This window comes from Corvus moneduloides, chromosome 2 (assembly GCF_009650955.1).
Source record: "Corvus moneduloides isolate bCorMon1 chromosome 2, bCorMon1.pri, whole genome shotgun sequence".
NCBI classification, from domain to species: Eukaryota; Metazoa; Chordata; class Aves; order Passeriformes; family Corvidae; genus Corvus; species Corvus moneduloides.
Window position 1 is genome coordinate 123,101,256 of NC_045477.1, and position 104,532 is coordinate 123,205,787.

The 104,532-nt window shown below is 64.2% G+C and overlaps 14 protein-coding genes and 2 non-coding genes across 35 annotated transcripts; 5 read left to right on the forward strand and 11 right to left on the reverse strand.

The window, feature by feature from the left end:
* Positions 1-7,219: 7,219 nt before the first annotated feature.
* Positions 7,220-15,241, reverse strand: LOC116440459 (olfactory receptor 52B2-like). Its single transcript, XM_032101314.1, has 2 exons — positions 14,399-15,241; positions 7,220-9,243 (listed from the first exon to the last, which is right to left on the reverse strand). Exons 1-2 carry the CDS (start codon positions 14,697-14,699, stop codon positions 8,234-8,236), a joined length of 1,311 nt encoding a protein of 436 aa, XP_031957205.1. The 5' UTR covers positions 14,700-15,241; the 3' UTR covers positions 7,220-8,233.
* Positions 15,242-22,687: 7,446 nt separating this feature from the next.
* On the reverse strand, positions 22,688-25,039 carry RPS11 (ribosomal protein S11). Its single transcript, XM_032101318.1, has 5 exons — positions 24,933-25,039; positions 24,057-24,188; positions 23,769-23,844; positions 23,217-23,346; positions 22,688-22,861 (listed from the first exon to the last, which is right to left on the reverse strand). Exons 1-5 carry the CDS (start codon positions 24,945-24,947, stop codon positions 22,738-22,740), a joined length of 477 nt encoding a protein of 158 aa, XP_031957209.1. The 5' UTR covers positions 24,948-25,039; the 3' UTR covers positions 22,688-22,737.
* LOC116440481 lies at positions 22,980-23,069 on the reverse strand. The gene has a single exon (XR_004238634.1). It is a non-coding gene; the product is annotated as a small nucleolar RNA SNORD35 (small nucleolar RNA).
* LOC116440482 lies at positions 23,596-23,680 on the reverse strand. Its single transcript, XR_004238635.1, has one exon. It is a non-coding gene; the product is annotated as a small nucleolar RNA SNORD35 (small nucleolar RNA).
* A 1,451-nt stretch (positions 25,040-26,490) lies between the features above and the next one.
* FAM160A2 (family with sequence similarity 160 member A2) lies at positions 26,491-35,162 on the reverse strand. 3 transcript variants are annotated; one of them, XM_032101295.1, is made up of 14 exons: positions 35,138-35,160; positions 34,683-34,724; positions 32,905-33,170; positions 32,579-32,827; positions 31,777-32,163; positions 30,941-31,099; positions 30,773-30,859; positions 30,493-30,660; positions 30,195-30,274; positions 29,809-29,981; positions 28,231-29,178; positions 27,983-28,161; positions 27,510-27,672; positions 26,491-27,091 (listed from the first exon to the last, which is right to left on the reverse strand). In XM_032101295.1, the coding sequence occupies exons 3-14, from the start codon at positions 33,040-33,042 to the stop codon at positions 26,820-26,822; spliced, it is 3,003 nt and encodes a 1,000-aa protein (XP_031957186.1). In that variant the 5' UTR covers positions 33,043-33,170; positions 34,683-34,724; positions 35,138-35,160; the 3' UTR covers positions 26,491-26,819. The 3 variants fall into 3 exon arrangements, with proteins under 3 accessions (XP_031957186.1, XP_031957187.1, XP_031957188.1); XM_032101296.1 differs by having other exon boundaries at positions 26,820-27,091; positions 30,941-31,051; positions 35,138-35,162; XM_032101297.1 differs by lacking the exon at positions 35,138-35,160 and adding an exon at positions 35,077-35,126 and having other exon boundaries at positions 26,820-27,091.
* CNGA4 (cyclic nucleotide gated channel subunit alpha 4) lies at positions 34,417-40,173 on the forward strand. The gene is made up of 7 exons (XM_032099929.1): positions 34,417-34,491; positions 34,587-34,977; positions 35,064-35,571; positions 36,444-36,557; positions 36,642-36,748; positions 38,092-39,084; positions 39,152-40,173. Exons 1-7 carry the CDS (start codon positions 34,417-34,419, stop codon positions 40,171-40,173), a joined length of 3,210 nt encoding a protein of 1,069 aa, XP_031955820.1.
* Positions 40,174-40,618: 445 nt separating this feature from the next.
* On the forward strand, positions 40,619-44,201 carry CCKBR (cholecystokinin B receptor). Its single transcript, XM_032101315.1, is given in 6 exon segments — positions 40,619-40,917; positions 41,943-42,194; positions 42,428-42,683; positions 42,754-42,881; positions 43,157-43,299; positions 43,301-44,201. Coding segments are annotated over 6 exon segments (1,305 nt in total). The 5' UTR covers positions 40,619-40,766; the 3' UTR covers positions 43,676-44,201.
* A 445-nt stretch (positions 44,202-44,646) lies between these two features.
* Positions 44,647-49,024, forward strand: SMPD1 (sphingomyelin phosphodiesterase 1). Its single transcript, XM_032101303.1, is given in 12 exon segments — positions 44,647-44,915; positions 45,734-46,280; positions 46,283-46,312; positions 46,315-46,397; positions 46,399-46,434; positions 46,436-46,533; positions 47,066-47,237; positions 47,318-47,394; positions 47,858-47,886; positions 47,889-48,002; positions 48,079-48,176; positions 48,178-49,024. Coding segments are annotated over 12 exon segments (1,815 nt in total). The 5' UTR covers positions 44,647-44,702; the 3' UTR covers positions 48,496-49,024.
* A 122-nt stretch (positions 49,025-49,146) lies between these two features.
* Positions 49,147-55,760, reverse strand: APBB1 (amyloid beta precursor protein binding family B member 1). Of its 6 annotated transcripts, XM_032101307.1 has the most exons (14): positions 54,967-55,752; positions 54,340-54,518; positions 53,996-54,052; positions 53,820-53,920; positions 53,401-53,437; positions 52,819-52,956; positions 52,569-52,693; positions 52,008-52,013; positions 51,787-51,901; positions 51,076-51,160; positions 50,491-50,567; positions 50,244-50,372; positions 49,613-49,789; positions 49,147-49,545 (listed from the first exon to the last, which is right to left on the reverse strand). In XM_032101307.1, the coding sequence occupies exons 1-14, from the start codon at positions 55,490-55,492 to the stop codon at positions 49,315-49,317; spliced, it is 1,983 nt and encodes a 660-aa protein (XP_031957198.1). In that variant the 5' UTR covers positions 55,493-55,752; the 3' UTR covers positions 49,147-49,314. The 6 variants fall into 6 exon arrangements, 4 of the variants coding, with proteins under 4 accessions (XP_031957198.1, XP_031957195.1, XP_031957197.1 ...); XR_004238589.1 differs by lacking the exons at positions 49,147-49,545; positions 49,613-49,789; positions 50,244-50,372; positions 50,491-50,567 and adding an exon at positions 51,404-51,461 and having other exon boundaries at positions 51,075-51,160; positions 51,545-51,901; positions 54,967-55,760; XR_004238588.1 differs by lacking the exons at positions 49,147-49,545; positions 49,613-49,789; positions 50,244-50,372; positions 50,491-50,567 and adding an exon at positions 51,358-51,461 and having other exon boundaries at positions 51,075-51,160; positions 51,545-51,901; positions 54,967-55,760.
* A 2,914-nt stretch (positions 55,761-58,674) lies between these two features.
* Positions 58,675-67,644, reverse strand: TRIM3 (tripartite motif containing 3). 4 transcript variants are annotated; one of them, XM_032101299.1, is made up of 12 exons: positions 67,544-67,644; positions 66,327-66,468; positions 64,263-64,497; positions 63,684-63,844; positions 63,253-63,433; positions 62,287-63,010; positions 61,954-62,057; positions 61,437-61,604; positions 61,176-61,344; positions 60,368-60,438; positions 60,120-60,260; positions 58,675-59,352 (listed from the first exon to the last, which is right to left on the reverse strand). In XM_032101299.1, exons 2-12 carry the CDS (start codon positions 66,452-66,454, stop codon positions 59,200-59,202), a joined length of 2,235 nt encoding a protein of 744 aa, XP_031957190.1. In that variant the 5' UTR covers positions 66,455-66,468; positions 67,544-67,644; the 3' UTR covers positions 58,675-59,199. The 4 variants fall into 4 exon arrangements, with proteins under 4 accessions (XP_031957190.1, XP_031957191.1, XP_031957189.1 ...); XM_032101300.1 differs by lacking the exon at positions 67,544-67,644 and adding an exon at positions 67,283-67,323; XM_032101298.1 differs by lacking the exon at positions 67,544-67,644 and adding an exon at positions 66,749-66,899.
* Positions 67,645-69,932: 2,288 nt separating this feature from the next.
* Positions 69,933-75,703, reverse strand: ARFIP2 (ADP ribosylation factor interacting protein 2). The gene is given in 10 exon segments (XM_032101316.1): positions 69,933-71,187; positions 71,560-71,734; positions 71,813-71,970; positions 72,334-72,555; positions 72,689-72,775; positions 72,778-72,806; positions 73,349-73,459; positions 74,386-74,494; positions 74,590-74,697; positions 75,626-75,703. Coding segments are annotated over 9 exon segments (1,146 nt in total). The 5' UTR covers positions 74,689-74,697; positions 75,626-75,703; the 3' UTR covers positions 69,933-71,031.
* An 8-nt stretch (positions 75,704-75,711) lies between these two features.
* Positions 75,712-76,683, forward strand: TIMM10B (translocase of inner mitochondrial membrane 10B). Its single transcript, XM_032101319.1, has 3 exons — positions 75,712-75,839; positions 76,105-76,200; positions 76,272-76,683. The coding sequence occupies exons 1-3, from the start codon at positions 75,801-75,803 to the stop codon at positions 76,476-76,478; spliced, it is 342 nt and encodes a 113-aa protein (XP_031957210.1). The 5' UTR covers positions 75,712-75,800; the 3' UTR covers positions 76,479-76,683.
* A 423-nt stretch (positions 76,684-77,106) lies between these two features.
* RRP8 (ribosomal RNA processing 8) lies at positions 77,107-87,308 on the reverse strand. Of its 7 annotated transcripts, XM_032101289.1 has the most exons (18): positions 87,083-87,233; positions 86,841-87,006; positions 86,364-86,763; positions 85,983-86,112; positions 85,568-85,674; positions 85,366-85,462; positions 82,929-83,108; positions 82,305-82,637; positions 81,827-81,909; positions 81,346-81,484; positions 80,895-81,029; positions 80,694-80,817; positions 80,477-80,613; positions 79,686-79,799; positions 78,904-79,085; positions 78,570-78,795; positions 77,791-78,001; positions 77,107-77,545 (listed from the first exon to the last, which is right to left on the reverse strand). In XM_032101289.1, exons 1-18 carry the CDS (start codon positions 87,155-87,157, stop codon positions 77,277-77,279), a joined length of 3,108 nt encoding a protein of 1,035 aa, XP_031957180.1. In that variant the 5' UTR covers positions 87,158-87,233; the 3' UTR covers positions 77,107-77,276. The 7 variants fall into 7 exon arrangements, with proteins under 7 accessions (XP_031957180.1, XP_031957179.1, XP_031957183.1 ...); XM_032101288.1 differs by having other exon boundaries at positions 82,305-83,108; positions 87,083-87,308; XM_032101290.1 differs by lacking the exons at positions 77,107-77,545; positions 77,791-78,001; positions 78,570-78,795 and having other exon boundaries at positions 78,913-79,140; positions 82,305-83,108; positions 87,083-87,308.
* Positions 87,309-87,473: 165 nt separating this feature from the next.
* On the forward strand, positions 87,474-93,524 carry ILK (integrin linked kinase). Of its 3 annotated transcripts, none has more exons than XM_032101310.1 (13): positions 87,474-87,588; positions 89,030-89,123; positions 90,184-90,349; positions 90,656-90,751; positions 90,843-90,939; positions 91,032-91,115; positions 91,222-91,307; positions 91,553-91,662; positions 91,922-92,049; positions 92,153-92,274; positions 92,357-92,456; positions 92,533-92,663; positions 92,895-93,524. In XM_032101310.1, exons 2-13 carry the CDS (start codon positions 89,035-89,037, stop codon positions 93,042-93,044), a joined length of 1,359 nt encoding a protein of 452 aa, XP_031957201.1. In that variant the 5' UTR covers positions 87,474-87,588; positions 89,030-89,034; the 3' UTR covers positions 93,045-93,524. The 3 variants fall into 3 exon arrangements, with proteins under 3 accessions (XP_031957201.1, XP_031957202.1, XP_031957203.1); XM_032101311.1 differs by having other exon boundaries at positions 87,482-87,545; XM_032101312.1 differs by lacking the exon at positions 87,474-87,588 and adding an exon at positions 87,647-87,668.
* Positions 93,525-94,032: 508 nt separating this feature from the next.
* Positions 94,033-95,733, reverse strand: TAF10 (TATA-box binding protein associated factor 10). Its single transcript, XM_032101317.1, has 5 exons — positions 95,533-95,733; positions 95,180-95,331; positions 94,957-95,021; positions 94,739-94,853; positions 94,033-94,199 (listed from the first exon to the last, which is right to left on the reverse strand). Exons 1-5 carry the CDS (start codon positions 95,711-95,713, stop codon positions 94,110-94,112), a joined length of 603 nt encoding a protein of 200 aa, XP_031957208.1. The 5' UTR covers positions 95,714-95,733; the 3' UTR covers positions 94,033-94,109.
* Positions 95,734-95,903: 170 nt separating this feature from the next.
* TPP1 (tripeptidyl peptidase 1) lies at positions 95,904-101,615 on the reverse strand. Of its 2 annotated transcripts, none has more exons than XM_032101308.1 (13): positions 101,521-101,615; positions 100,930-101,025; positions 100,702-100,841; positions 100,478-100,628; positions 100,143-100,264; positions 99,620-99,804; positions 99,211-99,409; positions 97,818-98,006; positions 97,635-97,707; positions 97,258-97,378; positions 97,002-97,160; positions 96,794-96,931; positions 95,904-96,146 (listed from the first exon to the last, which is right to left on the reverse strand). In XM_032101308.1, the coding sequence occupies exons 1-13, from the start codon at positions 101,529-101,531 to the stop codon at positions 96,006-96,008; spliced, it is 1,725 nt and encodes a 574-aa protein (XP_031957199.1). In that variant the 5' UTR covers positions 101,532-101,615; the 3' UTR covers positions 95,904-96,005. The 2 variants fall into 2 exon arrangements, with proteins under 2 accessions (XP_031957199.1, XP_031957200.1); XM_032101309.1 differs by having other exon boundaries at positions 96,138-96,227.
* Positions 101,616-104,532: the final 2,917 nt, after the last annotated feature.

Genomic DNA, 104,532 nt, shown 5'->3' on the forward strand with positions numbered 1-104,532 from the left:
CCTGCGTGAAAAGGAGAAGATTTAAGGGAAAACAGATCAAAATTGACACTGCTGGCTGGTGCTGGGAGGTCAATACAGCAGGGCTCAGGCAGCCCAGGAGGATTGTAGAGACATTGATGACTTGGACTTCGATGTTCCCTGGGCTTTGGTGATCCTGGTGGGTCCCTTCCAGCTCAGGAGATTCTGTGATTCTAAGATCTGTCCTTGCTTAGAAGAGCCCCTCCAAGGAGGATGGAGAGGGACAGCTCAGAAACACCATGGATTATCACCCTGCAAACATGCACAGGCGCAGAGCTGGGGTCCAAGCCAGGTGTGAGAACAGGGCAGCGTCTCAGTCCTCCAGACTTTGAACCCAAAACCTTCCCGTCTCCACACAGGCATGGAGAAATAGGCATAGTAATTGCTGGGAAATCTACTGCTGTTCTCATGAGCCTCTCACAGCAGTTAATTAATTATTCTCATTATTCAAAATAAGGGTTTTATTTCTAATCAGAATAAGTCTGGTTTCATTTTCCCTTCATTCCAATTCATCCTTCTCAAGGGCATTAAACAATCCTCAGCATCAGATGCTTTCTCCTGGTATTTCCATGATGAAGATGCCTCTACAGCTCTTTAAAAGTTAATGTTTTGTGCCCTGTAGAGAACAAGTGTTTTCTCCAGTGCTGGAATTATGTCAGTTCTGCCTTCCTCCTCGCCACACTTCTTTGCTGTCTTTTCAAACACTGACCCCAAACCAGGGCCCAAGAGGAACTTTGGGCGAAGAATGAAGTGCCAGGACACAGGGAGTGGCTTCCCAGTGCCAGAGGGCAGGGCTGGATGGGATATTGGACAGGAATTGTTCCCTGGGAGGGTGGGCAGGCCCTGGCACAGGGTGCCCAGAGCAGCTGGGGCTGCCCCTGGATCCCTGGCAGTGCCCAAAGCCAGGCTGGACACTGGGGCTGGAGCAGCCTGGGACAGTGGGAAGGTGTCCCTGCCATGGCAGGGGCGGGATGGGGTGCGTTTCAAGTCCCTTCCAAGTCAAACCTTGTGTGATTCCAAGCCAAAACATCCCCTGGTCACCCCCCAGTCCTTGAGAGGCTGCATGGAAGCAATCCCTGCCTAACAGCCACAAATTGCTGACCTCTGGAAGGGGTTGGGCTCAGAGATGAGACTCCCGCATGCCAAGGATGTCCCTCAGAACACAGGTGATGGGAGCTGGGGCAGTGGCACCGCCAGCTGCCATTACAGCCTGTTCCTTGCACTTCGTGTACCTAAAAAGGGACAAAACTTTAGTGTGATGGGTCTCGAACACTCGTGACACAACCTAACCCATAACAATGGCTCAGGCACAGAACTGTGGGGCAATCCAGGCTGGGCAGGACCCAGGGATGTCTCGGGTCCAATTGCCTGCACAATCAGTGTCAGCCAAGGGCTTGAGTCTCAACAATCTCCAAGGATGGAGCACACGAGCTCTCCAGGAAACCCGCTCTAGTTCCTGCTCTGGGGCTGTAAATCAGGCGGCCCTGTGCCAGTCCACCCCTCCAAGGGACATGTGGAGGCACTCAAGGTGGTACCAGGGCATACTCCTCCTCACCTCAGCAGGGAGAGCCTGCTTTCCTCTTCCCCCGGCTCAATTTGCCTCCCTTCATCCCCATCCCATTTCACAATGTAAGTCTTGACTGAAGAAACAGAAAATTCCCACTTTGTTCCCATTGCATCTGGTAATTGACGTTGTCCAGAGAGACCTGGGATCCCAGGCAGGTGTTTCAGGTTCCTCCATCGCTCTGCTGCAGAGGGAACTCTCCAGATGTTGCTCACAATCCAAAGATGTCCGTGATTCAAAACAGGGCCTTGCTGAATGAGGAGAGCTGGGGGCAAAAGGGTGTTTAACACCAAAAATGCTGAAACAGTTCTCGTGAGAAAGCCCTCCCCTTCCTGTCCCAGCCCAGGGGGAAGGCCACACTGCTTAGGTTAAGGTAGCACCCACAGCTCACCTGAAGTCGCCTGATGGCCTCCCATCCCCTCAGCAGACACTCAAGGAGCCTGTCTTGATTTCCAGCAGCTCTGGGACCAAAGTCTCATCTCTCACAACAAAGGACTGCTGTGATCACCCACCTTTGCCCTTCATAACACCAAAAAGTACCTGCAAGGAGCTTTGCTTGCATTTTTGTTGAAAAGGGACTGTGAACCAGCCCTCAGCTGTTGTAGCTGCTGAGCAAAGTGGTACCCGAGTACTGGTCCCTCCTGATTTCCCCACCCTCATCTCACCCCCACAGTACTGGGACAGTGGCTGAGGTGTCCCACAGGGACTGGGCAGTGCTGGGGGAAGGAGCAGAACCTCCCCTGGAGGCCAGCACAACTCCAGCCCTGCTGGTCACCCCATCCACAGCCAGAAGTGGGCATGGAGTGAAGCATTTGGGAAGAAGCTGAGGGACACTGGCCCTGTGCTGCCCACCAGGACCCCTCACTGGCTGCAGGGACACACCAAGACCCTCAATTTGGGGCCAAGCATCACCCAAGTGCCCCCACCAAGACACTCCTTCCCTCAGACCCCTGAGCTGCCCTGGCCCCCTCACTGGGGCTGGGCCCCTGCACTGGTGCAGCCCTTACTCCCCTCCCAGGGGGTGGCTGCACTCACCTCGATTAAATTAGTGTCTCTGCATCAGCTGAAAACCTCATTAGCAATGATTTTATACTTGTGTTTACACAGCCGATACCAATCACAGAACATCAGACCCAGCACCTGGCCAATCCCTGCAGGACCTCTCCAGGAATATATGGAAAATGAGACATATATTGGAGTGAAGTTTTGCAGTCGGCCGAAGTCCACCAGCAGCTGCTTTACTTATTATTTATTAATTTGTTTGTGTGGCATAATGAGCTCTATATCACAATGTTGTGAATATAAAAAATACTCAGGTTGCATTCAGCCTTGGGGCAACTTTTTCAGGCTTTGGGTAACTTTATCACCCCATGTGGAACCATCAGAAAATGAAAATCCATGTCTCCACGGAAGCTGAATGCCCAAACGAGCACTGATTGCCATTAATTACATTCCTGCCCTTTTACACTATTGATCAAGTCTCATATTCACTTTGCCATTATTTTATTTGAATCTAAAGGCAAATGAAGCTGTTTCAGATTTCTCTGATAATCCCATTTCTCCATTTAATTTAAGCACATACACTTATGGTTTTCCTGACTTAAGTCAGAACCTTTTTTTTTCTTGCCCTAGTTTGGCTGAGCCAGAGATACCTGAGGAAGGTTTGCTTGCCATCTGCACCAGGCAAACAGTGAAAGAGAGGTGAGGCCGAGGGTTTGGGGCAGAGAGGCTGTGGGCAGAGCGGGTCCCACACGGGCAGCGTGCAGGGAGAGGCCCAGGGGCTCGGGGAGTGCCCTCCCTCGCTGTGGGGAGCAGCAGGGCCCAGCTCCCCAGCAGGGCAGCAGCACACGCAGCACAGACCGGGATGGAGAGCAGGGCACAGACTTCTCCAGCCCAGGTGTCCCCCCCACGATGAAGGATGGGGGTGGGATCCTGACTGGTTGGGGGCTGATGTGTCTCGATGCAACACATCACATCATTCCTCACTTGCAGGAGCTGTGGAATCACAGAATCACAGAGGGTTTGGACTGGGGGGCACCTTAAAGTCCATTTCATTGTACCCCTCTGCCATGGGCAGGAACACCTTCCACGGGGTGAGGGGTTGTGCTCACACCTGAGCATGTCCCGAAGGGCACCGGGGATGGCACCAGTTCACTTCCCCGGGTGTTTCCTACTACTGCACTAATTAACTGCACTGATTGTACAAGCCCTGTAGACCCTCAGGCTGTCCCTGAAGGAACCTCAGTGAGCCCTCACCGCCCCATCACTCATCACCCTGCACCAGTCACTCCTGCACAATCCATTTCCTGATCGTGGATCCCAAAGGGGTTCCCAGGGCTGTGCCTGGACCAGCCTGGGCTGGCAGGGATCTGTCCATCAGGTGTGAGCTCTACCCCTGTGCTTCCCCTAGACTGGAAGTGCTTTAGGACCAAGAACTGCTTTAATGTTTTGGAAACCACAGTGAAGAGGAAATTGGGAGCTCTGAGCTAGAGATCAACAGACATTCCTGCTACGAACCCCTTAGGTGATTTTTTCCCCCTTTCTGATTTTATTGGACCACTAGAATTGGACTCCCAGAAACCTGCAGAGACCCTCAGCAGGCTGTGCAGTGAGGGCAGGGAAACTGCAGTCTGCAGCCTCCTGACTGCCACAACCCTTCAGGGAGCTGTTAGGGACCTTCGGGTCCAGCAGAAATCTCTAATCCATGAGATCAAACCAGCCACCCGAAACTTCCCCCTGAAGGCTGAGTTACCGTCTCATTTCAGGCAAGGAGGTGGTGCTGTTTATTATCTGCCTGTCTGAGAAGTGGGATTTTTATTAAATCAACATTTCACAGAACCATAGAATCATCCTGTTCAGCCCCCTGCCATGGGCACAGACACCTTCCACTAGACCAGGTTGCTCCAAGCTCCATCCAACCTGGCCTGGAACACTTCCAGGGATCCAGGGGCATCCTGACCCATGAGCTCTCAGTCGGCTCCCCATCCATCCCAGGTGAGCTCCATGCATCCAGCAGCTCACTGACATTGAGGGTGACCCCTCCTCTCCCGTCCATCCTTCCCAAGGAGCCTCTATCCCGCCGTTTGCCAAGGCTGTGATGGGAGAAGTGGGAGAACTCCAGTCCTGGAGCTCCGCTGCTCTGACGCACTGCGCCCAGCGCTCCGCAGGGGAAGGACAGCTGACAAAGTGCCCTTGTCCGTGAACAGCAACAAAACCGAGTGCAAACGGGGTACTTGAACCTGGCCCACTCGAGGCTCTGTCCGTGACGAAAGCTGAGCTTGTCCCTGTCGGTGCAGCAAAGCAATCACACGCTGGAGAGCGTTCACCTCTCAAACACACACCAAGAGCCTGGCTTGGCACAAACCCGAGGCTCCATCTCCGCTCCAGGTGCAGGCTCAGCTCCTCCTCCGTGTACAGAAACATTCAGTGAGGGCAGAGGAGTGTTTCGCAGTGACTTCCATGTATCTCCCAAAGATTTTTGAGATTTCATTTACTTCTTGCATGTGCTATGTGGGGAAAAACACCAGTTGAAATTACAGAATCATGGAATTGTGGAACGGTTGGGGTCGAGAGGGACATTAAAGCTCATGTCGTTCTAACTTTGTGTCACAGGCAGGGAACCTTCCTCCTTCCCTTCCTTCCTACCAGGCAAAGGTCCTTGTAATCCAAACACACTCGCAAAAGCCATGAACTGAGCTAAAAAAAGAATGGGTGTCTCCAGATTTGGGAAAAAAATATGAAGGAGCTGTGGTTTCCCACCCTGTGTGAGTTATTAAGCTGACATTTTAACCACCTTGAAATATAAATCTCCCTGCTTGGCTGGCTAATGCCCCATTAGGCACGGGCCCCTGGCCAGGAATGGCTCAGCTGGTGATTCATTGACGTGGGGACATTTCCCTGGGCAGTTTGCTCCTGACCTGGCCACCACATCCACCCAAGGAGCAGAGCAGCAAGTTTAAAACTGCCTCTGCCATCGTATAAAACCATTCTGGGAAACCCCAAGGAGCAGACAGATCCAGAGAACCATGGAATCACACAACAGTTTGGGCTGGAAGGGACCTTAAAGCTCATCTCCGTCCACCCCCTGGCACGGGCAGGGACACCTTCTAACACTATCCCAGGTTGCCCCAAGCCCCACATATTGACAAATCCAGGTGGCAGCCCAGTTGTTCTCAGAGCTGCTCACAGCAACACACTCTCCTGACACGTTTTCCTTCTCACAGCTCCATCTCCTATCAAAAATCACGTGGCTGCTCTGTGCAAACACTTTTTTTTTGCTAAGAAAGCCAACACAAACACAAACGTTCTGAGGACATTGAAAAAACCCAGCTACACAAGCAGCTTTTGTACCCAGCTCCGTTATCTCCGCTGGTAGACAAACAGCCTCTAATGAACAGACTTTCATTTCCCCTGTGCCCGTCACAGGGTGCCACTTCTGATCAAATCAGGGGAAAATAAAGAAAAGAAGAAATGTGTTGCAAAAGTGAAAAACTTTTGGGGGGTTTTGATCTGAAATCATGAATCTGTCTCTTCCCCTGTTCTTTTGAAGCATTACTGGTATGGCTGGAGCAGAGTTTGCTGGTTGGGTTGCTGTGTTGATCTCAGCTCCTGAGTCATTCGGGTCTGAACACACCTGGTCCCAGAGAGTGCCCATGGCTCCTGCCCTCCATCAGGAACTTTGGGTTGGATCAACCCCAGCCAGAATGATCCCACAGCTCCTGCCCTGATGCAGGGCACAACATTTATTGGAGTCCAGATCCTGGGAGAGCCATTCCCCAACATCTCCGGGGTCACCACCCCCTCCAAATGAGACAGCTCTGAGGTCCAGGTGCACAGCAGCGGTTTCCCCACTTTCAGACCAGGGCAGGTCTGAAAGAGCTTTGCAGCCCAGCCAGGCTGTGGGACTGGCAAGTGCTGGCTGCCCTCACAGCCTGGGCACAAGGACATTCTGGCAGAAATGGCTGATCTGCTTTATCTCATGAGTGACACCGGGAACACGCCGGAGCCTTCGTGGGGTCTCACAGGTGACACAGGGTCAGACCATCCCACTCCTGGCATTGCTGTGAGAGCTGGACTGTGGAGCCTCCAGAAAGGGCTCCCTAATCACCACAACCAAAACACTCTGGTTGCAGCCTGGATGAGGCAGAGTTGTGCTGGCCAGACCCCAGGAAACCCCTGAGCTCAGCAGGGACCAAAAAGTGCCCAGGCCCCCATTCCTCAGAGTGGTGGGTAAGAGAGGAACACAGCTGACAGCAGGGAATGCAGAGAGGAGAATCAAGCATTTGTCACAGAATCCCAGAATCCCTGAGGCTGGAAAAGCCCTCCCAGCCCAGCCAGGCCCAGCTGTGCCCCATGCCCACCTTGTCCCCAGCCCAGAGCACTGAGTGCCACCTCCAGCCCTTCCTGGGACACCTCCAGGGATGGGCACTCCAAACCTCCCTGGGCAGCCCCTGCCAAGGCCTGAGCTCCCTTTCCATGGGGAAATTCCTGCTGCTGTCCACCCTGAGCTTCCCCTGGCCCAGCCTGAGGCCGTTCCCTCTCCTCCTGTCCCTGTTCCCTGGCAGCAGAGCCCAACATGGCTCTCAGTGCTCTGGGCTGGTGACAAGGTGGGGATTGGACACAGGCTGGACTCGATGATCTGGGAGGTCTTTTCCAACCTCAGTGATTCTGGGATTCAGCCTGTGTTCCAGACACACGGGTTGTCCTCGCTGGTCCTCCAGCGATGCTGAGTGCTCACCTTTCACACCTGCACCGCTGCTCAGGGCCACTTGGGCAGGGTGCCACTGACCTCAGGTAGAATAAGGTGTTACTGACTCAATTGCTACATCCACATGAGGGGAACAAGGAAAATCCTGCAAAGCTCTTTGGGTGTTGAAGGATGAATCAAATATCCAGCGACACAACTGGTGGTTTATCAGCCAGCACATGGACAGAGAAGGATCTTGAGGTGCAACGTGCTTCAGGCTGAGTGCTGTTCCACAGTGCCGTGCTCTTGCACAGACAGAAAGCATCCCAGTGGGATGTGGTGGGTGTAGGAGACCATTGTCCCTTTAAACACCCCTCTAAAGGCTGGAATTGCATTTGGGAGTCATGGTTTAAGGGCAATGTTTCCCTCAAGCACAGGACAATAAAGCCTTTCCCAAGCTCTCAGGATACTTCAGCAGGGACACATCTTCAGCAGCAAGAGGTGCCAGGGTCCCTGATCAATGAGGACAGGAGGACATACCCCCTCTGTGCCATGGTGAGCAGTGCGTTGCCCATCCAGCTGTGGTTGGTGTGCCATGCTCCAGTCCGGCAGCCAACAAGGTGTTCATGGTCTGGACACTGTTAGAAAGCTGAAGGAACAGGCAGAAACGAAGCTGTAGGACAGCAAACACAACCAGCTGTAGCAGGTGGCAGTGAGTCAGCAGAGCCTTGATGCTTCTCAGCTGAAGCTGCCCAGTCTCTGCCAATGAGGGAAATTCAGGGGAAGCAGCTCCAGGAGAAACCAGCAACAGTGAAGATGCTGATGACCCAAGCCCACATTTCCAGAAATCACACCACCTTCAGCTTCTCTTGAACCCCTGGGGCAAACCGGTTCCTCCAGGCCAGAAAGTGCTGCAGCCTTTGGTGCTGCTTTCCAGACCCCATCCCACATCCCCCTTCCCCAGCTCAGCACCTGCGGCCCCAGCCGGGGCAGGGACACTCCCCTGTGGGGCAGAGGAGGCGGATGACACGCTCCCGGATCTGCCTGGTCCTCACCCCGTACACAATAGGGTTGAGCATGGGTGGGACCACAACATAGAGGTTGGCCAGAAGGATATGGACGTGACTCGGGATTTGGTGGCCGAAGCGGTGTGTGAGAAAGGAGAAGAAGGCAGGCACGTAGAACATGAGGATCACGCAGAGGTGGGAGCCACAGGTGCTGAGGGTTTTGAGACGAGCCTCTGGGGATGGGAGCCGAAACACTGCCCTGAGGATGAGCACGTAAGAGACGGCGATGAGAACAACGTCCAGCCCCGACGAGAGCAGCGCCGTGGTCAGCCCGTACCAGATGTTGGCCCGGATGTCGGCGCAGGCCAGGCGGGCGATGCCCATGTGCTCGCAGTAGGTGTGGGGCATCACATTGTGCCCGCAGTACGGCAGCCGCTTCAGGAGGAAGATGGGGGGGAACATGATGCAGAACCCGCGGGCGACGGCGGTGACGGCGATTTTGCCGATCACTGCGGGGGTCAAGATGGACGCGTAGCGCAGCGGGTCACACACGGCCACGTACCGGTCGAAGGCCATGGCCAGCAGCACAGAGGATTCCACGATGAAGCTGAAATGGGTGAAGAACATCTGTGTGATGCAGGCATCGAAGGAAATCTCCCTGGCGCTGAACCAGAAGATTGCCAGCATTTTGGGCACCGTCGTGGTGGACAGCAGGAGGTCAGAGAGAGCCAGCATGGCGAGAAAGAGGTACATGGGCTCGTGCAGGCTCCGGTCCGTGGTGATGATGAAGAGAAGGACCAGGTTGCTGAACACTGCGGTGAGATACATCAGGCAGAAGGGGACGGAGATCCAGATGTGGGACTCCTCCATGCCTGGGATGCCTGTCAGGACAAAGGTGATGGGGTCGAAGCTGCTTTCGTTGAGCTCGTACATGGTGTTTCCGTGCTCAGGGTCAGCCTGGCTCAGCTCTGTGCAAGAAAGAGGAGGGATAAACAACACCCGTGAACCTGGATTTGCCCATGACCCCTGACAGATGCTGCAAATCAGGACACAAGTCACAAGGCACCTGCCTTCCACCCTAAGGGGTTCCCTCGCTGTGTTTTGTACAAAGGACCCTGTTTGTTCTGTCAGTCCTACAAAGTGTCTGCAAGGAAAACATCTCTGTCCCCCCCTTGCCACTGCAAAACAGGTCAGGCCTTTTTCCAGCTCTGCTTTATTCACTGTCACAGAAACCTTGTAAAAGTCACCCTCGGCCTTGTCGCAGTCAGTGGCTCCATCTGTGAGCACACACAGAGCTGTGTCTGTGCTGGGACTCCAGGTTCCTCCAGGGCAGTGAAATGACAGAATTTCTCACCCTGCTCAGACCAGGGACACAGAGTTCCTTGTAAAACCCCCAAAACAGGAATAAATCCTGGCCCAGTATCAATGTTGGGCAGTGTCTGGGATGTGATCAAATGCAGAGTTCTCCACTGATGCTCAGCCCCTGGCACCATTCCAGCCTCTCAGTTTCCAGAGCTCAGTTTTCCCAGTCCCCGAAGTGCTGGTGCAGCCTGAGCTGGGAGCACCATCCCCAAGCTGGAAGAGCACCGTCCCATGACTGATCAGCCTGAGGGTATTTTTGAAGATTTGAATAATGCAAAGCTGCAAGTCCTCCACGAAAGCTTTGCCACGAGAAGGACTTTGGGAAGAAGGAGGACCACAGGACTGCTGGGTTGACGTGCTTCCCCCCATCTTACCCCCAGCCCCCATTCCCTGTGTAAACTCCATCATACATTAGAAAATCCCCAGGCCAGGGTTGGGATAGAGGAAAAGCAGTTGGATTTGGACCAAAGATAAACCTTCCCTCCTTTCAGCCCGATTTACTTTCATTGCAAACAGCAGGTACCCAAGTCAGAGGTGTTTGCATTTCTAAGCGCTTCCATTAAGGATTCTCGGCATCCCTGAATCAAAAGTCCACTGAAAACATGGCTCAGTACAGAAAAGACCTTCAGCTCATCACAAATATTTATCCAGTCGCCTCTTCCACTTGCAAACCCACGTCACCCACGTGAATCAAGGCAGTCTGGGTTTAGAGCAGGGGATTAAATCTGCCTGGGAGCGTTCCCAGGCTCCAACGGCAGCCGGTGTTACTGTGTGGGGGCTACAAAGCAGTTCAGCAAGACTTTCCTCCTCCGCTTCCCAGCAATATGGAAATCTATTCCTCTCACACGCCACTTTCCTTCCCTTCAGTCTTTTCAAACAGAATCCCTGCCCCAAACCCCAGCGTTTGATGTAAAATGACTCACCAAGGGCCAGCCCCGAAGTGGGAAGAGGAACCACAGCCCCGAGCGATGCAGAGCTCGGGGGAGCCCAAAGCCCCAAGCGCTGCCAGGGCTGAGGATATCGATCCTTCCCTCTCCCGGACCTCAGAGGAAGCATCAGCCCCTGGTCCTGGGGAGGTTTAAACTGCCGGTGCATTAACCATTAACAGCAGTTAACACTCCCGGGTGAGGCATTTCCTGCTTTTCCAGCATTTGCATTGCAAGTGATTTTCCTCTCTGCTTGCCGGGCACCGGACACTGGGCCGGGCTGGTGAGGATCTGAGCAGGAGATGGGCACAGCCTGAGCGCTCCCGGCATCCAGAGCATCGCGGATGTCTGAGAGTGTTTTATCTGCAGCAGGTGAAAATGGTCTCATTCCACTGCTGAAACCTCCCTGGACAGTCCCCTCATGCTGCCAGGGGACCCTCTGCCACCCAACCCCAGCCCATGGGCAGTGATCTACCAACATGATTATAATTATCATGAAGATCATTGATCAAATCAACGATCTACAAAATCATGATTAGGAAGAAATCCTTCCCTGGGAGGGTGGGCAGGCCCTGGCACAGGGTGCCCAGAGCAGCTGGGGCTGCCCCTGGATCCCTGGCAGTGCCCAAGGCCAGGCTGGACATTGGGGCTTGGAGCAGCTTGGGACAGTGGAAGGTGTCCCTGCCATGGCAGGGGTGGCGCTGGATGGGCTTTGAGGTCCCTTGCATCCCAAACCAGTCTGGGATTCCATGATTCTGTGATTTTGTGATCTCTAAGATCATCAAGTCCAAAAAGTATTGTCAGAAAAGTCAATACTGAGCAATGTCCTGCCCCACCCAGCGACCTGGTCCCAACCCCTCCTTTCCCATCCCTCCTTTACCCTGGGACACATCTCCCTCCTCCCCAAAGACATGGCTCCTGGGGTGCAGGAGTGGGAGGTTCTGGTCTTGCAGAAGGATCCTGGATCCAGGAAAGGCACCAACTCTGACAAGGCACTGTCACGCCTGCAGCAGCTGTGGAAATGTCCAACAGGAGCCATGCAATTAGAAATATTGGTGTTGTCTCTCCTCTGATGCCTCATGCATCTCAAAACGTAGCATTTGGATTGGCTTCCCCTTTCTTTGGCTCCGGGAAGGGATTTGAATGATGCTCTGAGCTCTCCGAGGCGGGAGCTGGGCTCCCTCCAGGGTGGGCTGTGGCTCCTTCTGCAGCAGAGCCGATGCCCATCCCCGCTGCCAGCACTGAGCCTTCGTGTCCTGGCAGAGAAAGAGCTGCGCGGGAAACGCTTCAGCTGAAGGTTGGACTCAATGACTTCGCAGGTTTTTCCCAAGCTTAGTGATTCTGTCATTCTGTGGAACAGAGGATGTGTTGCTGCTGTGCCTCAAACACAGGGCTTGCACGAGGAGCTCCAGGTTTCCTTCCTGCCACAGACTCTTCCCACCTCGGGCTGGTTTCCAGCTGCCTCCCTGCACCCCATGCCATGGACACCCCAGAGCGGGCCCCCAGAGACTCCCTGCACATCCCAGCCCACACCAGCACCAGTACTGGGACACTTCAGGGGGCAAGAGCCTTCAAGGGGTGCAGCAGGAACCTGGATCCAACATCCCAGGGGCCGGGCAGAGCCCGGGAGCAAGGATGGGCAGAAGTCCCAGAAGTAGAGGGTGTCAGTGGGAGGAGTGAGATGTGGGGGATGTCCCTGCTGTCCCTGGAGCACACACAGGGGACTCTCTAGGGTTGGCATGAGGAAGAGGAGCTCTGAGAGCCCATTGGGAAGCTCCTGCCTGTGCAGGAGAGATGAGACATGGACAGCACCACTCGTATATGAGTGGAGAGGTGCTGAGACTTTAGGAGAGTGACTCTAGAGGTCCTTGTGAGGCAAGAAATGGTCCTGCAGCCAGGCAGCTCTGCAGGGCTCATGGTGGCATCACCCAGGGATTGTGGTATCATCACCCGGGGCTCATGGTGGCATCACCAGCGTGGGGGGAGGCAGGTGACAGCCTTCAGCCAGGGGCCAGACCCTGCAGGCACTGGGCAGCCAGTGTTGGGGGTGCTGGGAGGGGCCGGCTGGATGCTGTGGAGGAGGAGCAAGGAGGGGGGAACCTGCAGCCTGACACAGTGGGACACAGAGCCCATCTGTCCTCCAAGACCTGAAGGGGGTCCATGGTGTGTCCTGAGGCAGCCCCTCACTGAGCCCCCACTGTCCCCTCAGGGAAAGGGACATTTGCATCACGGCTGGAGTGGGATCTGGCCTCAGAAAAGCTACAAGGACAAGGACCCAGAGTGTCCAAGGCCAGGCTGGACGGGGCTGGGCGCAGCCTGTCCCAGTGGAAGGTGGAACAAGATGAGTGTAATGCCCCTCCCGACCCAAACCCTTCTGTGATTCACTCTGCCCATGCCAGTGCAAAGAGCCACTGAGCTGCTCATGCCCCGGAGCCGGGGTGACAGGAGGGACACGGACAGAGCGATAGCGAGGATGGCACAGCCACGCTCCCTGCCCCATGCTCCTCACCTGCTGCTTTCCCAGGCTGCGCTCCACAGCTCCCACCACAGCCTGGGCACTCACAGCTGCTCCACTATTGTTCCTAAGGACATTTTCATCGTTTCTATTTACTCGTAGACCCTGTTCCTCCCGGCGCCTGCAGCGTGCAAAGAGGGACTGCCCTGCTCCTTCCTCGGTGTGCCCGAGCACAGAAAGCTGCTCTGCTCTGCTCTGCTCTGGACGTGTCCCTCTGCAGGGGCTCAGCCAGGCCGGGCAGACTCTGAGCTGATGCTCTGTGCTGATGATACCCCTCATTTTGGGGTTTCTCTTCCCCCACATGGTGAGCCAAGCGCCTGCCTAGAGACGCGCAGCTTCCCTGAGTGGGCACAGCTTCCCTGGGCGGGTGTCCCAGTGTGTGAGGGAGTGTGACACCAGCTCTGAGTGGAAGCAGAAGGTTCTCCTGCACTGGGAGTACTGGGGATGATGGTTCTTGGTGTGGATGTGTTGGTGGCTCTTCAAGGAGGGGTGTGAGTGAAGACCTCCCCAAAATGAGTCCACACAGGCCACAGGGGATCCAGAGGGATCCCAGTGCATGCCCAGAGTGGCAGGGCTGGGGCTGAGGGGCCTGGGGAAGGTGCTGGTGCACGGCAAGGGTGGGAGATGGGGTGATGGTGCTTCAGAGGGGTCCCCAGCAGCTCCCCCCAGAGCCGCACCGGGCTCTGGGCAGGGCCCACAGAGCTGAGCCCTCCACCATCAAATCCCCCCGTGCTGGGGCCTGGTTCACATCAGCTGCGATGGAACCCCGGGGTCCTGCTGGCACTGGGAGCTTGGGAACCCCCAGCAGACCCCACTGCACACCCAGTCTCACAGTCCCCTCCTGCACCCATCTCCAGCCCCTGTGAGTGCTGCAGGGAGGAGCTCAGAGACCCCACAGAGAGGAGGACCCGGCTGAGCAGAGCTCCAGAGTAAGAGGGTTCCCACAGGAATGGTGTCAGAGCAGATTCCGGCAAGAAAGAGCAGCAACAGCACCCCCAAAAGCCTCCTTTGGGGCTCAGCCCATGGCCTCCGTGCCAGATTTTGTCCTTCTCCACTTCACCCTCAAAGCAGAACACTAAATCTTCCCCAAGAGTTTAGAGACCAGCAGGGCTCCACTGCACACCAACCTCGCTGGGTTATTTGATTTCCTTCTGCTTCTCTCAGAGATTTAGGGGTGCCTCACACCAGACATGGGCTCAGGGTCTGCCCTGCCTCCAGCACCGGGGCCACAGCCAGCTCTGCCACCTCAGGGGGCAAAACTGGGTCCCCCCCTCAGGTCTTCTCCAGACACACAGTATGGGTTTGCGTTTGTCTCCTCACCTGCAAAACCTGGAGACAGATTCAGCCTTGAAGTGTTTTCTCCCAGGAAGAAAAGCATGGGGAGCGCAGGGATGCAGAACAGGATGTCACAGCCCATAATAGCTCTGTGGTGAACACCACACATCCCGAGGTCCAGAGAGCAGGGATGCTGGAAGCGGCACCACGGATGTTCAAGAGCTGCTGTTTCTGCTCCTGCAGCGTCTTCCCTGGGAGGAGTGTCACCTGCACAGCCAAGGGGTGTCATCCTCCTCTTTTGCATCAGGGCCAGGCTGGGTGTGCTCTGGGGACCTCTGCAGATCATGGAATCATGGAATTGTTGAGGTTGGAAGAGCCCTCAGGGACCACCGAGTCACGCAATTCCCCCAGCACCGCCAAGGGCACCACCAACCCATGTCCCCAAGTGCCACATCCACAGAGCTTTTAAATCCTTCCAGGGATGGGGAATGCATCAGTGTGCCGGTTTGTACAAATTTAGAAATATATCCTCTGAGAGAAGGCAGGTCACCACCCTCCCCCCACCAGGTTCGGGGAAAAAGAAATTTTCCTCAAAGGAAAGTGAAAGAGATAAAAACTATCATGAAGTCACCCCGAGACAATCAGTTTTCCCAATATCCAGCCCAGACCTCCCTTGGGACGCCTTGCCTCAGTTTCCCCAGCAGTGCAGGCTGCCCAAGGCCTGCACTGCTCCCCCACTCTCCTTCCCACCTGAGCAGGCAGCACCTGGGAAAGCCTGGGGGTACAGATGGGATGCTCCCAGCTCCCAGTTTAACACCCCTGAAATCCCCCCGCTTCACAGCATTTCAGGAGAGGAACGTGGCATCGGTGGGGGTGACAGAGATGGGCCGTGGCTGCTGGTAAAATAATGAATTTACTGAGTAACTAAATAATCACATAACTAAGTAATTAAATAATGAATTCGCAGAATAACTAAATAAATAAATAAGTCACTGAGCAATTAAATAATGAATTTACTCAGTAACTAAATAATTAAATGACTACACAAGTCAATAACTAAATTGCTAAATAAATAAATAAATAGATAGATAACCAAGTGCCTTATGCAGAAGCAGCAGGCAATCAATTATCTAGCTAATTAATTATTTCAATTAACTGCCCTCTCTGCCCTGAGCCTCAGGGCAGCAATGTGAGGGCTACGGGAACAGCACAGGCAACAGGACCCCCAAAACGGATGCAGGGGGTGGGCAGAGATTCACCTGAGCAATGGCTGCACCAGCCACAGGAGCTGCTGCCCCACCACCTGAGCCTCCCCGGAATCCCAGGGTCACTGAGGGTGGAAAAGACCTTCAAGGTCAAGTCCAACCTTTGGCCAGTCGCCCCCCCCCGAGACCATCGAGTCCAGTTGCTCCCCCAGCACTGCCAGGGCCCCCACGGACCATGTCCCCAGGTGTCACACACAGAAAGGTGTGTACGTGTGGTGACAGCACGGGGAGGGGGATGGGAAGGTCTACTGGTCCAGCCACAGCAAGGTGAGGAATTGCCATGGGAAAGCCCCTGGCTGGGGAAAGGCCGACTCAGCACAGGCTGACCCCCCCCCCCCAGCAAATATGGTCACCAAAAATGGCAGAGAATTACATGGAATGCCACAGAATTACACATAATTACACACGATTACATGTAATTACTCTCCCAACTCGTGCTGCAGTGACAGCTGTCCTGGTCTGCCTGGCACAGGGACGGGCAGCAGCTTCCCAGAGCTCAGAAAAACAGCAATTCCACCATGGAAACCCCCCCGGCTCCGGGCTGTCGCAGCGGGCAGGTGGGAGCTCCTGCCTGGCACAGGGACTCTCCAGGTGGGCAGGTGGGATAAGGCTGCCAGTGATGGACCAGAGCATTGGACCAGAGAAGTGGGGTGAACATGGGGTCAGCTCTGCTCTGCCCCATCACAAGAAGTCCCCTGGGTGGCTGGGGCTGACGCAGGAATGCAGCTCAGACAGGGACAGAGACCCTCAGACAGGGAACGGTCAGACACTGGAGCTGACCGAGGGACAGGTGGGAGAGGGACAACAAACCTGTGCTCGGGTTCCTGGGCAGGGGCTGGCACATCCCAAGAAGCCCAATGGCACCCACAGGTCCCCCCGCTGGTTTTGCCTGTGCCTCTCTCTGATGAGGGAATTTTCCAAGCACATCCTCATTTTGGATGAGGGCAAGTCCTTACCTGCCCTGCTCCTTGGAGGGGCACAGTAACCCTGGCAGCATCCTCCAAGCCGTGGTGGCCACGGCACCCACGCTGGTGACAGCAGAGCTGTTGCCTTCGGTAGTGTGCCTCTTCCAAAGCTGTGGATCTCTTCACAACAGGCAGCATTTGCCTGGATGTTTGGCAGCAGCTCCTCTTCATGGGTTTATATCGGATGCCTCCGGTCCCCAGTGTGACCCCTGCTCCTCCTCCTCCTCCTCTTCTGTCCCCCTGCCTGTCCCTGAGGGTCCCAGGGTCGTCCCTGCCCCATTCAGGAACCAAAGGCTCACTTCTCTCGCAGGTTGTGCCAGAATATCCATCGCTCCGTGTCTGATCCCACAGGGGCACTGGGGCAGCATTGGTCCCTCCACTCCTGGAGCTGAAACATCCCTACAGGGCTGGCGATGGAGAAAGACAGCCTCGTCAAATTCTGGGGAAGTTATGGAGAAAAAAGCGAGTGAGGGAGACTCCAACGGCCCACGGGGCCATGACGTGGTGTGGGACAGGGCTGGAAAGCGACAGCCCAGGCTGGGGGACTCGGATTTCCAGCCAGGAAGCAGCTCCAGGCAGGAGCCCAGCACATTTGTCACTGTCACAGTCTGGGAATCAAGTGCCTGGAGCTGGGCTTGGGACCAGGTCTCCATGGGACCCTGCCCCTCTGTGTACACACAGGTTCAGGTGCTGCCCTCCGGGGTCCACCCAGTGGAGAATGGGTCTGGAAACACCCTTAGCTGGAGCCAGCGTGCTCCATCCCATGGTCTGATAATGAGGGAGAAGCTCTCAGGGACCTCAGTAGGCCCTTTCCCATCCTGAAGGGCTGAGTCCCTGCCAGATGGAGCAGGATATTGTGGTATGATGGAAAAACCCCTTGAGGACCTGACCCTGTTGCACCGTCTTGAGCAATATCTGAGGGATGCTTGATGTTGTCCTAGGAGATGACGGACTTTGCCCCCAAAAGATGATGAATATTGTCCCCTGTCTGCCTCAGGAAGCATTTAGCAATTCCCTTTATGGGACCTGGAGTGCTCTAATCACAGAGTCACAGAATGATTTGGGTTGGGAGGGACCCAAAGCTCATCCAGTCCCTTCCACTGAGCAGGGTGCTCCATGCCTGTTCAAGCCCAAATTTTATTCACGGGAGTTATTAGACTTTCACTTTTGCAGAATATTGAATTGTTTGGGTCCTGAAGGGTGACTCTGGATGAGCTGCAGGAGTACAGGGGGATGAGGAGGAGCTTCACTCTGAAGCGAGGGGTGACACCAGCACTGCCAGAAGGGATGACCACGGGTTTAGGAGCCAAAGCGTGGGACGGAGTATCCTGAAGTGGCTGTTGAACACAGACTAGAGCATCACTCACCAGAGGGGCAGGAAGGGAGCGAACCGGGGCCGTGTGCGTCAGCAGCGCGGTGCTGGGGCCGGGGACTGGGATGAGGTGGCAGCAGTGGCCTTCAGTGAGAGCACGGGGGAAGGACTCCCAGGAACTCAACAAAGGAGCGGTGGCCACGAGGATGCTGATACCAAGAAAGCCGCAGAGCGAGGCGGGAGCTGCCACGCTGTGCCAGCAGCGCAGCACGTCCCCGCGGTTGCAGATCCACGGATTAAATTGAGTTTGCAAATTAAATTCCTCAAGAAATAATGAAATATGCACAGGCTGGTGCTCCAACGTGGAGATTTCAGTGAGAACCCACAGCAGCAGCCACCCAGCCAGGAGGGACAGGGGGGCACCGGCAGGAATGGGGCTGGGGGTGCTCAGTGGCTCAAGAGAGCAGCAGCTCAGGAGCTCAGAACTGGAAACACAGCCTGGGTTTGGCCACCAGGAATCACAGAATCATTAAGATTGCAAAAGACCTCCCAGATCATCCAGTCCAACCTGTGCCCCATGCCCACCTTGTCCCCAGCCCAGAGCACTGAGTGCCACCTCCAGCCCTTCCTGGGACACCTCCAGGGATGGGCACTCCACACCTCCCTGGGCAGCCCCTGCCAAGGCCTGACCACCCTCTCAGTAAATAATTCTTTTCTAATACCTATTTTTTCCTAATATCTAATGTTTCCTAACACCTATTTTTTCCCAGAGCTGCTGCAGGGAAGCCACCCATGGAGAGTTGGGTTCTCAGTCCTGGAAGAAAGAATCCTCACTGGCAGGACAGAAATGCACCAGGATGTGGAGCTGGAAGGGGATGGCCAAGGCAGCTCCAACTTAGATGGCCAAAGGAGGGCAGAGGGGAGCCACCACAGCCAAACTGGGGCTGAGAGGAAAACATTGCTGCAGGTGCTTCCAAGAGAGGGAAATCCATGGAATCTCAGTGGGCAGATGCCAGGCAGGCTGAAAGCTTGGGCAAGCAACCGCCTCAGAGGGTCCAAATCATCCTCAGACCCTTCCTCAAACACTTCCAGAGCAGGGGTCACCCCAGAGACCTCAGGGGACAAGGGAGGGGTCCCAGCCAGAGGGGACCCATAGGGCAAATGTAGCCTGGAAAGAGCAGATGGGTGAATCCCAGCCCTTTTGGTTTTTCCCCAGCGCAGGAAGGACATGGATCTGTTGGAGCAAGTCCAGAGGAGGCCAAGGAGATGCTCCAAGGGCTGGAGCCCATCTGCTCTGGAGCCAGGCTGGGAGATCTGAGGGTGTACAGCTGGAGAGGAGAAGGCTCCAGGGAGAGCTCAGAGCCCCTTGCAGGGCCTAAAGGGGCTCCAGGAGAGCTGGAAAGGGACTGGGGACAAGGCATGGAGGGCCAGGAGCCAGGGAATGGCTTCCCAGTGCCAGAGGGCAGGGCTGGATGGGAGATTGGGCTGGAATTGTTCCCTGGGAGGGTGGACAGGCCCTGGCACAGGGTGCCCAGAGCAGCTGGGGCTGCCCCTGGATCCCTGGCAGTGTCCAAGGCCAGGCTGGACACTGGGGCTTGGAGCAGCCTGGGACAGTGGCAGGTGTCCCTGCCCATCGCAGGGGTTTGGAATGGGATGGGTTTTAAGTTCCCTTCCAGCCCCTGAGAAATTGGAATTGGGGAGCTCCACCTTGGAATCATGAGCCCCTTAGGTCCACAAATGTCTCTGCATTTGGGAACTTTGGATTGAAAATAAAGGTGCCATGGTCAGTCCAAGGGTGGTGAATTCCCACTTCATGGCATGAGCAGGGAGAGTACGAGGAGTCCCTTCAGCAGCTGGAGCAAGTGTAGTCAGAATAACTGAGCTGCCCGACAGGAGAATTCATTCCAAAATTTACCAACCTTGAGAGAGCTGGATGGGACTGATGAAGGGAACCCTCAGTTCACTGAATGCGGGGGTGGGCAGCATTTGTTCCATGCTGGCAAGTCAGGGTTGGCTGAGGGACACAGCCAGGGCCATGGAACAGCCACCAGCTCCTGGGGCCGTGGATCATGCCAGAACGGCTCTCCTGTGCCAGGCAGAAGCTCTCTGGAGCCATAGATCGTGCTGGGCTGGCTCTCCCATGCCAGGCAGAAGGTCTCCAGGGACATGGATTGTGCCAGGCTGGCTCATCTTGTGCCAGAGGATCCTCCTGCCCCCACAGCCCCAAACAACAGTTCCTGCCCTGGAGCAAAGAAGGAAAAGGACAAAGTGCCCCACTCCTGCCACTGGAAGGGGGTTGGTCCCTCAGCTCTGACACTGAAGCTTCTGTGATCTTTTGGCAGAAGGTAGAACCCAGCAACTGTGAAATGGGGGTCCCCAAGGGGACACAGATTGCTCCCCTCACCACTGCTGGACGCTGCTTCCCCAAAAAAACCCAAATCCAGCAACTCTGAACATGTCATGAGGGCTTAGGAGGGTTTAGGAAGGGATTAAGAAGGAAAGCTTTTAACATGAGCTGTCCCTGTGCCGGTTCTGCCAGGTGCAGCAGGGACATCACCGGGAGCCACAGCTCCCAGCAGGGTTCGGGGCGGGGGGAACATAGGCTACCCCCAGCTCAGACACCCTGGTAAAATCACAGTTTGGTGTTAAAAACAGGCTTTTGGGGATAATTCACAGGAGAGGCACATTAGCCAAATAAATCTGCTTATGGGAGTGAAGGAGGAGGACTAATCACTCTGGGATGAAGGTTTGGGATAATCTCCCAAGGAGCAAATAATTGGGCATTAAGGTGTGGGGGATGTAGGCTCCAAGCAGCCTGTGGATTGGTGCTGGCCCTGGGGGCTTCCATATGGGAACCGTGGAAGAAAACACCACAACCCTCGGTGCTGCAGGGCTCCCCTGGACTGGGCCCCGGCTCCACCTGGGAATGGGCATTGAAGCTTTGGGAAGTCACAGTCACACGCTGGCCCTGCCACAGGAGGTGTCCCAGAGACACCCAGCACCACGGGGAGCCTGAGACAGCTGTCCTGGGAATGGGAGGAGAGGCAGGACAGGGAGGATGAGGATGAGTCTCAGGAACATGAGACTGCACAGAGCAGCCTGAGCACCACTCACCCGGGTCTGACAGTCAGGTAAAGGTGTCCCCACTGCTGGAGTCAGGGCTCACTCCCAGCATCCCCAACACCACAGCCCAGAGACAAACCAGTGGCATCTGGCACCAGGAAGGGTCAGCCCAGGCCAGCCGAAGGCAGCATAAGCTGAGGGCACAGAAGCTGCCACAGGCCAGGGCACAGCCCTGCCACAGAAATCATTAATGTGGTTTTCAGAAGGCCCATGCTCCCAAATGCACCACTGCTGACAGATGGTGCAGCTGGAACACTGGAGGGCACATCCTGCAGCAGGACCCAACAACCCTCCTGGGACCCACTGCGATGCCATCCCAGCACTCAGGTCACCCAGGTGCAAGACACTCCTGCTGTCCACAGCTCCACCCCTATCCCGGACCGTCTGGGCTCGGGAAGGAGCTGGTTGCAGAGCTTGTCCTTCTTGTAGTCCTCTGCTGCGGGACACAGCCAGGGCTGGTGGCACCACCTCAGTCTGGGGGGTTTCGATGCTGGGATGGTTCACAGGGTGCAGTGCTGGCGGATTCAGCTCCCCCACTCAGGAGCTGGGGGTCTCACACAGGCACATGCCAGGGTCCCAAGGGAGTGGCTGATGGATGCCCCGTCCCGTGTCCTGTCCCTTTTCTCCTGCACCACGTGCTCCCTGTTAAGGCCCCTGACGGGAGGAGCTTCATGCCCAAGGCAATGACATCACCCGAGGCTGAAGTCGGGAAATGCTTCTTGAGACCGTGGTGACTCTGGTCGGGCACAAGGATCCGAGTGTCCCTGTGCATCCCTTCCAATTCAGGATGTTCCACACTCCTCAGGTAACTGGGGGATGAATCCCAGTGCACTCATGGCACCTGCTGGCACTGAACAGCAGAAAGACCCTCCCGACCCACCGGACACTCTCCTGCTTGTTGTCCCTGGATACCAGGTGCCATGTCCTCCGCTGCTCCCATTTCCAGTGCAAACATGCAACAGTCCCGTGGTTCTGGCAGCACCAAGAAGGAAGGTATGGATCCCACCGAGCCCCGAAAACTCAAAGTTACTGGCAATTGTGTGAATCCTCTTAACGGTGAGGTTTCTTCCAAGAGTCTGAGCATGAAGCATGGCTACAGCTCAACCCTGGAGCTCCAGCTCCAGCCCACAGCCAAAGGTGCGGGGCTCACCTGGAGCAGGTGGAGGCAGCCAGAGGTCAGGGAATCATGGAACAGTTTGGGTCGAGAGGGACCTTTACAGCTCATCCAGTTCCACCCCCCTGCATGGGCAGGGACACACACCTTCCACCAGACCAGGCTGCTCTAAGTCCCGTCCAACCTGCCCTTGGACACTTGGATGTGAAGGTGACACCACCAGGGCTGGCCTCAGATGCTGCCACCACTGCTGAACCACTCGTTCCTGAGAACAACCCTCAGGGCCACACTTGCCCCTGCCAGCACCAGGTGACTTCACGTTCTGAATTATTACCAAACCCATACCTAGCACCCGCTGCAGCGGCACTGTGAGGGGAGACACAGCCCGGAACAAACCAGCACTGAACTGGGACACAGCGGGGGTGACAGAGCAGGCAGAGTGTCCCCTTCTGCCCTGTGCCGTGACCTGTGCTCCCAGCACCACACAGCTGAGCCCGCACATCACCAGCGGTCCCCGTCTGCACTGCACACAACTCACTTCAGCTCACACACAGGTAATTCCACTTTCCCAACATTTATTCCTCCCACACCTCTCCCCACAGGTGTCAGAACTTCTGGAACTGTTTCTTGGTGCCTGCAGCCTTGGTCACCTTGAGCACGTTGAAGCGCACGGTCTTGCTGAGGGGGCGGCACTCGCCCACTGTCACGATGTCCCCAATCTGCACATCCCTGCAACGACACCCGGGGTCAGGGAGCTCCTTGGGCTTCACCTGTTCCTCACAATGCCGAGCCTGGCTGCTCTTCCTGGAGGGAACTCAAGGCTCCCACAGGTGGTGCCTGGAACCTGCCCCACGGTTCAGCACGTGCCAGTGGCATTGTCAGCAGCCCCTCACCTGGGGGACTCTGCAGACCATCGTGAGTTTGGACATCATAACCTGTGAGCAGGTTCCAGGTGAGCAGGAGCTATGAACCCACCCACGTCCCGCCCTCACCAGCCTGGGTGAGTTCAGCACTACACACAAGCAGCAGGAACAGGTGTGGGGACACCCCAGGCAGCCCAGCACAGCCAGGGACACACACGCACCTGAAGCAGGGGGACAGGTGCACAGACATGTTCTTGTGGCGCTTCTCGAAGCGGTTGTACTTGCGGATGTAGTGCAGGTAATCGCGGCGGATGACGATTGTGCGCTGCATCTTCATCTTGGTCACCACACCTGGACAGGGGGACACGACAGCTGAGACACAAGGGACTGGCAGGGATCAGTGTGGCGCCTGGTAGCAACATGCACCAATTCCAGGAATTTCTCCTCTTTTACTGTCCCTTCACTGCCAGGCCACAACCTCCCCCTTTCTGTCATAAACCCAATTATGGCTCTTTTTCAAGCCCTTCTAACGCACTTCCTAACGCTCCCATCCTACCCCCACAGCTGCCCTCCAGCACACCTGGACAGCACCTGGCCCTGTCACCTGCATCAGTAAAGCCATGTGGCAGTGTCGTCAGGCCCGTGGTGGGCTCAGCAGACCATCGTGAGATTGGCATCATTTGCGGCTCCAGGACCAAGGCAGGCTACCTCGGGGGGTTGGGCTGCCTGCCCCAGATCTCCCATGGGATTCCCTTGGGGATGTTCCAGCTCACCTGAGAGTATGCGGCCTCGGATGGAGACATTCCCGGTGAAGGGACACTTTTTGTCGATGTAGGTGCCCTCAATGGCCTGCAAGGACATGTGGATGCTAAGTGGGGAGATACAGCCCATGCACCACCAGAGCCCAGAGAACACTCGTACACACAGGAAATCATGGAACGGCTCACCAGAGACCTCGAGTCCAGGAAGCACTGCCAAGGCCACCACTAACCCTGTCCTGAAATGCCACATCCACATCAGGACCACCATGGCACCAGTCGCATACCCAGGCCCCCCCTCACCTCCTTGGGGGTCTTGAAGCCCAGCCCCACGTTGCGGTAGTAGCGGGGGAGCTTCTCCTTGCCGCCCTCGCCCAGCAGCACACGCTTCTTATTCTGGAAGATCGTCGGCTGCTTCTGGTAGGCACGTTCCGTCTGGGGTGGGACAGGATGGGGGGGTCAGCACGAGGTGCAGCACCGGGGGGAGACCCCGACAAAGGATCCTCAGCACCGAGAGCGAGCCCAGCCCTGCCCCGGGGCACCGAGACCCTCCCCCACCTTCCCTCCACAACCCCAGGCCCCAGGACCGCACACGACTCCGGAGCACCGAGATTCCCCCCCCCCGCCCCCGCTGGACCCTCTGCCCTCCCCCAAACCCTCGGTGCACCGAGACCCCGTCCCAAGCTCCGGGCACGGCTCTGCTCCCCCAGCCCAAACCTGTGGGGCACCGACATTCCGCCCCTGCCTTCGTCCTACCAACCCCGAGCCATGGGAGCCTCCCCGCAGCCAATAAAACCCCCGGGCACGGAGATTTCCACTGCCCCCAAAACCCCGGCGCGCCGAGAGCCGCCCCCTCCCCAAAATCCCGGCGAATCGAGACCACCCATCCCTCGCCGACACCGAGATTCCGGCCCCCCATTCGCTCCACCAACCGCGGAGAACGGGTCCCTCTCCCCCTCCCACACCCAGATCCCCGAGACTTCCCCTCGCAATCCCCCTCCACACCCTTCAGGCACCCACCGCCCCTCCCGCACGCCTCCCCCGCACCGCCTAACACCGCTGGGCCAGCATCCCCCTCTTGGGGGTCTGCCCGGCGGTGTCCCGGGGGTGTCCCGGGGGTGTGCCGGCGGTGTCCCGGGGGTGTCCCGGCGGTGTCCCCGAGCCCCGCGCAGCACCCACCTGCGTGTCCGCCATCTTGGCGCGCGCGGCCGGAAAGAGGCCGCGGAGCGCGCGGGGCGCGGGTTAACCCGGGGGAGGGAGCAGGGGCAGGAAGTGACGTCACGCGGCTGGCGTGACGGTGCGGGGCGGCGGCGGCGGCGGCGGCTCCCGGGGCGGGAGCGGCTCGGGAGGCCACCGAGTCCGACCTGTGCCCGGTGCCCACCTTGTCCCCAGCCCAGAGCACTGAGTGCCACCTCCAGCCCTTCCTGGGACACCTCCAGGGATGGGCACTCCACACCTCCCTGGGCAGCCCCTGCCAAGGCCTGAGCTCCCTTTCCATGGGGAAATTCCTGCTGCTGTCCGCCCTGAGCCTCCCCTGGCCCAGCCTGAGGCCGTTCCCTCTCCTCCTGTCCCTGTTCCCTGGGAACAGAGCCCGACCCCCCCGGCTGCCCCCTCCTGTCAGGGACTTGTGCAGAGCCACAAGGTCCCCCCTGAGCCTCCTTTGCTCCAGCCTGAGCCCCTTTCCCAGCTCCCTCAGCCGCTCCTGGGGCTCCAGCCCCTTCCCAGCTCCCTTCCCTGCCCTGGACACGCTCCAGCCCCTCAATGTCCTTCCTGAACTGAGGGACCCAGAACGGGACATAGCCCTCGAGGTGTGGCCTCAGCAGTCCCAGCACAGGGGAAAGCATCACTTCCTCAGTCTTGCCTCTGGCTGATACAGAGATGACCTCATCTGGGGCAAAACCTCGAACAGATGAGTGGGAGTTGGTCATAAATCGATTGGCAATTAGGAAAAAGGCTCATCTGCAGGGTTGCAAAGGCTGGAACTGGAGATAATGCAGGCAGGGCCCCCCAGATTCTAGCCTGGGGGTGGCTCCATGTCCCTTTGCTGGCTGGCTGACATTCCACACTGCTAGGGAAAAGGCTGGAATAAAGCTCACCCCACTCTCCTCCCCGGTGTATCTGCACCGTGCAGCTGGAGAAAAGCCGCACTGAAGACACTGAGTGACTGGAATAAACACATGAACTATTGGAACGGGAAATCCAGACATTCTCCAGTCGCTGCTCCCACAGGTCATGGAGCATGGGGGGTGTTTAGGACAGAGAATGCAGCCATGGCCTTGGGGGCACCCACCAGGCCCATAAGGCTCAGTGCCCCCCAAAACCCACAACAGCCCAGGAGATACCACCACTGGGGCCCATCCCCTTCAACCCCATCCCATCCTAATTATCTGCATCTCCACTCTCATGCCAGTTCCCGTTCTCACCCCAGCAACACTGGGAAACCTCTGGGTGACGGCCATGAACAGGGTCCTGGGCGTGTCCCAGGTCGGTGGCCCCACACCTGGGGGAACCAGTGCTCCACAAGCCACTTGCTGTCACAAGCCCCGACAGTCACAGCTTCACCCCACAACCCGTGGCTGCCCATAGGGCCCCACAGCCCCCCAGAGCTGAGGAGGGAGCAGACATAGGCTGTCTCAGGCCAGCAGCATGATGTGGTCACCCAGCCATGCAGGGGTGCCCTGGTATCCTGGCCAGCCCCCGCCCATACCCCGAGAGTTGCACAGATGGGGGGAGGCGATGCCCTCAATCAGACCCTTTATTCCGAAGGGCTTTACACAGCACAGACACACATCCCCTCCCCATGCACAGCCCCCCCAGCCCCACACCCCGGGGGTTGCATAGAGGGCGGCTGGGTGGGCACCAGGAACCCCCAGGGGGCCGAGGGGGGCAGAGCCAGCCCGCCCCGCGACCCCCGCCCTGCGAGCCCCGGGGGCCCCCAGGGTCCTGCCCTGCTCCCCCGGGGCGAGGGGCGGCCACTCGTGTCCAAAGTGCAGCCCGGCCTCGGCCCAGCTCCGCCCCAATAAATTAAAAAGGTCCGAGTCCGGGGTTAAAAAGGCGGCCCGGGGGTCACTCCTCGGGGGGCTCGGTGAGGAAGGGGGAGGTGACGGCGTGGGCCTGGGCGATGGCTGCCAGCTCCTTGAGGAACTCGCTGAAGATGACGGCGCAGTACACGGCGTTGCGGACGCGCAGGGCTTCGCCGTGCCGCGCCGAGGGGGCCAGGGGGTGCAGCCCCCCGTCCCGCAGCCCCTGCAGCGCCAGCTGCGCCGCATGCCGTGCGCGGGTCGGGCTGTTGGCGTGCCGCAGCAGCAGCTCCCCCAGGGACGGCTTCCGGCTGCGGGCTGGGGGCACGCGGAGGGCAAAGGATCAGGGGCGCTGGGCGCGGGGGGTACAGGGGGGCATACGGCCCCCAGTGCAGCCCCCAGCACCCCCAGAACCTCCGCCAGACCCAAGGGACAGCTCCTGGCTGCGGGCACACAGGGGATGGCATCCAGACCGCTGTGCAGCCCTCAGCTCCCCCCCACAACCCCCAGCCCCTTGCACGGACTCCAGCCCTCCCTATCGCACAACGCACAATCCTCGGGGCCCCTCCCCAGGCCCTGCGCAGACCCCACACCCCACCCAGACACCAGACTTCCAATGCAACCCCCAGCCCCTGGGACAACACAACGTGCAGCCCCCAGCCCCACGTGCCACTGCCAGCACAACCCCCAGCCCCCCACACAGACCTCAGCCCCCCATCCAAGGCCATGCCCTCACCCAGGGTGTCAGGGCGCCGCAGGGCAGGGACAGCCCCGGGCCCCTCAGCCCAGTCCAGCCGCCCGCGGGCAATCAGGTACTTCTTGGCCTTGAAGAGGAGTGCTGGGAAATCCTCCTGACTGGCAGCAAAGCTCTCAATCTTGTTCTTCACCGAGCCCAGCACCTGCAGGACCACAGGATGGGGGTCCCCTCGGGAACAAGGGTCCCCACAGGAAGGGGGGTCCCCATCGGATGGGGTTGTTCCCTTGAGCACAAGGTACCCCTACAGGAATGGGGGGGTCTCCACAGTAACAGGGGATTCAGGGAGTAGGGGGATCCCCGTCTCCAGAGGGGTTACAGCCATGTGCCTGTGGCACTTAGGAACACGGGGCAGGGGCAGGCCGGGCAGCACAAGGGGAACTCAGTGATCTTGGGGGGCTGTTCCAACGCCTTCCCATGACTCCATGAGCGCAGGGGTTCCCCGGGGACCATACCTGGAGCAGGGACTTGACACTGGGCTGGAAGACCATGTTGGTGTTGAGCAGGAAGGAGCGGAGCAGGGGCTGGGGGTAGCAGGCCAGCTGGGCCACCAGCCCCGTCAGCAGGAAGTTGACATACAGTGAGTTGTGGGGCATGTTCTCCAGCTTCCCGAACAGCACCGACACGAAGGGGCCTGGGGACACAGGGGCATCAGGCAGGGCCCTGCAGGGAGCTGGGACCCTCCCTGTCCCCCCGTGCCCACCTGTGAAGGGCTGGCTGGGGGGTGGCCCCACCGCCCGCGGCGGGCTGGCCACCACCTGCGCCAGGGGGTCTGGGGGCCGTGGTGGTGCCCGCCCAGTGCCTGTGTCCCCCTCGGGCAGCACGGTGAAGCTGGCGAAGGCCTCCTCCTCCTCATGGGACAGGGGTGGCTCAGGGGGTTCTGCGGGGCTGGCTGGGGCCCCCCCCACACCCCCGTTCTGCATCTCAGCCTCAATCTCACGCAGCTCCTCCGTGAAGGTCTCGATGGAGACACCGGCGCCGGGAGGCTCGGCAGGCACGCGGGCCAGCAGCTCCTCCAACAGCGAGTCCACCGAGGGCAGAGGCTCCCAGCCAGGGGGCTGTGCCCGGGGGGCCCCATTCGGTGCCCCCCCACCGCCCTCGCCCTGGGGGCTCCGACGGACCTTCTTCACCACCACATCCCCCTCTGGCCGCCCCAGCTCAGCCGCCCCATGTGCCCCGTTCACCAGTGTCCCCCTGTCCCGGGGCTCAGGGCCAGGCCCCCCAGCGCTGGGCTCATCACCCCCGAGGGGCCCCCCCAGCGCCTCCCGCGCCCCCTCCTCGGGCAGCCCCCGCTTCTTAGTCCGTGGGGTGGGGGGTCCTGGGGGCCGTCCTGGGGGGCTGTCAGGGTCGGGAGTGGGGCTGGGGGCACGGGGGTCCTCGCCGTCGTAGGGGGCCGACCAGACGCGGCAGGCCCAGGCGCAGCGGTCGATGCTGTGCCGTGCGTCCCGCAGGTATTCCAGGTAGTTCCTGTCCAGCTCTGCCACCTCATCCCGGGGGCCAGGGCGGGAGGGGCTGCCCGCGGGGGGCCCGGGGGAGCGGGGGGCTGCAGCCTCAGCGGGGGCCGGGCTGGCCTGGCGCATGAAGAAGGAGAGGCGGGACGGCGTGGACGGCTTCGGTGCCGGGGGGGCGTCTGCACCGGGGCTGCCATGGCCTGCGGGATGGTGGGAGTCAGCACCCGGCTGGTGCCGGGGGGAGCTCAGGGTGCCAGGGGATGGGGGGATGAGGCTCAGCACCGGGCTAGGACAGGAATGGTGGTGTCCCAGCGGCCGTGGGGACGGCACAGGGGAGCTCAGTGCCAGGACAGGGCTCAAGAATGTGGGGATAGCACGGCATGGGGGACTGTGCCAAGATAGGGCGAGGATGGGGTTCAAAGTGCCACAGGAATGGCACCAGAGGCTCAGGGTCCAAGGGGAGAGCAAAGCAGAGCTCAGCAATGGGACAGGATGGGGCCAGGGTGTGAGGGAGGGGGGCCATAGGGATGGCACAGCTGTGACTCATCAACAGGTAGGAGCAGGGATGGGTTACAAGCGGCCGTGGAGACCCCAGGAGGAGGCTCCACATCAAGTCAGGAGGCGGACAGGGCCTAAAGGGCTGCAGGGATAGCATGGGACAGCTCAGTGCCAAGCCAGGGTAGGAAGGGAGTCTGAGGGGCTGCAGAGATGGATGTTGGGAGAGGGCTCAGTGCCGGGACCCAGGGGGGATGGGGTGCGAGGGGCCATGGGGAGAGGGCTCAGCACCAAGCCGGGGCATGGAGGGGCTCTGAGGGGCCACAGTTGCATACCCCTGGCCCGGGAGGGGGGCTCCTCATCCCGGTCGTGGGGCGGTGGGGGGCTCTCGGGCCGGCAGCAGCGCGGGATTAGCGACAGGAACTTAGCCGCTGTCTTCCCATAGATGTCCAGGTCCCGCACCGCCCGCTTCTGGCTCAGCATCACATGGCTGCAGGGCAGCAGGTACCTGGGGGCAGGGTGGCACAGGGCAGCTGCAGGGGAGACACAGGGACAAGGACCCTGCACAGGACCCCAGCCCCTTCACAGGGGGGCGAGCGACATGGCTGCCTCACATCCGTGTGGGCACTCCCCAGGCCCATCCCAGAGGAGCCCCCAGAGTGGGCGGGCCAGCAGCAGGTGACCCCTGGCCCCCCTCAGCACCCCCCCCAGCCCCTGTTACCTGAGCACCAGCTGCAGCATCACATCCTCGCAGTTGAGGCTGAGCAGGGTCCGGAAGAGGCTCAGGGACACCATGCACAGCTGGGGACAGTGCGGGGTGTCAGAGGGGCAGCAGAGTGGGCAGGCGGCAGTGCCACCCACCCCATGGCAGGACAGGGGAAGGGGATGGGAGCAGGATGGGACAAGGATGAGGATAGGGATATTGGGGACAAGATAAAGATGAGGGTGGGGATGTTGGGGATAGGGATGCTTGGGATGGGATGGAGATGTTGGGGGCCATGGGGGGCCACAGGGCTCACTCGGGAGTTGCTGTTGATGCGGCCCACCAGCGTGTCCAGGATGGTTGTGTTGTCATGCCGGTGCAGCAGCACGAAGCGCAGGAAGGTTTTCAGCAGCGCCGTCTCACTGACACTGCGCAGGAACAGGTCCAGGTACGCCGTGCTCGCAATCATCTCCTCCACCGAGGTCTGCAGGACAGGCATGTGGAGCCAGGCATCACAGGGATGGGCAGCACGGGGCCCTGCCCGCCCGTGCGGGCAGGAGACCCCCATCCCACACCTGCTGCCAGGGGCCCCTCACCTTGTGCAGCGCCGGCCCCATGACAGGCACAAGGAACCCGTTGTGGACGTAATCCACCAACTGCTTCTGCACCAGTGGGTGGGCGACCTGCGGGGGCCACAGGGGAGTCAGGCAGCCCCCTATGGGGCTGGGAGCCCCACACAGCTCCTGGCAGCCACTCAGCCCCACCTGGATGACGGCATTGCAGAACTCAAGCGAGTTCATGAAGAGGACGAGGGAGGAGACGCCAATCCAGTCTTCACGCCGCAGGAAGTGCCAGTCATCTCCTCGCACCTCGATCTTGCGGGGCAGGGAGGAGTACAGGGCGCTCAGGCCCGTGGCCAGCACCTGGGAACACATGTACTCGGCTGCCCCGCAGCCCCTCGGACCTCTGGCTGCTGGACCCAACCGGCCTTCCCCAAACCCTGGGAACCTGCCCCCCACAGGAACCTGCCCCACTCCAGTGCTCCAGGCAGGGCAGCTGGGCTGGGCCCTGCATCCACCACTGACCCCAGGGAGTGGCCTCCCTCATCCCCAGAGCTGGGCCCGCCATCATCTCCAAGCCTCCCATGAGAAACAAGTCCCCCCATCATCTCCAAGCACCCTGTGCCCAGGCCCCTCATCCCCAAGCACTCCATCATCTGTAGGCTACTCTGTCACCTCCAAGCCCCCCCATCACTTGCAGACCTTCCATCACCCCCAGATCTCCCATCATCTCCAAGCCCTCTATCCCAAAGCTCTCCATCATTTGCAAGCTTCCATCACTCCCAAGTCCCCCATAATCTCCAGCCCCGCCCCCCCCCCCACCATCCCCAAGCCAGGGCAGGCCTTCTCCCTCCAGGCCTGTCCATGGCTCTTGCCCCAAGGGCCCAACCCAATCCTGTGCCAGCAGTGCAGGGTCCCAGCACTGTCCCACGGCGGGGACATTGCCCTGGGGAGGGGGACACCATAGCAGGAAGAGTGGCATCACCCCAGGGAGGCGAACACTGCCCCAAGGACAGGGATGCTACACGGGGGATCCATACCGGGCAGAAGTAGGAGTTGTCGGTGATGGACTGGGCCACGGCGCGGTTGCTGGCCGACATGGCCATGATGAGCAGCAGCGCGTCACGTGCCTGCTGGCCCCGCGCGCCCTCGTGGTGGATGAAGGGGATGAGGAGGGAGAAGATGATGAGGTTGGCGGGGCCCTGGTCCGTGTGGCTGTGGAAGAAGAGCTCCAGGATGGCTGGCTCACGGGCCACGGAGACGCAGAGCTGGTTGAGCAGCAGCACCAGGCTGTTCTCGAGCGGGGCCGAGGCGGGCTCGGCGCAGACGCTGAGCAGGCGCAGCAGTGGCGTCAGCACCGGCTTGTGCCGCAGCAGGGGCTGCCGGGCCTGGCTGATCAGCATCTCATACAGCTTCAGCTGCTCCACCTGCCAACAAGGACAGGGGGAAAAGGTAGAGAGACCACCAGGTCCAGCTGTTCCTCCAGCACAGCCCCGCCCACTGAACCATGTCCCCAGGTGCCACATCCACATGGCTGTGAATCCCCCCAGGCCTGGGGATTCCAGCACTGCCCTGGCCACGTGTGACAGGGCTGGACAGCTCTTTTCGTGAGGAATTTCCTCCAGCACCACAGAGTTTTCAGGGTGGCTCGGGTTGGAAGGGACCTTAAGCCCATCTAGTCTCAACCCCAATCCAATCCAACCTGAACATGCCCTGGGGCAGCACCCTACCCTTGGCCTGGCTGACCCTCAACCCACCACCTTCACCCCTTGGATCCAGCCTGTCGCAACCTCCCCACATACCCCCCACCCCTGTAGACCCCTCTGCTCCCCCCACTCAGACCTTCCTCTCCTCAGTGAAGTCGCCCTGCAGATGCCAGCACAGGAGCCGCTCCAGCAGGTTCTCAGCAGCCACAAACTCCAGGATGGGCCCACAGGCCACGTCCCCGTCCCCCTGTGACTTGTCCCCGTCCCCGTCCCCCCAGGGCCGATCCTCAGCCAGCAGGTTCAGCATCTGGTAGGTGTTGTTGCGGACAGCGCTGAGGTCGTCAGGGGCCGGTTTGCTCCCACGCCGCTCCAGGATCCGCAGCACCTGTGGGAGGGGACTTGGCAGCGGGGGCTGGGGACTGGAGGGTTGGAGGGATCCCCACTGCCCCCCACCCCACTCACCTGTGCCCAGTGGTTCTTGAAGACCATGAGGCAGGTCTCGGGGTCAGCAGTGACAGGGGGTTGCAGGCTGGCACTGCGGGGGGCTCGCTGCCCACCTGCCCGTGGGGTCAGCTTGCTAAGCCAGCTCATCCTCTCCATCAGCACGGGGTCACGGACAGCACCGGGGCACCCCGACCGGTCTGGATGCGGCCTGGCACCACCGTGGGGGCACAGGGGAGTGGGCGGGACGCCAGGGTCCTTTCTCCATGCTGCTGCCAGCGGCTGGGCTGCAGGGAGAGGGGCCATCAGAGATCCCCAGCCCAACCACACGCCTGGCAGCAGGGATGGAGGGAGAAGGGAAAGTAGGACAGAAGCCAGGAGGGAAGAAAGTCAGGAGGAAAGGAAGGCAAGCAAGAGGAAAGGCAGGCAGGAGAGCCAGAGCACTGGGAACTGGGCCGGGCGAGCATGGTGGAGCAGTGGTGGCTGGAGGACTCTGGATCCCAGCCCTGCTCACGCTCAGTACTGGACTTTAGACCGGGAGCTGGCCCAGCATGGGTGTGGGGAGTACCCAGCAGCCCGCAGGGACGCCGGAACAGCTGGGACAGCTGCCCACCCCCATGCTCAGCAGCACCCACGGCCGGTGCAGCACGACAGCACTGCCGGGATATTTATAGGGCCCCATGCCCTAGCACCACCACTGCCACCGCAGGCACCAGCACGGGACTGAGCACTACGAGGCTGCAGAGCTGGGTTTGTGGGGACACCACAGGGGCCCCTGAGCTGTGTGTGCCTGGGACATCACAGGGGCCCCTGAGCTCCCTAAGGGCAAATGGCTTTGAGAGCCAGTGCCACAGCCCTTGCGTGGGGCTTGGGGAAGTGAAACTTCCATTAAAGACACCCCAAACCACAGGAGCAGGAATGGGAAGTGGCTGAAGCTGGGGCAGCGGGACACGGCACGGGCAGGGCCTGTCTATTTATACCCAGCACAGCCCGTCCCACCCACAGCCAGTGCTCGTGTGGCTGCTAAAGTTAGACCCGCTGAATGCCGGGGCAGTGCCAGCCCTGGGACCTGGCACTGCGGCCCCACAGGAACACTGAGGCAAAGGCCACGATGTGGCACACCGTGACGTCCCTAGTGCAGGGACCCCTCTCACATGCAGCCAGAGCCATGCTGCTGGGACAGGGACACCAGCTGTCACCAGCACCAGTGCCCCCACAACCCAACCTGGCCGTGCCCGCCACGTGCCGAAGGACCCAGCCACTGGGGCACAGCACGGGGCCATGGCACCACAGCAGGGGCACCCCAGTGCCACCCGGAGGGGCTGTGGTGGGGGAGCAGCCTTGGCCCAGGCACAAAGTAGCCAGAGCACTGGGGGGTGACCAGGTGCCACCAGACCAGGGAAAGGGACGCTGCAGGCAGGGACACCAAGGGCACAGGATGACAACCAGGTGCCACCAGAGCAAGGACAGGGACACCGGGGGCACAGCCACCATGCACAGAGGATGGCACCCAGTGCCAGGAAGTTGTGGGTGATGATCGCCGGCCCCTCCGATGCACCGGGAAACGGAGCACGGTGTGGGGGTCGCCGGGAGGCGCCGGTGGTCCGGGTGAGGCAAGGGGCTGTCACAGCCCGGAGCTGCCCCCGAGCCGGGGCCGCGGTCCCCCAGCCCGCGGTAGGTGCTGCTCACTCGGGCATCCTCAGGCCCGGAGCCACGGAGACACCGGGACCGGGACCCCCTCAGGCTCCGGGGTCACGCATAACCGGGACCCCTCGATACCCCGGGGCCGGGCCGCCTACCTGGGTCAAGGCCGCGGCGGTCCCGTCCCGTCAGCGCCGCACCTGCGGAGGGCAGAAGAGGCGTCGGACGCGGGGCCGCGACCCCCCGGGACCCCCCGGGACCCCCAGGGCCCCAGCAGGACTGGGCCCCCCGCCCCACGGCACCGCGGCCCGCTCAGACCCGTCCCCGTCGCGGTCCCCTCATCCCCGACACCGCCCGGGCCGGCCCGGTCCCTCCGGCCCCGCGCGGCCAAGGGCGGGCGGCGGCCCGGGCACCCCGGGACCGCGGCGGAAGGGCGGCTGGACCTGCCCCGAGGCCAGCCCCGCTCCCCACGCCCGCCGCTCCCGGTGTCCCCATTCCCGGTGCTCCGGTGCCCCCTGGCCCCTCCCGGTCCGCCCCAGTGCCGCCGCTCACCGCCCGCCCCCGCCACGGGCCCCGCGCTCCCGACGCCATCTTCCCGCCGCGCCCGACGCACCGCGCGCGTTGGACACGCCCACCGGAGCCGGGGACACGCCCACCGGGACCCGGGGACGCGCCCACCGGAGCCGGGGATACGCCCACCGGAGCCGGGGACACGCCCACATGCCTTGGTGGGCGGGGCCTCCCGGGAGAGCCCGAGCGCTCATTGGCTACTCCGGGAGCGGGGCGGGACCGGGCGGGGCCGGGGGCGCGTGGGAACCGGGAGCCGGGAACGGGGAAAGGCGGTACTGGGGCCCCCCGGGGCCGGGTATCCCGGTACTGGGCCCCCCCCCGGAATGAGGCATCCCCAGAATCCGGGAACCCCTCTGAGCCGGTCACCGAGAACCGGGTACCCAGGTGCTGCGACTCCCGGCACCGAGAACCCCAGTACGGGCACCACCCGCAACCGGGCACCCCGCTGGCCCGGGCATCCCTGTTCTGGGATCCCCCGTAACTGGGCACCGGCTAACCCTGTACTAGGACCCCCTGCACCGGATAGCCCCTGCACGCTGCACGTCCCGGAACTGGGCACCCCGGAATCGGGCACCCCTGTACCGGGACCCCCCAGAACCCCTCTACCAGGCGCCCCAGAAACGGGCCCTCCCTGGCACTGATAACCTTGTACTGGGCGCCCCTCTGCCAGGTAATCCCGTACCGGGCACGGCTCTGGCCCGTGCACCAGGCACTGGGAGCTGCCACACCTCTGCACAGGGCACTGCCTGGCACCGGCTGCTGTTCCTGGAGACGAGCCTGGCCCCCAGCACACTCCTGGCCGTGGCTCCATGCCCCAGCATGCCCGGGGGAGCTGGCACAGCGGCTGCCTCAGCCCGGGTATCCCAGGAGGCCGGTGGGTACCCCGGGGACCCCACGTTGCCAGGACACGCCCATGCTGCAGGAGCCCCGCGGTTGGGTCCCCTTGGCACCGCACTTGGCACCGGGGCAGGCGGCAGCACCTGCCAGGCGCTCAGGTGCACAGGATCCCCGCTATCAGGACGCACAGGATCCCTGCTGTGAAGGATGCAGACCCTCGGCTCCCTCCTGTCCTGCCGCTGGGCCTGGCTCCGGCCCTGCAGCACGTCTGGATCCATGGCCGCGGCTAGGGCTGGCACCGGCACCAGCGCCGGCACTGGACATGCCACGGGGTGAGCAAGGCGTGGCTGCCTCCCGTGGGGTTGGGGGTAGGGGCACAGCAGGGACCCCTCAGTCCCCCAGGAGCTGGGGGTCTGGCTGAGCCTTAGAGCCACTGGCAGCCGGGGGTGAGCGTGGGGCAGAGGGCTCCCAAATGGGGATGGAGTGACCCCAGGTCCCTCTGTGCCCCCCAGCCACACTGCCACCCCTCGGAACTGGACCCTGGACCCCGCCGGGGACTGGCACTACAGATGGATCAGCCTCATGGTTCTGCCCATCCTTTACAACTGGGTCATCCTCATCCTCAGGTGCCAGGCAGTATGGTTGGGGTGGGGGTGTGGGGTGTCCTGGCCCCGTCCCAATGATGTCTTATGATGCCACTTGTACTCCAGGTGCTGCTTCCCCGAGGTGCAGGAGGCACACATGGGGCTGTGGCAGGCCCTGGACGGGCTCAGCGATGCACTGTACCTGCTGGACATGGCTGTGCACCTCCACACAGGTGTGTACAGACACAAACACCCACAGGTGTGTACAGACACAAACACAAAGATGTACAGACACAAACACAGAGATGTACAGGTGTGTGCACACAGACACACAAAGACACGGGTGTGTACCCGCACACAGACACACAAGTCTGTACATACATAAACACAGGTGTGTACATACACATACACAGACACACACAGGTGTGCACACACACAGATGTGCACATACACACACACAGAGATGTACACACAGACACACAGGTGTGTACATACACATACAGAGACACACAGGTGTGTACACACAGAGGTGTGTACATACATACACACAGACATGCAGGTGTGTACATACACATACAGAGACACACAGGTGTGTACACACACACAGAGGTGTGTACATACATACACACAGACATGCAGGTGTGTACATACACATACAGAGACACACAGGTGTGTACACACACACAGAGGTGTGTACATACATACACACAGACATGCAGGTGTGTACATACACATACAGAGACACACAGGTGTGCACACACACACACACAGAGGTGTGTACATACACACACACAGACATGCAGGTGTGTACATACACACCCACAGGTGTGTACATACACATACAGAGACACACAGGTGTACACACTCACACACACACACACAGAGGCAGGCATGCACATACATGCATACACACACAGACACACACACATACACACAGAGGTGTGTACATACACACACAGACATGCAGGTGTGTACATACACACAGGTGTGTACATACACATACAGAGACACAGGTGTACACACACACACACATACACACACAGGCAGGCATGCACATACATGCATACACACACAGACACACACACACACACACACAGAGGTGTGTACATACACACACACACAGACATGCAGGTGTGTACATACACACACACAGGTGTGTACATACACATACAGAGACACACACAGGTGTGCACACACACACATACACACACATGCAGGCGTGTACATACAAGCATACACACACAGAGACACACACGCATGCACTCCCACCCGGTACAGCCATCACCCAGCCCCACACAGAGAACATCTGGGTGGGTGGTTTTGAGTCTTGGCACCCACCGCTGACCCCCTTAGCCCCATGGCAGCCCAGGGAACCACCAGTGACATCCCCCAGGGTGCCCATCCAGGGCTCCTGACCCCTGCGTCCCCCCTGTGCCCCATGCTGAGCACACACACAGACACCAGTGCCTCGTCCCCACTGTGAGCCTCCTCCCATCGCAGGGAGGTCCTGAGCAACCCCTGCCCCTCAAACCCTGAACCCCCTGTAGTGCCATGGCTCCCCTGGCTGCCCACTCAGGTTTCCTAGAGGATGGGATCCTGGTGCAGGACGTCAGCCGGACGCGGCGGCGCTATCTGGGCTCCTGGACCTTCCCCTGGGATGTGATGGCTGTGCTGCCCACCGAGCTGCTCTGTCTGCTCCCACGGGTCCCCAGGGTCCCAGGGGTGCCAGCAGCACGCGCCAACCGCTGCCTACGGCTGCCGCGGCTCTTCGAGGCCTTCGACCGGTGCGAGACACGCACGGGATGGCCCAACGTGTTCCGTGTGGCCAAGCTGATGCTGTACCTGCTGCTGGGCATCCACTGGCATGGCTGCCTCTACTTCGCACTGTCGGCACACCTGGGGCTGGGCATTGACCCCTGGGTCTGCCCCAGCTTCACCCGACTGCTGCGCCGCTACCTGCACAGCTTCTACTTCTCCACACTGGTCCTGGCCATGGTGGGCGACACACCAGCCCCGCAGCGCGAGGAGGAGTTCCTCTTCGTCACCGCCGGCTTCCTCCTGGCCATGCTGGGCTTCGCCACCATCACCGGCAACATCAGCGCCGTCATCGTCAACCTCAGCGCAGCCGACGCCGCCTTCTACCCAGACGTGGGGCCGATGCGGCGGTACCTGCGGGCGCGGGGCGCGGGCGGGCGGCTGGTGCGGCGCGTGGTGCGCTGGCACCAGCACCTGCGGGCACGGCGCAAGCTGCCGGCGGAGCGGGAGGTGCTGCAGCACCTGCCGCAGGGCCTGCAGGCCGAGGTGGCAGCCAGCGTGCACCTGGCAGCCCTGCGGCGCGTGGGGCTGTTCCGCGGCTGGGAGCACAGCGTGCTGCAGCAGCTGGTGCTGCGCCTGCGCCCGCAGGTCTTCAGCCCCGGCGAGTTTGTGTGCCGGCGTGGCGATGTGGGCCGCGAGATGTACTTCATCCGCGAGGGCCGCCTGGCTGTGGTGGCCGAGGACGGTGTCACGCAGCTGGCCGTGCTGGGCGAGGGGCTCTACTTTGGGGAGATCAGCCTCATCAACATCAAGGGTGAGCTCCACACTGCACCCTGATGCCGCCCATGGTCGCCTTGGGCTCACGGCCCCCTGCCCCACAGGCAACATGGCAGGGAACCGGCGCACGGCCAACATCCTGAGCATCGGGTACTCAGACCTGTTCTGCCTGGGCAAGGAGGACCTGACAGAGGTGCTGGCTGAGTTCCCCTGTGCCCGTGCTGCCATGGAGGCCAAGGGCCAGGAGCTGCTGCTGCGCATGGGCCAGCTCAACACTGGAGCTGAGGTGGCAGCAGTGGCGGCCGAGGCCGAGGCCGAGCGGCGGCTGCAGGGGCTGGAGGTGGCCCTGGAGGGGCTCCAGACACGGGCAGCCCGACTGCTGGCACAGCTGGAGGCCAGTGCCCTGCGCGTGGCCCTGCGCGTCCAGCGCCTCGAGGGGTGGCTGCACCTGCGGCAGCAGCGACAGGACAGAGCAGCAGGGACAGATGGGGCAGCAGGAACGGCCTCACCGCAGCGGCCTGCCAGGACACAGGGCCCTACTGGGGGACAGGGCCCCCCCAGGGTACAGGGTTCAACCAAGGCACAAGGTCCCCTCAGGAAACAGGGTCCCTTCAAGGTGCAGGGTGCCCCCAGGGCACAGGGTCCTGCTCAGGGACCAGGTCCTGCAGGAGGATGGGGTCCCACTGGGGTGCAGGGCCGCTCCAGGGCACAGAGTCCCCACAGAGCACAGGGTCCCAGTAACATGCAAGGTCCCCCCAAGGCACACGATACCCCCATGGTGCAGGGTCCCCTCAGGGCACAGGGTCACATTGGGGCACGAGGTCCTAGTGGCACATATGGTCCCAGTGGTCCCAGGGGGGCACAGGCTCCCCTCAAGGCATGTGATACCCCCATGGTACAGGGTCCCCTCAGGGTACAGGGTCCCCTCAGGGCACAGGGCCCCCTCAGGGCACAGATTGGGGCACGAGGTCCCAGTGGCACATACGGTCCCAGAAGGGCACAGGCTCTCCCCAGGCCACAGGGTCCCTCTGGGTCACAGAGCTCCAGAGGGGTGCAGGATCTCTCCGAGGCTCAGGGTCCCACCAGGGTCGGGGTCCCACGAGGGGTGGGGATGCCGAGGGACTAGTTCCGCAGTGCTGAGGGGTCACCTGGAGGGGGACAGCAGCGACAACTGTTGTCGGGTGACACCGACAGCTGCTGCTGCGGGACGGGGACCGGGACGGGGAAGGAGCCGGGATGGGGACGGGTCAGGGTCATGGAGTTGCGGAGTCGGGAGCAGCTCGGGACCCCCAGCCCCGCCGGGGCATCCCGGGGTCAGTCGCAGGGACGCGGTGACAGACACCGCGGTGACGGCAGCCGCTGCCGCTAGAGCGCTCCCGGCCTGGAGCCTCCCCACGCCCCCCGACCTGCCCGGGACTCCGGCCGCAGCCCGGTACTCCCCGAGCCCCGCTCCCGGTACTCTCCATGGCCCCGCCCGTCCCCCCCGCCCCGGGCTCCCCCCGGTCCCGCCTCCCCCGCGCCCCCAGCACCCCCCGGGCTCCCCTCGCCGCCGCCACCGCCCCCCGCCCCCGGCCCGCCCCGCGCCGGGCGCCGCCCCCGCTTATCCACCGGCGGCTCCGAGCAGATCGGAGCCTCGTCCCTCCCGGAGCCTCCCGGTGCCTGGTCCTTCCCGGTGCCTCCTGCCGGAGGAGGGGCGGGGGGAGGTGGGGGGTCCCCGCCATGGACCCCCGGCCCCTCAACGAGTCGCTGCAGGAGATGCTCTGCCGCTCCGGGAACGGCACCGGGAACGGACCCGGCACCGGCACCGGGACCAACGGCTCGGTCTGCGACCTCCTCCGCAGGGGCCTCCGCGGGCCCCCGGCGCCCAGAGGTGAGAGCGGGGGCGGGGGGGGGAAGGAGCGGGATGGAGCCGGGAGGGGATCCCCACTCCGTGCCCGGCCCTGCGCCCCCCGGCACGCCAGCACTCCGCTTCGTCCCGCCGTGCCACCCCGGCGCCCGCCGCCCCGCGCTCCGGTTCTCCCGGTCCCTGACCGATGCCGCCCCCGTCCCCCGCCGTGCCCCTCATCGCACCCATCGTTCCCGACCCCCGCGCCCCGGGCGGGGGCTCGGCGGCCCCGGCACTGCCCAGTGGTCCCGGTGCGGATCTCGGCGCCGCCCGGGGGGAGCACGCCGCCCTGTGCCGGCGGCAGCAGGAGGCCGGAGGGGACTCCGACAGGGACACAGACACCGCCCGCCCCGCACCGCTGCCCCACTGCCGGGGCCGGGACCTCCAACTGGACCCTCGACTGGGACGCCCCCATCCCACCCCACCACCAGAGCCAAGACCGCTAACCCCATCCCACCGCCCGGCTGGAGCCCCTAGTCCGGCTTGTCACTCCCCTTCCCGGGCTGCACGTCCCCGGTCCCCGCGCTGCCGGGGGGAGCCGCGGCTCAGCACCGAGGCGGAGGGTGGGCAGGATGGGGGCACTCACCCAGATGAGGGTTCCCCAGCCTCACAGAATTGTGCTGGGGGGCACCCACCTGGGTGAGGGTCCCCCAGCCTCACAGAACTGAGCCGGGGGCACGGGATTCACCCCAAATCCCGGCGGCTGCCAGACGGGGGGGGAAACGATGCACTCGTCTGATGGGTCCCCAGCGAACCCACGCCAGTCACACTGGAGCCCCGGTGTCCCGGTGCCTGGGCCTGTGCTGGGGTGCCTTTGGGGTGCCTTCAGAGTGTCTCTGGGGTGCCACCGGGCTACCCTTGGGGTGCCGTGGGGGGGATCTCTATGGTGCCCTCAGAAGTGCTTTCAGAGTGCCTCTAGGGTGCCACCTGGGTGCCTCTGAGGTGCCCTCGTGGTGCCTCTGGGGTGCACCCAGGGTCCCAATGCAGCGCCGGTGCCCTGCTGCCCACAGAGCTGGACGTGGCGGTGCGCGTGGTGCTGTACGCGCTGATCTTCGTGCTGAGCGTCGGGGGCAATGCGCTGGTAGTGGCCGTGCTGGCGCTGAACCGGCGACTGCGCACCGTCACCAATTGCTTCCTGCTGTCCCTGGCACTGAGTGACCTGCTCCTGGCACTGTGCTGCATGCCCTTCACCCTGCTGCCCGGCCTCATGGGCGCCTTCATCTTCGGCGACGTCGTCTGCAAGCTTGTCGCCTACCTCATGGGTAGGGTGGGGCACAGTGGGGGCTTGTCCCTACCTCGTGGGTATGGGGGGACACAGCACATCCCTACCTTGGTGGTACACAGGGGCACAGGGAGGGGGCTCATCCCTACCGCGTGCATATGTAGGGGGCTTATCCCCACCTCACAGGTACATGGAACAGGCTGGGGGGCTTCGGGAGGAGGTGGGGGCCTGCAGCATCACACCACGCCCACTGACACCCCCTGCCTCCCGCAGGGGTCTCGGTGGCCGTGTCCACCTTCAGCCTGGTGGCCATTGCCATCGAGCGGTACAGTGCCATCTGCAACCCGCTGCAGTCGCGCGCCTGGCAGACACGGTCCCACGCCTGCCGCGTCATCGCCGGCACCTGGGCCCTGGCAGCGCTGCTGATGCTGCCCTACGCCGTGTACAGCACCACGCGCCCCGCCGCCCCCCGCCCGCCCCCCGCACAGTGCACACACCACTGGCCCAGCGAGCGCGTCCGGCAGGTCTGGTGAGTCCCGGGGAGGGAAGGGGAACGCAGGGGTGAGGGGATGCCAAGTGACGGGGGCCACCTGTCCCAGGTACGTCCTGCTGCTCCTCGTCCTCTTCTTCATCCCAGGCGTGGTGATGACGGTGGCGTACGGGCTCATCTCCCGTGAGCTCTACCGTGGCATCCGCTTCGAGCTGGACGTCAAGAGGGAGGTGGCAGGTGAGGGGATGGGGCGTGGCAGAGTGCCCACCCCAGGAGGAGAGGGAGGGCTGAGCCCTCACCCCTGCTCCCCACAGTGGTGGGTTCCTCAGGGACACCCCCCTTTCCTGGAGACCTCCTTGTAGCCTTGGGGTGCAGCATGTCCCCATGGTGCTATGTCCACTTCCATGTCCCCTGCACCCCATCCCACCCCTCCTGGAGGATGCTCCCATGGTGTTGGGATGCAGCGTGTCCCTACAGTGCCATGGCCGTGACCATGCCTCCTCACTCCACAGCCCAGCACGGCATCGGGGGGGACCCAGCACCCGCCTGTGATGAGGGTGACGGGTGCTACCTGCAGCTGTCACGTCCGGGCGCAGCACTGGAGCTGCGGGCGCTGGGGGCGGCTGCGCAGCAGGATGGGGCACGCATCAACAGCTCGGGGGGCCCAGCTGGCGGCCAAGCGGCGCGTGATCCGCATGCTGGTGGTCATCGTGGCCATGTTCTTCCTCTGCTGGCTGCCCATCTTCGCCGCCAACACCTGGCGAGCCTTTGCCCCGCGGGCAGCCCAGCGGGCACTCTCGGGGACCCCCATCGCCTTCATCCACCTGCTCTCGTACACCTCAGCCTGCGCCAACCCCCTCATCTACTGCTTCATGAACCGCCGCTTCCGCAAGGCCTTTGGGGCCACCTGTGCGGGCTGGGGGTGCCGCCGCGCCTGCCCCCGCCGCCCGCCCGAGGACGAGCCCCCCATGGCCAGCGCCTCGCTCTCCAAGTTCAGCTACACTACTGTCAGCAGCCTGGGACCCCCCTGAGCCGGCGCCCCTGAGCTGGAACCCCCTGAGCCCCTCCAACACCAGTGCCCCGGCACCCACGTGAGCTGGACCCCCATGAGCCCCCCATGGCCAGAACCTTGCTCTCCAAGTTCAGCTACACTATCCTCAGCAGCCTGGGACCCCTGAGCTAGACCCCCTTAGGTCCCCTAACACCAGTGCCTGGGTCCCCCTGAGCTGGACACCCCCACCAGGACCCCCCCGAGCATGAACCCCGCCCTGGCTCCCCCGGGTGCTGCCAGCACCCCCCGTGCCCCTCTCTGGTGCCATCCAGATCAGGGCACCCCCAGTCTCCCGCCCTCCCGGGACACCCTTACGCCCCATCCCGCGCTCCATCCCAGTGCCTCCGAGTCCCCGACTGGGTGGGGGCGAGGCGCTGGGCGGGAGGAACCTTGGGGCTGGGCAGGTCGGAGGCTGAGGGAGGTCGAGGCACCCCCAGCTCAGCCCGGGCTGTCCCTGCGCTGCTCCCCGGCTACAGTCACAATAAACTGACCCCGTGCCCACCTGCGCCGCTGCTCTCACCGCTCCTGCCCGGCCGGCACGGAGGCTCCGCGGGGCAGCTCCGGGCGGGACGTGGGGTCGGCACCGCGCAAGGCTCGGGGGGCGGCGGGATGGGACCCTCCGCTGAGGGAAACTCCTGAGCCCGGCGGCGGCGGTAGCTTGGGGGGGGGTGGGACTCCCGGGTCCGTGCACCCATCGCCGCAGCGGGGGCCGTGACCGCAGGCCAGGAGGACCCCCGGGACCACCGCCGTCCCCAGGACTCCGATTCCCATCGGCCCCCGCGCGCCACGCCGGCCGGCTCCTTCATTTGCATACGGCTCCCCGCCCTGGGTGGCCACGCCCCCTCCCCGCTCTCCTCCGCGGGTATTGGTCACGCCTCTCTCGCGGCCACGCCCCCCGCCCCAGGCCCCGCCCCCGCCCTGCCGCGACCGGCGGCGCTCGGGCCCCGCCCCCGCCCCGCCCCCTTCCCTCGGCCAAGGCCGCCGGGGCTCGGGCCCCGCCGGGGCTGATGGCGCCGTCGCCGTGGCGATTGTTGTCGCTGGCCCTGGCTGCTCTGTCGCTGGCCCTGGCTGCGCTGTCGCTGCTGTCGCTGCCGGTGTCGGCGGGGTCGCCGCTCGGCCCCGGGGAGCAGCTGGTGGCGGCGGCGCCGCGCTGGGGCTGGCGGAACTTGTCGTGCCCGGCCTGCCGGCTGCTCTTCGGGGCGCTGGACCTGGCGCTTCAGGTGGGCACGGGGTCATCGGGGAGCACCGGGACACGGGGGCACCGGGCGACACCGAAACAGCGGGCGAGGCACGGGGATGGGTGGACACCGGAACACCGGGACGAGGGGAGCGGAGGCGACAGGGCTGGGACAGGAGCGGGGACAGAGGGGACGGGACGGGACAGAGACGGGACAGAGACAGGCCGGGCCAGTACCTCGTGACGGGACCGGCTGGGGCAGGTCGGGGCTTGTGACAGACACGAGACCAGGCTGGGAATGGGGACAGGGACGGGCGGGGACGGGGAGAATGACAGGCTGGGACGGGCTGAAAGAGGGACGGAACGGAGGCAAGGACGGGCCGGGTCATGCCAGTGGCTCCGCTTGGGGGAGCGGGGACGGGCTGGGACAGGAACAGGAACAGGAGCGGGGGCATGGACAGGCTGGGAGGGGTCGGTGAATCCTTCTCAGAGGACGGGGCCGGCAAGGGAAGGGAGGGAGGAGGGAACCGGGCTGGGGGAACAGAGGGGCTGGGGAACCGTGTGGGTCCCTTCTGGCCTCGGGATATCCAGCTGAGTGGGCCGGGGTGGCCGGCGGGTGTGGGACAGTGACAGCAGCCAGCGGTCGGGGTGTGGGGTCCATGCCGGGGAGCTGGTGGGCGCGGCACAGAGGTGGCAGCTGGGGTGCCGTGCCCATCCCGGGGGTGCTGACGGGCACAGGCCGGTGACAGCAGCTGGAGTTCAGTGTGTGGGGTCTGTCCTGGGGAGCTGGGGGTGCAGGGCAGCGAGGACAGCAAGGGGTGTGGGGTGCTGGGGCCATCCCGAATGTCCATCCCCCTGCAGCTGGAGCCGAATGTGGCACGCGTGGGGCGCGTGGCGTCGCGGCTGTGCCAGGAGCTGCGGTTGGCGCGGCCACCCGTGTGCCGCCAGGCCGTGCAGCTGTTCCAGGGCGATGTGGTGGCGGCCTGGGCGCGCTCCGTGCTGCGCCCGCCCGAGGCCTGCGGGCTCCTGCTGGGCCCCCGCTGTGGCCACTGGGACATCCTGGGCGCCTGGAACCTGTCCCTGCCCGCCACCCCCAAGCCACCGGTGCGGCCCCCCGCGCCGCCACCGCCTGGAGCGCCCACCGCCCGCATCCTCTTCCTCACCGACCTGCACTGGGACCGGCAGTACGTGCCGGGCAGTGCCGCTGCCTGCCCCGACCCGCTGTGCTGCCGCGGGGCCCCCCGCGACGGGCCGGGAACGGCGGGGTTCTGGGGCACCTACAGCAAGTGTGACCTTCCCCTGCACACCATCGACGCGCTGCTGGCCCAGCTCCCCAACACCACCGGTCGCACCGGTCACGACAGCGGTAACGGCACCAGCGGCTTCGCGGCAGCGTACTGGACTGGGGACATCCTGCGCACAACGTGTGGCAGCAGAGCCGCGGGACCAGCTGCGGGCACTGCGCACCGTGACGGCCCTGCTGCGCGCCCGCCTGGGGGGGCTGCGCGTCTTCCCAGCCGTGGGCAAACCACGAGGCCACCCCGGTGAACGCCTTCCCCCCGCCCTAACGTGCGCGGGAACCAGTCGGCCGCGTGGCTCTACGACGCCATGGCCGAGGCCTGGCAGCACTGGCTGCCCCCCGCCGCCCTGCACACCCTGCGGTGGGCACGGGGCGTGGTCGGGGGGAGAGGGTGAAGGATTCCAGGCTATTGAGGGTCCAGGCGTGGGGAGTTCATGGATTGCAGGGGTAGGAGGGCACAGAGATGGGGGTTGTGGGCTATTGGGGGCCAGAGTCTGTGGCATTTAGGGTACCAAGGATCAGGGGGCACAGGGCTGGGAGGCTCCGCGCTGGGTAGCTCTGGGCTGTCGGGTGTTCTGGAGTAGGGGAGTTGGGGTAGCATGGATTGGCGGCTCAGAGCTGGGGACTCTGGGCTACTGGATGCTTGGGACTGGCAGGACACAGAGGGGTCTCTATGCTGGAGGGGCAGTGGGGGTACCAGGCTAGGTGCAGATGTCTCAGCTTCATGGGCGGGGAGAGGTGCAAGGAGGGGGGGGGTCATGGCTGGTGGGGGCACAGGGGCAGCGGGGCTCCAGGCAGGTGGGCAGCGTGGGTGGCAGAGAGCTGGGGGTCCATAGGATGGGTGCAGGGTTGTGGATCAGAGGACACAGCACTGACCCCCCTTTTCCACGCAGGGCCGGCGGGTTCTACACGGCACAGATCTGGCCTGGGCTGCGCCTTGTCTCCCTCAACATGAACTTCTGCTCCCAGGCCAACTTCTGGCTCCTCATCAATGCCACTGACCCTGCAGGGCAGCTCCAGTGGCTCATGGGGGTCCTTGCAGATGCTGAGCATGATGGGGAGAAGGTGGGGGGGGGATTCTGGGGGGACATGGGGGGTTCCGGTGGGCCCCAGGCAAAGCCCCAGCCCTGGCTCCCTGCCCACAGGTGCACATCATCGGGCACATCCCCCCGGCCCACTGTCTGCGCAGCTGGAGCTGGAACTACTACCGCATCGTCAACAGGTCAGTGCCTGACTCCTGGCCCAGACTCCACACCATGTGCCAGACCCCTGACCGTGTGCCCCACCCCACATGCCAGACCCCCACACTGTGCCCTGGACTCCAACCCCATGTGCTGGACCCCTGCCCTGCACACTAGACCCCTGTCCATGCGTCATTGACCCCCACACCAGACCCCCCACCCCACAAGCCAGAGCCCAGCTCCACACCCTGAACTCCCACCGACACATGGTACCCCTGCCCTATACAACAGGTCCCTGCCCCATATGCTGGACCCCTACACAGACCTCCACCCTGCGCCCTGGACTCTCCCTTCATGTGCCATCCCATGTGCCAGACCCCCACCCCACATATCCTGGACCACCACCCTACGTACCAGAGCCCCAGGGCCAGGCTTGGGTTGGGGTTTCCAGGGTGGGGGTCCTGGAGGTCGGGATGCCGCCCCCCACTCACCCCACCGTGGCAGGTTCGAGGGCACCATCGCTGCCCAGTTCTTCGGCACACGCACCTGGACGAGTTTGAGTTGTTCTACGATGAGGAGACGCTGTCACGTCCCGTCTCCGTTGCCTTCGTTGCACCAAGCGTCACCACCTACATCAACCTCAATCCCGGTGCGCCCCAGACCCCCCCCTGTGTCCCCCCAAGCCACCCCAATCCCGCCGGCACTGACTGTCCCTCCCGCCGCAGGGTACCGTGTGTATGAGGTGGCCGGTTCCTACCCTGGGAGCTCCCACGCGGTCCTGGACCACGAGACCTTCATCCTAAACCTGACAGAGGCCAACGCGGCCCCCCCCAGGGACTCCCCCGCCCTGGCAGCGGCTCTACAGCGCACGTGAGGCCTACGGGCTGCCCACGGCCTTCCCGGCTGACTGGGACCTGCTGGTGCGGCGGATGCAGGACGACGAGCAGCTCTTCCAGCGGTTCTGGTTCCACCTGCACAAGGGGCACCCGCCCCACGAGCCCTGCGGGAGCCCCTGCAAGGCCGCCCTGCTCTGCGCCCTGCGCACCGGCCGCGCCGCCGACCCTGCACTGTGCCGGCCCCTGCGCCCTGCGCTGCCCTTCCCACGCATCCAGGAGCTCTGGCACCAGCAGCGGCTGTGCTGACCCAGGGGCCGGCAGGAGCAGGGGCTGGGACGTGGCCACACCAGGAGCAGAGTCAGCGCGTGGTCTCCCTGGAAGCAGGGCTGGGACACGGTTACGCAGCGAGCGGGATTGCAGTCAGCACACGGTCACACCGGGAGCGGGGCTGGGAACGGGATCCGCACAAGGTCACTGGGAGCGAGGTCAGGATTGGCGCGTGGTCCCCACGTCCCGCCAGTTACACAATAAAGGCACAATGGACCCCACCACCCCTCCTTATCCTCACCCACCAGGACTGGAACTGGGATCAGGATCAGCACGTAGTCCTCATGCTCCCATCACCCCCCAGTACAGGTGTGATAGACCCCACTGTCCTTCATCCTCCTCACCGCAATTCTCAGTCCGCAGCTTAGGGAGACCCAAATCAGGGATGATGGGACCCCACCACCCCACCTCCTTCTCCTAATTCTCACCCACTGGGATCACAATTGGGATCAGGCCATAGTCCCTGTACTCCCGTCACCCCCCCTAATAAAGGTGTGGATGGACCCCACTGCCCCTCTTCACCCTCATGTTCACCCTGCAACACCCTAGGAAGACCCAAACTGGACACAGTGCCCTCACCATCCCTCCCTTGCAGCTCCTCCTTGTAAGAGGCCAAATGCAGAGCCAAGCTGGGCTGGTGGAATGGGTTTATTAATTAATGATTTAGTACAACACAGACCCTCGTTACGCCACATGCATTGGGGACCTTGGGGGGGGCATGACCCACCATGGGGGCAGTGGTGGGGGCAGGACCCCCAACCCAACACCCTGGGTAACTGTGTGCCCTGGAGCGTTGGGTCAGTGGTCCTGCCCCCTCACGCTGCTTTGCCCAGCTGCATACCCCTCATGCCTTGCCCACTCACGGGGTCTGTGGCCCCTCCCCCGCCGCGGTTTGAGGGTCCCCAGGAGGGTCTGCACCCCCCGGCGCACAGAGGAGCCCACCCGCCGTGCCACTGAGTCCGCCGGGGGCGCCGGCAGGCAGGAGCTGGAGGCCTGGGGCCGCGCATCCAGGCACTTCTGGTAGCGGAGCTGTGGGGAGGGAGGGGGTCAGCGGGGGGCAGGGGGAGCCCTGGGGGGGCTCAGGGGTCCCACTCACCACGCAGGCAGCCTGCAGCGCCTCGCTGAGCCCCGCGGCGTTGGGCTCACACCACACCATGTGGCAGCGGAAGGTGCCGGGAGCGCTGGCCATGATGAAGGCGAAGGCGCGTACATCGCGCCCCACACCCATGAAGGACAGGAACCGCACGCGGCACTCGCACAGCACCGCCTCCGTCTGGGGGAGCAGGGGGGTCACTGGGGCACCCCAGGGTGGGCAGGGGGTCATCGAGGCACCCCCAGGATGGGGATAGGGTCAGCAGGGCACATGGGTGCCTAAGGCGCCCGCCAGGAGGAGTGGGGTGGTTGCTGTGCTGGGAGGGTTCAGCACAGCCCCCCAGGGTGGGAGGGGATCCCCCAAGGCCCCCTGGGATGTGCTGGGATGGGGACACGATGGAGGGAGCCATCGTGGCTCCTTGGTACAAGGAGGGGTCTCTACAGCCCCTCTGGCACGTGACAGGGTCACTGAGACCCCAGAACAGGAGGGGGTCACCAGTGCAGGTGGGGGTCACCACAGCTCCCCTAGGCCAGGGTGATGGTCCCAGGTGGGGGATGCACCCGGTGGTGGGTGATGGTGAGGGCAGGCGTGGGTGGGGGTCCCAGGACAGGGGGGGTCCGAGGAGGGCACACACCTGGCGGTGAGCAATGGTGAGGGTGGCAGGGGCCACACTGACCACCACGGGGGTGGGTGCAGGGGGCTCCCCCGAGCCAGGGGCCAGCGCCGCCTCCAGTGCCGCATTGATCACATCCATGCCTGTGGGGCACAGGGAGGGTCAGGGCAGCCCCGGGGGTGCCCTTTCCTCACAGCTGCCCCCACATGGGCTGGAGGAGCCCCCTGAGACACCCTCCCCCTTCCCGAGTCCCCCCACTCACCCACTGCTTGGCGACGGGGACACAGCCCAGGTAACACACGGGGAAGCGCTGAACCACCTCACTCTTGGGGGCTGGGAACTCCACTGTGGGGGAGGCGCTGTCAGACACCCCCAGAGCCCCCCAAAACACCCCAGAGCCCCAGCATCCCTCCAGAACCCCTCCCCACCCCTCAGTGCTCACCCAGCACCCAACCCCTCTAAGAGCTTTTGGACACTGAGCACTCCAGTGTGGGGGGGACATGGCAGACCTCCCCAGAGCCCTTCAAGACGCCCCCCCAGAGCACCCCAACACTCCCCCAGAGCATCCCCAGAACTCCCAACACCCCCCAGTTGCACTGCCTTGCTCTTAGGGGCCAGGAGCCCTACTGTGGTGGGGGACATCATCAGACCCCCCCCAAACCTCCCCAAAAGCCACCTTCTCTTCCAGCTGCCCCACCCCAGCGAATGCAACCTCCAGACACACCGGCCCCATCCCTGCAGTCCCCCAGTCCTTCCTAGTCACTCCCAGACTCCCAATCCCCTCCAGGGTACCCTTCAGACACCTCCCCAGAGCCACCCCAATTCCCTCACAGGCACCCCCTAACCCCCATACCCTGCAGGGGAGGGTCCCCCAGCCGGGGGGGGTCTGTCCCCAGGCCATTGCCTGCTGCCCGGGCGCTTCGCCGCTCCGCCGTCAGCTGGGGGACAAGGGGATACGGCCCTCACAGATGTCCCACCACAGTGACCTCCAGGGACCCCCGCGGTGACCCACAGTCCCCCAATGTCACACAAGGGGCACCCCCAGCCCTCCTGGATGTCACACCATGGACACCCGCAGGGACTCGCAGCACCCTGCAGCAGGTCTGTGGGGACACTGGGGTGGGAAGGGGCTCACCCGGGAACAGGCCTGGGGGCTGGCTGGAGGGGCCTGCAGGTCTCACCTGTGTGCAGATGTGGCGCAGGCTAGGGCAAGTCCCGGCAGGTTTTTGGGGGTCTCACCTGAGCACAGATGTGGTGCAGACCAAGGAAGGGGAATTTGGGGTGGGTTTCCTGGGCCCAGGGGGTCTTGGGGGGTGTCTCACCTGGGCGCAGACATGGTGCAGGCCAGGAGGGGGGTTCTCAGGGGCTTTTGGGGGGTCTCATCTAGGCACAGATGCAGCACAGGCCAAAGTGATGGTTTGGGGAGAAACCCGGCAGGGATTGGGAGGGTTTTACCTGGACGCAGATCCAGTGCAGGCCAGAGGGGGGGTCTCACTTGGGCACAGACATGGTGCAGGCCAGAGGGTGGCTTGAGGGGGTCCTGGGGAGGTCTGGGGGGTCTCACCTGTGCACAGACCCGGTGCAGTCCAGCAGCGATGGCACTGGCTGGCCCCTCGCAGCGGAACACGTGGCACTTCAGCACCTGCGTCAAGGGGTCCCGGGCCACGTACGCAAAGTCCCTAGGGGGGAGCAGGGGGGTACGCTCAGGATCCCCCGGTTCCCTCCCCACCCAGTCCGAGCCGGGACTGGGGGCACTGGGCATCTGGGGGCAGGTTGGGGCCATACCTCTCCCTGTGTCCCCGGCAGCACAGCGGGACAGAGCAGGGTTAGGGGGTGATGGGGGGGCACAGACCCCCTTCTCCCCAGCCCCAGGACCCACCCCACAGCACCCTGGGGGCAGGTCTGATCCCAGCCCACACTCTCCTCTGCTGGGGGGGCTCAGTGTTGGGACCCTGTGGCCCCCACCTGCCCAACCGATGGGACCACATCCACATGTGGGACCCCCCCAGCCCTGTGCACGTGACCCCGCAGCCCCACACCTCACCCATGTGGGAATCCCAGCCCCGTGCTCCCCTCTACACCCGGATGCCCCCATACCCAGCCCCACATACATGGGATTCCAGAGCCCCCACCCCACACCATGTGGGTTCCCCAAGCCCCATAGGAGTCCCACAAACCCAGATTCCCTCCATCCCTGCACCCTGCACACACAGGACCCCCAGCCCCATATGTACTGAGTCCCCTGCAGACACCAGAACCCCATGCCCCCCACACCAGACCCCGGTGCCACCTCAAGCTCCACGCGTGGGCACCCCTGTGCTTCCCAGCCCCACACGTGCCCCCCACCTGCTGCCGTGCCGCCCCACGCCCCACACACGGATGCTGCCCACGGGCTGCGCATGCAGCAGTGCCCGGTCCTGGGGGTCCACGAGCTTCAGCGTGCGGCCCTCGAGCAGCAGCAGCGCCCGCGCCTGGGGGCACAGGAGGGTCAGGATACTCCGCTCCCACAGATGCCGGGGGGGGGGCAGCAGAGAGGGGCAGCGGAGAGGGTGTGGGATGGATGTGGGGGGGGACGGGGGGCGCCGGGGTCACTCACCTCCCCCCAGCTGCCGGGGGGGCCATCGCGAGGCCCTGAGAGCTGCCGGATGCAGGCGCTGACAGCACTGCTGCTGCGGCCAGGACCCAGCTCCTCCTCCCGCAGCTGCACCCAGCCCAGAGAGCGCACCGGGAGGCCCTGGGGGCGTGGGGGAAAAACGGGAGTCAGTGGGGGATGTGTGGGGCAGGAGCTGTGGGGTGGGGGCAGTGTGGGGCAAGGATGGCATGGGGTGGGGGTCAGTGGAGAAGGGAGTGACATGGGGCAGGAAAGGCATGGACCATGAAGCAGGGGTGGTGTGGGGCATGGGCTATGGGGCAGAGATGGTGAGGGGCAAGGGGGCAGGGACAGTGTGGGGCAGCCTCAGCTCCCCAGCAGTAACCCAACCCCTCACTGCCCCAATCTGTACGGCCCTGGGCCCTCGGGGCAGGGCAGACCCCACAGTGGGGCGAGGCTCCTCCCATGCAGGTGACATCCTGGGGCACCCCTGGGTTGGATACCTCAGCCCCCCAGCAGTAGACCAGACCGCAGCGGAGTGGGGAAGGGGCCCCATGGGTTGGGAGGGTCAGGAGAGACCAGCCCTACCTTGGAGTCCAGTGTATCCTCCTCACCCAGGGCCATGCTGCAAGGGGAAGGGTGGGGGGGCTCAGTGACTGCACCCTGAGACCCTGGGGCCTCCCCACCCCCAATGCCTGTCCCTGAGACCCCTCTGGGATTCCCTGCATCCCACACCTGAGTCACTGCACCCTGAGTACCTTGGACTTTCCCCCCTGAACCCCTGCCTTAAGATCCTGGGATCCAAGTCCAACCCCTGTCCCAAGACCCCATTTCCCTGCCCCACACCTGGGTCCCCGCCCCCCCTGCTCCCACTTCACACCAGACACCTCTCCCCATTCTGTTGCTTGTCACCCAGAGTCCCACCTCCCGACAAGGCCCAGGCACAGCCCTGCCCATGCCCCACATTTCCCGTGTGTCCCCCCAGCCCCTGTGCCCTGCCCCCGCACCCCTCTCCTGGTGATCCTGGGCCTGGTGACAGCATCTCCAGGTCCGACACTCCTGGCTCCTCATCTTCCTCCTCCTCCTCCTCCTCCTCTGCCGTGGGGTCCTAGGGGCAAGGGGGCTCTGTGGGGCTGGAGGGGCACTGACCCCCCACCCTTTCCCCTCCACTACCCCCTCTCACCTTCCACAAGTCCCCATCATTGAAGGTCTCGGCTGGGGCAAAGCTCGTCCAGGACAGCTGCAGGGGGCTGGGTCAGGGTGCTTCACAGGGCAGCCCCCTGCAGGCCCCCCATCACCCCACAGGTGCCCCATGGCTGCCCCCCAGTCACCTCGCAGCACACTATGGGAGCCCCACGGTAACCCCAAGAGCATCCCACGCCCATACCACGGGTGCCCTGCACCCCCCACAACCACCCCACCATCATATCCTGGTCACCCCATGCCCTATAGCCACCCCCTGCTGGCCCCAGCATGGCTGCACAACCACCTCCCAGCCCAACGCCAGCCCTCTCAGTCCCGACTCACGGTGGGCCCCTCGGTGGGGGTGCTGCCATCAGAAGGGGTCTCATGGGGCCCACCGGGGGGCTCCCACTGAGTGGTACCAGTGGGGACATGCCAGTAGTAGGTGCCCGAGGTGTCCTGCACCCGCAGCCACCCGGGGGGCAGGTCCCCATGTGCTCCCGCGCCGCACGGCCACAGCGACTCTGCAGGGCATGGGGGGGTAAGAGGGGGTCAGCCCCGACCCCACACACAGCCTCACACAGCCCCCTTGCCCAGTGACACAGGGATGCCCCAGGAGGGCTGCACAGGGACAAGGGAGCAAAGAGGGGGCCGTGGAACCAACGGGGCCTGGGGACACAGAACAGTGCCCAGGGGGCTGGGGGACCAGGGGCCAGGAGTGGCACCCAGTGGGGCTGGGAGTGTAGCGGTGGGTACACAGCCAAGGACTAGGGGAGATGTGAAGCTGATAGGAGCAAGGGGGCATGACAGGAAGGAGCAGGTGGGGGCAGCCATGGGGCTCTGTGGGGCACTTGTGGGGCAGCCAGAGATTGTCAGAAGCCTCCATGCGGCAGCTGTGGGGCAGTGAGAGGTCACCGTGGGGCTCCATAGGGCAGCCATAAGTCACTGGGGCTCCACGGGTCGGGTGCCCACCTGGCTCATCGGGGGAGCTGCCGGGGCTGCCCTGGCTCAGCGTGGCCCAGCTCGAGTCCTCGTCGCTGCCGGGGCCGGGCCCCCCGAAGAGGCGGCTGGCGCTGCGCCCCGGGGGCTCCCGCAGGCCCCGCTCCGTGCCCAGAGCCGGCGGAGAGACCCCGGCCCCGTCCTCCTCCTCCTCGTCCTCCTCCTCATCTTCATCATCCTCCTCCTCCTCCGAGGCGCCGATCAGCAAGGCCCGTGGGTCTCGGGCGGCGTTCCGGGCATTGCGGGCCTGGACCCCCGGCTCGAGCGCTCCGGGGGACCCCCCGTGAGCCCCGGGGGACCGCCCCGGCCCCGGCCCCGGCTCGAGCTCGTTGCGGTTCTGGTCCTGCCCGGCCTTCGCCCACCCGGCGCCGGGCAGCTCCTCGGCCGGGGCCCCCCCGGGGCCGGTGCGGGGGTCGGGGGGCGCTCCCAGCCCCAGGCTCAGCCCCGGGCACCGGTTGTCGTTGGCGAGGTCGCTGCGCTTGCTCAGGGCCCCCGACATGGCGCGAGGACACGGGGACGGGCGGGACCCCCGGCACGGCGGGACCCCCGGCCCGGCCCGGCCGCAGCTGCCGCTGCTGGGGTGGGAGGGCGAGGGGGTCCTACAGCCCCCGGGGCGGCTCCGCGTCCATCGGGCCTGCGGGGAGCGGGGGGTAGCGCGGGGACCCCCGGCCACGGACGCTCCACGGCCCTGGGTCCTCCCAAGGACTCGGCATCCCCTCACAGCCCTGTCACGGACCCGGGGAGCGTTCCGCAGCACCAGCATCCCCCCCCCGGCTCCCCCGGGAGGGGGAGACACCCCCCCCCCCAGCACCAGAATCCCCCTCAGCCCCCGGCATCCCACACTGCCCCCGCCGCACGGCCCCGGGTCTCCCCCCAGTCCCCTCCACGGCCACAATCCCCCGGCGTCACCCCGCGACTCCCCCGCACCTGCCCCACGGCCCTGCCAGGGGAGATCCCACGGGGACCCCGCACCCACGGACCTCCCCCGCTCTCCCCCGGCCCAGGCCTGCGGGGTCTCCACGGGCCTCAGCCCCCATCGCCCCCCATCACTCCCCGCAGCGCAGCGGGGCCGGCCCGCGCCCCTCCCCGGCTCTGTGCCCCCACTGCCGGTACCTGCGGCGGCGGCTCCGCTGCCGGGGGTCGCGGGGGGGAGGGTGGGGGGCTCGGGGCCGCGTCACTTCCGCTTCCGGCCGGCGGGGGGACAGCGCCGCCTCCCGCGCCGGCGCCAGCACCGCGCGGGACCCCCGAGATCTCTCCGGACCCTCCCCGGCCCGCACCACCGGATACCCCCGAGACCCCCGAGTACCCCCCGAGACCGGGAGCCCAGGCCTTGCCGGCGGCGGGCAGCTCGGTCCGGCCCTGGGTGGCAGTGGGAACCGGGCGGAGCGGGGGACCTTCCCCCCGGGGTACTCCCGGCACTGACTGTGTCCGCCCCACTGTTCCGGGCGGGCAGCAGGACCGCCGGTGCCATGCGTGCCCCGGACCAGTTCAGCCCAGTTACCCCTACCGGAGCCCCCCGAGGCACCGGCACCGCCGGGTTCCACCGCGCTGCCCCCACACTGGCACCGGGACGGGGTCGGGGGCAGCACTGGGACCCCCTGCGGCTGCTGTGCCCCTGGAACCCCCTGAACGCTCGGTTGGACCGGGAGGGTCTCGAGGCTCCCAGCTCTTCCCAGCCCCGGAGTGGCAGCACTGTGGGGCTCAGGGGGTCCAAGCGGGAGCAGCGGTGGTGGCACAGGTTGTGCGGCGTCCCTGCGCCCCGTATGGACCAGTCTGATCCTTACAGAATCGCAGAGTCATTTAGTTTGATACAACCCCCAAGACTGAGTCCAGCCTGTCCCCGATGCCCACCTCCAGCCCTTGCTGGGACACCTCCAGGGATGGGCACTCCAAACCTCCCTGGGCAGCCCCTTCCAGCCCCTTCCATGAAGAAATTCCTCCTGATGCCCAACCTGACCCTACCCAAGCACAGCTTGCGGCCGTTTCCTCGTCTGTCACTTGTTTCCTGGGAAGGTCCCCCCTGAGCCTCCTTTGCTCCAGCCTGAGCCCCTTTCCCAGCTCCCTCAGCCGCTCCTGGGGCTCCAGCCCCTTCCCAGCTCCCTTCCCTGCCCTGGACACGCTCCAGCCCCTCCAGGGCTCTCCTGCCCTGAGGGCCCAGAACTGGACACAGCCCTGGAGGGGTCTCACAGTGCCCAGCATAGGGGACAATCCCTGCCCTGGGGGACAATCCCTGCCCTGGGGCTGTGGCCACACAATGGCTGGGACAGCTGAGGGGCCATTGGCCTCTTGCCCACATGGACACACCTGGGCTCACGTCCAGCCACTGTCACCAGCAATTCCAGGGGGTTTTGGTGACCCAAGTGGAAGACCCAGCACTTGCCCTTGTTGACCTTCACACTGTTGGCCTGGGCCCATTAGTCCAGCGTGTCCAGATCCCTCTGCACAGCCTTCCCGCCCTCAGTAGATCCACATCCCAACCATGTGTTGTCCACGAACTCACTGAGGATGCACTCGATCGCTCCAGTTAGACCGTTGGTAACTGTTGAAAAGACCAGTCCCAACCCTGAGCCCTGGGGAGCCCCAGAAGTGCCTGGCCCCACCCAGATGTGGCCTCCTTCCCACCCCTCCCTGGCATGGCCATCAGCCAGGTGTTCCCAAGAAGGAGCTTCTGTCCCAGCCAGGCTGCAGGTGCTCCATGAGATGCCGGGGAGACGGAGATGGTGCCAAAGGCCTTGCTGAGCTTCAGGCAGGCGCACCCACATCTGTCCCGCACCCACCAGGGTCACCCTGTCCCAGCACAAGACCAGGCGGGTGAGGCAGGACCTGCCTTTCCCAACCCCCAGCTGGATCTGATCTCCTGGTTGTCCTGCCCATGCTGTGGGACCCACAGGTGATCTGTTCTAGGGCCTCCCCAGCATCAGGAACAGAAAAGGCGTGGACTTCCCTGGATCCTCCCTCCAGCCCTGGCTGGGGATAGGGTCACCAGGCACCTCCGGGGTCTAGGAATGCCCAGGGGACTGGGGCTGATGGGGGAGGACAGGTACGGTCTGGGTGAGCTCTGCTGCCACCCAGGACCCTCCACGGATGGCCAAAGCTGGTGAGGACCAGTTGGAGCAGCTCTGTGACCCTTCCACAGCCCCTGTGGTATCCCCAGGGATCCATTGGCCCCAGGGACCTGTGGGGTCCGAGCAGCTCAGCAGGTCACTGACCACTGTCTCCTGGGTACATGGCCCAGTACGGACCAGTTCCTACTCCTAGTACAGACTGGTCTGACCCAGTCCCTGCTCCCAGTACAGACCAGTCTGACCCAGCATGGACCAGTCTGAGCCAGTACAGATGAGTATGACTCAGTACAAGTACAGACCAGTCCAACCCAGTCTGCCAGCACAAACTAGTCTGACCCAATACAGATAAGTCTAACCCTGTCCCCACTCCCAGTCCAGACCAGTCCAACCTAGTCCCCACTCCCAGTCTGTCCCTGTCTCTGCAGATGGGTCAGTGTTGGCAGAACGCCCAGGCCGGGCAGGCGCCCGTGGTGCCACTGAGCTCCAGGCACCGTTCCTGTCCCTGCCTGGCCTGGCACTGTCTGGGGGTGTCCAGCACAGCCGGGAGGGCCCAGGACAGGGGGGGCTGTAGGGCAGGGTGTGTGAAGGACAGGCAGGGCCACGGGGCAGCACGGGGCCAGGGTACTTCCAGAATACTTTATTTTGTACATACAGTTTGTCAGCGTGCGGCAGCAGCCCCACAACCCCCGGAGCCCCCCAGAGCTGTGGAGCAGCAGTGCCGTGGGGCAGCAGGCACGCACAGTCACCCCACAGCTGGGGAGGGGGGCTGGGGAGGTGGGGGACAGCCCTCGTGGGGCATTGGCTCTGGGACTACCCACCCCACAGTCCCCCCAAGCCCTGCCAGCGGCTTCCCCTGCCCCTCACACCCCCCACACCCTGGGCACCCTGTCGGCTGGGGCAGTGGGATGCTGGCCCTGCCGTGGGGCAGGAGGAGGGGTCAGACCATGACCCCCAGGCAGCCCCCACCCCACGGGACCCATCCTTGCCCCCCAGGCCCGGCTGCCCCCTGGGATAAAGTGCACATGAAGCCAGGATGGCGCTTGGGGGGCAAGCAAGGCCATGGGGCAGCCGTCGCTCCACGCACCCCGCTGCAGCTGCGGGCTCCATCCTGCCCACAGCCGTGCCCACAGTGTCCTGCCTGTCACTGCAGGTAGCGATAGGCCTTGAAGCAGTGGTTGCCCGAGTCGGCCACAACAACGTGGCCGTCGGAGGTGAGCGCCAGCCCCTGTGGCCCGTACAGCGGGTCAGCCGCCGTGTTGATGTAGGACAGGAACGAGCCCGCGCTGTCAAACACCTGCAGGACGTGCACACGGCTGTCCCCAATGGCCCCATGGCCCAGGGACCCCCAGCCCCAATGGCCTCTGGCAGCTCTAAGCCCAGGCACCCCCAGCCCTGATAGCCCCCGGACCTGCAGGATGCATTCCCTGGGGGGGGGGCATGTGGTCAAGATCCCTCCTTGTTCTATTCCAGTTAACCCAAGACCCATCTCAGTTGCTCCCAGTTGACTCCAGCTGCTCACAGTTGACCCTAGACCCCTCCCAGTCGACTGTAGACCCTGCACAGCCTTTTCTCAATTGACCCAAGATCCTTTTCAGTTGCTCCCACTCAAACCCAGTTGCTTCCTGGTTCCCTCCAGGTGCCCCATAGCCTCTCACAGTAGATCATGTGGGCTGGGGGGGTCAGGGATGGGATGGGGAAGGGCCAATGCTGGGCCTCCTGTTGCTGCAGTGGGGGTATGTATGCAGCTAGAGGTGTGGGTGCAGGTGTGTGTGCATGTACAGGGACACGCGTGGGTACAGGTGTGTGCACAGGTACAGCTGTGCAGGCACAGGTGAATGTGCAGGTATGGGTGTGTCTGTGCAGGCACAGGTGAATGTGCAGGTATGGGTGTGTCTGTACAGGTACAGGGGTGCCTGTGCAGGTACGGGATGTCTGTGCAGGTACGGGGGTGTCTGTGCAGGTACGGGGGTGTCTGTGCAGGTACGGGGGTGCCTGTGCAGGTACGGGGGGGGGTCTGTGCAGGTACGGGGGGGGGGGTCTGTGCAGGTACGGGGGTGGTACCTGGATGCGGCTGTTGCCCCAGTCGGCCACGATGATGTTGCCATTGCCATCCACAGCCACCCCTGTGGGAGCGTTGAACTGCCCGTTGCCCTCCCCATGCGACCCGAACTTGAACAGGAACTCGCCCTCTGCGTTGTACACCTGGTGGGCACAGAGGGGACAGTACATGGGAGTCATGGGGGGTCACTGCAGCCCCCCAGCCCCAATAGCACCGGGGGACCGCAGCACCTGCTGGTGGCTCCGCTCACCTTCACAGAGTGGTTGTGGAAGTCGGTCACCACGATCTCATTCTTGTTGTTGACAGCCACAAAATGGGGTCCTGGGGAGACAAAGGGGGCTCAGCCCAAATGGGACACAGGGAACTCATCCCCAAGACTGTGGGGCTCATCCCCAGGACTGGGGGGCTCAGCCCTGAGGGGAACAGAGGGGTTCAGCTCTGGCCCCATGGCAGGACCAGGATGGACCCAGAGCCCTGAAGCATGGACAGAGTCCAGAATTCAGAGCCCCCAGGATGGAGCCACTGCCGAAATCTGAGCCCAGAGCCCCGGCCCAGAACCTGTATCCAGAACCCAGACCCAGAACCTGTATCCAGAACCAAACCCAGTGCCCCAACCTAGGCCACTGAGGTCAGAACCCAGACCCAAACCCAGAACTGAGCCTAGAACCTGGAATCACATCCCAGGCTGGGAACCAGAACCAAACCCTGAACCCAGAGTCTGGGATCTCAGTCCCGAACCAGAACCCAGAGACAGAACCTGGAACTGGATTGCCAGGCCAGAGCACTGAACCTGGTGCTGGACCCAGAATCTGGCCCCCTATCCAGCCCCAAAACTCAGACCAGATCTCAGAACAAGTCCTGAGCCCAGAACCTGAACCCACAGCTCAGAACTGGATCCACAAAGCCAGTCTAGAACTGGAGCCTGGACCCATCCCCCAGCCTCAGGCCATTCTTAGGGGTCCCAGCGCCACCAGCTGCCCCAGCGATGTGGGACACGCAGTCCTGCTTGCCCCGTCCCTGGGAGCCCGAGGCCTCACAGCCGGGGGTCCCAGGGATACCTGCGAACTGGCGCTCGGCAGTGCCGCGGGAGCCGAAGCGTGCCACCAGCTTCCCATTGGGCTGGAAGATGAAGACGCAGCAAGCCTTGTTGTCCACCACGATGATGTGCCCATTGCGGTCCACGGCGACGCCCTTGGGGCCCATCAGCCGCCCCGCGCCCAGCTTTGTCTGAGGGGGACAGAGGGTCAGGGTGGCAGGTGCTGTGGACCCCCCACCCCACAGCTCCCCCCTCAGACCCCTGCATCCCTGCTTTCCCTCACCTTGAACTTGCCCTCAGGTGAGAACACGCTGACCCAGCGGTTGTCGTAGTCGGCCACGATGATGTCACCATTGGTGTCCACTGAGACCCCTGTGGGGCGCTGGAGCTGCCCTGGGGAGCGACCCCGCACCCCGAAACGCAGCCGGAACTGCCCCTCATTACTGAACACCTGGGAGGGCAGCAGGGTCAGGGGAATCAGGGGCAACACCCCCACACCTTGAAATGCAGCCAGAACTGCCCCTCATTGGGGAACAACTGCTGGGGCCAGGAGGGAGCAGGCGGAGTCAGTGAGGGTCCTGAGAGAGCTCAGGGATCCAAGGAGGGGACCATACTTGCACACACTGGTTACTGCTGATGGGGTCAGTGGGGTCATGGGGATCCAGGGTTACCCAGAGGGGTCAGTGGGGGGTGCCAGGGGTCCATACCTGCATGCACTGGTCGCTGTCAGGGTCAGTGGGGGGTCAACAAGAGTCAGTGGGGATCCTGGGGGGTTTTGGAGGTCCCAAGGGTGTCCATACCTGAACACACTGGTTGTTGCTGTCGGCCACGACGATGCGGCCGGCGCTGGACGTGGAGATCCCCTGCAGGTTGGTGAACTCGCCCTTCTCCCGGCCACGGCTGCCTGCAGGCACCAGTCAGGGGGGCACAGGGGGTCCCAGGAGACCACTCACCACCCCAGTAAACCCCTGCCCCCCCGGGGCCCTCCACCATCCCAGGGACCCCACCACCACCCCAGGAAGCCATGGGGAGCCCCAGGGAGACCCCACCCCTATGGCTGTGGGGAGCCCTAACAAGCCCCCATCGTCCCAAGGCGCCCCCACTGCCCCAGGACCCCCGCGCCCTCTGCTCACCGACACGAAAGATGAGCTCGTCCTCAATGGGGTTCTCCTTGCGCTTGGCGCTGCCGTACATGCTGGCGGGGCGGCGCAGGGCCTTCTGCCGCACGTGCCCCCCTCCTGGGGACTTGACGCGGCGCTTGGCCTCCTCGGGGGACGGGGGCACATCGCTGGGGCGCAGGACCCGCGCGCGGAAGGGGGAGCCGCGCACGGGCTGCCCGTAGAGCAGAATGGACAGCACAAAGTCACCCTCGGCACGTGGCGTGTACACCAGCTCGTAGGTGCCATTGCGGTTGTCCTGCACCTCGGCCTCGGCCGCGGCGCCATCGGGGCCTGTCACGGCGAAGCGCAGGCGAGCGCCGCCGCTGCGCACCAGCGCCCCGTCCTTGTCCTTGGTGGTGACGCTGAGTGAGCAGGGCTGCCCCACCACAGCCTGGCGCAGCCCCTCGCCCGTGGCCACCGTGGTGTGCGCCGTGGCGCTGGTGGTCAGCAGTGCACCCAGGTTCTGGATGGAGCGCCGCAGCCCCTCGGGCTCGGCGTGGAACTCGAGCTGCGCGTTCTCGTGCGGGTGCTCCGGGAAGGGTCGTGCCGCCAGCTCCCGCAGCCGCTCACCCATCTGCTTTTGCACCAACAGCACCTCCGTGGCTGAGCCGTGGTGCAGCGCCTGCTCTGTGAATGCGCAGCTGCTCAGGATGCTCTCCTGGCCCTGCCGCAGCACCTCCAGCTGCGCCTCCAACACCTGTGGGGATGGCACGTCCCTGTGGTGTCGGTGTGGGACCCCCACACCCAGCACCTCTAACCACTGCTCCACCTGCACCCCAGCCATGGCTACAACTGCAACCCTGGTGCTGCACTGGGACCACAGCTGTTGTACCAGGGGGGCCACTGGCACTGGGCTTCAGCTGGGGCACCCACACAGCCTCCCAGGAAGGGCTGGTGAGGGGCACAGAGGTGAGGGGCACAGGGGCACAGGTGTGTTACCTGCTGCTTGGCAGCACAGGTGGCCTCCAGGTCGCGCAGCAGCACCTCCCGCCGCTGCCGCAGCGCCACCTCCAGCTCCTCGAAGCTGCTCCCGATCTCTGCCTCAGCCTCGGCCCGGCGTTGCCCCAGCTGCCGGCTGATCTCGGCCACCAGCCCCACAGCTGCCGCCAGCTGCGGGAGCCTGGGGAGACACGGGGACCCCCTGAATTCCCAAACCCCCATCAAACCCACCTGAACCCCGAAGCCCCCCACATCCAGCTGTGGTATCCTGCAGAAGGAGGACACAGGGACTCCCTGAACCCTCAAACCCCACAGTACTCGTGATGCCCTCAGCCACCTCTCCCCCTGTACCATGTGGATGGCATCAAGCTGGCGCTGCAGCCTGTGGGAGTGGGGCCATGGGGACCCCAGGGACTCCCTGACCCCCGTACCTGGCACGCACAGCGTCAAGCTGGTGCTGCAGGGCTGCCTTGTGCTGCTCCAGCACATCGCGCAGCGGCACGGTGCGGTGGTCCCGGTGCTCCCTCCGCTCCCCCTCTGTGCACTCCCGGCACATGGCCGTCTCGCAGGGCTCGCAGTAGAACTCCATCACCTGCCACACCTGTGCTCACCGGCTGCCCCTCACCCCAGCCCACAGGACCCTGCAGCCCACCCCAAACCACCTCCTGAGCCCACACGGCCTCTCCCAGACAGACTCCCTGGGCCCCTGCAGCCTCCCCAGACCCCCTCTGGACCCTTTCTCCAAGGCCTGCAGCTCCCCCAACCCCCTTGACCCTCACAGGCCTTCCAGATCCTCACAGACCTCCTTAGCCTTCCCCAGATCCCAGCCCCACTAAAGCCCTTCCAGATCCTGCAGGTCCCCAGCCCCCCCAAGTCCCACCAGCCCTCTGGACTTCCCCAGGCCTCCCAGACACCCGCAGCCCCACCAGGTCACTACAGCCACTCCCAAACACCCTGACCCCTACAGCCACTGCAGCCCTCCCGGCCCCTCGCCAGCCCCTGGCCCCCACCTTTCCCTCGTGGTTCGGGCAGCAGAGAGGTTGCCCGGTGGCCGCGCCCAGGGGGGGCAGGGGTGCAGGAGGGGCCCCGCGGGGGTCGGGGTCCCGCTGCAGCACCTCCATCAGGTTGGTGATGAAGAAGTTGTTAGGCAGCGCTGGGACCCCCCGCTCGGGCAGGATCGAGGTCTGGCGGCACACGGGGCACGACAGGGACAGGCTCTGGGCCGGAATGTAGTTCTGCAGACACCTGGGGTCACAGGGGTCACGGGGGTCACTGGGGTCAGGGGTCACACGAGGCATGGCAGGGACAGACTCTGGGCCAGGACATGAAGGGGGCAGGGGCAGGAATGGGAGCAGTGGGGGCACAGAGGGCACATGGGGACAGATATGGGGACAACAAGGGGACAGATGAGGGGATGGACGGGGGGACAGGTCCGGCTGGGGATTGGGAATGTGGGATGGGGCTGGGGGCAGAACAGGAGGGTGAAGGGACAGATGGATGGATGGTGGGACAAGGGAATGGACAGGCAGGTTGATGGGGGGGACAGAAGGGGGAACTGGCCACCTAGGGTTGGGGGCAGGTAGAGAGTGGGATGGACAGACGAACACGAGGGTCAGGGTGCAGGACAGGGGCACACGGATAGGCCTGGGGACACGCAGTGGCAGAGGGACAGATGGATGGACAGGGGGGCTGCACACAGTGACGGAGGGACGGGGGCAGCAGGATGGACAGATAGGGCGATGAGGAACACAGGGAGAGGGGGGCAGTGAGACAGATGGGAGGTTTGGGGTGCAGGCAGAGAGCAGGGGGAGGGACAGACAGACAGACATGGGGGCTGTGTGGTGGAACACTGAGGTGTGGGAACAGGGTGGGAGGGACAGACAAACAAGGGGACAGATGGACAAGATGGTGAGGCTGCACAGTGTCACCCTGGGGTGCCGGAGGGGGACAGACGGACAGACAGACGGGGGGGCTCCGCAGTGTCACACTAGGATGGGAGACACAGATGGACAGACAGACAGGGGGCTATGTGGTGTCACACCAGGTGGGGGAGCGGCAGAGGAGCAGGCAGTCAGATGGACAGGATGGACACAGGGCAGCAGTGCCAGTGCCCCTGGGGAGATGGATGGATGAATAGATGGACGGATGGATACATGGATGGATGGAGGGAGGGATGGAGGGTGTGGGGGGCTGGAGCAGGGCCGGAGGGCTCTGGGAGCACAGAAAGAGGGGGTCATCAGCAACAAGACCCCTCCCACTCAGGGACCCCAGCCACAACCCCCCCAGCACCCACACTCAGAGGGCTCAGGGGCTGTGCAGCCCTCGGAGAGAAGTGGGGTGTGGGGGGCAGTGGGGTCCCAACCCCGCCATGGGCCATGGAATGCAGGGGGGTCCCAGCCCCCACCTCTGGGGGCACAGGGAGGCTCGACCCCATCTCTCCCTGGTGAGGGCAGGGAGTGCAGGGGGGCCCTGGCTCACCACCAGCTGAGGGGAGTCGGGGGGCTGGGGGGGTCTTGGCTCACACTGCAGGTTTAGGGGGTGCAGTGGAGCACACTGGGGATGCAACCAGTAGGGGGGCACTCAGTGGGGGGGCGCAGGCTTAGGGACACAGGGGGATGCAGCAAGGCAGAGGGGGGCTAGGTGCACTGGGGGACAGAGGGGATGGATGCTGGAGGGGGCAGAGGGGCACAGGGTGCAGTCAGGACATGGGGGGTGCACTGGGAGGATCGCAGTGGTGGGGTTGCAGCCAGGACACAGTGGGGACATGCTGGGGATGGATGCTGGCGGGATGCAGAGGGCATGGGAGGGATGTAGGGGTACTCAGAGACAAGGTAGGGATGGAGAGTGGGTGCCATGGCACAGAGGGTATACCGGGGGTGCAGTGGGGTGGAGGGACGGAGTGTAATGAGGGGTCCCACCTCTCACAGAAGGTGTGCAGGCAGGGATGGGGTTCAGGCAGTGCAGGGGGGACTCAGGAGGGGTTCAGGGGGTCCCACTCCTCAGAGAAAGTGTGCAGGCAGGGATGGGGTTTGGGAGGATGCAGGGGGGCTCAGGGTGGGTTCGGGAGGTCCCACCTCTCGCAGAAGGTGTGCAGGCAGGGCAGCACCTTGGGGTTGCAGTAGCGGTCGAGGCAGATGCTGCAGACCAGGAACTGCTGGTCAATCTGCCGCACCACTGGGCTGGCGGGCTCACGGCGGGCCATGGCGGCTCCTCAGCCTGGGAGGCACACCACAGTGAGGGGTGGGCACCCCACAACACCCCATGGGGCTCCATGGCACCCCACAGCCACCCCCAGCCCCAACCCACAGCACCACACAACCCCCACCCACCCCACAGGCTCGTGGTAGGCCATGGCAGACCCTCAGCCTAGGGATGGGGGGAATTTAAATGCGTGGGAGGCACTGCGCGGCACCCTGCGACCCACCGCTCAACTCACAATGCCCCACAGCCCCCTGCCCACCCCACAGCCTCACAGAGGGCCATAAAGGACACTCACCCTGTGGCAGGTGGGCGCAGCACCCCGGGGCGCCCACAGCCCTGACCCATGGCATCCACAGCACCCACCCCAAGGCATCGCACAGTCCCCGGCCCCACAAACACCTTGTGGGGCACACACAGCGACTCCCTCTGGCCCCCACCATTCCCATGACCCCCGGGCACCCAAAGCCAGCCCCACACGTACCCCCCAGCTTCACACACCACCGTGCCCCACGGCACCGCCCCACAGCCCCACCTACCCCTGGGCCCTCGGCACCCACTCATCCCACAGCCCCCTCTCCTTGTGCCCCATGGCACCCGCCCCACATCCATGGTAACCAATCGTCTACCCCACAGGGCACCCCCAGGACCCACCCTCCTGCCCCATGGGGCACGCCCCAACCCCACCACCCTCCTCCTGAGCCCCCCAGCACTCACCCAGCCCCCTGTCCCTCATCCCCTATGCTCCACAGACCCCACATCGCACCCTGTCCCTCGCTCCCCCCAACCCCCCGTGCCCCATCACCCTCCGTCCCTCGCCCCGTCCCCTCACCCCGGCCCCGCTCCCGGCGCTGCGGCGGCTCCGCGCTCCAGGCCCCGGCCCCGCCCCGGCCGCCATTGTGCGGCACCGCCCCCCCCGCGGCACCGGGACATGGCGGAGGCCTGGGGGGTCCCACACCCCGCGGGTCCCCCGGGGGTCTCTTCCCCCAGTAATCCCACCCCACACCCCCTTTACGCACCCCACGCCCCACTCGTGGCCTCCCGCGCTCAGCCCCCGCCCCGGCCCCCAGCAGGACCCCCGGCCCCCACTCACCCCCCCCGCAGCCCCCTCCGCGCTCCAGCCCGCGCCGCGGGACCCCACGGCGCATCCTCGGCCCCGGCCCGGGATGCGACAGGGAGGCGGCCGGGCCGGCCGGCACCAAGCGCGGTCTGGAGGGGGAGTTAAAACATGTCACCGCTTCCCTCTTTCACGGAAGCCGCCCCCGAGGACTCCCCACTCGGGGGTGGCAAGGCGTCGCTCCAGGACGCGCTGCCGCCCCCGAGTGGGGGGTTCGCGGGGAGGGTCCCGTGGGAAAGTGGGTAAAGTGACCCCTCAGCCCCCCCCCAGCAGCAGTGGTCTCGCCTGGGCTGTGGCTCTGCAGTTGGGGGGGGCTCCGCGCATCCAGGGGTACCCGGCTGTTGCCACGGCAACCACATCCCGACCCCGAATTTGGGGGGTTTGACTCCAAATTGGAGGGGGAATAGGACTGGAGAATGTAGACATACACTGGCGGGTGGGGGCACGGGGGGTGGGGGGTTACCAAGTGTCGGGTGGCAGGTGGTATAAATTGGGGAGGGGGAGGAGGAATATAAAAGGGGGATAAAGGGGGAATCAAGGGAAGGTCAAGGCGGACAGGTGGATATAAAGGGGGGCGGGGAGGATGCACAGGTAAAAAGAGGGGAAAAATAGGAGTTATAGAGGCGCAGTATAAAGGAGGTACAGGCAGGGTACAAAGGGGCTTATAAAGGGGATGATGGGAGTAAAACCAGAGCCCAGTAGGCCCGTCCCAGCCCCTCCGTTTGTAGGGAGCCCACACTTCTTCCCAGCTGCCACAGCTCCTCCTCCACGTGGGACACCCCCACCACCATCACCCCCTCAGCTGATACCCCTCTGCCCCGCAGGGCAGGGGCCCCACCCCATTCAGAACATGGGGAGCCCCTCACTGTGGCATCAAGCCCACACGCTGCAGCTTCCTGGGGAATTCCAGCAGGTTCCTGGCTGGCTCCTTTGGGTGAGGCAGGGCAAAGAGTGGTCCCTCATGGACAGGGGATCCAGGCAGAGCTGGAGTTCGAGGGGTGCAGAGGGGGTGCCCCCATCCACAGCCAGGTCATTGCAGGAGTGGGCCATGGGGGGAATGATGGCCATAGGGACAGGAAGGTCCTGACCCAGCCCAGGGGAGCACATGGACCCCCAGCCCTTTGGAGACCCAGAGGAGAGAAGCAGCTCCAGGATGGACCCAGAGCTCTGCCGTGAACCAGCCCCCGAGGAAATCTGTCCCCATCCACGTGCAGGGCCCCAGCACGGTCCCGTGACCCACCACCTTGGCCCCAGTGTCTGGAAGGTTCTGCAGCCAGGCCAGACCTGGTGGCGCAGCCAGCACAGTCCCCCCGGAGCAAGGACGACCGCGAGGGTGATAGGGCTGACTGGCCCTGGAACACAGGACCCATCCCCAGGACCTTCCACTCCCAGCCAGGCACCACCAGAAGCAGCAGAAAGCGCTGAGGCTCAGCATGTCCCAGAGGCACCTAGAGCACAGCAGGGATCAAGTGCTGGGACATCTGTGGCACAGGAGGATTAAGTGGGCTCCCCTCCACCCTCACCTCCAGTGGCTCCTCAGCCCTGCAGAGACCCCTGGCCCTTCCCCAATATCCCACACGGCCTGGTGGATGGGCCTGTGGGGACAGAGCAGGTGCTGGAGACTCCCTGCTGGGGAACAGGGTGACAACCCACCCGACTCCCCTAGCGCAGTGCGGCCAGGGATCGCCCACATCCATGTCTGGGGAGTGGCAGGACTCCATGGGAGGGTTTCAGTGTTCCAGGGCGAAGTGTCCTGGAAGAACGTTCAGGGGGTTGGGAATCTCCTGGGGTTTTCTGAAGGGAGTGTCCCAGGGGCCAGTCAGTGTCCTGGGAGGTGTCCAAGGGTCCCAGGGGAACAGCAGGTGGAGTGGTAAAAGGTTGAAGGGCAATGCAGGAGGGCCTCAGATGGCACTGGCCCCAGTGCCTGGTCTGGGGAATCTTTCCTATGGAACCCCTGAGCCCTCAGTGCCACCAGTGGGACGGCGTTGATGGTACCAGGAACCCCAGGCTGATCCCACCCACCTTCCTCCTGCAGGGCCCCCCATCCCCATCCCATCCCCATTTACTCCCACCTGGTCGTGGCTCATGCTGGTGCCACGGGGTCGGAGCAAGGGGCGGCCCCCCTCACCAGACACAAGTGAGCAGGGCCCCCCAAGCCCCTTGGTCGCCCCCCAGAGCCATCTCTCCCATGCTCCAGCTCGTTCCAAGCCTGGGGCCCCCACAAGCAGAAGCCAGTCCCCCCTGCCCTAGGGCTCCATCACGGAGTCCTCACTGTTTTGGGGCTCACGCCCCTGTCTCACCTGGCCTGGCAGCCCCAGCCCGCAGGGTACAGCCCCTCCTTGTCCCGGCCATAGCCCCACACACACTGATCCGTACCATTTATTCAGGGTTTGACAGAAGTCAGGGGGTTGGGGGGGGTCAGACCGTCACCAGGGCGGGGCAGGGGGAAGTCGGATCCCGACATTAAATTATGGGTTAAATTAATGAGCAAGAAAAAACAACAGTTTTGTCTCAGGAGAAAGTGCCCAAGTGCGGGGGTGGGCAGGGGGCCCCTCGTGGGGTGGGGGTGAACCCTGGGCGGGACCCCAGCCCGCCACGTGCAGCACATGTGCCCCAGTCCCAGGACACACATGTGTCCGCACACGGACGTGCATGGACCCACGTGCACCCCCCTGTGCCTCCGCTGACATTTGGTCCCTGCTTGGAGCTCCCCTGTCCTCTCCCAGGGGACCTGTGCCTGGCCAGCAACTCCCCCCTGCCACTAGCAGCAAGGCACAGGCACCCCTCACCAGCCCAGCCCAGGCTGCCACAGCCCCAGGGAAGCAGGGGGCTCTTTGGGGGGTGCAGCCCCCCATGAACCAGGAGTGCAAGAGTGGCCACCCTGGAAACACCCGTGAATGGCCTAGAGGGAGCCAGGCTGTCCCTGGCACTGGAGGGCAGAGCAGGAGCCCCCCGGGTGCCAAGTGCAGGGGGGAGGCCCCACAGCTCCCCCTGACATAGGGGGGACCTGGCTGTTCCGGTGCTGCCCCCACCCAGCTCCACAGTGCCACAGGGCAGGGGTCTCCCTGGGGGGAAGGAGGCAGGGGGCCTGGGAGGGGTGCACCCTCATCCTGCCCCGGGGAGGCAGAGGGGGGACAGTGAAGGGTCCTGGCTTACCCCAAGGTGAGTGGGGTGTCCGGGGGGAGCAGCCCAGCGAGGGGGGTATCCCCAGCCCCTTAGGAGTGCCAGGGGAAGGGGGGGCTCCAGCTGTCTGCTGTGTGGGGTCTGTGCTGAGGAGCTGCTGCACCCTGCCCTGAGGAGGGGCTGTGGGATGGGGGGGCCCCAGCCCACTGGCAGCTCCCCACACCTGATGGCCCCCCCATCCAAGGCCGGGCCTGGGCTGTGGCCCCACAAGCCCCCGGCCACAACTGAGGTCCATGTGTGCCCCATGGTGGGGCTCCTCCATCTGGGGGGGCACGGGGGGCTCACTGCTCCTCCAGCCAGGAGGGCTTCTCGGCGCCAGGGGTCTTGAGCTTGATGTTGAACTGCTTGAGGGTCTGCTCAAGCTGCTGCTGGTTCCCAGCAAAGTACGCAGAGATGGCGTTGTGGAACAGCAGCAGTTGCTTGTGCATCACCTTGATCTGGGGGGAGGGAAGGGGAACACAATTGGGGGGGGCCTGACCCCACTCCAGCAGCACAGAAGAGGGGTTGGAAAGCCCTCTGAGACCCCGCGAGAGCCACCGCTCCCCCGCACACTGCCCATCCCACCCCTGATTCATGTCCTTGAGTGACAAATCCAACATGGCTGTCAAATCCCTGCAGGAACCCCATCCCTGTGCCTCCTGTCCCTGCACTTCCCATCCCCATCCCACATCCCACATCCCTGTCCCCAACGCCCCCTCCTCACGTACCCCATCTCTGCACCCCCCACCTCTGTCTTGCATCCCCCATTCCTGTGCCCCCCATCCCCACCCCACCCCTCCAATCTCCACACCTCACATCCCTGCACTCACCTTGTTCTCCTCCAAAAATTTGAGCTTGATGGCCACGTCTGCCCGCAGTTTCTCATACTTGTCCTTGTGGCTCTGGAACTGGCTCTGGGCTGCGTCCAGGCGGCTCACAGCACCGGCATCGCGTGGGCCCATACTCAGCTCCTCCAGGTCTGTGCGGTACGCGTCATACTCCAACCTGCAGAGGATCCCTGGCATTGGTGACCCGCCTCCAGACCTCCCCAGCACCCGAGCCCCCCTGAGCTCCCTGTCCCACCTCGCCGTCTCATACTGCTTGACTGTCATAAGCGTGTCCTCCATGGTCTTGTTGACCAGCGTGTTGATGCTGGACACAAAGAAGTTGACAGCACCCAGCAGCGTCTCCCCGTTCTTGCACAGCAGCTTCTGCGTCTCCGCGTTGTACCCAAACTCCTCCTGGGGACAGAGGGATGGGGCAGAGGTGAGGGGTCGTGGATCACGGCCCCACTCCCCTCCCTCAAGGGTGCTGGGGGAAAAGCCCCCTGAGACCACTGAGCCCAACCAAGACCCAGAACCACCAAGCCCAGCACCAGCATGCGCATTCAGTCCCGTGCAGATGCTGCTCCTGCCCTGGTGTCCACGTGTGACTCCTCAAGTCCTGATCGCCCACAAGCCCTAGCGTCAGGCCCCAGCTACCCCTGCCGCCCCCAGCCCTAGTGTCCAGGTGTCCCCTCCAAGTCCTGGCACTCCCCATCCCCTCCAGCCCTGGTGCCCAGGTGTCCCTGCCCTCACTCCGGTGTCCCCCTAGCCCTGGCACACCTGGAGCTCAGGGGATTTCTGGCTGAGGTCGGCAAAGGCGTCCCCCAGGGCATGCTGGGTCTGCACGAGGCTGTAGAGGTGGGCCGTGAGTGCCCGTGCCAGATGCAGGACACTCTCATACTTGCGCTTGGTTTCACGCAGCAGCTCAATCTGAGTCTCCAGCTCCAGGTCCACCGTGCGGGACCCCCGTCCGAACCGCTCCGAGAGCAGCTGCTTGGTGCACTGCAGGAGGGGGAAATGGGGGCCCCCCAAGGCATGTGTGAGCCCCCGAACTGCTCCGAGAGCAGCTGCTTGTGGGACGGGGTCAGGAAGGCCGGCTGGTGTCCCCCCACCCTGGGATCCCCTCACCCCTCACCTTGTAGGTGTTGATCCCCCACTTCTTGACGATGTCAAACTTCTCGACGGCAATGCCACGCACAACCTCCTCTCCGCCAGGGGGGGGGGTCCGGGGGGTGGTGGGTGCAGCCCAGGGCCTGGCACAGGGACAGGGATGGGGACAGGACCTGGCACCAGCTCCAGGAGGGCAGCAGCCACAGGGGACTGGGCAACGCCAGCCTCCAGAGCCCTCAGCCTGGAGCTGTTGTTTCCACAGCAGCATCCCCAGCTCTGAGCACATGCCCAGCACTGGGCTCACAGGCATCATGGTGGGGACCCTGCTCCTGCCCTGAGGAACTCACACAGGGGCACAGACCCCAGCCCAGCCATGTCTGCTTGCACAGCAGGGCCCAGGCCCTGCCCCATCCTGGTGACCACCCTCACCAGGCCAGATACAGGGGGAACAGCACCCAGCAGCACTGGGGGACCCTCAGGTGGGCTCCAGGGACACGGTGGGCGCCCTGGCCAGGACCCACCTCTGAGCCCCCAGTGCTGTCCTCTGTCCCAGCACAAGGATCAGCACCAGGACTGGACTCTATCCATGACACAGCTGCCATGGGGGCTCTTACCAATGTCCCTAGGGAGGCCCAGGGCTCCCAGACCCAAGGGATGCCCTGAGGTGGAGTGAGGGGCGCAGTACCTGCGGGAGCAGCGGCCGGGCGGGCCATCCTACGGGCAGCAGGCGCGCTGGGGGGCACCGACGGTCCTCGGGGTGGGTGAGGGTGGACAAGAGAGCCTGGAAACGGGGGGGCTGCGGGAGCCGAGCAGGGTGGGGCAGGACAGGATAGGGGGCACAGGGCATGGGACAGTGGGGTGGCCAGGGCAGAGGGGACGGGGGGCAGGGGACAGGGACGAGTGCGCGGACGGGTGGCAGCGGGAGAGCGACGGCAGCAGGTGAGCGTTGGAACCCAGAGACATGGCCAGAGCCACACAGACGGACTCCCCACCCCAGGGAACCCCCCCTCTGGCCCGTATGCAGGAATCCCTGCACCCCAAGAGCTGGGTAGGCCTGGCGTCACGGGGAAGTGGGGACACGGGGTAGCAGCGGCGGTGCTCCGGGGAAGCGCACACACACGCGCGCTCACCCCCTCTGCCCACATGGACCCTCCTCAAGCCCTGTGGGCACAGGGACTACCCCGGGGGGACCCTCAGGGAGAGATCTGCACGAACAAGGACAGTGGTGCCAGGTCTCCCAGGGTGCAGAGACCAACTGGTCCTGCTGTGGCCTGGTCTGACTGGGACAGTGAGAAGAGGTCAGTAGGGAGTGGGCTTGGGGCCCCCTGCCTGCCCCTCCATCCCCAGCACACTCCAGAGCTCCGGCTGCATATAGACTGGGACAGAGCTGGGATCCTCCACCAGAGGAGGGACTCAGAATCCCATTGGGATGTCCTGAGCAAGGGGATGAGGATTCCCCAGCAGAGATCCCACCCTGTGATAGAGGAGCAACCCAGCCCAGGGAGAGCGGGGCTGGGGGCAGCAGCCCCTCCTGTGCCATCAGCACACACCCCACACGTTGCCTCTGCACAGGACCCGAGCCGAGCGGGAATAGAGCTCCCCCCAGGAGACACTTTGGCTGGGCCACGGCAGAGCCTTGTGTCATAAGTGGGGGGCAAGGAGGGGAGCTGAGCCCCTTCCTTCTGTGATGATCCCCATTCCCTCCCAGCCCAGCCCCACTACCTTTGATGGTGCCGGTGGGGATGATGCCCTCGGCTGTGCCCCCGTAGCCACCTGACACGATGCTGGTCTCATTCAGGTTGGGGCCCGACACCATCACCTGCTGCAGGTCCTGGGGGGCAGAGGAGCACAAGGGGCTGAGATGCACAGACAGCACAGCCCTGGTACGACCCCAAACACTCCCCTCGGGTCCCTGGCCCCACAGACCTGCTCCAGGCCATCATCCTCGGGCAGGCTGCTGGTGTCCCCGTTGCTGCTGATGGGGATCTCCATGGTGGCTGCCTTGCTCAGGATCCCGTCCGACATCCTCAGGGCCTGCAGGGACACAAACGAGGTGCTGGGGCCAGGACCACCCCCAGGCCGGGGTCACCAGCCAGTACCCGCGGGGCCCTGGCAGAAGGGGACAGCAGGAGGGTTACAGGTGGGGGGAGGGGCCCACATCGGCACCTGCTGGCACGGAGCAGACTCTGCCCCCGCCCAGCGCCTCCTGCAGCCGCTGCCCAGCCCGGCTCGGCCGTCTCTCGGGACACCCGTGGCTCCCAGAACGGACCCGTAGGGTGGCACATCCCGGAGGCGCCGACCCCAACCCCAGCCTCAGCCCCGGCCCCACTGCGGCTCCCACCCCATCGTGCCCAGGGCTCCCGGTTTCCCCGGCCCCTTGGGCCGCGCTCCGCGCCCCTCTCACAAACCCCGCCAGGGATCCCCGTGTCCCGCAGACCCTGCCCTAGGACACCGGCGCTAGCAGCGCCCAGCGCGGCCCCGGCAGGAGGGCGCCAGGAGCCACGTCCGCAGCCGCCGGGGAGCGGCGGGGGGGCCGCTGCGCCCTGACCGGTCCGGGCACATTCCAGGGCGGGCGGGGCCTGGGGCGGGCTCCCGAGAACCCGTTACCTGTGACCTGTCCCCTCCCCGGCAGGGACACGGCCCGGCCCAACTCTGGGGTCGAACCCTGCGGGCAGAGGCCGTCACTGCCCAGCGCCATCCCCGCCGGAGAACGGCCCCGCAGCCCCCGCAGCCTCCGAGGCGGGGCGGGGGAAGCGTTGGAACGGACCCTTCCGCAGCCACGCACGGCAGGGCCCGCGGCGGGACCGATCTCCGAGGGAACCCCCGGTGGCTGCTCCTGGCGGAACCGGCCCGAGCGGGCGACGGCTGCCCCAGCCTGGCTCCCGGGGCTCTCCCGGCCCCAGTCCACCGGCCCCGCGGCCGCTCACCCTGTCCAGCCTCCCCGGCCCACCCCCGGCCCCACCTGCGCCCCGGCCCCGCCGGGCCCCCCCGCGCCGCTCCCGCTCCGCCTCGGCCCGGACGCGCCGGAAGTGGCGTTGGTGTCCCGGAAGTGGCGTAATCGCTGAGCCGGACGGAAGTGGCGTCGCTGGAGACCACCCGCCGAGCGCGGAGGGACCGGGCCCGAGCCCGGGCCCGGGATGGACCCGGCGGCCGAGCACCGGCAGCAGCTCCGCAGCGTGAGCGGTTGGGCCGTGCGGGGGGAGCAGGGTGTCCCGCGAGGCCTTCCTGAGTGGTGCCGGGGCTGCCGGTTTGGTGGCGGGTCCCCGTGTGTCCCAAGGGCTGCGGGTGTGGGATCTCCAGGTCCCGGGTTCGCAGGAGAACCGGTGGGGCCTGGAAGGGACCTGGACGTCTCGGGCGGGCCGTAGGGCACGGTGGGGGTCCCGGTGCGTTTCGGGGATCGCGGACCGGCTCCCCCCGGTGTGACCCCCGCCTGCCCCCCAGCTGCGGGACTTCCTGCTGGTCTACAACCGCATGACCGAGCTCTGCTTCCGCCACTGTGTCTGCAACCTCAACTACCGGCTGCTCACGGGCCGCGAGGTGAGCTGGGCGCGGGAGCCTGGGGGTCGGGTGTCCCCTCGCCCCCTGACCCCGTCCCACCTCTCCCGCAGGAGTCGTGCCTGGACAGCTGCGCCGCGAGGCTGGTCCGTGCCAACCACCGCCTCATGGGCGCCTACGTGGGACTAGTGCCGGCACTGCTGCAGCGCCGTGCAGCCGAGCACGGGACAGCAGCGCAGCTGCCCGGACTCCCGGCCTCCCCAGACCCGGCCCCGGGCCCCGCCGAGCCCTCGCCAGACGCTCCCCTTCCCAGCACGTAGCAGCACCCGGGCACAGCCTCCCACGGCAGCTGGACGCAACCGGCACCACCCGTGCCCTTGGCCCCAGGAGCCCCCAGCAGCGGCTGGGCTCTGCAGGGCACAGGGGCTGTGAGGCGCAGGAACGGGAGGAAAACGCCCCCAGCCCTGCTGGTTGCAGATTTCTGGGAAGTGGATTGTTAGTCCCAATAAAACATCTTTACAGGAATGGCTTAGTGGGACACGCAGGGAGGGCACCAGAGCCCTGGCCCCTGCTCCCTGTTGAGGCAGGGGTGTGCTGGGGGGAGCCTGTGGCACAACTGGGAATCCAGGGAATTCCCCCAGACGTGAGACGAATGCCTCCCCGCAGGACCCCTGTGCCCACCGGGACACTGGGGGGCCCAGAACATTCTCACTACAAATGGCTGGTGCAGAGCAGGCACTCAGATGGGGCAGTGTGAGGGGGCAGGTGTTGGGGGCTGCCAGGCCACTGCCCAGCAGCTAAGGGCATGTGTGTGCAAGGAGAGCTGGTCCCTGTGGCACCTGGGAGAGCCTGGCCTCTTCTCTCCCCTCTGCTGCCCCTGGTCAGAGGGTGTGAGCTGTGGGCCCAGGACAGCGCTCAGGGCTTGAGGCAGGCAAGCACTAGCCCCAGTACAGAAATAAATTGATATATTCCGTGTACAAAACATGCTCCTGCAGGCCCGGCCGGGCACTCCCGCGCATATAAATAAGGCCCGGCCCGGCCTCCCCTCTGTCCTGCCCGCGGGGGCCAGCGCCTGCGCCGGGGCCACCCCTCCCGCGGGACCCCCGGGCTGGCCGGGGTCACTTAAGGTCCACATCAAAGTCCAGCACCAGCAGCTTGGTCTCCTCAGTGCCGTTGCGGCTGCCCACGGCGCACACGAGTTTTGTGTTGGAGGCACGGATGCGCCACACGACCCCCCCCGAGCCCCCACTCTCCAGGGCCACAAGGTTTCGCACAAACTCCCCTGTCTTCAGGTCCCACAGCTTCACTGTGCCATCGTCCGAGCTGGTCACCACGAACTTGGAGCTGAACTGCAGGCAGGTGACAGCGCTCTGGTGCTTGCTGGGACCTATGGGGAGACACCGGTGAGCCCCAGGTGCACCTACTGCTGTGTGACAGGGGTCCTGCCACATCTGGCAGCTCAAAGCCACCCAGCCCCGGCTCCTCAGGGACACCCACCACTCTGTCCAGACACATCTGGCAGCTTGGAGCCACCCCTGCTCCCTCCCATCCCCCAAGGGAGAGAGCTGCCCCTTCCCAGCCCCCTGATGGCAGGGATTCCCCACTGCCCAAGGGTGAGGAATCCCTTCTCACCCTGCAGTGTCTGCAGGCACTGCCCCGTCTTGATGTCCCAGATCTTGACAGTGGAGTCAGCGTTGCCGGACACGAGGATGTTGTCTCGCAGCTCCATCCCACTGGTGAGCGACTGGTGCCCCATGAGTGTGTGCAGGCAGTTCCCACTCTCCACATCCCACACGCGGATTGATGTGTCCAGGGACCCACTCACGATGTGTGTCCCATCAAACTGCCAGAAAGAAGGGGTTCAGCTCAGCATCGAGGCCAGGAGTGTCCCCTGGTTTGGGTGCAGCCCACAGCTCTGGTATCCACTGGTTTGGGATGCAGCACCCCCAGTTCCAGCACCACCACCAGAGGCTCCAGTTCAGCAGCTGCGACGTGGGCTCACACACCTCTTGGCTTTTTGGGCTGTGGAAATGCTCCAGGGAAGGGGCATGGAGGAGCGTTTGTGTCCACAGCATATGTGTGTGTGGGAAGTCGGGTCAGGGGGGCAGAGACTGTCCCCACAGGACACAAACATGGTCCGTGTGTCCTTGCATGGCAGATACATCCCTTCAGGGCACAGACATGGCCCACATGTCCCTGCAAAGCACACAGGGCCCTGCATGACACAGACATAGCCCATTTGTCCCTACAGCACATGTGGGACCTTTGGCAGAGCTTGTGCCCCTTGACTGGAAGGCAGGAGAGCGATAGGGCAAGCCAGCAGGAAGGCAGGTTGTACCTGCTGGGGAGTAGGGAGGGCAGGGGAGCCGGAGAGGGGCAAGGCAGCAGGAGGGGACGTGTGCAGGCTGTACCTGCAGTGAGTAGACGCGGTTGGTGTGCCCCTGCAGTGTATGGGTGCAGCTCTCGCTCTCAGGGTCCCACACCTTGACCGTGTAGTCATAGGCACCACTGACCACCTTGTTGCCATCATACTGGACACAGCGTACGGCTGCCACGTGCCCCATCAGCACGTGCAGGCACTGCCCCGTCTCGATGTCCCAGAGCCGCAGTGTGGCGTCCCGGGAGCCACTCACCACCCTGCAGGTGAGAGAACACCTGGGGCCCAGCTGCCAGGGCAGCCCGGGGGTAACAAACCTCAGCCCCTGTGGATATCCCCCCCTCACACAGCACCCCTCAGCCCCATACCTGTTGCCGTGCAGGTGCATGCAGCGCACGGTCGATGTGTGTCCGTACAGTGTGTGCACGCACTCGCCGCTATCAGCGTTCCACACCTTGAGCGTGCGGTCAGTGGAGCCACTGATGACAACACTGTCCCTCATCTGGGAGGACCAAACCCCGCCGGTGTGGCCCACCAGCGTCTGCACACACTGTGGGGAACAGGACACGAGGGACAGGTGAGCCTCTCACACCTCCCTGCAGATGCTGAAAAGGTTAGCAGAGAAATTTTCCTGCTTTTTACAGCTGCTTGGAAAGTCTCCTTTCTCACGCAAGCTAGCTGTAAACAGCGTAGAGATTTTTGTAAACCAAGACTTTATCTCACAGGTGCAAACTTGCTATGAATAGTCTTGTTTTCCACACTAAAGAAAATATTTTCAAATAGGCATCGTAGCATTCAGCCAATCACTCTGGGAGGTGTATGGTCAAGCACCCAATAATATCATTTCTCTATTGTGAACCAAGTTATATAAACAAGGTGATAATTAATTAAATAATGCCATTTATCCTGGACTTGAATTCCGTGTCGTTCTTTGCGCCATCCCTGCGGACTACAGCAACACCTCCCCACCCCTGGAACAGCACAGAGGGGCCGCACAACTCCATGTCCTTGTCATAAAGGGCCCAAACTGAGCCCGGGAGTGAGGGTGTGGCCTCACTTGTACCCAGCACAGGGAGGTGGTCCCTGCCCCAGACCTCTGCGGTGCCAGTGACAGTGCCACACTCGCCTCCCTGGTGACAGTGACACTCACCTCCCCTGTGACAGCTGACCACACTTTGAGCGTGTTGTCATCAGAGCCGCTTACGATGCGATTCCCGCAGAACTGCAGGCAGGTGATCACATGGTCGTCATGGCCCTTCAGTACCTGTGGGAGCACAGGGGTGTGTGGGGGGCAGTGTGGACCCCCCCAGCCTGCAGGACACCCCAACACAACAAGCGGTGGGAAGGCAGCAGGAGCTGTGGGGAGGAAAGGCAGATGGGTCCCCAAATCACCTGCACCCCCTGATGCTTCTGCAGGGCAGCAGAGCTGGGGTGTGTGGTGTGTTTGGCAGCTGTTGCACAGGGGCAGGGGGTTACTGGGGAACAGGGAGTGGGGGCTCAGGAACCCAAGGCCTGCAGGAGCAAGAGAAGGGGTGGTGGAGACTCTGCCCAGGGGCAGGAGGGATCCCCAGGGAGAGATCACCAGGGTTCTGGGACCCTGCACAGAACATGGCTGAGCCCTGTGAGGCTGCACCTTCCCTGGGTGCTGGGGCTGGCTGCAGCCCTGCATGGGGCCTTGGAAAGGGGCAAGGGGAGGGACCCCCTTTCTCCAGGCCCAGGGGACCCCATTTCTGCTGCCCCACTGCCCTGAGCAAGCTGGATCTGCTCCCTGTGGCAGATCCTGCACCAGCTTCCCCATACCAGTCTGTATGGTCTGTCCCCAGAGGAACCCCCACCAACCCCTCAGCTCTCCAGGGTCCACCGCTGGCAGGGACATTCCCAGGCCCACCTTGGGGACCACAGCTCCCCAGAGTCTGTCCCTGCTGGGACACACAGACCAACCTTGGGGGGCCGCAGCTCCCCACTACGCCAGTTCATGTCGATGCGGTGCTGGCGCAGGAAGGCGAATTTCCAGGGGCTGTACATGAATCCAGGGCTGAGCAGGCGTCGCTTCCGCAGGTGTAAGGGCTCCTCGATCCCTGCAGGGGACAACACAGTGGTGCCTTACCTGGGTCAAGCCTGAGGTGGCCCCCCAGCCCCCAGCCAGGAGGGCCCTCACCTTCCTCACGGCACTTCTCCCTCCAGAGCAGATTGTCCTCGGCCAGGACCCTCCAGTAGCGGCAGGTCTGGGCAGCACGGAGCAGGTCCCGTGGCTCCAGGAAAGACAAAACGTACAGGGCCAGCTGCAGGGGGGAGAAGGGTCACAGAGGGGTCACCAGAGGGGTCAAGTCAGGTCAGGCCAGGCCCCAACTCCACTCACCTCCTTGGGCAGCAGGGAGATGAAGTCCCGCTGGAACTGGGGCTCGATGACCTGCATCATGTACTTGATCTGCGCCGGCTCGCAGCGGTCAATGAGCTCATCCAGGGCCAGCAGCTTCTCAGGGCCGCTCCAGCGCTGCAGGGGGACCCCCAGTGACCCCTGGCTCTGTGTCCCCAGCCAGCCCAGCCACAGCCCTGGCAGCCAGGGCTCTTGCCCCAGGCCAGGAGCCCGAGGCAGGTGGGAGCTTGGTGCATCACAGGAGGTGGATCACAGATGCTGTGTGACAGGTGACCACCCCTGGCCAGGTCTGAAACCTCCTCTGTGTTTTCTCACACAAGCAAAACTACCCAAAATCCACCGTGGGCCCAACTCCTGCCCATAGCAGGGATCCCTTAGGCTTGTGTCCCTCCCATCACACCCAGGCTGCCTGGAGCCACCAGGTGAGCTGTACCTGGAAGGTGCGGAGCCAGTCCTGCAGCTCAGGTGGGGGGGCCACCGAGGGGATGCGACGGCGCCGGGCCTGCCCCACCTTGGCGTTACGCAGGTCCCCAAAGGTGGTGGTGGGGCTGGGTGTGCAGGGACCCAGTGTCCTGGGAGAAAGACCAGGCACAGGTGAGGCTGTAGCAGAGGTGGCACACATCAGCCCTGCTCCAGGCCACACTGACAGAGGCCCTAGGAACTGGTTCCCGCCACTGGGAGCTCCACTCCACTGACCCCTTCTCTTTGCTCCCACCCTGTTGACCCCTTGCTCACATCCAGCCCAGCCTGCTCAGCAGACAGGCAACTGGTCAGGGCTGGATCTCACCTGGGCCAACCCCTGCTTGACCCAGGTGGCTCCATCATCCTCCTGGGGTGGGCAGCAGGAGGTATGTGTTGTCCCAGCACACAGAACCCCCTTCACCTGCTGCAGTCAGAGCCCCCCCACCCCTCACCTGCCATAGTCAGAGCCCTTGCACAGCTTCTTCCCGGGGGACAAGGCCCGGCCGTCCGGCCCGTTCTCTGACTTCCGCTTCATCTGTGGGACACAGCAGGTTGGAGTGGCTGGGACAAACCCAGGCAGACCCCTGCAGACTCCCTGCCCAGAGCTGATCCCTGTGGCCCCCTGCCCAGAGCTACGGGGCAGATCCCCACCTGCTCCTGCTTTCCCCCTTCAGAGTCCATATGGCAACAAGGCATCCCCATGCAGGGCAGGGGGCTGCACCAGGGCCAGGCAGCGCTGGGGACTGCGACAGCACCTCCTTCCCCCACCCTATGACCAAGGACCCCCATGCAGGGCAGGGGTTTGCACAGGGGACTGGGGCAGCATCTCTTTCCCCAGCCCCAGCAGACAGGCATCACAGAACCCCCAGCCCCCCTTCCCACTCCTGCAGGTGCCCTGAGTGCTTCAGCAGTCCCTGGCCCCCCGGTCACCTTGGGGCGCAGGTGCCGCAGCAGCCCCCCATCCCCAGTGCGCTGCAGGTAGTCGATCCAGCGCTCTCCCAGGGTGTAGTACAGGTATACATTGCTGCTGTCTTCCCCCTCCTCGCTGCAGCAGCTCCCTTCCTCCTCCTCCTCCTCCTCCTCTTCTTCCTCCTCCTCCTCCTCCTGCTCCCTGGTGGACCTGGGGGGCTCCTGTGGTCCCTGCCCCCCAGAACCATCAGGGTCTGCTCCGGACCTGGGGGTACCCTTCCAGGGTCGCTCTGGCTCCCAGGGCCCTGGCGCTTCCTCTTCCTCCTCCTCCTCTTCCTCCTCTTCAGCCACCACCTGAGCAGGGAACAGGCAGGGGGCAGGGCTGGCTCCACACCAGCCTTGGGCTGCTGGAGACCAGGAGACGGGTGGGGGCTGGGAGTGCTGCTGGATGGCTGCCAGTGAGAGCCATGGCCCTGGAGCACAGGGGCTCCACTCAACAGCACTGTGGGGGGTTGCAGGGTGGAGAACCCCCAGACCCACAACCATAAGCTCCTCCAGAATCCAGTGAGGTTCCCCTGAGCTCCCCCAGAGCCAAACCTCCTCCCTTATCCCTGCACCTGGCAGCAGGGACCCTTCTGCATTTACCTGTGCTGCAGGTGCCCTGTGGTCCTCACTGTCCCCCAAGGGAGTGGGGCTGGCCCGTGGGGGCCCCTCGGGGCCCGGGCGCCGCCGGCACGTCATGCGCTGGCTGTTGAGCTCCAGGATGCGCGTGGTAATGCCCTTGACGTGCAGCAGGTCATCCAAGCAAGTGAAGCCCTTCAGCTCCTGCGCGGAGGGAAGTCAGCCCTGCCCAGAACAGAATCCCTCCTGCTCCCACAGAGCCCCCTGCCCAAGCAGCCCCGCAGGGAAGAGTCACAGCACTGTGAAAGGGAGGCAGCAACCCAAAAGTGCCAGCTGGGGTAGGAGCACTGTGCCCCCCAGATGAGCAGTGCCAGAATGGGAAGTGAAGCTGCAGTTCCAGGGCAGGGGAACAACCGGACACACGCAGACACATACATGTGCTAGGCACCCACCGTCCCGCGGGACCTCGGGCCAAGCACTGCCCAGCCCCGACCTGGGATCAGCTGCCTCCCATCACCCCTGCACGGGCTCCCGGAGCGCCTGCCATGGGAGGAGCCTGGCGGGGCCGGGCTGTCCCGGGGCAGGAGCCGGCGAAGAACCAGCGCAGCCCCCGGGCCCGAGAAGGGCCCGACTGGCCCTTCTGACTCGGCAGGGTTCGATCTACGGCGCTGCTGCTGCTCCCCATAAAGGGCTGCAATAGCACCACCGCCCCGGACAGGCCCTGCTCCAAACCACCCTCCCTTTGCATCACCGGTTTCTGCCCTCCCGCCTCCCGGTGTTCCCAGCATACGTGTCCCGAGCATTTGGACATCCATCCCTTCACCTCTCCTTTTCCAGCCCAAAACACGCCAAGCGCTCCCAGCCCTGCCTCGCCCGGCCGCGGCGCTGCCCATCCCCGTAGCATCAGGGCAGGGCTGCCGCTGACCCGCCCGTATCTGCCGGGGCTGGGGCCCGCGGTGCCGCTCCCACTGCTCCCGGCCGTGTCACCGGCCGCCGCAGGATCTCCCGGCAAGCACTTCCCGCCCCATCATCGCCGGTGACGGAGGTGGTCGGGGCGCGGTGCCCGTCCCGCCGGAACCTGCGCTCCCCCGGCTCCCCGCTCCGGCCCGGGGCGCTGCCTGGACCCGGCAGCGAGGAACGGCGGCACCGGCGGCGGCTGCGCTACCCCGGCCCCACGGGCACGGGGCGGGACTCGGGGATCCCGGCCCGGCCCCGCCTGCCCCGGCTACCGGGACGGAAACGGCACCGTCGCCCCCGCACTCGCTCCCCGGCCCCCACCCCGGGGCCGACACCGCCACGGCCACCCCCACCCCGGGGTCCCGGGCCCGGGTCGCTCAGCGCGGGGTGTCGTCCCCGCCGCCCCCCCGCACCTCTCTCTTGCGGACGATTCCGCGGGCGCGGCGACGGCCGATGCCGCTGAGGGCACCCTCCAGCTCGGCCACGCCGGCGCGGTTGATGTCCAGCTTGGCCCCGGCGGGGCCCGGCCCGCCCGGCCCCGACATCCCGGTACCGGCTCCGGGCGCTGCCCCGCGCAGGCCCGACAGCACTGCGCACGCGCGGCCCCGCCCCCCGCACGCGCACGCACAACTGAGGGAACAGCGGCTTTATTGGCTGCGGGCGCGGGGCCGCCCGGTTGGCCCCGCCCCCTCCGCCGCGCGCCGGCCCCGCCCCTCCCGGTCACCGCCGCTTGTACAGGCACGGCCGCAGGCGCAACCCGGGAGCGGCGCCGGGCCGGGCCGGGCCCGTCTTGGCGAACTCCAACAGGTAGAAGTAGGAGCTGGAGAGGTCCTGAGGGCGCAGGAACAGCCAACTCCGTTACCGGCACCCTGGAACCCCCAGCCCCCTCCAGCTCCACTCACCACCGGCCCGACACCGCGGCCTCAGTGAACTCCGGGTCCCCCCTTCTTCCTTCCAGACTCCATTGTGCCCAAGGCCCTCCTTCCCCCAGCTGCTGGTTCCGAAGCCCTTGTGGGCCTGAGTACCCCGGCCTCCTGACCTCCAGTGTACTCCTCTAAACGCCCAACACCCATCATCAACCCCATACCCCAATTCCCTCCGGCCCCGGGATCCCCAGCCCCGTCCTGGGCTACATGCCCACCTCCAGGCCCCGCACTACAATCCCAGTGTGCCCCAGGCCCCCCCTTATCCCCTCCCAGACCCCAGCACCCCATCCAACCCCCATCCGAAACTGCCACAGTGCACCCCCACGGTCCACGGGACCTCCAAACCTTCCCCCGGGACTCCACCCCTGTGCATACTGGTCCCCTCGTTCTCCCATCTGCAGTCCCCCAGGTACCAATCCCTTCCACCCCCATCTACTTTTACCAGCCCCATGTCTGCTGCACACCAGGCTGGGCCACAATACACCCCCCCTCCTTCTGCTCCTTCCCTGGGCTCCCTGGTTCCTAGTGCACCCAGTGCCCAGCCCTAGGCACACCTGAGGGCACACCTGGCGACGCACCTTGGAGACGGTCCTGAAGCCCAGCTGCGTCATGGCCTTCAGGAAGGCACGGGTGTCCTCGAAGCGGCTGGCCACCTCGGCCACCATCAGGGTCCCCCTGCAGTCACTTGAGCTCTGAGCAGGGCACCCAGGCACCCCCAGGACACTGCTCAGCATCCCTGCTCCTCCCCCAATCCCCCACTGCCCCACAATCTCTGCCTACCCGAGCTTGAGCACACGGTTGGCCTCTCCTAGGATCTCCTGCAGGTTGGTGCCCATCAGCGCCAGGCAGAACACGGCCACATCCACCGACTCAGCCGCCAGTGGCACCTGCCCACCCCGGGACACCCCGGGAAAAGGAGGATGATGAAACGGCCTGGAAGCCCCTCTGCACACCCCCGGGAGTGGGAGGAGGAGGATGGTGATGTAGATGGGGCTGGACAGCACCCCCAGACTCCCCAGGATTGTGGATTCAGCCGTGCCCCATCTCTGGGTGCCCAAAGCGCACACCCAGTTTTTGAATAGACACACCCGTGCTGCCCCTCCCGCACGGGACCCTCGGGTCACCGTCCCCCCACCTGCACCCCTGCAGCCTGCCCAGCAGCACCCACTCCCTGCCCCGGGGGTGCCCCCAGTACCTTGGCCATGTCACAGACGGTGACCCGTGGGCTCAGTGGCACCAGGTCGAAGCAGTGCACCTGGTTCCGGACACTGGCGGCCAGCGTGCAGTCCCCACACCCGAAATCCGCCACCACTAGCGACGCTGGCCTGGGGCAAGGGTAACGGGATCAGAGCGGCCTGGCCCGGCGCCTTGCCTCCCCGGCTCACGGTCCCCCGCTCATCCCCCGGCCCCACCGCTCACCCCTCAGCCCCGCCATTCACAGGCCCCCCGGCCATCCCCTGGCCCCGCGCCCCCCAGGCCCTCCCCGGTCTATCCGCCGGCTCTCCGCTCAGCCCCTGGCCCCCGCTCACCGGCCCTCCGGTCCATACTCCCCCTCAGCCCTCGCCCTCCCGCTCACCGGCGGCGCAGGTAGCGCACGATGCGCTGCACGGGGCGCTCGGGCCAGCGCCGCACCTGCCGCTCGAAGCCCCGGTGGTACAGGTGGAAAGCGGCAGGGTCGGCGCGAAAGAGCCGCGCCGCGTCCCCGCTGCTGCCGGTGTAGAGCTGCTGATTCAGGTACCGGAACCGGGCGCCGAGCAGCCGCTCCTCCATTCGCGCGCGGAGCGCAGCCGAGCGGCCCGAGCGGGGCTCCGGAGGAGCCTCCGTGGGGCCCGGCGGATCCGGGGGGCCCGGCCCCGAGCCCCGCTCCCCGTCCGACCCCGCCAGCGGCTCCCGCTGCCGCTTCTGCCGGTTCCGCCGCTGCCTCCGGCTCAGCCCCGCCGGCTTCCCGGACTCCCCCGCCGGCTCAGCCGGGCCATCTGGGGGCATCAAGAGGGGGGTCAGGGCGCGGAGGCGGCTCCCTCCGGCCCGCCGAGCCCTGGAGCCGTCCCGGTACCTATGTCCGGGTGCTGCCCAATCTTCCGGGGCTCGTCGGGACCGGCCGGGAGCTCCCCCACCGCGGCCCGCGGCCCGCCGGCCTTCTTCCGCTTCCGGGGCCGCTTCCGCACCGCCTCGCCGTCCCGGCCGGTCCCGGGCAGCCGTCTCTTCCCCGTCGTTGGCCCCTGTGGAGAGTGGGGGCCGGTCACTTCCGCGCGCCCGGGACTGGCCCGGCCCGCCGCCCCCGCGCCACTCGCTTACCGGTCGACCCGGGCACTCGGGGGCGCCGCGGGGCAGCGGCTCCACTGCATCGTTCCAGCCCTGCTCCGCGAACATGGAGCGGGGACCCTCGGTCGGTACCGGGACCCACGTGCTCCCGCTCGGGAAGCGCCGCGGGAACAGCGCCACCTCGCGGCCGGAGGACCGGACGGGGGCCTCGTCTGCACGGGCGGTGCCGCGGCCGCCCCGCCCCGCCCCCGGCAGGATAACCGCGCCCCAGTCAATTTGGCACGCCCCATAGCCCTGCCACCACCCCGCATAACCACGTTCTCAGACGATGGCCCCGCCCGGTGCCCCCGCCCCGTGCCCCGCCCGGTGCCGTGTAGCGGAGCCGTGGCCAGGGCGGGTTCCGGCCGGCAGGGGGCGCCGTGTCGGGGCGGAGCCCCCGCGCTGCCCCGCGCCCGCCGCAGCCGCCGCCCTGCGGAGCCGCCGGGACACGCACCCGGTAACGGCGGGACGGCACCGGCACCGGGACCGAGCAGGGACAGGTTGGGGAGGCCGCGAGTGCGGCTGCGGGCGACCCGAAGCGGGGCTGGGCCGGAGACGGACCTACCGGAGGCGGGGCCGGGTGGGGGAGCTGCACGGGAGGGGTGGGGGGCGCAGGGAAGGTCTGGGGGTACAGGGGGGGGATGGGGGGAGGGCTGAAGGGGACGGACTGATCGGGCCGCAGGGCAGAGCGGGGCCCTAGCAGCTGGTTTGGGGTAACACGGGGAGACTGTGTCTGCACATCCCGTCCCCTGCCCCGGGTGCTGAGCAGGGCCGAGGTGGGCGCTTGGCGATCCTGGCAGGGCTGGGGCTGGTCGATCCTGGCAGCCCCGCGGGACTGGGTCGGGGCCGGTGGGTGACAGGAGGGCGCAGTCCCGGGCCGAGCAGGGGACAGGGTGGGGCGTCCCCATGATGGGGTGTCATTACTGCGGTGTGAGGTCCTACAGGGCCGGGACCGCTGTGGGATGTCCTGGGGACCCCTTTTCCTGAGGTGTCCGCATATGGCTGGGGGATAAATCTCACCCGGGGCCGTGGGTGTTCTGGAACCGGGACAGGGCCAATGCTGCCATGGATGTGCTGGGGCCATTGTGGGGCCTGTGAGACCCTGGCAAGAGTCCAGGGCTCTGCATCCCCCCCCTCTGGAGCTGCCGGGGGCAAGGGGTGCAGGCAGAGTCCTGAGGGATAGCAGCAGGCGCTGGCAGCTAGTGGGGGTTCCAGCGTGTCTGGGTGGGCATCAGATCCTGGGGGATCCTCCAGCGGCAGGTTTGAGCCCCAGTGGGTGCATGTCGGGCATGTCATAGTCTATCTGTCTCCGTTTCCACACTGTGAGACTCACTCCATGTCCCTGCTCAACACCATAGACCCCCAGGCAGGGGGTCCCATGCTCACAGCCGGGGGCTCAGGGGAACATGGGGAGCAGGAGGGTGCTCTATGCCTGGCTCTGAGCTGGGGTGCCCATGGATTCTAGGAGAGTGCACGAGGCTTTGGGGTCCCAGTTTCTGAGCATGGTGCCATGCCAGGCACAGCCAAGTGGGTCAGGAGGGTCATGGGGCTGCAGGATCCCATGCTGGGGATGCTGAGCTCCCCCAGCCCCATTCCCCCACCAGATCTGCGGGATCCCATCTTGAGGGTGCTGAGCTCCCCCAGTCTCACTCCCCCCCGGAGCTGTGGGCACAGCCTGTGCCTGGTGATAAGCCCGGGGTTGCCAGCCTGGCTTCCTGAAGGCGGCCACGGCCCCGCTGGAGTCACCCAGGTTCTTCCCCTTGGGCCGCCAGTCCAGCTCCAGCCCGGACCTAAGCCTGCCTGCGGCTTCCTGGAGAGCTGCAGGGATGGGGCGGGAGGGGACAAGGAGGGGGCCAGGAGGCTCCTGTACTTGCTGTTCCAGGGACCTCCCAACCGAGGGGTCAGGGGTCCCCATGTCCTTACCCACCTCCCCTCCCGCAGCCACCATGGACGACATCTTCACACAGTGCCGGGAGGGCAACGCGGTGGCCGTGCGGCTGTGGCTGGACAACACCGAGAACGACCTCAACCAGGGGTGAGTGGGGCTGGGCTGGGCGGTGGAGGAGGCTGTGCAGGGCTCGGGGGGCTGTGCTGGGGGTTGGTTTCCGCTGCTCTCCATGGAAAGGCAGGGGGCAGACGGCAGGACACAGCTCCTCCCCACTGGAGGAAGTTACCGCATCGCTGAGGCACGAGGCTGAACATCCTCTGGCCACTTCCTCACAGCCACAGCTAGGGCTCAGCTGGGCTGGGGGTACCTCCCCTGTCCCCATGGTGGCAGCTGTGTCCACTGACCATATCCTTGTGCCCCCATCCCCTCTCTGGGGAGCACCATGGCAGATGCGTGGGCACACGGCTGGGACCACTGGGGCTGGGAGTTGTGGGGGGCACTCTGTGTGCCCGAGTGTCTGCTCCCCACAGCCCATGCCAGGGGTCTTGCAGGACTGTGAAGTCCAAGATGTGCTCACAGCCATTCAGCAGCCATGTTTGGGCCGGGCATAGGGCTTGTTGCATCTGCCTGGAGTATGTGCAGCTGGCACAGCTTGACCCTGTACCATGACCCCAGCCAGGCCATGGCCGTGGCATTCTGGACATGCTCCAGACAAATGGCCTCCCTTGGTTGTGCCTCCTTGCCCCTCCTGGGGGTCCCAGGCACATGGAGCTCTCTCCCAGACCCACAGAAGGTGCCCAAGGGACTGTTCTGTGCCAGGTACCCCTGCCTGCAGGGCCATGGTGGGGGCAGATGGGGTCTGCTGTGCCAGGGGGCTGAAGCGGGACCAGGAATATGGGGAGTCTGGGCTGGAGGGAAGCCAGGGCTGCAGCAGCCCCTCTGCCAGTTCCTGATCTCCATTTAAGGCCCGGCTGCCACCTCCTCCCTTACTTGGCCACGGAGTGGGGGGATGGGGACAGGATCCAGCTGTGATTCAGCCTTGGAGGAGACAGGATTTGGCCTGGGCTGGTGGGGCCCTGGTGGGGGTGGGAGTGGGATGGATGTTCAACCCGGTCCCTTGGCCCCCACGGCTGGTGTTTTGAGGATGATGCCAGTGGTGCCTGGGCCAGGGGGCTACAGTTGAGCAGAGGCCCCTGCCATCCTGCAGGGACGACCATGGGTTCAGCCCCCTGCACTGGGCCTGCCGCGAGGGCCGTTCAAATGTGGTGGACATGCTCATCATGCGAGGGGCTCGCATCAATGTCATGAACCGGGGGGATGACACCCCACTGCACCTGGCTGCCAGCCATGGCCACCGTGACATCGTGCAGAAGGTACCTGTCCCCTGTGCCAGCACCTGCCCTTTCCCACCTCCTGTGTAGCCCCCCACACTACCCTTGTGAGACTTGTTCCCCTCATCACCTGTCAGGAACACCTGGCATCCCCCCAGTGCCTCTGAGCTCCCCACTTCTCACAAACTCCCTCCAAATCCCTCTGAGCCCCACACCAGCTTGGCCCCTCCCTACAGCTCCCAGCATGCTGCCCCTGCATCCCCCAGGACAAGGCACAAGGAGGATGGGGATCTTGCCTGGGCTTACAGGGAGAGTCCTGGGCTCACAGGGACTGTCCCCTGTCCCTAGCTGATGCAGTTCAAAGCAGACATCAATGCGGTGAATGAGCATGGGAACACACCGCTGCACTATGCCTGCTTCTGGGGACACGAGCAGGTGGCTGAGGTGAGTGGGAGCATGGGCAGCAGGGAGGGTGAGGTGGGAAGGGGGCTGAGGGGAGATCACAAACTACAGTCCTCGCTCTCTGCTCCCACAGGACCTGGTAGGCAGCGGCGCCCTGGTCAGCATTGCTAACAAATATGGTGAGACCCCCACAGACAAGGCCAAAACACCACTGCGAGAGGTCCTGAAAGGTATGAGGGTCTCCCAGGACCCCATAACTGACACAGCCTCCAGCCAGCCACAGCAGGCTCTGGGTGCCACCCTCCTCCTCCTCCCTCTGCAGAGCGTGCTGAGAAGCTGGGCCAGAGCCTCACCAAGATCCCCTACAAGGACACGTTCTGGAAGGGCACGACCCGCACCCGGCCCAGTAAGGACTGGGGGTTCCTTGGGGGGTGCCATGGGTCCCCCCCTGCCCTGTTGGCGCTGCTTCCTGGATCCAGCAGCCATGGGCATTCATCCCCCTTCTACTGTAGGGAATGGGACCCTGAACAAACTTGCTGGGATTGACTTCAAACAGCTGAGCCTGAGCCAGAAACTGAACGAGAACCAGTCGGGAGAGGTGGGTCCCTCTTGCCCCCAGGTGCGTGCTGTACCTGTGCAGACCACCGTGTCCTGGCCCTGCTGGGCACAGCTGTTCAGGAGTCCCATGGCCACGTGCAGGGAGGGGGCTCCTGCCCAGCTCAAGGGGCTCCCTCTCATTGTGAACCCTTGGTCCCATGGGCTCCAGAGGCCCACGCGGGGGCCTGGGGATGCTAGGGACTCTGCACCGCTTTCATGGTGCCTGTGTCCCTGCTCCTTCTCCAGCTGTGGAAGGGGCGCTGGCAGGGCAATGACATTGTAATCAAAATGCTGAAAATCCGGGACTGGACGACGCGAAAGAGCCGGGACTTCAACGAGGAGTACCCAAAACTGCGGTGAGTGCTGCACCTGCCTGGAGCCACCCCGGCATGTGCCTGGGATCCCTACCAGCATCTGGCCAGGGCCACCCTGACACCTTCTTGGGGCAATGACAACTCTCGGGGTATAGGGCATACAGGAGCCTCCCGGCTCTGTGGGGCCAAGAATGCTCCAGGGTGGTGGCCAAGGGCTGGGAGGCCCTGGAGGATGGCAGAGGGCAGGCGAGGGGGTGCAGGCAGCCCCTCCCTGTTCTCAGGGCTGTCACTTGTCTTGCAGGATCTTCTCCCACCCCAATGTGCTGCCGGTGCTGGGCGCCTGCCAGGCCCCTCCAGCTCCCCACCCCATCGTCATCAGCCACTGGATGCCCTACGGCTCCCTGTACAACGTCCTGCACGAGGGGACCAGTGAGTGCTGGGGAACGGTGGTTTTGGGGGCAGCAGGAGGCTCTCCAGCCACAGCCCTGAGGTGGGCTTAGGGTGGGTTGACCCCCTGTTACCCCCTTCCCAGATTTTGTGGTGGACCAGATGCAGGCGGTGAAGTTTGCCTTCGATATCGCGCGGGGCATGGCCTTCCTGCACACGCTGGAGCCCCTCATCCCACGCCACCACCTCAACAGCCGCAGCGTCATGGTGAGTGGGGGCACAGCCCCTCTCCCACGGCAGGGGGGCTCTCAGGACAGGGGGGCTCCTGCTGACTGCCCACTCTGCTCAGATTGACGAGGACATGACGGCACGAATCAGCATGGCTGACGTCAAGTTCTCCTTCCAGTGCCCGGGGCGGATGTATGCCCCGGCCTGGGTGGCTCCTGAAGGTGAGTGCCCAGTTCCCAGCCCCGCCAGACTGGCCCCCTCACCCCCAGTCCCACTCAGCCCCCAGCCATCCCCCAGCCCTGCAGAAGAAACCAGAGGAGATCAACCGGCGCTCAGCTGACATGTGGAGCTTCGCAGTGCTGCTGTGGGAGCTGGTGACACGTGAGGTGCCCTTCGCTGACCTGTCCAACATGGAGATTGGTATGAAGGTGAGGGGGTGGGGGGGCAAAGGAAGTGATCTGGGTCAGAGTTAGGGGAGAAGTTCTGGCCACTGAGGGTGGTGAGGCCACAGGTTGCCTGGAGAACTTTGGCTGCTCCATCCCTGGAAATATTCAACGCCAGGCTGGACAGGGTGTGGAACCACCTGGGCAGGTGGAGGGTGTCCCTGCCTGTGGGAGCAGGGCCCTAATCCTGACTCTGGCCCCTCTTCTTGCTTGCAGGTAGCACTGGAGGGGCTACGTCCCACCATCCCCCCTGGCATCTCCCCCCACATCTGCAAGCTGATGAAGATCTGCATGAACGAGGACCCAGCCAAGCGCCCCAAGTTCGATATGATCGTGCCCATCCTGGAGAAGATGCAGGAGAAGTAGAGGGGAGGTGCCTCCCCTCTCCAGTGCTGCCTTGCGCCCCCCACCACCCCCAAGTGCCTCTAGCCCTAGAGACGGGGCAAGCAGAGGACACCCCTCACCCTGAGCCAGCCACGGACACACGGTACAGATGGCACTGCCTGTGCTGGAGCTCTGCAAGCTCCAGACCCCCACCCAGGGTAGCCCCTCACCAGGGTAGCCATAACCCAGCCTCTGGGCAGCCCCCAATCCAGTGCAGCCCCCCTACCCAGGGCACGGCATGTGGCCTGACCCTGCTGCTGGGGGATGGGGCTGTGAGGCCCCCTGTCCCCCTTGCTGGGCACAGCCCAACCCAGGACTCAACCCCCCAAGGCTGGGGGGGAAGGGGCAGGCCAGGAGAGGCCCCCTGTGGTGCCCAGCACTGCCCCCGCTTTGCGCTTCACTGGCCACTTCCCTCTGGTCCCAGAATGGCCACTGGCAACCAAATAAACATTTGGTATGGAACCAGTTGCTGGGGTTCAGGGCGGGAAAAGGGGGGGGGAGTTGGACGGTGGGAGAGTGGCTGAAGTGATTGGGGGTCTGGGACTCACAGGGGCTGTCTAGGACTGAGGGTGGGGCTGGATTGATAGGGGGCTGCCCTGCAGCCCACAGAGCCCTGGGCACAAATCAGCACCCACAGCAACCCTCTGGCACCCGGCGCAGGTAGGTGGGCACTGGGCCCCCTCGGGAGGTGCCCGGTGCAGGAGGGGTGGGTCAGGGTCCCATCCCTGGCTCCATTTGTAGTGCTGCCTGTGCAGCCCCCAGGGCATTCTCTGTGGGAGATAAGGGGCAGTTTAGGGAAGGAGAAGGAGGAAGAGTAATTCCTGGGTAATTCCTGTCCCCCCAACCCCACTCTGCTCCAGCACTGTCAGGAGCACTGAGCCCCCTGTGACCAGCAGAGGGGGGTGAGTGTGACAGCCCCCCTGTGGAGGATCAGGGCCAGCATGTGTGGACACAGGCATAGGAGCAAGGCTGCCTTCCCACAAAACCCTCCTAGGTGTTTAATGGCACCGGCACAGCCCCTACAAACTGCCCAAGCTCCCCCGTGCTCTACGTGAAGTAATGCGGCTTCTTCACGTTGATGCCGTATTCGGCCAGCGCTGGTGTCAGGTCCTCCATGGTCAGTGTGTACTTCTTGTCCTGGGGGACACGGGGCAGATGGTCACAGCAGAGACAACCTGGGGGTGTGGGACCCCCCAAGGTGCAAGGACAGCCATGTCCTGCTACCAAAGGAGCTGCTAGGTGGCATTAGAGCATTCCCAGCTCCCCACATTCTGTTGCTCTGTGCCCTCAAGACGTCCCCAGACACCTAGCACCAAATCCCATCGGCCTTGCGGAGCCCGTGAACCCCAGATATGGCACTAGGAGGGTCCCCAGGACCGCCCCCCCCCACTCCAGCTCCTCCCCAAGCTGAGAGCAGCAGCCGCTGCCAGAGTGGGGTGGAATGGGCTGCCAGGGACAGCTGCTCCCCCACCCCTGGGGTGCACCAAAGTGTGTCCACAAGCTCACTGCCCCCCTTGTGTCCCCTGTGTCCCCTCCAGCCCCTCCCCACCTGAAGGGACCCACCATAAGCCTGGCGGGTTTTGGGATTTCTGCACCTCAGTGTTCCTGCACTCAGTAGCTGCAGGCGCAGCCCCATCCCCAGAGAGGATGCTCCCCGGTTCCCTCAGCGCCCTCACCTTGCTCTTGCTGCGGGAGCTGCCCGAGGCCGTGCCCTTCATTTTGCAGTGCTGCAGCGCGTCATTGGCGATGTCTGAAATGAACTTCTGTGCCGCCAGCGAGATCAGGCGGATTCTGCGGGACAGAGGCCATGTCGTCGAGGCCACGGGGGTCTGTGGGCCCCTCTGCCGGACCCCCACAGGGTTCCTGCGACTCCCCCCACCCTGCGGCCACTCACATGCGTGGGTCCGAGGCCTCAAACCCTGCCCGGTTCAGGTAATACCCTGTGACGGCGTCCGGGATCTGGGAAAGGAAGAGTTGGAACAGCTCCACGGCCCCGTGGGAGCGTTTCCGTATCCTGCATCCCGTCGCACAGGAGCCGCCCCGTATCCCAGTACCGTGGGCCCTGCCCCGTGTCCCGTCCCGTCCCGTCCCACAGGAGCCGCCCCGTGTGTCGGTACCGTGGGCGTGTAGTCCTCCAGCTGCATGAGGAAGTCCACGAGCGGCGTGGTGGACACCACGGGCTTCACGTCGCCGTTGGCCGCGGGCGGCACGTACACGCCGTTGGACATGGCCCCGTCCGGGGGGGCGGCCACGGCCGCGGACACCGGCACTGCGGGGCAGCACGATCAGTCCCAGGAGCCCGGCACGCCCGGCCCCACCGACACCGGCAAAGCGGGACAGCGCGTTCAGTAGAACCCCGGGAAACCCGCAGTCACCGGACGCTGCTCCCCCCGGCCAGGGCGGCTCAGGTCGTCCCGCGGGACCCCCCGTGCGCGGGGCCCGTCCCCCGCCGCCCCCCATCTCGACTCACCGGGCCCCCTCCCGCCGACAGCACAGCCCTCGGTGGCCCGCGCCGCGCCGCCCCCCGCAGCTGGCGCGGCCCCGGGCCCGGCGCTGCCCACAGCGGCCGGGCTGGGCTTGCTGCCCTCGGTGGGGCCTGGTGGGGCCGCCGGAGCCGCGGGCGCGGGGTCGGGATCGGCGCTGCCGCTCATGGTCCGCGGCCCCAGCCTCAGCTCCGCGCCTGCGCGCGCCGAGCCACGCTATTGGCCCCGCCGCCCCCCAGCCCCGCCCCTCGCGCCGGCCCATTGGCCCGGCCGGGCCCCGCCCCGCCCCCGCCCCGCCCTCCGACGCTCATCGCCCCGCGCGCCCCCTGGCGGAGGCGCTGGCACAGAGAGGCGGGGCGGGGCTTGACGCGTTTATTGGCCCCGCCCCCCGCGGCCCCGCCCCGGCCCAGCTCCGCCATGTCCCGGTGTCCGCTTCCGGCGTCCGCTCCCGGCGTCCTGGTCAGCGCGGCCCTAGTGCCCGCAGCAATCGCGGGAAGTTGGGGGTGCCCCAGCCGGTGACGGGGTCCCAGGCGGGGCTGGCGCAGAAGCCCTGGCCCTGCACGGTGCCGTCCAGGCAAGACAGGTGGCAGCCCTGGATCACCTGCGGGGACCGGCCTCAGCGCGGGGGCTCAGGGACCGCCTGCAGTCCCGAGACAGCGACCTCCGGGGCACAGGGACCACCCTGGACAGGGATACCATGGGCACAGGGACCCTGCCCGCAGCCCCCGAGACAGCCGCCCCTGGCATCCCTGAGTTGGAATCCCCGGGGCACAGGGACCACCAGACATCCGACACGGGGACCCCCACAATGCCCCCCATGGCATAGGCCGCCCCTGTCCAGGATCCCCTCAGGACACTGGCAATGTGGGACAGCATGTTCAGCTGGACCCCAGGACCTCTGCAGTCACTGGACACCGCTGCCCCAGCCACACAAGGGGACCTGCCCCACAAAGCTCACAGGAGTCCATGGGGACCCCCCAGGACACCACTCCCATGGGAAGGTCAAGGGGAACCTCAGGACACTCCTCCCATGGGAAGGCCATAGGGAGTCTTTCCTGCTCCCCAGCAGGACAGTGCTGGCCCCTCCCCAGGCACAGCTCTGGGAGCAGGAGCCCCAGGACAACCCCTCAGCCCCTGGAACACCCATGGCCTTCCCAGCCCCAGGCCTCAGTCCAACACTTCAGGACACCCACAGTCCCCTCAGCCCCCAGTACAGCCCCTGCAGCCCCCATTCCCTGCCCCACTCACGTCGTAGAATGCATCACCAAGCCCTTGCTTCTGCAGCTGGTAGAGCGCAGGGTTGAGGAAGCCAAGGGGTGCCAGCCCCCGTTGCAGGCGCCGGTCATTAATCAGTGCCACCATGCCTGCCACCACCGGTGTGGACGCCTGCGTGGGCACAGCCTCTCAGCCCAGGACCCCCACCATCCCGAAGGGCAGCAGGGGACGAGCTCCTTACCGAGGTCCCTGACACCCAGGGCAATGGGATGCGGTTTGTCACCACCCAGTAGTTGTCGGAGAGCGCAGCCAGGTCAGGGTAAGCGCGGCCGCTGCTGTTGAAGTAGGAGCTGGGTGGCAGCTTCGAGGCTGAGTGCAGGAAATGCCCGACAGCAGCGGCCTGGGGATGGCACGGCCCATGGTTATCCCCAAAGTCCGCTGTCCCCCCTAACTCTAACCTCTGCAGCCCCCAGCCTGGCAGCGCAGGTGCCCCTCACCTGGTACTCGGGCATGGGGAAGACGTTGCTGAAGCCACCCCCACTGATGTAATCCGTCACCTCCTCTGTCACCAGGAAGGGGTTCTTGAAGGACGTGCCACCCACAGTGGTGACATAGGGGCTGGGGAAACAGGGGGACACTGCAGGTGGCCACACAGCTGCCTGGGCCTCAGCAGCCACCAACAGCCCCCTCTGCTACCACAACTTTGCCCCACAAACCCAACAAACCCGCAGGAGCTGCGCAGCCTGCAGCTCTGGGGTCTGTAAACATGCTGGTGAGGACCCTCAGGTGACCTTCCAGGGGCTCAGACCCCACCACGGCCAGGGCCAGCAGTGCCCCACAGGTCTGTGCGCACCCAGCTCCCTCCCTCACCCACCTGGAGGCTGGGAAGCTGGGCCGGAACGTGTGGTTCCCACTGTGCACCCGCCGGCACCCAGCACCTTCATCACCTGCCGGCACACAAACAGATGACAGGGGATCACGGCCTTCCAGCCACCCCTTCCACAGCCCCACTTGGCGCTTGGTGCTCAGGCTCCACCATGCCAGGCCCTGCCCACACCTGAGGCAAACAGGATGGTGAGGCCACGGGCCGCCGCCTTCATGAACTCGGTGTTGACGCGCTCCATGTAGGCGTAGGACAGGCTGTCCTCGTCATCCCCATAGCTCACCGAATGCACCCAGGGCAGCGCAGACATGTTGCTGAGCAGCAGCAGCCAGGCCAGGAAGGGCTCCTGGCTCTCATGGCGCCCTGTGAGGACATCGGGGCAGGGACATGAGGGATAGCTTCTCCAACACCAGGGGTGGGGGACAGCGCGAGGGGTCCTGCCTCGTCAGCACCAGCACCTTCCTATGCAGTACAGCCCCATGTGTTCCTTCCTATGGGCCATGGAGTCACAGCACGTCCTGCCTGGAGCTCCGTGAGCTCATTCCGGGGCTCCTCACATTGGATGACACCAAGCTTCAGCTCAGCCCATGGGGTTGGCAAGAGGGTCATCCTTATCCCGGGACAGGGGGCTACACTCATGCCCCTCTCAAAGACTCTGCCCCAGGGCTGCAGCCACGTGGGCACTTGTGGACTCAGCGGGGCCTCAGCTCCTCCTCTGGCAGGAGGTCCCAGCACAGTGGTGCATGTGCCACCTCCACACATTCCACCTGCACTTGTCCAGGTCCCTCCCTGCCCCCCAGTCCTCTTCACTGGAAGGGGAGCAGAGCCCCAGCCACCCCCACTCACTCTCGGTCACCCATGTCACTGTCCCTGCACCCTTCCCACACTAGTAACCGTGTGGGGGTGGAGGGAAGGGCAGCTCTGGGCTGCTGCCACTGTCACCATCAGGGACAGAGCCATTGGCACTCACCTGCTCAGCCAGTTCCCAATCTGGGACAGGGACACTGCCCCCAGCACTGTGCCCTGATCATGTTTGTGCAGGCTGTTTGGCAATTTGTTTTCCCAAATTCCCTCACTCTCCCTCATCCTCTCCATTGGGAGACGCGTGGGTGGGGGCTCAACTCCAGCAAGGCTAGAAAATCCTATGGGAGGAGGGCTGTGCCCTCCTTCATGGGAGCTGAGCTCCCAGCTGCTCTGCACAGTGCCAGCAATGAAATCCCTGCTTCAGGACACTCTGGATGTTGAAGGTTCGCACGGTTCAAAGTCACTACACAAACTAGGAGTGATGTCCCTAGGACTTGGGAAGCACACGGTGCACTCTCACAGCAGCTGGGAAAGCACCTGGGGCTGTACTACAGCCAGCTGTCTGCACAGCCCTGCAAGCTCTCCCCTTGCTCCTCCGAGCACCCCCCCCTCCTGTTCCAGCCCTTCCCCTCACACCTCCAAGCGTTCCCTTTCCCTGCTCTGGGCACTCTCCTCACCCCTCCAGGCACTCCCCTCCTCCCTCTGGGTGCTCCCCTTCCCTCTCCAGGTGTTCCCCCTGCCCCTCGGGGCTCTTCCCCAGTACCTGCATTGCTGAAGACCCAGGTGGAGACATTGGCGCCTGTGCTCATGATGTACTCCACGTCCAGGCTGGCCTCCAGCCCGGCTTTGCCATGGCCCTGGTGCCCCACCACCCGGTCCACCTGTGTGCGGTGGGCAAAGCCACTGCCAAAGAGCTGCATGAACTCAGCCAGGTCAGCTTGGTGGAAGTACTGCTCGAGAAACTGTGGGACACACAGGGACAGATTGTTTTCTCTTGAAAAAACAAGGTAACATTTTGATCCTGACCTAGAAAGTTGCCCAGCACGGGTCTGTGCTACACCAGGTACTCCCAGCAGCCACTGAGGGACACCCAGCTGTCCCAGGATTCCCAGAACAGCACCAATCCCTAGGACTGCCACAGCACACAGGCCTCTGACCCGGGCAGTTGTTACCTGTGCACAGGCCTGGCTGTTGTTGGGCAGGAGCCCCACGTCCCTCCCTGTCATGTTGTATCTCTGGCGCAGGACGGCCGGTGTCACGCCCAGGTGGAACAACGCTCTTGTCAACCGCGGGTCCTTCCTGGCCCCGGCTCTGCTGCCTGCCACGCGCTCCGTGGGGAACCGGTGCATCCCACCCACTGCAGCAGAGCCCAGTGAGATGAGAGAAGCCATCAGGGCGCAGAGCCCCACGAAGGCAGGACACAGCCCTTGGGCTCTCCATCACCGTCCCCACATCTACATGGGCAGGCCAACAGCAGGGCTTGGAGAGCCCAGCCCTGCAGCCCCAGCCTAAGGAAAGAGCCTCCTCAGCCTTCCCACAGCTGAGCCATGGCCTCAGCTTGGCACCCCCTGGACTTTTTGTGGGACAGTCACTGGACTCCATGTAACAGGGATCTGCAGGAGGGAGGTTCGTCCCCCCAGAACCAGCTGCACCTGAGCTCCGCAGCCTCACTCACTCCCCCCAGGTGGGACATACCAAAGTCCAGGTGCTCTGCGAGCTCTGCAGGGACACTGTAGGGCAGTGGGGACCGCACCAGGCTGCGCTGGCCCTGCACGTACCGGTGAAACTCTGCCCCAGGGAGCAGGCGCTCAGCCGTGCTGCAACACAGGGACAGCCACTGTGGGATGGGACAGGACTAGGACACAGGGACGGCCATCAAGGGATGGGACAGGGCTGGGAGAGAGGGATAGCCACTACGGAATGGGACGGGACCAGGACACAGGAGCAGCCACCACAGGGCAGGACAGTAGTGAGACACAGGGATAGCCACCACAGGGCCACCAGAGCCAGTTCCAGCCCTTAGGGCTCACCTTACGGGCAGATAACACTCCAGGAAGTCAAGGGTGGTGACACTCCGGCAGTCCTCTACACCATGGCCTTGCAGCCACTTCAGCACTGTCATCAGCGTGGCTGGAGAAGGCTGGACCAAGTCCCTCACCTGCTCCAGGGACAGGTACTGCCCTGGGAGGCACAGAGGGGTTAGATCCCCTCACAGGCCCCAGGGGTTGTGGGGGCTCAGGCACGTGGCCGTTACCGTATTGTGGGGACTGAGGGTCCGAGACAGCCTCGACAAGGCGGGTGAGCTGGACAGTGCCGCGCTGCCGCAGGGCGAAGGTCAGCTGCACTGGGTACCCAGGATCCACACGGCCAGCATGGGCCCAGCCAGGGGGCACGCTGGACGGTGGGCGGTGAGCGGGGGCAGCACCGGCCCGGCCCGGCCCGGCCCGGCCCGGCCCGGCCCGGCCCACCGCCCCGCACCTACCGGAACGGCTGGTCCCGCTCCAGCTCCAGCGCCAGCCCCGTGGCGCAGCTCCAGGCGGCCACACACAGCGCCAGCATGGCGGGGATCCCCCAACACCTGCAACGGGCTCAGGGGAGCACTGGCACAGCCGTGGGGAACCGGGACTGACCGGGGACTGACCCCCGAGCCCCTGTCCCCAGGGAGCCCCGCCTGAACCCCCCGAGACCCCGTGACGGGAAAGCCCGTCTGACTCCCCATTACCCCGGGTCTGGGGAGCCCCGCCTGAATTCCCCGAGTCCCACCGCCGGGGAGCCCGTCTGACTCTATTACCCTGTCATTGGGGAACCGCACCTAACCCGCGAGCCCTCATCACCGGGGAGCCCCGCCTGACCCCCCGGTCCCCGTTGGCACCGTCACCTGGGAGCCCCATCGGACACCCTGAGCCCCCATCACCCGGGAGCCCCGTCGGACCCCCCCGGTCCCCATCACCCCGGGGCCGGAAAGCACTCCCGTCCCCGTTACCCCCACCGCCAGCGGGGAGCGCTCCGGGGCCGCGGAGCCCCGCCCGGGGCCCGCTCGGTGCCCACCCGGTGCCCGCCCGGTGCCGGTTACCCGCGCGCCATCCAGCCGCGCCGCCGGTGACGTGTGCGCGCGTGACCCTCGGGCACGTGGGGACACAAAAACAGCGCCCACGTGACCGCACGTCACGTGATGGGCGGGGCCGGGAGCACGGGGCGGGATCGGGCCGGGATTCGGGCCCAGAGCTCCGGGCTCGGCACCAGCTGCCCCCCTCGGCCACTCGGCGGGGCTGGGCGGGCTTCAGGCACGGTCCCGGCGGGGAGTCCCTGCTTGTCGGCGGCTCAGACACGGTCCTGGCTGCCCCCGCCCCCGTTCCCGCCCCTCTCTCGGGCGGCTCCAGGCGCCATGCGGACATGTTCCCGCGGCGGGATGCCTCGGACACGGCATTCATCCGAGGGTCCTTGTCGGGCTCCCGGGCTGCGAGGGGACCAGGGGTCCGTGCTGGGGGCGGGAGGCAGAGTCCTTGTAAGGCTGGGGGTCCTGGTCGGGTCTCGGGTCGGGCGAGGGGAAAGGGGTGCCATGCAGGAGGGGCCCGGGCTGGATGGGGCAGAGGCTGGGCACGGGCCGTGGAGACTGTGGGAGCCCGGGTCAGCACGGCCCCGTCCCGCGTGTCCGGAGCGCCACGGCCCGGCCCTGCTGCCCTGCACACCGCGGGGGCGGGGGCCGGGCCGGGGCACGGAGATCTCGGTCTGTCGGGGGACAGGGCTGCAGAGGGCTAGGAGGAGCACGTGCACGTGTTCTCGCTCGGCCGTGGGTTGGAAGGGCCACGGGACACGTGGTGTGAGCTCTGTTTGCCCCACCAGGCCACTGGAGCAGCCCACGGGCAGCTGGCGCAGGCCCTGCAGCTCCTCGGCACGTCTCCACGAAGCTCCGTCCCACGCCAGAACTCAGCTCGCGGGGATCACAGCTGTGGAGTGAGGATAGCTGGCATTGGCCCCATCTCTGGCCCAGCCTGTTGAAATTACACAAAGTTAAAATTTTTTTTAACGTAACTTCAGTCAGCTTTGTTCGCCTTTGCCCCAGGGGAAGGGAATTGAAGTTTCCTTTCAGGGGACTGTTTCATCAGGCGAGGTCTGATGAGCTTAACATCTCAACAGACTGGGAGTAGCACAGAAGCTACACAAAAGATAACGACCATTAACAACCATCAACTCCAGACATCACCCCTCGCATGGTCTGGGAAAAGAGGTAAGAATGAGAACCTAATTAGCATCAGAGGCAAAGAAATCCGTATCCAATAGGGATACTAAGAACTGCACAACTTGGGACCAGTGAACATTGAACCAATGAATTTCTATGTGTTTTCACTGTATAAAATATGTGAAAAATCGAGTAAAATTCATGTGTCATGGAATGATTTTCTCTGCACAACCCGGGCCATGCGTGGATGAAATTATTTCAGTTGCACATCCTGGCCAGAGCAACATCCTGGCCAGAATAAAGTAACGCCTTGATTCTCTAACACTAAAAATGTTGTTGGAGAGTTTTTTTGTTTTTCCTGCAGTATCGGTGACAACCCCAGTCACACGACACATTCCACGGCTCCAGCAGTTCCCAGCTGTTTTCTTGCTTCTGCAGGGAAGAGGCAGGCAATAGGAAAACCACCTGCCTGGCCTGGCTGCTGCATCCCCTGCACTGGAGCCGTGCCAGAGCTGTCTGTGTTCCTGCTCCCCCAGCCCCACCAGCTGCCCTGGCCTGGCAGCCCTGGCCTCCTCCTGGCCACAGACAGAGGAGGAACCAACCACCCTAGCCCTAGCCAGAGGCTTGGGGGCTGTTTGGGTTAGACATGCCCCATGTCCAGTTTGGGGATGGACTCTTTAAGTGGGATGGGATTTGCAGGGGATGATGTCCTGGATCTGTCTGGACAGCTAGGACTAAGGTGGCCGGGCAGAGTTAATCGTGTTAATGAGCATCTGCTGCTGGTCTGGTGCCTGGGAGGTCAGGGAGCCTTGATGTCTCCTGGAGTGGCTGCGGCACCCTGGCTGGAGCCCCACTTGCTCGGACACACTCGTGTGCTGTTCCTGCAGACGGGCTGATGCAAGTCCCTGCTGTGGGCAGTTGGATTTTCCAGAGGCCAAGAACACCAGAGGACAGTGGCACTGAGGGCAGCATGCTGGTCTCCACATGCCCAGTGTGCCCCAGCAGGGAGCTGGAAGGGGTCGGGTTGGGAGATGAAGGAGCAGAGGGGACCCCAGGAACACCATCAGGAAGAGGGGTGATCCTTTCCCCCTCTCTGCCCCGGCTGTGCTGGCTTATGCTTACCCCTGCAGTGTGAGGAGCCCTGTCCGAGGCAGGGACAGGAGCTGCTCCCCTGGTCCCAGGGTGCTGGCAGTATGGTTGGGCATGTGTTGGGGGGCTATGCAGAACAGGTTGGGGCTGTGCAGGTCTCGCTATGGGGTGTTGGATACTGAGAGCTGAGGACAGAAACAGGGTGGTTTGGGGAGCAACAAAAAATGGGACAGAAGGGAAGGCAGGATGGAAGTGGCTGATCACATGTAGGTGGCTGATGGTCACTGCATGGGTCTGGCCACATCCAACACCTGCCAGCTGCACAGCTGCTCCTGGTTCTCAGACTCTGTGCCTGTTTCCCAGGGCTGGTGGGGGGCACGGTCTGGTGAGGGGGGGATGTATGGCATCAGGTCACAGCGTTTTGAGATCAGCGAAGGACCCTGTGTGTATGTCTGTGTCGCCCAACATAGATATGCAGAACCAAAGCTACTGGGCAGACTGATAGGAGCACTGGGATCCCCAGTGTGTGTCTGCGTGTGCTGCTGGCTGTGCTGAGGCCATGGCTTGGGGAACTTGTATGTCCGGTGTCCTCAGTGGGGATGCTGGGAATGTGAGGTATCTGCTGGGCAGACGGCGTGTCCAAGTGTGGCTGCTGCAGCTCTGGGTCCCTGCACAGCCCTGCCCACAGCCCTCACCAGAGCGAGGGTAGTGGGATGGGAGAGGGTTGCCTGTGGCATGTGGGACCAGCTGTGTGCACATGTGGAGACATCTTCCACAGCTGTGCTTGCATGTATGCCTGCATGGACACATGCTCAG

Excerpts from the sequence above, each read along its gene's own strand:
- LOC116440459 (XM_032101314.1), bottom strand. The coding sequence starts at position 14,699 with ATGATCTGCAGAGGTCCCCAGAGCACACCCAGCCTGGCCCTGATGCAA. Across the intron at positions 9,244-14,398 it reads TCTGTCTCCAGGTTTTGCAG|AGCTGAGCCAGGCTGACCCT; the intron begins GTGAGGAGACAA and ends TTTCTTGCACAG.
- RPS11 (XM_032101318.1), bottom strand. Across the intron at positions 23,845-24,056 it reads GCTTCAAGACCCCCAAGGAG|GCCATTGAGGGCACCTACAT; the intron begins GTGAGGGGGGGC and ends ATGTCCTTGCAG. Across the intron at positions 23,347-23,768 it reads CCGAGGCCGCATACTCTCAG|GTGTGGTGACCAAGATGAAG; the intron begins GTGAGCTGGAAC and ends CCCCCTGTCCAG.
- FAM160A2 (XM_032101295.1), bottom strand. The coding sequence starts at position 33,042 with ATGGAGAGGATGAGCTGGCTTAGCAAGCTGACCCCACGGGCAGGTGGG. Across the intron at positions 29,982-30,194 it reads ATGCTGCAGCTGGTGCTCAG|GTACCTGCTGCCCTGCAGCC; the intron begins GTAACAGGGGCT and ends CCCTGCCCCCAG. Across the intron at positions 27,092-27,509 it reads GCGGCGCCCTGACACCCTGG|CCCGCAGCCGGAAGCCGTCC; the intron begins GTGAGGGCATGG and ends GCGTGCCCCCAG.
- CNGA4 (XM_032099929.1), top strand. The coding sequence starts at position 34,417 with ATGATCGCCGGCCCCTCCGATGCACCGGGAAACGGAGCACGGTGTGGG. Across the intron at positions 34,492-34,586 it reads GGGAGGCGCCGGTGGTCCGG|GCCCGGAGCCACGGAGACAC; the intron begins GTGAGGCAAGGG and ends GGGCATCCTCAG. Across the intron at positions 34,978-35,063 it reads GCGGCTGGACCTGCCCCGAG|TGCCGCCGCTCACCGCCCGC; the intron begins GCCAGCCCCGCT and ends GGTCCGCCCCAG.
- APBB1 (XM_032101307.1), bottom strand. The coding sequence starts at position 55,492 with ATGTCGGGGGCCCTGAGCAAGCGCAGCGACCTCGCCAACGACAACCGG. Across the intron at positions 53,921-53,995 it reads ATGATGGGGACTTGTGGAAG|GACCCCACGGCAGAGGAGGA; the intron begins GTGAGAGGGGGT and ends CCTTGCCCCTAG. Across the intron at positions 50,373-50,490 it reads GCTGTGTCCCCGTCGCCAAG|CCCACAGGCATGGATGTGAT; the intron begins CAGTGGGTGAGT and ends CCCTCCCTGTGC.
- TRIM3 (XM_032101299.1), bottom strand. The coding sequence starts at position 66,454 with ATGGCCCGCCGTGAGCCCGCCAGCCCAGTGGTGCGGCAGATTGACCAG. Across the intron at positions 63,011-63,252 it reads CCTGTGCTGCCAAGCAGCAG|GTGTTGGAGGCGCAGCTGGA; the intron begins GTAACACACCTG and ends CCATCCCCACAG. Across the intron at positions 59,353-60,119 it reads GGGGCAACAGCCGCATCCAG|GTGTTTGACAGCGCGGGCTC; the intron begins GTACCACCCCCG and ends CACGTCCTGCAG.
- TIMM10B (XM_032101319.1), top strand. The coding sequence starts at position 75,801 with ATGGACCCGGCGGCCGAGCACCGGCAGCAGCTCCGCAGC. Across the intron at positions 75,840-76,104 it reads ACCGGCAGCAGCTCCGCAGC|CTGCGGGACTTCCTGCTGGT; the intron begins GTGAGCGGTTGG and ends CCTGCCCCCCAG. Across the intron at positions 76,201-76,271 it reads GGCTGCTCACGGGCCGCGAG|GAGTCGTGCCTGGACAGCTG; the intron begins GTGAGCTGGGCG and ends CCTCTCCCGCAG.
- RRP8 (XM_032101288.1), bottom strand. The coding sequence starts at position 87,157 with ATGTTCGCGGAGCAGGGCTGGAACGATGCAGTGGAGCCGCTGCCCCGC. Across the intron at positions 81,910-82,304 it reads TGCGGCACCTGCGCCCCAAG|ATGAAGCGGAAGTCAGAGAA; the intron begins GTGACCGGGGGG and ends TGTGTCCCACAG. Across the intron at positions 81,030-81,345 it reads ACTGGCTCCGCACCTTCCAG|CGCTGGAGCGGCCCTGAGAA; the intron begins GTACAGCTCACC and ends GTCCCCCTGCAG.
- ILK (XM_032101310.1), top strand. The coding sequence starts at position 89,035 with ATGGACGACATCTTCACACAGTGCCGGGAGGGCAACGCGGTGGCCGTG. Across the intron at positions 91,308-91,552 it reads ACGAGAACCAGTCGGGAGAG|CTGTGGAAGGGGCGCTGGCA; the intron begins GTGGGTCCCTCT and ends CTCCTTCTCCAG. Across the intron at positions 92,050-92,152 it reads CGTCCTGCACGAGGGGACCA|ATTTTGTGGTGGACCAGATG; the intron begins GTGAGTGCTGGG and ends CCCCCTTCCCAG.
- TAF10 (XM_032101317.1), bottom strand. The coding sequence starts at position 95,713 with ATGAGCGGCAGCGCCGATCCCGACCCCGCGCCCGCGGCTCCGGCGGCC. Across the intron at positions 95,332-95,532 it reads TGTCGGCGGGAGGGGGCCCG|TGCCGGTGTCCGCGGCCGTG; the intron begins GTGAGTCGAGAT and ends GCTGCCCCGCAG. Across the intron at positions 94,200-94,738 it reads GCTCCCGCAGCAAGAGCAAG|GACAAGAAGTACACACTGAC; the intron begins GTGAGGGCGCTG and ends CGTGTCCCCCAG.
- TPP1 (XM_032101308.1), bottom strand. Across the intron at positions 99,410-99,619 it reads ACAGCCAGGCCTGTGCACAG|TTTCTCGAGCAGTACTTCCA; the intron begins GTAACAACTGCC and ends TGTGTCCCACAG. Across the intron at positions 97,161-97,257 it reads TCCCCATGCCCGAGTACCAG|GCCGCTGCTGTCGGGCATTT; the intron begins GTGAGGGGCACC and ends TGCCATCCCCAG.